The sequence below is a fragment of the Labrus mixtus genome, chromosome 6 (assembly GCF_963584025.1).
Source record: "Labrus mixtus chromosome 6, fLabMix1.1, whole genome shotgun sequence".
Taxonomy (NCBI): domain Eukaryota; kingdom Metazoa; phylum Chordata; class Actinopteri; order Labriformes; family Labridae; genus Labrus; species Labrus mixtus.
In genome coordinates this window covers 22,775,868-22,886,180 of record NC_083617.1, presented here as the reverse complement: position 1 = coordinate 22,886,180, position 110,313 = coordinate 22,775,868, and the positions used below count along the sequence as shown (strand labels likewise).

Here is a 110,313-nt window from a genome sequence, read left to right as displayed (position 1 = left end):
CAATCTTTTTTTTCTATCTGTAAGAAAAATGTGTTTAGACATTAGAAATATAGATTAGTAGGGGGGCGGGACACAGCCAGGTGAATTCTGTAAACTGGTTTAACAAAACCTAAAACCTCAGTCTGATATACCATACATCATTGCAGGTTTTCTTCAGGTACTAATGTCCACACAACTATTCTATTAATGTCTATCCACAAGTTAAAAGTTCAAAATGTGTGTCTTAGAAATTCCATTTAAATAACTGCACAGCTATATGAAGCAATATCATGAGAGGTAGTGAATATCAGCACTGCTGTGATTCAGTCGATCATCACAGCGGTGCTGATCTCCAGAACAAACATCTCGACCTCGAGTGTGATATTACTTTTATACAGTAAAACATGTAACAGAAATACAAGGAGAAAATAGAGGTAAAAATGAACACATTTTTACTCCACCAACTCAATTAGTTCTGCAACTTAACTAAAACAAAACTGTTGCCAAGCAACCCAAACATTCTATCCTACTGCACTCTTGCTACTCTGTTCGTGTCCACATGGTTACCACAGAGCAGCTCCTTTGTAGTATCAACATTTGTTTATCATGAAACCAGATACTTCAGAGTTTGTTGTGATTTATGAAGAAAAAAACACAGCTAACCAGCTGCATCTTTTTAATGACGGTGCAGGCCCATGTTCTGGGTTAACACCATCATATATGTAGTGCAGGTTTATAAAAAGGACTGACTCCATTACTATTCCATCCACCAGATGGGTGTGGTTTGCAGGATGTAGTAGTGGATGCTCTGGAGTGATTTGTGACAGCATAGGGAAGCTGTATGTATTATTTTGACTTTGACATGTTTGTGGGGAAAACTTGCCCATGTGCCACCATTTTGTCTTGGTCACTGTTTAGGGGCTGTAGGTGTAATACATTTATAACAGAATACAGACCCTCCCCTGTAAGTAGAATTTTGTTGTTGGACATAATATAGATTTATGCACTATTAATGTTCTACACTATAAAGATATAAATGTTCATTTTCTCAGGCTTATCCACAAAACAACGAGATTACCAGATGCAGGCCAAATAAAAGGAAACATCAAACACTCCGTCTGAGACAGAATGGACGGCTTTAATCCGAGTCAGCAGACATCTCCTTTAGGGAGATTCTAAATAAAAACATTTCCTACTAATTCATTCAAAGCCAACAACCTTTTAAACAAATCAAATACATGTTAGTGCAGATTGTTGTTGAAATATGACATCTCTCATTGCAATGTTGTGGACTTTGTTGATCATTCCTTTAGTACAGATTCCCACTCCTCACATGTAGGGATGGGCTGCAGCCGCTGTGACATCAAAGGATTAATGGATATAGATAATCGAGGTCTGATTTTGTAAAGAACACATAAATCATATGAATTGCTTCGCATCTTTATTTAGAAGTTGTACATAGATAAAAGTAACATTTGATATGTGTCTTGCCTCCTGCTGCAGGTAAAGACTCAGCTTCATGTCTGTCTCAACAGACTTCTCTTCCTCGCTCTAATCCCCATCATCCCCGTCATCCAGCAAGAACTCACTGATCTCCTCTCGCATGTGAGACCTACAGAACAACACAACACACGTTAGAAGACTGAGGACAAGAGAGCACTGTGGGCTTTCTTTCATTTCAGTGTCTGATCTTATTGTATACCTTAGATGTGTGGTTTCAATAAATGACAGACTAGAGAGTTCACATGATTTTTCTAATAGCTGTAGCTTTTTAGTTTACTCTTTATTTTTGTGAAATGGTTAACATGTCCCCTCTTAATCTTCTATCCGTTACAAGATCCAGAAATGTGGAGCTGTGTTTCAGCTGAATGATATTTGACTACCCATACAACAGGCTGCTAGATATAAAGGCTTGTTTTAGCATCACAGGATAATTAAAAGAGTTGAAACTAAGAGTTCAATATTTCTATTCAAACAATCTGTTGGGCCCACAGTCTACGTATGACATGATCAGAAAACACCAGAATCATACATATTGCATTATACTTTGCATGACTGATCAGAAGTTTTGTGAAGTAAATATGTTAATCTCTTGACCTCCTTTGCCTCCTCTGCGCCTCTGACAGGATGTAGAGTGGGAGATGATCAGGTGATGACTAGATGTACAACAGATGAAAGGGAAAAGCCAAAGGAACAAAAAGAAGGTCCAACGTTTATTGAAATGTTGAATTAAGTAGTTGACAACAAACACAAATGTTTTTCTCAGTATTCTCATGAGTTTTCACTTACCAAGTCTTTGACGGTCAGCTTGCAGCTGTAACACAACAGGCTCTTCAGATTTGGTGTCTCTGTTACCCTACGACAGAAATACACAGAAAGCAGAGTCACAAAGGAAAACACTGTAGACGATAACAGTTTTTTGATCTGACAGCAGATTTATTTATTGAATCCCTGGGTAGGGCATGTTGGCTGTGCGTTCTGTTGACACCATGATGTTGCCTATAAGCAGGGGAGTCCTCCTGCTGTCCACAGGTTATGTATGTTCCGCCGCACTGAGGCAGTAAGCTGTGAAAGCATCATCAAGTAGCTTATTGTTGGCTGAAGATGCAGCTCTCATAGGATCAACATGTAGAATCAGGACGACCTCTAAATGTGAGGTTCTCTGGAGTTCCCAGCATGCCTTATGTTTTGCTGTGGGATGCAGCACTCAGTCCTCTTTCAACAGGCTTTAAGAAATAATCCTCATAATGTCGTGCCAAAGGAGCAGCCCAAGTGGAGGACAATCAATGCAGAAATGATTGTGGCCCTGCTGTCCTCATTTACAGATCTCACATTTACCTTATCTAGGAGGGACTTGCTCGATTGCTGAGCAACAAACTACCCACATTTGAGCACTATTTTCCATGACACACCAGTGTTCTTTGCTGTATATTAGAGATAGCATTTTTTTGCAAGTAGTGTTCCCATAGCTAACACTGGCTCACCTCCTCGGGGCCAGATAGTGAGAGGGCCACATTTCTCAAGGCTGCCTAACGGTCCAATTTAGCTGCTGATGAAGTCAGGAAGGAATATGGTTTCTGCTGTTCAAGCCTGAGTCAAGCAAACTCACAGAGCGGAGTCTCTGGATAATACAGACATTATATACACACTAAAGGTTAGATATGTGATTAGCTTGAGCAGGTCTCTGCTGGGGGTGACAGGCTGATGCTTGAACCTGGTGGGCGCTGGGTTGAGCAGCATAACAGCAATACGTCAGTTACAGCACGATTATAAAACTTTACTACAGTTATGAACCCACAATAATAAGACTCCGCTGTACTTATGTTCACTGCTTATAAGCAAACATAGAAAAAACTAAAGTGACTAAACTAAGGGAACCAGTATAAAAAAAACCCCAGAAAGATGGAAAGTATTCAACTAAAACTCCAGATGTGGCTAAATCCTGATCCTTTGTTTGATCCTGTGTGCATGTAACATGCCGTTTAAAGTTAAGAGCATCAATCACTGAACACGTACTTGTCAGAAGAACAGCAGCCTCCACCACTTGCTGCTCTCCCACAATCCTCTCCTCCTCCAGAGGAACAGCACTGTCCAGTGGGAGCATTTGATTCAGGCACAAATTGAGCTTGATTGGAAACAAAGGAAACTGATGTTATTAACATCTGGAAACTGAGTTTAGATTCAATCATGAGCCTCTGGTGAGCTGCTTGATGTATTTAAACAGTCCAGACACTCAGGTAGGAAACATTTTACACTGAATGATGACAACTCTGCACTCTGTAATTATAATGATGTTTTATAACTCAATTACATTATAAAAGTTCTGTTTTTTTAAATTTAAATAACATTTTACATCTACCAAGAGAAGCCAATAAGTATTCAGAGTAAACTGTTTTACTGCCCCGATGACAGCTGCTCATATTTCTGAACTTTCTTCTTATCTTGACTGAGAAAAGGACCCTCGAAGTCCTCAAAGTCAAAATGACTATTCTATGGACAAACAATAACTACAGTGAATACTTGAAGTATGAATAGAAACAGCATTCATTGATTGAGAGTATACTGAACCTTGGTTTGGTCTTGGGAGTTCAGCATTGGTCTTCCCTGAAGATTTAATTTGGGAGAGCTGCTCTGAGATCAGAGTCATGTTAAAGGCGGACGCTTGATCTGAAAAAAGGATGAACATGGCAATTAGAAAATGAAAGAACAAGACTAGTTTAAAATAGTGAAAAGGATTGTGAAATCCTTTGTATTCCAACACTCACCAACAGCAGAATCCAGGGCACACATGCAGAGCAAACATCTGTCACCATGGTCACCTGTGGACGAGCTCTTGCATGCTGTCTGCAGCTTCTCACCGGTCCTATAACATAGCAAGATTTCTTTTTGACATTACAAAGGCTTCCAAACCTGTTAAGCATTTGTTCAATGTTTTTATTACAATTCTTCAGTGTAAACTTCTGGTCAAGACAAATATCCAATTAAGTTGTGGGATAGCGATAGACTATGTGGTGGCTAGAAATCCTCAGACTGGCTTTAATATTCATTGATCATCATGCACCTGTGTGAAAAACAATGGTATTATTCATAGTAAGCTGTTATAACATATGTACAGGTAGAAGATCCCTGTTCAAACTGGATAATACCAGCCTAAGCAAGTGGTTAGTAGAAAGTCTAAAGGCGAAGATGACATTTCCCAAAAGGTGGCATGAGGTTTCAAATGAAGCATGACACCTAGACTCAGAAATGGTAAACTGACTCTTCAGTAAAAGACTGACTAGATTAACCAATTCTAAAGGATTAGGAGGAGATATGTTACTTTATAAAAGATGGTTTGAAGCAATTTGACATTATTTTCAAGTTTATTGTTGTGTTTGGCTTGAATGGATACAATTCACCCTTTATGCACTGAACATGTATGATATCTCCAGCCGTTTTCTTTTCTTGTGCTCTCTTTTGGGAAATTACAGACTGAGGAAATATCCCTGTTAGATAAGAAGACGGCAGTATTTTACAGAGGCTGTAATATGCTGCTTAATCGACTACAGTTTAGAAATGTTCTGAAGTGTATTCAGACCAAACAGCTGATCTGTCCTGTAATGTTCACTCTAGGGCTGGAAAATATATTTTCAAACAAGATATAGGGTAACACAATATCGTTAATATCGATATAGCTTAAGTTGCATTAAAATAACGTTATAGAGGTGCCAGGTCACTTTATTTCTCATCTCACTGATGATGACTGACTGTCTGCTCCTCCTCTCTCTCTCTTTTATTGTATTTAAGGAACACTTTTATTTTATAATATTACTTTTTAAATTCACAAACAGGTAGTTTATGTTTCCATGTGTTTTCACTGTTAATAAAATACATATTGATATATATCGAGTATCGCCATTCAGCTAAACAATATCGAGATATGAGCTTTGGTCCATATCGTCCAGCCCTAGTTCACTCTATGTCTTTTATTTGACCAGAATAATCAAATTGAAATAAATAGTTGATCACAGATCTAGAGTTCCTGCCGACCTGTAGATGATGCTGACAGTAGAGGGAAAGTCTGCCTGCAGCCTGGTGACGAAGCCCTCAGTCAGACGCTGGATACTGGCCTTTTCTGATGTCTATGAAACGGATAAAAACACACTGAATGCAACAAACTGGGGATGAACTGGATTTGAGTTTTCTTGTGTAAACAAAGTAGACACATTAACACAGAACAGGGACACATTAATGTTTGTTAGATTACAGAAAGTACCAAAAAAGACCATCTTTAACTACTAACTTCAAAAGGCAGCTTCTTACTTCCAGCACAATCTGATCATATTTGAAGTCATTCTTTAGAGCAGAGTTTTAAAAAAAAGAATCAAACTGGGTGGAAACATGAAGATTTTGAGCAGCTGGTGAGGTCAGCATCTCTTTGTCTCCACAAGGCAGGAAACTTTTGGAAAGACTCTTTTAAGATCAACGGCCTCAATCATACAACAGTGAGCAGAATGTACTAGAATATGAACCAACATGGTCAATGTAATGCACAAAGAATAATCTCTGTGTTCTAAAAACGATCTTATGAACAGCTGCAGGTAAATTCCTTCTATAATTCAGAGCATGGAATGGTGTACAAACGGATCTACATCATTTCCCACCTTGCACTCTTACCGCCAGAAATGTTTAATGCATGATTGTTGATGCATTAAAATGAGCCTGTTTCCTGACCACAGTAGAAGTGGTTTAAAACACTTTGAGCAACTGCAGTAAAAGTTCCTGCTTAGTTTCATTTTTTTTTTTAACATGAGTCTTGCAGCAGAATAAGGAAAACTTAAAAGTCTTTTCTCACTGTCATCTACATCATTTAGATCTATCCATCTTCTATATCTACGACTTTCAATCTTACCTTGGTTTCCAGGCTTGGATTGAAAACAGAGGCAACGTTGAACAAATGGTTGTAGAGACCAATTTCTTTAGCAGAGTAGTCCCTCATTGGCCTCACTAAAATGATGTCCCCATACCTGGAGTCTGAGAAACCCTGCAAACACACACACACACACACACACACACACACACACACACACACACACACACACACACACACACACACACACACACACACACACACACACACACACACACACACACACACACACACACACACACACACACACACACACACACACACACACACACACACACACACACACACACACACACACACGTCATGTTTGCCATAGAAGAACTGTTTCATTATACATCGAACAAGATGGAATATTGAAGATGGAATATCTCATATACTTATTTCTCCTGCTTTCAGTAAATGCAATGTTGTACTTGTCTCACTGTCAAGCATCTCCTCACACTCACTCACACTCACACACCTACACACACCTACACACACACACACACGTACACACACACTCACTGTGTCCTGAGCCAGCTGCGCTCCTCTGCCCAGTGATACGTTGGTGAGCAGTTTGACAGCCAGTCTGGTGCAGTTGTCTCCCAGCATCAGCTTACTGTAGCCTTCAGTGCGAGCTGTGTGCACCAGCAGATGCTGCCTTCAAGGACAATGCACAGTGATGTCAGGATGGTTGAAAGTAAGCAAATCTAAAATACAGACTGTGCTTTATGAAAACAACAGTTTCATGATTGGTAAGACCTAAATGGTAAATGGACTTCAGCTTGTATAGCACTTTTCTAGTCTTATGACTACACAATGCACTTCTTATAACGCAGGTCACACCTACACATTCACACACTGATGGCAGAGGTCGCCATGTAAAGTTCTACAATTCTTAATGTAGACTTCAAATTCTTAAAGACGTAATGACGGCTGAGCTTTGTCACGCCACTGTTGCTGAAATGCAATCAAAAGGGCTTCAGAGGCATCATAAAGACAGATGGGAGTCAGGTACTGTAGAAGCAATGAGACATGGAGCATGGACCTCTCTGTCCTACCTCAATGTGTTAAGTAGATCCTCTTTAGCTGTCAGCGTCTTAGCAGAGAGCATCAGCTGCTGCAGTGACTGTGTGTGGGGTTCTTGAACATCAGGTAGTGATGGTTCCTTCTGTTCTCCGTGTGTCAAACAGCTACTGCTGTTTCTCTGAATGAAGTGATCCACAGCTGCTTTGTACTCACTGGCCGGTCGCTCTGAGGCTGACGGGCCTGTAGCCTGTAAAACTGAAGTGGGAAGGTCCAGAACCTGAAAGAAGTTTGGTGAACACATTCAGTTATTACATCATATATGTGTTCTGTTACTGTGACTCAGAGATTGAGCTGGTTATATGTAGACATGAGACTGGTATGTTAAAGGTTATGAAGTGCAGGTTTGAGATGGGATTCAAACTCCACTCAGTCTCACTTTGCTCGACCTATAACAACACCATGTTTTAGTGCTGTGCAGCACCTGAGAAAAGTCTGACTGAAACGAATCCTCTTTCCTCTTTACACTAAGGGAAGGAACGCTCTGGGCTGCTGGATTTTCTTTAAACTGAGCAATAATGTCTGAATCACAGCAAGATAAAACAAAACACGTGGTTTTGAAGATGTGTTTTTCCTGGGTGTTACCATTCAGAGTAATGTTGACCCATGAAGTTTCAGTGAACTTTGGTTGTGTATAGAAAACAATCGGGGTGTTGGCATTGTATCCCAACTCTAACTTCATGTTCCCATTTCAGCCGACTAGTCTAACAATAATAATGACCAGTGGGTAGAAGGATGGATTTCTGCAATCAATTATCCACATAAAATACATTTCAAAATATTAGCCATAGCCTCCCAAGGCTAATATGACTGACAGATGACAGCTGATGTGATCTGAGACACGTTAAAACTAAAAAAGGATTTGGCTTTATGTGGGTCTATCAGAACGTTTTAAAACCTAAATCACAGAGAGCGAATGGATCGTTACATTGGCCCATGTCACTCTCTGGGTTAAACATGTTAGATGTTAGTTCAGCTCAGACGGAAGAAGACCGTGTCAGACTCAACATCGGTTATGAGAGGCTTGTGAGATGGATTTTGAACTGAAGGTGAATTTGTATAATTTTCTTGCCTTCTTTCCTTTTCTTGTCATATTCAATTCATAGATGAAATGTGAGACTGACGCTGTCCTGTAAATGATGACAAAATGTTTATAAATAACTATAGAAAGACAACATTTAGTCAGTCATGTTTGGACTTGACGAAATGCTTGCTGTCAATGTGTCAGAGTTATCTGATTACACAAAACACATAATATGTTTTGACTTATAATGTAGAAAGGCGTCTCTCTTGTTTAGACCTGCATGGTGAAGGGATCTGAGGATCAGTGAATCATAGAACACAGACATGTGAGGTTAATGTTCATTTGTTGTCAGCGTGTATGTTGCTTACTTGGAGGCTGAGCAAAATAGGACAATCATTTCTACGCACGTATTTTGAGTCAGACTAGACGAATCTGCATTTTGTGAATTTCATGCCAAGTATTGAACTGCTGAGTAAAGGGAAACCCTTCAGGTGTCCACACTGACCTGCTCCAGAGGCACAATGTGGAAGGGCAAACCAGCAGCTTTGAAAACAGCGCACAGCTCAGCCACAGTCCTCTGCCTCTCCTCCACAGACTGACCTATAGCGCCTCCCTCTGGAAAGACAAAACACAACAACTGTTCAATATCGACATGGAAACCAATCAACTCAGTTTAAGAGTGATACTTGTCATGTTATTTACCATCAATGTAGACAATTCCAGGTAAGAATCGCAACTTGTTGTGAGCATTCTGACTCAAACCCTGAGAGGAAGAAAGGTCGTTAGTCTCTTAAGCATTGAAAAAAACAAAACACAAGGTTATGATGCAGCTACAGTTTTATAAAGAATCTTGACTGATTCTAGAGATTTAAGTTTCATCATCTTCTATTATCATTTCATGTTTACAATTTTGGTACTTTGGTCCATATTTCAAAAGGATCATTTGACCTAACATGGTAGGTCACTGACTCTAACATTAAGACATTTTAGTGTTGATGATCACACTGGAAAAAACAGTTGCCGTGACAACATAACATGGCCATGACAGATGTTCTCCACAGGGAAAATCAGACATCCTATTTCAATGTTTCTCTATGTTTGTGCACTCTCCCTCATAGGGACTACATAGATGGACTTTGAGACAAACAGATGAACCTCTTGGACTTGTCTGAGCATTGAGCAGGAAGAAGGACCTCCAGAGACAGCCAGCAGCACCTACAACCAGAGAACCTGTGTTAAATACTCATTATTCTGTTTATATATAGAAATCAGAAAATGACTCGCTGTAGGTCTCTAGTGTTGTGCAATGACAAGTAAGAGTGATCCGTAATAGACATTAAAAAAGTAAAAACAGGTCACACAGGTCTTACTTTCTCAGCAGGGAAAATGATCCTGTTTTTGCCCAGCATGGCTCTGAACTTATGGATGAAGTATTCCTTGAAACATTCCCTAACACGGACAGAGAATGGATGTTAGAAAAAGCAACTAAAAAGACAGTTCATGTCTTCTTAAGGCATGAAAACAATGTATGGCACTTTCTTCCAGCTACACATCCAACTGATCAGATATATGAAATACAGAAAGAGAAAACTAATAAGGATAGAGCGCAAAAAAACTCAACAGTGGTTATATTTATTTACACTGCAGAGAGACATGCTTATATAAGAGACAGGCCATCATTCATTGTGCTAGTGTGTGTGTGTGTGTGTGTGTGTGTGTGTGTGTGTGTGTGTGTGTGTGTGTTTGCCATGATCGTCTGACTGATCCACCAGGCATGTGAGAGGGTTCAGCCTGTCTGTAAATAAGAAGTCCTTTGGGTGTCATAATTTGTCGTCATGCTGGATTGAGACTAGATTCTGTCTGAACATCACACCTTTCCTTGGATATAACTAGACTCGACTAGACTCTGCACCAACAGTGATGTATGAGGTCTGTCTCTGAGAAAAAGTGTTTTAAAGAAATTGATTCAAAATAAGAGAGTGAAGGCTGCCTTCATCATTCCTGATTTCCTCCTTTTTGATAATTGCACATGATGATATTTGAGTGAGAAAAAGGTCTGTTCGATAATCACTTTTTTGTTGTTGTTGATAATATTGTTGTTGTTGTTGTTGTATGTTTTTCTAATCACTCCCAAGATACTCATCACTACCTGCATAGTTGTTTCAGTATGAAAGAGAGAGCCATCATATTTTCACTTTCTATCAATAACTTCATGTGTTATTAAAAACATTATTATAAATGTAATCAGAGCAGAAAAACATGGAATCTAAGACACTCTTGTGTTTTAATGTTTCATAAAAACAGGTGGAAGAGTTCATTCATGAATGCCATCAGAATTCTTACACAATTTAAGCTCAAAGCTCAAAGTCTGATTCACATGCACAACACTCATTATGTTTCTCAATGTTAATATATTACACAATCCAACACGTGTTCAGAACAGACAGTACTGCATGTCTCACCTGCAGTATGCGTGTCTCACCTGCAGTATGCATGTCTTACCTGCAGTATGTGTGTCTCACCTGCAGTACTGCATGTCTCACCTGCAGTATGCGTGTCTTACCTGCAGTATGTGTCTCACCTGCAGTATGTGTGTCTCACCTGCAGTATGTGTGTCTCACCTGCAGTATGCATGTCTCACCTGCAGTACTGCATGTCTTACCTGCAGTATGCGTGTCTCACCTGCAGTATGCATGTCTCACCTGCATGTTTCACCTGCAGTGCTGCATGTCTCACCTGCAGTATGCATGTCTCACCTGCATGTCTCACCTGCAGTACTGCATGTCTCACCTGCAGTACTGCATGTCTCACCTGCAGTATGCATGTCTCACCTGCAGTACTGCATGTCTCACCTGCAGTACTGCATGTCTCACCTGCAGTATGCATGTCTTACCTGCAGTACTGCATGTCTCACCTGCAGTACTGCATGTCTCACCTGCAGTACTGCATGTCTCACCTGCATGTCTCACCTGCAGTATGCGTGTCTCACCTGCAGTACTGCATGTCTTACCTGCAGTATGCGTCTCCTGCTTTGATGACCACAGCTGCTGTCCCCTCTTTGCATTTGACACATTTTTTGGAGACACTAACATGTGAAGCAAAAGACATCATTCAAACTGTTAGGTATTGATTCACATTAAAGTAATTCATTTCAATAAAGGCTTGACTGTAGATATGTTTTTTTATTATTATTTTTTCGCAACAATAATGGAAATGATCTGAAGTAACATTTGATTCGTTTTAAATCATTCTTTTGTCATTTCAGTGATGACCAGATTGTCTTCTGTACTTTGTTCATGAATCTCAGAATTATTTTTTTCCTGTGCTCAATAGTCTCAGGACTGACTAAAGAAAATGAGATCATTTGGTCAGTTTACACCTGACAGTCAGGTCGGTGGTCTCGTGACACCGAGCAGACCCACCTGGGCACCGCCGCGCGCTCCAGCTGCTCATCGTACTCTTCCTCCACCTGGCACATCGGGAAGACTAATACTTATCCACTTCTTCTACTTCTACCTAGTCGCTGGTGATGGTTGAGACTTCTCACTTCACTTCTCAAAGCAAGTTACACGAACTTCTTTTAACGATGAGATCAAATTGTTATATAATGGCCTCCCGTTTCTCTGAGATGTCATTGGCTACTCTATGCTTCGCTATAATGTCATTACATATAACTTCATTTGTATTTTTTTATCAGTATCAACCGAGCTGAAGCTAGATACTCGTGTCTGGTGTAATCGGTTCTAAACATTGGCTCGCTTTGATGACGTAGAAATCTTCTTGACGTTGTAGGGCGGTAACGACAAATAACAAATTATGCCTTACCGCCACCTAGTGGTGGGAAGTGTGGATCCAAATGGAAAAGCAGTGAGTTATTATAGTCTCTCAATGATTTTATCAATGATTTTATAAACTACTTTTCATCAATAACTTTTCTGCACTCTTGTTTAGCACTTTGAACTGCAATTTAATTTATCTGAAAGGTGCTGTATAAATAAAGTTTGATTGATTGATTAAGATTTACTTTATTGATCCCGCAAGGGGAAGTGCAGTTTTTACACTCTGTAGTCATGAACACACACATAGGCTGAAATACACACATGCAGAAACAGGATCTTATGGACATGCACTAATGGAGAGATGTCAGAGTGAGCTCCTGAGCTGATGGTGGGTAGGGCGGGTTGGTGCCTTGTTCAAGGGCACCTCGGCAGTGCTCAGGAAGCGATCTGACACCTCTCCAGCTACCAGACCAACTTCCATATTGGGTCCACACCGGGACTTGAGCCAGCGACCCTCCGGTTCCCAACCCAAGTCCCTAAAGACTGAGCTACTGCCGCCCCAAAATGACCTACAGTCTATAGTTATGACAAACAAAACATACATTTCTATAATAGAAATAATGTTAATGACTTATCTTAAAATTATAATTACATAGGCTAGATACCATGCCAATCAAGTTATCTGAAATGAAAATAACATGAAAAGTAGGTTAAGTGGATCTATTTATCACTAATTAATTTAAGGTCCTATCTAGTTTTAGAGCCTTTATTGTACTCATTAACACATTTGGCACTACATACATGGTTTCCCTTGTCTAACTATGTCATTTCTGCTTCTTATCTTCACTCTTTTTTTAAATCCACAAACCACCATCTCAGTCTCTTCATCCTAAATCCTTTTTACATTTCCTTCAGTTTAGCTAAGACATCATTTATGTAGAGCACAATAACTACGTTTGGATCAATTTCCAAAACGTAAAATGTTTGTGTCTGGAGCTTTATCAAAGGTGAATGACTCTTGTGTAATTTTATTTGGATTTTACACTTAACATACATTTATGAATCTGGCTCTGTGGAAAGGTCTGGTGAAATATGTTTAAAGATTGCTGTATTACAGAAATAAGATCCCCTAATTTGTTTTGTTTTCCCATTTTTGTTGTTGTTGCTTTATCTTTCCTATTCCTCTCTGATGTACGTCGCTTTGGATAAAAGCGTCTGCTAAGTGAATTGTAGAATTGTATTAGATTTGTGATTTGGAAGAATGTATGCAATAATTTATCTAGAGAGGAGAGGAGAGGAGAGGAGAGGAGAGGAGAGAAGAGGAGGAGAGGAGAGGGGAGGGGAGGGGGGGAGGGGAGAGGAGAGGAGAGGAGAGGAGAGGAGAGAAGAGGAGGAGAGGAGAGGGGAGAGGAGAGGAGAGGAGAGGAGAGGAGGGGAGGGGAGAGAAGAGGAGGAGAGGAGAGGAGAGGAGAGGAGAGGAGAGAAGAGGAGGAGAGGGGAGGGGAGAGGAGAGGAGGGGAGGGGAGAGGAGAGGAGAGAACCAAATTTAGAACTCTCTTTTTGTAAAAAGGTACTTTAATCTATTTATTTAAATCAAATTCATGTTTCATGAACTTTAGACATCTGTTCATTTGCTCACAACTTCACAATCTGAAGTAATTAGTAAATATCAATTCATTTTTTCATTCATTTTCAACATATAACCTACTAAATAAAATCAATGTACTGGGCAGAATAACATTAATTCAATAAGTCAGAAACTGAAGATTCATTGCAAAATGACTATTATTATTATTATTATTATTATTATTATTATTATTATTAATAATAATAATAATGTTAATAATATTATTATTATTTTGGAACTGATGGGTCAGTGAAGGTTTAACGCGCTAATCTCTACTTTTCAAATCGTCTTTCTTTAATAGATAACATAAATGTGTCTCTATTGTTCTTGTGATCATTTGAGTGTAGTCTCGTGAGGTTGGCTAGGGTCGTGTCAGACATGACGTTATCATATTGTTCAAGCAAAAATCATCTTTTTTTTGTTCAGGACTTTTGTCCAAGTGTGCTTACTCTACACCTCCGAAGTGGCGTCTGGGATTGCAGTTCAACAGGACTGCAGAGTAGTGTAGGATAATGAAGCAGGACTCCAACCTCCACAAAGCAAAGCGCGTCAGGTGTCCATCGCAGCGCTCACTGGCAGGGGTAGAAAAGCGCTGATCTAACATCCAAGTGGATACAGCATTAATGCTCTTTTCTGAGCTTATACATTTGTGCTTTTTTATTCAGGTCATCCTCTTAGCAACGCTGTGACTCTCACCAACGAACACTGCTCCCAATGTTTACTTCTACAGCATGTCCTCTCAAGCCAGGGAAAAGTAATGTTTTGTTTTGCAGACAATAATTGTGTTATGCGTGTGTTGAAGAGCCACTATGTTTGCACGGCATGTATTCAAATTGCTGTACGGATAATACAATAGACATTACAGTTTGCGCACTTGGGCAGCTTCCTCTCTCGGGCAGCGAGCTGTTGTCGACAATTTGAGATCTTCTCCAGCTCCATGATGGCGATGTTTCGGAGCTTTGTCTCAGCGAGCACCCAGCTCCGCCAGCAGCAGCATCCCACCAGCGGCACAGGCTCTCTGTCTGCCCCGGCGGAGGGCATCGAGAGCCAGTTCTCTTGTCCGATCTGCCTGGAGGTCTACCATAAACCCGTCAGCATCGCCAGCTGCACTCACACGTAAAGCAGCTACTTATTGTTTTGGATGTGTGTTATTGTATAGACATGCAGTGTAGGCTTACATATTGGAGCTGTGGAGTTATTTTGGCTGACACTGTTTGCATTTTGAAGTTTAATGATATTTTCCTCACACCTCTGACTCTATTGTTCCCTCTAGCTCTACAGCTGTGAAACTGAGTGGACTTATCTGACAACCCAATCAAATGAATTAAAACCCCGTTCCGTTTTAAAATACTGTACAGATTTTCACAAATATTCATAACAATTTTGAGTCACCTAAATGTATTAAACCATAAATGTTAACAACTTTGAATGGGATGCATCAACATTTCTGTTTTAGACTAAACAATTTATTTACAGAGTGCATTACATAGTGTGTTATATCAGGGTAGATGTCAGGCCTACACAGGTTTACAGTACAGAAATGCCCATGACAGGTTAAAGGTAGTTTAAAGACTATTATGGCTTTTCCATCAGTTTTTTTTTTATACATAATTTGATCACAATTAATTGATATAAAATGATTGAAACGGCCATGTTTAAAACTTGTTTTGATTGTTTTTATATTATTAAGAGAGGATCAAAGTCTCCATTATAAAAAACCTCCATCAAAAGTCAAGTATCAGCTTACTACAGTCTTTTATACAATTGTTTGAAGCTGTACGCCTCTCCTGGGCTGCAGGAGTCACCTTTAATTGTGTTCTTAAATCATCTGTCTTAAATCTTTCCTTTCTGTTTCTACAAATGTGCAGCTTTCAGAATGTTACTTATTCTTAATAATAAGACCTTTTTTTATAGTAAGGTATCAAATCAAATGTTAATATTTTATAAGCAATGTTAGTACAAAATTAGCTTTCAAAATAAAACTGCAACCTGTATGCACGTAAGACTATGTGTTGTGAAGAACAAATATGTCACTACAGGCAGGGTGTGTAAGATGTCATACACTTGTTTATTTTTTATTTCACCGTATTGTTGCATTTTTAGTGAAGACTGAGTCAAAAAGGATGTTTCTCAAATTCATTGTTTCTTAAACTGAGCATGTAAGATGAAGTCAATTTGAAAATTCGAATTTGAAAAAAGCTGCCTTCCACCTCCACAGAATCACTGGTTTGAGTGTCAGTGGTTCTACCTTAAGTCTGGTTTTTATGTTTCATTAAGTTCAAGCACCTCACCAGTCGGTCTGCAGCCCCACAAGTCTCCCTGGACCAAAATCATGCAGCAAAGGAATAACAATATAACAAGCATTTTGTGAACGCTCCTGTTGGTAGATTATAGTTTAAGAAAAACACAGTTCTAATGACATGGCTATCAGACTGAAAACATTTTGAACAACAAAGAGCAGACCAGACCTCAGTTCTATTTCTAGTTAAAAATAAAGCTATTTTTACTCCGCTGCAGCTGATGGGGATGGATGAAACATGAGGAAAAACTAATGCCTGCTTTTTACTGGCCCATACATACAAGTATACAAAAGAACATATAGTGAGTTGTAGGCGTCCCTCTGTACTTAACGTTAAATAAATATCTGTGAAATACTTGTTGAAATAATGATTCTGCCAAAAACACATCTTTTTCACTCCCTCTTTGTCATCCACAACCCCCTAAAAAGAAAACACAACCATTTTGTGCTAGATAGTCAGTTAAGGCTCTTTGTGATGGAGATGTGTAATTTTTTTTTTTATACAATAAACTGACTGATTCATGTGGAATTAAAATACCAGAATATAATTGTTAGAGATATTCAGAAAATTGAATTTTCAGTATTTTGAAACAGCAACTTTATTAACAAAGAATGCTTTCAAATTAAAATGTGCATTATTGGAATAATGAAACAGTGTCTCACTTCTACTGTGAGAGCAGTGCTGAACATATTGACACAGATCTTTACAAGGCTCTAGTAGCGCTTGTGTTTTATCAGGGTAACTGAGGGGTAGAGGTGGATCACAGATATGAGAGGGACTCCCTGGACAAGAGGAATAAATCTGAGACCACAGGGCACAGTGCACAGTGCTTTGCCCTCCCTCATTACCATCACTGGGGTTCCATTTTACAAGAACTTAACCTTAACTTCTCCTCTGGCTGTTTTCTGCCGTTCCAGGTTCTGTGGAGAGTGTCTGCAGCCATGTCTTCAAGTGACCTCGCCCCTCTGCCCTCTCTGTCGTGTTCCCTTCGACCCCAAGAAAGTGGATCGCTCTTCCAGTGTTGAAAAGCAGCTGGCCTCTTACAAAGCACCCTGCAGGGGTTGTAGCAAGAAGGTACATGTTGACCATTTTTTCCCTCATGTTAAAAAGACTTATCAGTCCAATTCTAAATGAATGCCATCATGTGTGGCTGCTATGATTGAATAAATGCCACCCCCCCCCCCCCAGGAATAAGTGGGCTTGTAATTGATTTGTACAAAACAAACAAAAATGATCATCCAAATATGTTTTGACAGTTTATTTAAGAAACGAGTGACAAAATAATCCAACATAAAAACTCCAAAAATTCTGTTAATTAAGATGATGTTGACGATGACGGTCAAGACACAATATTCAAACCCACTCGCCCTCTTTGTCTGCCCCCCTGCCCCACAACTGAAAAGGTAAAATAAGGTAAAACCACGCCCACTGCAAATTACAAGAAATGATATCAGTCCCCTAAAAGGTGTGAAACTTAAATAATCAACCCAGGCGTATATGCATGCACAGAAGAGCTGGTCATTTAGTACGATTCTTCAGGAAGATGGAAGCCATTAATAATTGTTGAAAACAATGAGACACGTTCCTTGCAATGGGAAGTGTGATTTAATTTTTTTACTGTTGTACGATAATAACAATGTGCATGTGTGTATCTCTTCTCAGGTGTCTCTGATAAAGATGAGGTCTCACATTGCCTCTTGTTCTAAAGTACAAGAGCAGATAGCCAACTGTCCTAAGTTTGTTCCTGTTGTACCCACCTCTCAACCTATACCAAGGTACACACACTCCCACCATGTCAGCACTTAGTTGAATCTGAAATGTCAGGTTACAGAAACACACAGCTCATTTTCAAATGAGCATTTTCTATTCATTTAAAGAATTCTTACAAGAATGAAATGTTTTAGCATTCAAGTAGAGCCAACAATTCTTTATTGCATGCAACAATTACAGTTCCCATGAGTCCTAGTCACACAGGCACTGTAGCCATATTGAAGCTGTAGTGTAATGTATTAAAACTTTAACAAGGTGCTCACATTTTAAAGCCTAGAGTATGAGTAAATTGTAATGTAATAAAGACAGAAAACTCCCTCTGTCATGTTTCAGTTGAAAGGAAAACACTGACGTTTTAAAATGTGTCTTTCAGTCTAACTCCATAAACTCAGCTGTGCATAGCTGGAATAGATTTCAAGGAGCAATATGTAACTCTGACACGTAGCGTTTAAAATTGGTACTGCATTCAATATTCAAAACATTTGAGAGAGCTGTCTCCCCCCCCCCCCCCCCACACCCCCTCCTCCCTGGAGTCGATGCTTTGCGAGGCAGGAGAGGACTGATTTTGTTATGTTAACGGCCGGCCGGGGGGGCCTTAATACCTCCTTCCTTCTCGGGTCAAAACAACTACAGACCATGCAAAGACCAGAATCTAAACTTTAGAAGGAGGACATACTGGCTGCTGTATTGTTTTTCAGAGAAGCCGGCACTTCAACATAGCATGTTTCCTTAATGTCTGATGATGATATAGTAAGGTCATTTTATAATTTAACTCAGTAGATATAGCTCCTTTAATAACTCATTACATTCTATATACATTCTGAATTCCCCCATGTAGAAATCAAGTACTAAAATGTCCAAGGAAATCACAAAATATGTAATTGCATACATACACACTGTGTATTTTTTTGAGTCATTACAGGCCATTAACTATGAAATTGCTCAGACAATTGAGAAGAATGGAATCAGGTGATACAGCCTTTCAATGTCTTCTGTTTGTGTTCGTCTGTCTTTTTGTCGATGATTGTCCGCCCATATGTAGCAATATTCCGAACCGGTCAACATTTGTGTGCCCGTTTTGTGGGGCAAGACACCTGGACCAGCAGGAACTGGTGAAGCACTGTATGGAAAACCACCGTAATGACCCTAATAAAGTGGTAAGAGACTACTCTGTCATACTTATCTTCTTACCTTCCTGCAAGCAGTGTGCACTCTTTTCGCACACTCATTTGATATCTTCCACAAGCTAGCAAGCAAAGGACTGGAATGGCAAAGAAAAATACTTTTGAGTTGGTGAGCTAGGACAATAATCCACTGCTCTCCTCTCCTCTGTGCTTTCCCAGAGACTTGCCATGCACCAGTCCAGTGATCATGTATGCCCCCGACCTACAGTGGCCGTTTGCTCCCCCCCCCATGTTTGAGAACCACAAATTTAAACTAAGCTGTGTGTTTGTATTTCCAGGTGTGTCCAGTGTGTTCCGCCATGCCATGGGGAGACCCTAGCTATAAGAGCTCAAATTTCCTCCATCATCTCCTCCACAGACACAAGTTCTCTTATGATACCTTTGTTGTAAGTCCTGTGCTGATATTGTTTTTCTTCTTAAAAAAAATAGAGTTTACTTCAACATAAACCTTAAAGAAAACATGTTTTCTTGTTTTCTCTGAAGTGGTGTCTCTTAGATCACATATATTTGAAGAGTTTTACATTTTATGTGGTGGCTGTCACATACTTTGGCATTTTGATCAAAACAAAATTGAATTCTCACACGGTGCGCAGCCTTTTATAGTCCCATAAACCTACATACTTCATATTAAATAATGGATGGTTTAAACACATATTGATTTTAGGAGGGCTTCATTAAGTGGTTTGCATTAAGCTACTGTTGTTTTTGCGTTTTGTCAGGACTACAGCATCGACGAGGAGGCAGCACTGCAGGCAGCTCTGGCCCTATCACTGGCTGAAAACTGACAACAGTCAAACCATCACCATCCTCTCACTGTCAACTCAAAGTCCACCGTTACTGCACTGCTGCTGCTCCTCCATGGCTCCGAAGGTAACTTCCAGCCAACAGACTTTTACCTGACCCAACCAGGTCCACACTCCCCACAGAAAGCCACACCACAAAGTTCAAGCAGCTTCAGATGTGGTGATAACGTTGCTTCCTTTTGATGACCAGGATGTTTGTCCTGGTGTAGCAGAGCAGCAAGTTTTCTATGCTACAAAACAAAGGCAGTTTGGAAAGAGCGTCTTTGGATATCTGGATTTGAGGAAATAATACCTCCAGCGGGTTTGGAAGTGAACCATATCAAAAGAAGTTAAGTTGTTTGGACCAACCTTCACATAACCTATCACACAATGACCTTAAAGAACCCCAAGCTTAGAAACTGTATATTCACTCACAGCTTTCCTCCAGACCTCCGCAGCATGAAGGGCTACCTCCATGTTAATACTGTCTCACCTTTGAGCATAAAAAAGTCAAAGCCTGCTGATTCTAAAACCGTCATCAGTGGTTCAGGTCTCTGACCACAGACACATGTCAAGATGTCCTGAGTGCTGGTGTTCACTGTTTAGTCTGAGACATTGTGCGCTGGATCAGGTTTGAACAATCAAATACAGTACCGAGCCTGCAAGAGCAAATGAGACAGCATTCCAGAAAGATATAGAGAAAAGTCCAGTAGAAAACACAGTGTGTCAATAGCCCTCCTGTTTTTGAGTTGGTATTTTGTACATATCTGTACTGGTTTTAAAATAAGCATAGGCTTATTCACCAGATTCACAACAGAAGAGTTTATCCTGTTGCTTTGCATAAAAGAAAAAGAAAGTCTGAAACCCATGATCTGGAAGGGGCGGACAGTCTGAACTGAGGACACACGGGCTAACAGTTTTCCTGTATTAATACATTCAAAAAGATGTATCACAGATTATTAGCTAAAGCCAGAAAGTATGTAAATCTCATATATTTTAAGATAAATGTGAAAAATGGTCTTGAGGTATAAAACAAAAAGTAAAGTATTCTAGCTGTTGGTGTATGAAACCCGACCTTCAATGGTCTAAATAGAAAAAATAATGTCATCCCTTTATATTTGAAGATTTTGTATTTATTTATTTTCTACTTACTGTTCATTTCTATGCACACTATATTACATTTGTTTAATAAACCACTAAAGAAGAGATATTCTCATTCTAAGATTATAACCTACCCAGTGTAGTATTCTTAATGAGCCCAACTTTTCCGTCCTATTCCAGCCAGCTTTGCTGTAGCACATCACTTTGAGACTGAAGGCCTTTCTCTGGCTCTCACTCCAAAATTACAAATATTTAACATTTTCTACTGAAAAAACAGAATTACCACAAGTAAACCACAAAAAGCCAAGGAGAGTTCATGATATACCCGTTCAAATGATTGATGGTCATGATTTATACAACCAATGTAGAATGAATCCACTACATGTGTTCTGATATCAATAAAAACATAAAATGCAATATCTTTTTGGCATGTATGCCAATCAATGCACTGATCCATTACCATCATTTAGAAATTCATTAAATCAACCTCAAATTAATCTATACGTATTAAGGCCTACGTGGATAAACACTATTTTAGAGCTGCAAGAATTAGCATTGTGCTGCCATCAGAAAGTGAAACATTAGACAAAGCAGGCAAAATGTCCATAACCAGTGTTTTACAATCAGAAATGTAAGACTTTTTAAACTTTTAAACAGTTCTCAAACTGGTAAAATTCATGATTCTTGTTAATAAAAATGTTTTATTCGACAACTCATTGGACCTTGAGCTATGCTACAAAATGCTACGCTAATGCTAAAACGTATGTTAAATCTAACGTGAGATAACAAGAACTTCACTTTGCCGTGAACTGAGTCTTGGCCATGCTAAATTATTCACATTCATTCACATGCATCAAACTAGCACTGAGGGCTTCAGCTCATTCTCAGTGTTCATGTTGTTTTCACACTCTGTCTTGTCCTTCAGCCGGCCCTCCTATATCACACTTTCTTTAACCCCAACTTCAATGCACACTTCAAACCCTGATTTCTGTGGCTTCTTAAAATCTCAGTGATTTGCCTGAAGGCTCACACACACAAGCTTAAGATATAAAGGCTTGAAGTCATTTTAGAATGATATGAGCTTCACTTGAGAACATTGATGGTAGTGGGTAAGGTCAGACTCTGAGACATTATGGTCAGTCTTGATTTCAGATGAAACTGACAGGTTGTTAAAGCTGACAGTATGAGAACCACTGATCAGCCTGATCATGTTTTCTATAATATAGAGTTATTGTTGTTCAAGCGGATATGACAAATTCATTCCACTTCTTTCTGTCTTTGTCAGCAGACTGTTCCAGTTAAGGTATTTTAATGTCCTGATTGAATTCAACAACAGCTGGACTCATGGGTTGAATTATCCCAAGAGCCAAACATGGAAACACTGAAGCTACTAGAGCTGATAGAGACAGACAGCCAGATAAGATCCAAATCAGTGGGGAAAGCTGGGTGTGAGACTGATTCTGTTTCCTGGGATGTTAAGAAGATAAACAATGTTTATATATCATGACTCTGACATAGCAACATCAAAAGATGTCTTCACACCTGATAAGCCCAGCTGAAGCTTATCCATAACTGTCCATTCCAGCTTCACTGAACGCTTCACAGAGAGAGACCAAAAGATGAACCAGATCAAACTGAAATCATAAAAGAAGGATCATTTTTTCAATGTGCTTAATAACAGACATCCCATCCACTTTCACTCCTAATGCAAAGCCACACAGCTCCTATTTTTTATTGATGTGAATATTTGCACTTATAGGAAATGTTTCTACCAGATTGATCTGTAGATATAAGTTGGAAATAAATCACTAAGGATGGAGGTGTATTGAGGTCTGACCTCAATGTTACCATTATTCGCTTTTCAGCTGCCGTTACAAGAAATATTTTTATGAGCCAAGCAGAGTAATAAACATATATTTTTGGGAAAATATTTCTGTTCAAACCACTAGACTATCAGATATTGATCCAGTCTTTGTCTGCAGCTGTGTCGAAGGGAACTGTCTCAACCCAGAAGTCTGAGTAGTGTAACCATTAGATGGCAGTCTTTCTCCAGATACTCGGGTCACACTGACACACGAGGTCATGTTCTGTGTGGAGGCAGTTTGAGGAGAAATCAGAGGTGTTACTAAGGTAATGTTATCTTAAAATAATACAGGAGTCTGTTGCACTTTATTTCTTTCAGCTTAACTCATTGATTGCGTCACAGTAAAATTGTAAATTCTATTTGTGTAATCTTGAATTTTTCAATTCAGTTTCATTGTTTTTTTTTTAATTTGTAAAAGAAAAACATGAAAAGTGTCAGGGGTAAAAAATGATTTGATTGAGTTATAAGTTATTAGTTCTGTTTGTGTTTCAAAACATTCAAATATTTGTTAACTTATTGTTTTAATGGGCAGCATGTGCAATTTGTTTCCTCCATTAATGTTTCTGTGGTTAAATTAAAAGGAATCTACTGAGGATGCTTTTAATGCAACACCAGAAAAAGAAAACAGGTGAAGAATCCATGCCACAGAAAGTTAAGATATTCTAACCATGAATTCACATCATTGTGTGATGAGCAGAACAAAGTTGAATAAGTGTTTCAGGACATCAGCTGAGGATCATGGCAGGTCTATGATTGCACAGTTGGTCATTTGAGGCCTCCAAACACTTGGACCCAACCAAAACATTTGTTTTCAAATGTGTTTTTTAATTACCTTTAACAACAAGCATATATATATATACTGTATATGAGTGATACATCTTTGTTTGATTATCTGGCATCTTAGTGCCATGTCAGTGGTTTTGGAAAGAAGTTTTGCTCTTGTATTCAGAATTCAAACTTAGATAACGATGTGAAACGACATCTGAATATGGTTATTATGGAATCTTAAAATGGGTCAAAATTCAAAAATGAAAGAAGAATTGAATGTGTGTTTGGACTGCACATTAAGCTGTTTATTTTCAGTGTGTCATTGGCATACATGGGACTGTTTGCTGTTGTTAGTGTCACTTGTCTACATTCAGCACATGAACAGTGAAGAGTTGAATTTCTTGATTTTTCCTCAACCTTTGTCATGTTTCCTCTTCTGTAAATTGCATATCTTTTTTCTAAATTAAAAAAAGGAAATCTTTCATATAAAAGGAACTTTTTGTAAAATATTTGAATAGATTTCAATCCGCCTTCTCCACATAAACACAATTTCTTCTTCAGTTTGTTGTTTTGATATTTATTTTAATGAAGCAATCTTTTATAAATGATTGTTACCTTCTTACCTCTGTAGCAGAATCCTTCCTTCTTTTTTTGTTACACGTTGTGTTCTCCGTGTTTACTTGCTTGTTTTTGAACTTCTTGGTTGAACACATTTTAAGAAATGTAAAGAATCTGTGTTCAATCCTTGTTTTGAATTGTTACATTTAATATCTCGTGTAATTGTTACTGCTCATCACCAATTATCTTTAACAGGCAGCCATTAAGAAGAGCAGAGTGTGTATGACTGTAGAATACTGTAGAGGCTTTGTGCATTGATAACCAGGACGTTCTTAAACATATTTAATGCTAACATGGAGGTGTATGAAAACTGTCTGGCTAAAAATGGTTCAAAGGACCAGTTCAGATTTTGGTTCACATTGTCTGAAACTAATACTCAAATGCAATATAAATGTCGATGAATCTGGCTTTAGATTGCATTTTTGCATAGATCAAGGTCTGTTGTATTGTTAAACCTGGACTACATGTAGCTAACAGGTTGTCACAGTATGTTTGGACCAAATTGAGCTGAGTTCTCTTGATTGGCAAGACACCAGAAAGCCCATTCTCAAGAACAGAAATCACATTTTAGTTTGATGTTTTTACCTTTGGTATTAAGAGTCCTGAGGAAACCTGAACTGCCTAAGTTGGTCTTTAACAAGTTTTACATATTATAGTCCTAATGATTTTGTAATGATGTCATCAGGTACAACAGAAGACTTGGGTCTTTTGAAAATGTGTTAGGTCAAAATATGGGAAAGCATTAATGTGGGGATGTTTCAGCCATGATGAAAATCAGTTGTTAATTCTGTCTGTCTTGAATCCCCCTTTATAGATGTGCATGTCCACAATACATACTTGGAGTAACCTGTAATTTAAAATACGACAACCAGCAAAACAGTAATACAAGAAAAACAAGAATTCAGATGTTGAAGGAAGTCTTTTTAGCAAGTGTACAAAAAGAAGAGGAACAGTTAAACAATGGCCAAAAATTAACCCCCGAAGAACAGGCTAAAACTGAGAAAAATAATAGGTGGGTAATATGTTGCTGTTACCAGCAGAAATGTTCAGAAGAGTAAGAATGTAAGGCACATCAAATGAGCACACTGGCTTAGGATGATTGATTCACTTTTATCTTTCCCTGTGGTAGTGTTTGTGTTGAAACAGACAAGGTTGAAAGAAACAAGTATTTGCTAAGACTTGTAAATGTAAAGTTCACCTTCAGTGTGAATAAATATGCATTCTCTTTAACAAAGTAATAACAGTCAAAAGAAGTGCTTGCAGTGACTCTGCTGCTGCTAGAGATGAGGATTCTGATGTCTGGGGTTCTCCAGTTGTTGCACTGCTTGGGGTTTTATCACGACACTATGAGGATGTTTTGTAGCATTTTTTCTGTTTCCCCCTAAATAAAAAGAAAAACACGGAATATAATGTATTTGTGTTGTTCTTTTGTGTGTGTTGTATGTTTCCCTCAACAATTGTATCCAGTGGTTCTGTAAAAAGTGTTGCTTGCCAAGTTGATGCTCTACAAACCGTGATAAATAAAGCCAGAGTCAAAGCCAAGTCACATTAGAAGACAAAAACAGAAACTTCTTTGTACAATCCGTGTTGTTTCTGCATTACTATCTCAAGCTCATAAACACACCAAGGTAAAAAGAAAGACTTCCAGGGGAGTCCATTAAGGACCAGGGGAGGAGCCTATGAATAAGACAAGATATTTGTAGCTGAAGAAAACTAATACAGCTTCTTCAGAGTATGAAAATAATGTAGTGTAGGTTTGATCCCCAGCTCCTGCAGCCACATGTTGAAGTGTCCTTGGGCAAGATACTGAATCTCAAATTGCTCACGAGTGACTTACAGCCAGCGGTGTGTGAATGTGCATGAATGGGATTAGTTAATAGCAGCCTTTGGCATCATTGTGTAAATGTGGTGTGAATAGGTGAATGTGACATGTAGTGTAAAAGCAGCTTTGAATAGTCCAGAAGACTAGAAAAGGACTATAAAGGTCCAAGTCTATTTACTGTTCTCCATTTGCATGGTATGATACCACCCAAAAATAACTTTAAAAGATATGTTTTCTTTGTATTTGGGATACCCTTTAATAGATTAACCAAACTGAGCAAGTGGTTCCCAGTACCTACACGAGGCGAGAACGGCAATCACACACACACACACACATACACACACACACATACACACACACTCATCCATTTGTGGTGGAAAAAGAGGCGGGGGTGTGATGGCTTGGTTTGGCATATCTGGAAATGTTAGCACCTCCCTGAGCAGCTATTTCACTGAGTGCACAGATATATCCAGCTACATCTCTCCTGTCCATCTCCACCACAACACCCCCATGCCCCTTTAATCACTACATTCCAATCAACTCTTACATTTTGTTAACTTTATCAACGTGACCTCACACACTTACGGAAATGGGAAATGGTCTTGAGCTGGTATAGCACTTTTCTAATACCATTCATACACAGTCATACACATTCATACATCGCTTTGGGGGGTTAAGTATCTTTCCCAAGGACGCATCGGACATGTGGCTGCAGGAGCTTGGGGTCGAACCCCAAACCTTCTGATTGAGAGACGACAGGCTCTACCAACTGAGCCCCTGTTGTCATGGCACTGCTGCTTTTAATGTCAAATTATGAGTTATTATTCTGGGAATCAATCACCGATCAATCTTTATTTGTACAGCGCCAATTCATAACAAGGTTATCTCAAGACACCTTACAGAAGAGCAGGCAAAAGACCTTACTCTTTGTTATATTATCAAAGACCCAACAATAATCCACCACGAGCACTAGGCAACATTTAGGAAAGTCACAGTGGTAAGGAAAAACTCCCTTTTCACAGGCAGAAACATCAAACAGAACCAGACTCTTGTTGAACAGCTACCTGCCGAAACTGTGTTGGGCTTGGAAAGATGGATAGAAGGAGATGCAGAAAGAAAAAGAAGGATAGAGAAAAACAGAACAACGACCACAACAATGAATATGATGGATTTATAGCAACAATGTCAGTAATAATGGTAAAAAGTCTAAAGTATGTGCACTACTAGCCGTAACAGGATTGACAATTGAAAGGGAGGACTAATGTTAATAATAGATAATTACTCATACTTTGTGTGTATCCCAGAGGGATGAAAAGTATTATTCTTATGTATTCTAACTCCAAACTGACTGCGTATTCAAGTTTGTGACTAACAAGTGTTTCCAATGAACCTCCAATATCATGTTTTTCTATATATTTATTTTCACGGTATATTGAGGAGTACACATTTTTAGGATGAAAGCATCCGTGCATTGGATCATCGATGCTCCTCACAGTATTTACAGGAAAACTCAAGCAAGTTTAATTATATATTAATGATTATACAACGCAAAGCACTTAGTTTAGGCAAAGACTGTCATCTGGGGTTTAATATTGAAAAAATACCAGATGACATGCCATACAACATCAATATCTTTGACCTAAAAGTCTTTTGAGCAGGTCATTGTGTCGCACTAACTCAGGCAAAGCTGTTTATGTTAACATAGATCGTAAGACGCGGGGTTACACTGCCTTGTTGATTTGCATCCCTTCCTATTAATTGCAAGGTAATTAATGGCTAGTTGATAAAATGTAAATAAGCCTGGAAAATTGGAATATCAGGATAATATTATTACAGAGGACAATGTTGAACTGTCATTTTAATAGCCATCCATGCACAAGTCACAAACGAAAACAACTGTTGATGTTCCCTCTACTCTCCTACATCCCACACACCTCAGCATTTGACTTTCTCAGCAAACATAGAAGTCCTCATCCTATGCCACACATCAGCAGATGTCTTGGTAACAAGTGTAATCCGGTGTCATTTGCAGGGCATCAGAGGCCTGTGATTGGGCACTTTATGGAAACACTCACACACTCCCTGTGGAAAATACCAGCATAATCTGATTGTCAATGTGTCTATTAGTTCCCGAGCGATCATATACACACAAATACACACACCCACAAACACATGCACACACGTTTTTACAGTATCTGTTGGCCTAATATTGAGGTCTAAAATAGGCTCCATGTCTTGACAGCAGCTAAATTGGTCATTGCTGTCTTGTATTACTGACACACAGTAAGATGGAGAGCTGCCCTCATGCCTAATATAACAGCTTTCCATGTATTTATAGGCCTGTGGAGAGTCAGAATAGTATCTGTATGTATTGAAAATGAACCTGGCTCATTGGTAGGGAATATTTAGACCTTGTTCCACAGACAGTTACTATTCATAGCATTCCATTACATCACAACAGAGCCATTCTGGTGGATAAACAACAGGTGCTCAGACTCATACTACAGGTGCAGGGCAGGCCAAGTGTTTGCAGCCTTGTGACACCTCGTCAAGTATGTTTGCTGCTGATGGAAAAACTTGGATCATCATTTTTAATAAACTTTACACTCTCGCCTTCCAAAGAGCCTGCAGTTTTTACTGGTTTCATATGCTGGTAAATAATCATTGGATTACCGTCTCAATATTGAGTCTAATTTAAGTATAGATTTTGGGATTCCCCAAGGCTGTATGTTCATGGGGCCACCTTCTGACGGGTAAATCTTTCTGAACATCTTTCTTGTCACGAGTCTATTGAAAAAAATACTGCATTTACTCCAGAATGAGTTATCACCTGTCTGTGATCACCAGAACAAAAGACTGCAGGGTAAACAGGCTGTTGCTGAAGTTGGTCTTTAAGTATCCTCTACCTTACCTCACTGATGCTTATTAAAGGGTTTACAGTGATTCACTTTGGAGTTTTAATCACCAGTCCAGCATATTCCATGCTAGTTTACGCAGAAAAATGCGCTATACAAGCTCAAGTCCATTTACCATGTTTCCTGTCATAATGCTTCCCCTCTGTAATATTTCAAATTGCATTATGTTGTCTTTAAGGTTTATTCATTTGATTGTAAACTTGTGATGTCAACGTCTGTGATGCTGGTTTCTAGAAACCTAATACTTTTCACTAACTCTGCCTGTCCATTCTAACTTAGACACAAATATGGAGGCTTGTGAGAATTCATGTAAGGTAACCTTTGTTTACAGTGAAATACATTTTGGATTTCTATGTCAAAGATGACATCCTTTCTGTCCTGTGAAACACAAAGATTTTCATTTGTTTCTTCATATCATCACACTGTTACACAATGAAACAAGTAAAATAAAAGAGCAGTTTTATAGCAAGAGCATTTTTAATACAAAATAACAAAACAATCTAGCTTTCATCAAAGCATGACGTTATTTAACTCACACAGTTAAAGATGATTTCAAACAAAAAAACTGTTTTATGTAAGCTACAAACAAAACCGATACATCTAAGTAATTGTCTCAATGTTATGCAATGCTGTCTTAATATAACAAACCTGAAGTCTTTTGAATAGATGTAACTTGTTTGGCCCCTTGACGCAAATGAAACACATTTTATCTTTGGATACCCTTTATTCATTTTGTATGTCACATGTGAGTATCAAGTGTCTTTTTCACTCTCTAGTGAGATAATGTTAATCTTTCTGTGGGTTTCTTTTGTGGGTGTGCTTTTCTAAATATGTCCACTAGAATTTGCTTTGTTGATGCTTTACATATTTGTCATTTCATTGTTAGTGCTATAAACTGTAGGCACGGATTTCTGTGATTGTTGTTGATTCAGCTGTAGTTTTGTGCAACATTGTAAACATTAAATACACATACACTACTAAGAAATGTTTCAAGGGATGACACTGTCAGGGAAATGTTATAATGTGGGAGTAAAATGCCTTCTGCTCCGTATGAGATGTGCTCCAGTCATCTCCGTTGTCTGATGTCAGGAGGTCAGAAAACTATTTTTCTTGACTTGATGTTCCAATAAATTCAAACATGTAAAACATTATTGAAACTCTAAGTTTGGCTCAAACAAAGATGTAAACATTATCAACAACCGGACTATGTGCTGGCTCCAGAAACAAACAGGAAGCAGCAAACGACCTAAGAAATAAACATTGAGCCCATAAGATGCAATCTTTGGCTTATTTGTTACTCATCCTGATCTTGTGAGACTACATTGAACATCTCATTTTTGACTCATTCAGTGATCATTTGTCTGATTTATTTCTCCCAAGGGTCCCTTCGTAGCAATACAGAGACAAAATGAGGGACTTTTATGAGACTTGTGTTATAAGTGTGATCCAGCCAGGGTTCAAACTGGGCACCTCCTTACTGTATGACAGCTGCACTAACTACTGCACTACTAGCTCCAACCAGAATCTAATGTACAAAAGATCACATTTTTCTATAATCTCTTAGAGAGCTCAAGGCAACATGACCAAATACATTGCTCATTTAACTCTCCAAAACTCATATATTCTAAGTAAAAAGTTATGTAAACATCACAGATAGGAAGCTTGTACCATCATTTAGTTAGCATTTCTGCTCAACAGTTAATCAAACTAATTGAAATTTTTGAACGAAAAAAAAGCATGCCTCTCCGTTGTTTACTGGTGAGTAGTCTACTTTATGTATACAGTAGCTTTAGCTCAGTGGGAATGTATTATGAATGTAATGAATTGTGTGTTTTAACAGACTTCTTACGATTTGATGGGTACAATTTCAAGTGCCTTTGTGAAATCGCTTTCATATGTCATCCCATGAACTAGCTGTTCCATTAATCAGGCATGGGGATAAGCGATCCACATACCAAGTTACGAAATATTTTAGTGATCTTTTGAGACGGTACCAAAATACACTGTTGTTGAGCCAAAAGAGAGACTCATCTGAAGACATTTTCCGGCCAGGCTGAAGTTCACAGGATGTCAGGACAGTGAGCAGCCCGCCTCTTTGTGCTTGGCTAACAGTGAGATCCTGGAGAAGGTCTTAAAGCAGCTGGTACACTGGTACTTTTTCACTTCAGAGTGGGTTTGGAGATGAGCTCGCAGGTTGGATCGGTCAGCAAAAGCTCGGCTGCAGTGGAAGCATGAGAATGGTTTCTCTCCTGCAGAAAGAACACACAGATGTCTTGTCAGTTTAATGTCAGGCGTTATAAGTTCCTGTTTACTTTTTTCATGGAATGAGTAATACGCAACATAAATTATCAACTTACAACTTATAAATACTTATGCTTGCTGTCAAATACAGTGAGGAAACCCTTAAATAAGATATGATAAGCCTTAATTGACTGTATATAGGAAAAGAATGTAGACAATGCAGACGATGCTTAAACCTGCATTTCTTCTACTGGTCAGTAGGGGGGGACTCCACTGGTTATAAATAAGTCTGAATTTATAAAGCCAGATTTGTAAATGACTATACTTCCAAGTTGACTTATCATCTTAGTAAACCTTTTCTTAGTGACTTTATGGTGTCAATAGATAGTTTCAAGTACTCTTCAATACAGCATGAAGTTCATTTGGTACCTAAAAGTCCCTTTTAGAGTCAAATCAACAAAAAAAATGTAAATGGACTTGAGTTTGAATAATTGTTTTCTAGTCTTGAATAGTTCTTTTCTGACTTCTCAAAGTGCTTTTTCCACCGCAGGTCACACCTATTCACACTCAGTCACACTGATGGCAGAGGCTGCTATGTAAAGTGTCCATCAGTATTAACTTATCCATTCATACTCATTCACAGGCTGCTGACATAACAGTGACAACGTCTGAGCCACAACCACCGCACAAAGAACAGTATTCTTAACGACAAGTACCTGTGATAGACAAGGCACTATTACTACCTGTCCACCATGACAGAGATGTATTAATGCATATCCACATATGGACACTTGTATTTCCCTAATCAACATGAAAATGGTAAAAATGCCAAAATGCCAAACAAGAGGCTTTAAAATGGGACTCGCAAATCAGGCGGTGTTGTCGAGGTAGTAAGGCGCTTTTCTGTTATACAGTCTGTGATTGATCCCTGCATTGGGGTGTTGCATGAGCCCAAGCACAGAAATAAGTACAGATGAAAAGGGATAGCAGTTAAATATTATAGGCATACGAACAAGAGCTCTGGGAGCTCCCTCACTACAATTTACGAAAAGACATGGGAATGGAAAAAAGACGCAAACTGTGCCAATTTGACAACACATGCCAGGAATGACGAAAACCTGCTGCTTAAGGTTTACATTTTTACCAAGTACCACAACATAACAAAAAGAGACAACACATGCAAACAGATTGCAAGAGGTACAAACAACCACTGATTTGTTTAGGAGTAAAGAACTGACAGATTAAGCTAGCAGAGATATGCTTTTTTACCAGTCCTTAGCCTTTCTGCTCATCAGGCTGCCTTCTCAAATAATCTGAAACAACTAATGGAAAGGTGGCTTCAATAACTTCACCGGACACAAACTAAGGCAACAGTTAGCGTGCAGGCTCCCACATTTATTCCCTTCACATTTAAGTCGTCTGGAAACATTCTGGTTGTCCTCTGGGCCATTTGCCTGGTGCTATATGTTTGGTTTTGTCCTTTTGTTTGGTTGTGTTGTCGTTATTTGGTTGTTGTGACTGCAAAGGCGATTGTCTAAAGGCAATCTTTGATTGTCTACATGCAGGTTGTCCTAAATTGTATTGTTTTGAGCTCCCACTGTTCATATCAAATGTTTTTTTTTTAATGACAAGATGTTAAATGTGTGCTTTACTTGCCTGTGTGTGTTCGTATATGTCCCTGAAGCAGCCAGGGTCTGGAGAATGCCTTGCCACAGAGTTTACACACACAGGGCAGTGTGTGTGTCCTGATGTGCATTTTGAGTGCTCCGAGGCTGACGTACTCCTTCTCACAATATTTACAGCTGAAGGACTTCTTACTGCTCCAATCACACTGAAGCTGCTTGTGTTTGGCCAGGCCCGAATAGCTCAAGTGCCCTTCATGACAGTCCAAACACTCAAAGTTCTCCTGGCTGCTGCTGCTGCCGGGAAGGACAACTGGAAATAGGGCCAGAAGAGGGAGGGACGAAGGGAGGATGCTCTCTCTCCTCCTGTAGTCTCCTGTGACATGCTGGATTTCTAGGTTCACTTTGGAACAGGGTTCAACGGCTGATTCACAGGCTTCTGTTGGGCTTCTCCTATTAGCCTCTGAAGAGTGTCCTAAAAGTGAGAGGGGGAAGGTGTTTGACGAGGATGGAGGATGCAATCGTTCTTTTCTTAGAGGAAGAGGAGAGGAGGAGAGAGACTGGGATATCTGCTGTGGGCAAGGGCTCATGGCTGGATAATAATGCTGTGCAGGGATGTACTTGTGCTGTGGGGGATCTTTGTGTGTGTCCCGGGTGGCCCCTATGATAACAAAAAAACACATCAACATGTTTTCATCAGAACAGTTTCTTATTTACACATCTAGCATCATAATGTGTCACACAGGATTGGGTATGTGGAAACCTGATGAAGGCTGGTCCAATAGTCTCTCCCCTTTTGGCTCTGTTTTCGGTCTAGTAAGGAAAGATCATTCTCTTAAACTACCTAATGTGCCACTGTGATCACTGATGTTGTCTTACTTTGTATTTTTGCTGGTTGCTTCTAAGCATGTAGTGTCTATTGTTTCATACAGTCTTTACTTTGTACTAACTTTTGCAATAGTAGATGGTTGCTATTTTACGTCTGGAAGTGAATCAAAGCATTAAAAATTGCGGGCCGGACACAACAAGCTGTAACTCAATAAATAACGCAGAGAGGAGGTTATATGTTCATCTGATTATTCTCTGTTGGGTCTAAACATTTTCTTTGCATGATCGAGACTTTGTATTTTAAATTAATATGGATATATTAGACGACACAAATACACACCAGATGTGTCTGGTGTGTCAAAACATCAGAAAGACCACCTTCCTTTGTCAAAGCATCCACACATCAATTCTCAAAAAAAGCAGCAACAATTTATGACATTTCTTCTCACATTGTTAATGTAAGTGATGAGGTCTATGTCCTTTTTGAAAAATGTAAGAATCCTTATTTGCTTTTATGGCGATTCTCAGTCAGATGGAAGACACCTTGAGATGAAAACATCAGATTTAAAAGCAAGTTTGGAGGACACAAAGCCCCAATCATTTCTCACAACATCCTAAATTTAAAGTCTTTTTTAAATGTACGTAGGAGGTTTGAAAAGAAGATTTCATCCACACACAAAAACACAAACATGAATACTCTGAATGTGACAAAATCTTTTAAAATGTACAGGTCATCACCATCTGTGGTCCTTTCTAGCAAACTAAGTAAATCAGTTCGGCCAAGTTTTACACATTACATCACTGTATGTTTTTCTAGAACTTGAATATAACTCAGTCTTATTACCATCTCTCCTTTCATGGTCCCATTCTGATGGTAATGGAAGTTCATCAATATAGTGGGGTGGGCAGGGTGGAAGGCTCAAGCTCGCTTTAAGGGCTGTATTGGAACAAATACAAAGGTCGAAGGAGGGATTTGTCAGGAGGAGCCTGGAAGGCCGCTACATAGCCTCTTAAGGCTGTTTAATGGGGCCCTTCTGGTCTCTCAAGGACCCTGGGACAATGCTGTAACTCTTTGGGGACGGATTTTGCACCTGCTAAACACAAAACCACATTTTTGTTTGTGGTCCGACTAAACTCCTTTTGCTTTATAATGCTATTTTCCTTCAATAATTGTGAATAAAAACAGATCTATGAGCTCTGAAAGGTAGTTCTGGTTTAAAGATGTAGTCTTATCATTTTAGGAATACTTAAATATTTTAAGTCCTAAAAAAAACCTACCCAGGTACACCAAATATATAAATCTAACAGTAATATAGGATTTTCTTTCAATAGATAATAGTGACTTAATCATTGAAAAAAAACATCCTATTTCTAGATATACCTCAGGGCTATAAAACAGACAACACCTGGGCTGTGGCGCTCACTTTACCTTAGCTGAACCAATGAGAGGCAAGGGATGAATAACATGTGAAACTCAATAAAGAAAAATTGTAGCCTTATTCACTTTTATTAATGGAAAGTGGAGAATTACTTCAACAAATATAGCTTTTGCAAGTGAAAAACACAAAAACAGGATATATCTGGTTGTAGAACTGACACATTTTTTATCTACATTATATGTAAATGAGTATTTCTTTTCCCCATTGTCTTTAACTTCTCACCTCAAACATTTGGTAAAGTCACATTTGTTTTCAATTTCTATGAACAAAAAGTTCAAAAGATTATGAATTATTGAACATAACATGTAAGTTAAGGTACAAACATGTACTTTAAGGAAAGTTCATTCTAATTTTTTTTAAGTCATATCAAAACTAAATGACTAATTCTGAAACTTTAATTGTTTTTTAATGATGTATACATTTTTCAAAGAAGACAGAAAAAGTATGTGCATTCTACAGAAGTGTCTATATAAGTGAAGGTAACTCAAAGCTGTAGAGCTGCAGTAACTTCTCTCAGATAAGTCAAGTAACTCACCAGCACATTTCTATTTTGTTAAAATAATAATAATAGGCTACTCAAGCTAAGTGAGTGGCAAAGGACCACTTTTCTTTACTTTACCCCTCTGACCAACTTAACAGTAAAGGTCATTTTCTTTCTTTTTTTCAAATATATTTCTCTATGTTATGATGTGGTCAGTGGAGTCTTACCCTCTGCCTTTGAGCTCAGTCTTCCATAGTTCGGTATTTTACTGCTCTGATGTTTCTTCACCAGGAAAGACCGCGGCATGTTGTCGCCTCTTCTAAGGACTTAGTATAGAGTGACAGTGGACTTGAGCCGCCGTTAACGGAAGCAGCTGTCGCTGAGGGACCGTGCTGAGTTCACGGTGTGTCCGCCTGCATGCAGCCTCGCGACGGTCAGGTGTGAGCCAAGGGTCGCGCGGGGGAATTTCCATAGACATCAGTGTCGAGCCAATTACAATAATAGGACAAGTGCAGGGGGCGGACTCTGTGTGTCAATCAGCATACCCCAACAAAACAGGTGTATGAATGGTGATAGGCGTTCATTGAAGGCGCAGAAACACTTGAAACTGCGTTTCAGTGCTGGAGCGGGTTTGTTCAAGCACACACTTGAAGTGGGTAGCTTCCTACTCTCCCCGCCAATGAAATGAAACAGCAGAAAGGCTCCCTTCTTTGTAGTAGGCTAGGCTATGGGAACAATTTCACTGTGTAGGCAACTAATTTGATCTTTTTTTTATTTTCAGTTCCCCCCCATCTTGATTTGTAAGCATTTTTGAAGCCATCTTTATATATTTTGATATTCTATGTTAGGCTTATGTTTCTTGTTCTAGAGCTGCTCTTCATGAAAAGTGACACAACTTCACTAAGATTTAACATTGAAAAAGGGTATTAATCATAGATAGTTACAATTACTGTCATTCTACATAAATTCCATCATTTTACAAAACTATAAATAGAATGAACTCATCAAATGCATTGCTAATAATCCAACTATTGTAATTTTGCAAACCATTACAATAAACAGTGTCTGGTAATGGCCTTTTGTCATGATTCAGAGGTTGAGGAGTTAGCAGTCATGAAAAAAGCCATTCTGCAGCAGAACTAACCATCTCTGTATTAATCTAGTTCATGTTTCTTTAAGCGTTAGTAATCACTGGACTAAACATCTAGATGTAAAGTCGTTCAGACAGAATAAACTTCTACTCATACAAAGAACAGTTTTTTATGTAATGAAATGCAGTAAGATGCCATGTTATAGTTCTGTATTTTCTATTTATTGTTTTTGCAAAGTTGCCATGAACAAAATCTCTGTTGATTATAATTTAAATAATTGTCATTGAAATAAGATTTATGTTCACAAAAAGCTCATCATGATCTGACATTGTTTAGATCGAAATGATTAACAGGAGCCTACAAAGGCATAAGAAGAATTTGAAAATAAAAAGTCTGTTGGAAACTTTATAAGGGAGGCTTTCAGTCGGGCAGAATAAAGACATGTTATACACATGTCTTTAGAATAGTTACATTTAAGCCCCCCTTGATTTATTTTGTATTGTGGGTGAAACAACATTGATTACCAGCTTTTTAGATTTGGCAAAACTCCCTGTTTGCACACAATTAAATGCTCTGATCCAAAAATGCTCTGATCACAAAACAATGGTAATAAATACAATTCAAATAATACAGTTTTTCCTGTTGTATACATGTCGCTGTCTCACTGCTGCTCTCTAAATATCTGTTTTTTTTCTCTATTTTATGGCAGCGTGAGCTCTGGGTGAGATTTCAATACAATATCAGGTAATAATGTCCTGTGCACAAAACGATGCTAGGATATTCCTGGTCCAGTGCTCCATGCTCCGTCATATCGCATGATGTGAGTTTGGCTGAGAAAAAAAAGGCCCAGTACACTCTTCAGTCGAACCTCAGTTGCAAAGCTGTTAGGAACATGGGGCCATTTCAACATGGCTGGCACTTGATTCTCTCCCAGCCTGGTCTGGGTGTGGCGTTCACGTTGTACTTGGCAGGCTGGAGGACCACACCAAACTTGCCCTCTAAACTGGGCAGGGGTTGGCCCGATGGGACAGAGAGGGTGAAGCGTTGCAAGATGCAGGACAGAAAGAGAAAGAGCTCCATCTTAGCCAAAGCCTCTCCCAGACACACCCTAACCCCCGCACCAAATGGCAGGTAGCTGGCTGACGGGATGATCAGGCCTGTGCCTTCACTGTTCAAGAACCGACCTGCAGAGGATGAAACGGAGAATCAGAACCAAACACAAGGAGAATAAGTGCGTACGTTTTTTTTTCTTGACAACAAGGTAGCACCTGCTCTCTGTAAAACACATTTGCAACCTTGCAGCACAAAATAGATAATTTAGCCTTTAATGAATGTTTACATCAAGAAAACTAAAAAGAGGAAACATAATTAGAGACTATGACTAAGTGTTTCTGAGGGAGTTTCATTTAATATTTTGTATATGAAAGGATGAGTTAATACTGATGTCCACTTTACATAGCAGCCTCTACCATCAGTGTGTGAATGGGAAGGTGGGACCTGTGGTGTAAAAAGCGCGTTGAGTAGTCAGAAGACTAAACAAGTGCTATACACGCTCAAGTCCATTTACCATTTTCCCCTTATCTCCTCGATAACAGTAACTTTTTTTTTTTCACAAGATCTGTAAATAACTGACTTCATTGAACTGTCAAAGTCAACAGTTGGCCTTTTTTTTAACGGACACTTGCAACTTTCAATGGTGCAACATTTTCAGCATGAAATATTGCAAGCTCCCTCTCACCAGGGTCAAAGAGCTCAGGGTTCTTCCATTCCTTCTCATCATGATGCAAAGACCACAGGTTGATGATGACTCGAGTTCCCTTCCTCACTGTGAAATCCCCGATGCTACAAAAAAGCCCAAGGGAAAGCAAGAGGAAGTTTATAAGACAGTTTCCCTTTACATTTAATGTTTGCTATTCTTCTGTGCAGGAAATAATCATCAGCAAATTCTTCAGGAACAATCCAGTTTGTCTCCTACTAGGTATATTGTATTGATTGTTGTTTTCTTCTCATCATGTGAGACATGAACAACAGTGAATGGTAGTGCTGAGTGTACCTGCTGTCACTGAGGGCCACGTGGGGGATAAGCAGAGGGGCCACAGGGCGGATCCTTAACACCTCTTTGATGGTGGCCTCCAGGTAAGGCAGACTGCCTCTGTCACTGAGCTGGGGGGACCTGTCTCCCCCCACTTTACTGTCCAGCTCCTCCTGGATATGTCTTTGAACCTAAACACACACACACACACACACACACACACACACACACACACACACACACACACACACACACACACACACACACACACACACACACACACAACCACAATGACAAATGTCCATAATCTGCACAAAGAGAAATTGATTTAGGCTACATGTTGTTGTTTTTTTGTCTTTTATATTAGATTAAAAAAAAAAAAAAAAGGTTTAATGAATCCCTTATTCAGTCCTTAGATATGAAAATAGTTTATACATTTAAAGATATAGACAAGGCAGTGGGTATTAACTTACTTCTACTAACTAACCTCTTCTTACTTACTGGTAAACTGTAGTATTAGAGATATATTAACACAATGGTACTTCCTCTCGGGGTGCCAGTAGCCTAGTGGTTAGTGCGAGCGCCCCATGTACGGACACTATAGTCCTCCAACAGCTTGGGTTTGGATCTGACCTGTGGCTCCTTTCTCGCATGCCCCCACTCTCTTTCTCCCCCCGATGTCTGACTCTATCCACTGTCCTATCTCTAAATAAAGTCAATAAAAGCCCCCACCCCCCAAAAAACAAACACATATCCTCTGAAACTTGCTGGTGATGCTGTAGATGCAACATCCTAAACAGGTTTCAGAAGAGACGGTTTTAAAGTATATGCAGTATATCCATCATTTCATGGATTTAAAAAACAAATGATGTGGCAATTATAGAAGGCAGTCCAAGCTAATGAGATAACTGCCAATCAAGCTGACTGGGAGGGAAGCATATTCCCTAAACCTATAACTTAAACCTGAATTTAGGAAATAACTTTCATCTTTCAATGCAGTTTTAAATACATCTCAATGGAGTCAGAGTAGCCTCTAGTGGTCAATTGAGAAACTGTAGCTAAATGTTAGACAGGCTTCCCTACAGCACATGTTTGAAATGACAAAAATAGGGGAAAATATAAAATCCATCGTTGAACATAACCAAAACCAAACTTCTTGAGCTTCCAACAGACAGCAAAGTAAAGTTGAAAACTGTCACAGCTGTGAAAGTTTAGTAACGATATGAATACATAGACAGATACTGTCAAAACAGCCAATCATCCATACACACAATGCAGGCTTTTAAATTGCCATTTTAGTATAAATATTTTACAACCAAGGCAACTCCTCCACCTCCAGCTTTACCTGTGGGTGATGGATGAGGTAAGTTATGGCCCATTTGAGCACGGTGCTGGTGGTTTCCACGCCGGCTCCGAAGATGTCTCCCACAGTCATGAGGAGGTGATCGTCACTGAGACCCACAGAGTCTGCCCCGATCTCTACTGTGTTGTTGTTCTCAGCGCTGCGCTTGGCTCTCAGCAGAGCATCCATCAGGTCCCTCTGCACAGAGTCACTGTAATCCGCCTGAGAGGGGGTCACAATGGTTTGCATTTAACCATCTATAGAGCAAATTTAAATGACTTCCACAGTGATTACATTATATCTTTATTCCATTATTGCAAGCCCATAGAAAGCAAAAACATTAGTCTTTTGAGACAGTTTGGTTGACTATGTCATCATCATGACGACCAATATTGTCCTTGTATGTAAAATCACATGTTACATATCCCATGTTTTCAAATGAAAATAATGGATATACTGCCATTTGATTTTTGAATGATGCAAGATAGATGTCCAAGGTTGGAGTTTGATTGACATTCACCCCATTGTCCTTTCGGTCCTTCTTTTTCCCTGTAAGCAGTGGTGCAGTGCAGGCTATACGCAGGTATATGGGGTATACCCACGTATTTTTCAGTCTCCATAGGGTACACCGGCTTCTAAATACCCTCGGATTCAAACCACTGACTGAATAACAATATACGTTGCATGCTACAATTGTTTTCCTATAGATGGTGAAGGGATGACTCTCCCTACTCGGCCCCTAATTGGCTCATACGCAATAACTAAATATTCAAAAGAAGTCTTGCATGTAACTGTTTATAATAGGGGCAGATTATCCTCTGCTGGACGGGCCACACTTCTTTAGGCACCGCTACACCACTGCCTGGAAGCTCAAAACGTTTTTGGATGTGTGTGTGTGTTTTTTCAAAACCTGCACATCAACAAAGAACCTATTCAGGTAAAAAACATTGCAGAAATCTCCCAAAAGTTCCCTAAAAGCTACAGTTTAATGTGATTTTCATTGTGAAGACAAAACTAACCTAACGTTTTGGTCTAACTTAGACAGAAAAACTGCACTATGTGTATCAATCAAACACGTGCCAGTTAAAGGCTTTATATGTGATTTTTCGCAGGCATGCGAGGTCTATATTTTCCCATAATTTGGTTAAAAAAAACATTTCTTTCCATGAGATTTGAATTGAATCGTGTGGGCACATGGCCCCTCCAATACATTTGTATCTCATAGAGACATAATAGGAATATTAATAGCAAAATGTCAGCTGTACCTTGTGTTTATCATATTGCTTCTGTAGAAGTTGGTCTCTGACGGCAACACTTTTCTTGAGAAGACGCAGATCAGCATTGGGAAAAATCTGTACAAAACAGAGAGACGTCACGATTTGATGTTTGTGAAAACAGTGTTATATATGCACACATATGGATTCATCTGGCCTACCTGTAACCAGGGGAAGATGTCCAACAGGCTGTCCTTTGCCACTGTATCCACGATGCCCTGGCTGTAGCTCAGCATGGCCTCAAACTCTGGGTCTCCTCGGCGGTAGGACGAGTTAAAGCAGAGAGCACAGATGACATTGGTGACGGCCCTTGTCAGCTCAGGAGACAGATCCAGGGCCAGTCTAGCTGCTGCTGCCTCAGACAGGATTGCACACAGAGACTGAGCCTCTGCAGTGACTGGACAGGACAAGGGAGACAGATAATCTTAATTTATAGTCATACTTTCAAAACATAGCCTCTGAAAATCTTACTTAAATAGCCACTTATTTAAACTTTATTTTGCCTGTTTTAAAGTCTGACACATCTTATTCCTCTGGGCCGTATTTCTTCAGTGTTGTACAAATACATTTATGACTTGATCTTTCGTTATCATGAACACACATACTGTTATTTATTTGACACATATACCAACCTACATCATAGATTGTCAGGAAGTTACTCCAGGTTACTCTGGAGGCAAAAGAAGCTCTTTTAATATCTCATGGTGATGTGCTGTGAAGGGCCGGCTCCTTTTTACTGAAATCTTATGAATCAAGTATCAAGAATGATGTATTGAGAAACTAATAAGCACAATAATAAATAGTACAATCACTCATTTGTTGAAACCCCAAAGTGAATTTTTGAATTGTTTCTGTTCAATAGCTGCAGATGCTTCGGTTGTGCACATTTATAAAAATCCATCTGACCTTCCTGAAGGAATGAACACAGTAGTGAAATAACTTTATGGTCTATCCATATTTTGAAAAAATCAAACACTGCCAAATGTTAAAGGCTTGGTAATCAAACATTAACAGTTTACATCTGGAAGATTTTAAGGTTTAAAGGAAAACTCTTTGTAGGGAGCTCTTTGGGTTATTGTTTTTTTTAATTCTTTGACAGAAACACATTTATTCCTCGGGCTGTGGTTTGTATTAAGAATTCCAGGGACACAAAAAAGCAAAATTTATTAGCTTTGGGGATGTATCTCAGATGTAAGATAGAGCGTCTGTTTTGTTGTTGTTGTTATGTCTGAACCAGAACAGAACTTCCAATATTCATCATTTATGCTTTAGTGTGTTTGTCAAAGCAGTCTCGATTAAGCGCGTGTCAGGGCAGCAAACAAAAAAGCATTTACAATTACCATCTTATGATGTCAGAGGAAACATATTGGAGGAGTGTAAACTATACTCACTTATCTTTTCGATGGCGGCAGAGCCCTCTCCAAACATGCACAGAGCTCCATGTACTATTTTCCTGTGGAATCTCCAGGTAGTACTGTAATCTCCAAATGCAATGTCCTTGCCATCTCTGGTCAGAACGTCTGTTGTTACCTTCATCATGCGGGACAAGGTTGGAGAGGGAACACATTTCAAAGACTGATGATGCTAATAAAAAAAAAGAAAATGAATAAGAGGTATACCCACGGTTCTGGGTCTTCCTGCAAATATCTTTCCTTTCTTCATCAGCACTTCTTTGGCGTGTGTGTGGTGGTTGACGATGACGACACAATGGGAGCCCATCATCAGAGAGTAGGTCTGTCCATATTTCCGTTGTAGTTCTTTGAAAAGCAGGTGAGGAGGATGTGGGCTCCGCAAACTCAGGAGACTGCCGATCAATGGGAGTGATGGAAGGCGAGGGGGTTCCTGAGGGCCGTGCACAGACATCCTGAGCTTCAACTGCAGCGCCAACAAAGCCAGACCCACAGCAAAAAACACACACAGTAACAGAAACACAGCCATATCTGCAGCTGAGGGCCCTGTCTGAGGGGTCTGGCTCAGTGGACGCAGAGCATTACAAAAGGAGTGCAGCAGGTTCCTGAGCGGCAGGGCCACGCTTTTATAGCTCCTTCAATGCCAAATCCTTGAATCTAAGGCTAAGCCAGTTTCAACAAGATAAGAAGACACTTGTTTCATTGAATCCCAGCAAACACCATGATGAAACATATTCATACATGACCGCTGTCAGAATGTATGGAAAAGTAACTATGTATTTTACTGTATTAAAGCTCCTGTACGGGGTGTTTAGTGGTCATAAAACAGTCTCTTTGTAACCTATAGTAACACATACTGTAAGACCATCGGACCATCTAGATTGATTATTTATATGGTTAGTATTACCTCCTTAAACTGGTGCCACAGGGTACATGCCAGATGTAGTGATTCACAGCACAGAAACAGCTTTTTTCCTTTAACATTTTCACGAGTTATTCATTTGACTTCAAAAAGACACATGCAAAGGACAAACCATGTAGGACTATCATTTTGTTCACAGGGGTTGTCTAAATTGGCACCTAACAAAAGTTTCTCACACAAACTTCAAAGCACAGTTTTAGGTTTGTACTTTTCTCCAGAATTAAAGACACTGTGAGATGACATTTTCAACTTAGCTACATGTCTATCGTCTCATAGCTGCAGCAAAGAAAATTTTGGAAACAAATCTCAAACAAGAGGACATGCTTTAATCACCAAACCCAACTAACAAAATATAACTGAATTCAAAATATCTCCATGCAGAAAAGCATATAAAACACAAAGGATAATTACCTGAATACAAATTGATTAAAGAATGAATGTTGCATAAGAGAGTTTTGAAAGCTAAACATTTCACTTTTGGGTTTCTATGAACTGATAACTTTTGTTTTGTTTTATTTTATTAAATGAATTTGTGACATTTAGGCTAGCTGTCATAAAGTAGCATAGGCCATTTGTTTATTTTTTTTAACTGTATAAGGAAATTGTCTTAATACATTTTTCTGGTAACACCATTCTGTTCAGTTAATTTGATGTAGGCTACTTTTTTTTTACTTTTCTTTTTGTTATATGATTTATATATAACAAACATCTACTTTAAACTGACCTTGAGATATTATTTAAATGTTGTGAGGATACAATTCGAGCGCTAACTTTTTAAAGTTTTGCATCTTAAAGCAGCCTACACGCGTTTTAAGTAAACGCGTTTTTTGTGTATTTTGGTCCTGCACGGGAACCATAGCCAGCCAAAACACAACAGAAGATGGCTTCAACTGAGACCCAACCACGGTTCGGCCAGTCGGTCAAAGGTTTATTATCCGACAAGGTGGGCTCCTGTAGCGGGGATGTGATCGCAATGACACGCCAAGTGTTGAAGGGATCCCGTAGTCAGGAGGTAAAACCAGACGAGTGTTTGAAATGAACTAAATGATAGCTGCTGCTACCAGCTGTCATGTGGCTGCTAGCTAACGCAGTGACGTCACGTACCAGAACTGCTGCACGGTATCAAATATAACATTACTTGTACAGCCGGCATGAATTTTTCCAAAACATGGAAGTTGCCGCTTGGGAAATCTGGACTTTGTTGAAATAAACATGTTTTTAATCATTTATGCTATATCACTGAAAATGTCTCCCTTCCAGCTTCTTGGTCAAGCTGCAAGAAACATGGTGATTCAGGAAGACGCCATTCTGCACTCTGAAGATGTAAGTGTCCATCCACAGTCAGTCAACATGATCACCATGACAACAGAACCACAAGCTGTTGCCTCAGAGACAACGCGGGTTAATACAAAGAGCTTGTGAGAACTGCTCTTGATTTTGTGTTGTCATTTTCTTCTCCCAGAGCCTGAGGAAAATGTCTATAATCACCACACATTTACAATACCAGTGAGTATCAATCAGCTGTTTACAAAGATCTGAAAACTAGAAGAAAAGATTAAAAGATTATCTCTCTGTGTCTGTCTGTCTGTCTGTCACCAAGGCAGGAGGCCATCCAGAAGAAGTAAGTCTAAACATAATACTCTGTTTAACATTTCACAGAAACATCATCGTCTGAGCAGAAAGCCACAACACAAAGTCCTGACGTGCTCGAACTCTCCCGTGTTTTCTTGTTTCTCTCTCCTGCAGTGTGGAGCACTCTAAAAACCTGCAGGACCAGCTGAGACACTTGTTGAAGTGACGGAGCAACATGCAGCTCAAACCCTCATTAGGAGGAGGCTCGACTGTTTACAGACTCTTTCTTAGCTGGACTTTAAGCGTCTTTAGCGGTTTAAAGTTGGACCACAAGGAAAACCCGCCAAAGTTATGCTTTACATCAGTCTGCTGGCCGGCACAATGGGACGCTGCCGTTATGCTTGGTGCCAGCGCAATTTCTATACTTGGCTCTGCAAAGCAAGGACCATTGAAACTTTTTTTTTTTTTTTGAGTTTAGTAAAATAATGTTGACATTGTTTTCCATTTATTTATTAAAAAAAACATTGTCTGCATCATCTTTGCTTCTCATAGTGCCACCCTAAAACAAATGAATAGTACATAACTGTGTGAGAAGTCAACTTTCTTTTGAATGCCTGACTTTTTTCTTATATCATTTGCATGGGAGTAGATAATATATATTGGCTTACACAGAACCCTTGATGGTAAAGATACTAATATGTGTTAATAAAACAGTCGTGGAAGTACGTACATGGATGCATGCATGGAAAAGTTTGTTTCCGGATTCCATCGCATTTTAAATTTGAGTCTACTGTAAATCAGGGAGATACAGTATGTCCCTCGTCTTTAATCTTTTGGAGGTGATGAATTGAGAAAAGTTCTTGCAGGGACACAAGAGTCCACGGCCCCTGTGGTTCAAGGACGGAGCAGATCTTGGCAGTACAACATGTAAATACCTTAGAGCACTCAGTGTTAAACCACCTTATTTGATGATTTCAGCCTTGTGTGTGGCGTTTGGCAAGATTCCATCCAGTTGATCCAATTGTACTTTCTTACAAATATAGTTTAACTTGCATTTAGGTGATACATCAATAAATGACAATGAAAGATTACAAGTGTCCCTATCCTATTCTCTACATTCCCTCTTGTACATGTTAAAATGAGATGACAAGTTGTGGAAATAATTACATTTTCTTTCCTCCATAAAGTTGAGAAAGTGTAACCGAGAGCCTGTCATTGGCTAAATCATCAGCTCGGGTAAGGTGAAATAGGACAAACTTATCAGCAGCCAGAAGGCCAAACAGCTGCTTGACCCTGACAGCGTCCCTGGGGCTACGCCGCTGGGTCTTGTCAGCTGATGCTGCACGTGTTTCACACCACTATGTTGAGAGTTTGCTGCTGTTGAGCTGACTCAGGATGTGTCATAGGGCTGGATACATGAAAGGGACACACTGGCCTTCAATACAGCTGGCTGACAGAATGTGTGCCTGTGGAAACCATAGAGATTAACATCAAACACTTTGTTTTCAGGGGTGAATGCAAATCCGGGAGAGAGTCGATCTGTCATTTCTGAAGATTTTACAGTAAGATAAAGAAGATTTGAAATGAATGTAAAAACAAACCATTTGGTCTGCTTCGTCAACTCTATTTTCAGTGTCTTATCTACCACAACCGAATTAAAACATTGAGGGTTTTCAAATTTATTCATAAGTACCACATTAACATTTGAGAATATCAAATCTCACTATTGGAGACATCCGTTGAGAAAACATCTTTTTGGGTTTGCTTACATTGGGATTCTGGTTTGACAACAGACTCACTCTCTTTGGAAAATCCAAACAAAGGTACTTGTATAAATAAGAGAACCATTTACAGTCTGCAGTTTGCTCTGCTTAAAGTTTAAAGATTCATTAAAAAAATGAAACATTTTTCTCTAAAGAAAAGGTTGATTTAAAGAGCAACAACTGAAACTGCAGACTGGCGACAAATGAAAGGAAAACAGACGATTGATTGATTTAGTACTTTTGATAACCGATTTGGTGTTTGGATGAATTTGGTGGAGAGCACTGATTAGATCCCTCCAAAATGTAATTCTACAATTCTACAATTCATTTAGCAGACGCTTTTATCCAAAGCGACGTACGTCAGTTCTTAAATTCAATTGGTTTAAGATTTAAAAAATATGCGTTGGTTATTATTTCTACTTCAACAGAAGAAATCATGTTTTTCTTTATTAAAGTAAATTTCTCACAGCATTTTACTTTTTCAAACCCTCAGCTCCCTCTGCTGGGATTTGGTAGTTAGATGCTTTGCAGCAGTGGATGTTAACATAACTGTGTGTGCATTCTCCCCTCATTTCTGATATGATCTGACAAGAATACCCCTCCTTAAATGACAAGGGGACACCTTTATGTTAGGAAACTTGATCACATGCTACACGCCTGCTGATTAAAAGCAGGAGGAGGAACTCCAGGTAACACTCAAATGTCAAAAGTAGATACCCACTACAATAATTGTGAAAGGATAAAATAATGTCAACGTATTCTAGAAAGAAACCACACAGATGTCAGATCAGAAAATGTATTACAAACATAACCCATGACCCAAACCATTTTAACTGCAGCATCCCTGATTTTCAACATCATTCCAAACAAAGGCAACATTTCAGATTAAACAGCAAAAGAAAAAAAAACACACATGCATTAACTACTGCAGATCAAAAAAACATTCATTTGTTTAATTTAACACTTTAAAATGTGCGAAGTCTAATCAAACTTCCAAGCAATCAGTAGCACTCTAATTCAAATCGGCATGCTTAACAGTTCCCTCAAGTGATCTGAGTATGAAACCATTACAAATGTAAATCGTATGTGCACTGAAACATGGGCCACTCTGTAACAGGTGTTTCTACAAGAGTCACACACATACTCAAATAACAAGATAAGAATCCAAAGGTGCAACAGAGTGGACAAAGGTCTCTCTCCCTGACAGAGGGACATTTAAACAAACCCAAAGGATGAGGCAGCTTTAACAGTTCAAATGGCAAACTTCTTGTGTGATCACACAATACAATCTCACGCTCAGTCAGAAGAAAAGGCTTGATCAGCCTCCTGTGGTTCAGTATGTAGTTCTGTATGATTACTTCAGATGAAACATTTGAGGCAAACAGGTCCTCCTGTTCAGGTCCTTAAACTCAAGGTAGTAACATAAATATAGAAAAAATGGACAAAAAACCAGCCGAGTCAGCAGTAAAATAAACAGTCATGTCAACAGTATGTGACCTTAGTGCGTGAGGCCCCACAGCTGTACTCAATGACAGCACAGACCACTTCTTACATTACAGTAACAGCATGTTTACAGCAGACAGATCTGGGGACAGCCCTGATCAGTTTCTACAATCAGTACAGCAGCAGGTCACCGCTGTACAGAAGACCATTAGTGCCAGAAAAAAAACAACTCACCATCTTTTAAATGACGATAATGGTAATTCTCGTGGATATTTAAAATCACCAAAACTAAAAGTTTGATTTTAAACATCTAATAAAACAAAATGATCTTTGCTTGCTTCATATTTTCATGACAATACAGTTAGACAAAATGTAAATGTGATCATTTTAACCTCGTGTTGTTATTGAAATCATTCTTAACTTTGTTATTCCTGGCAGAAATGGGCTTCCATACATTATCCCGCATCTTTCTTCAGATTAAAACAAATCGACATTCATGATCAAAACAAACTCACTGTAACAACTCAAAGTGAGATGACTCAAACGGTAACCGTCCTTTGTGAACGCTGTGCTGGCTTATGAGACCTACATTTGTCTTGTAGTAACTTTAAAAACATTTACAGCCAAAGAAAACAACAAAAAATGACTTCAGGGTAACAAAAATATTTTAAATTCTATGACTTATGGGAAATGTGGTCCCATTTTAGAACACTGTAAGAGGATTTACGGGCTTGATAAGTAGGTGATGTTACTCTAAGCTGGTTTCTTGAGTGAACAGGATGCGATACAATGAAGCAACTTCCTGATGACTTCAGCTCACCACAGCAGGCCGTGTAAACTCTGCTGAACTGAAAGTTGTCATCTAGAGTAGAACCATGGCTGAATCCTATTTTTAAGCAGCTGTGTTCAATATAAAAACTAAAGTTATGTTTTCTTCAAGTATGAATCCACCCTTATGTGCGGTGTCTTCATTAAAACCCTAAACGATGGGGATGAGAGCTCGCTGCTTTCTCAAACTGAGGCGAGATGACTCAAACATCTGGTCTTGTTGCAGCAGTGCGTTCTGCATGAGGCCACTGTGGGTAAAAGAAACTGCATTTCACAACATCACGTATTTGTGTGGATATTTCAAACAGCTTGAATTGCTTCTTCTGATAATAAATCTAAGCAGAAGTATCTCAATACATCCTCACGTCTCTTCTTTTAGCGACAACTCTTTAGAGGTGGAAATAAATAACACCTAAAAAATGAATGTTCCCAAAAAAAGGCAAAATATCTGACTAATGTGGCTTAGCAGTTAAAGGGCGGTTTATCAGCTAGGCTAAGCTGAGGATAATGTTAGTTTTTAAGCAGCAGGGCAGTGAAATGTTTACAGTGCAAATGAATAAAATGCACACTGAACTCTGGCTCCTGATGACCTGAATGATACACACAGCAGCAGAGACGTTCCTCCTCAGAAAAAACTAAATATTCAAACAAAACAAGACTCAGCGAGTGGCAATTCCATGCCTTGTTAAATTTAACCGTCCAATCATTGAAATCCTTTTTAACGTCACAGTTGTACAGTGTACCTGTATTTTTAATTGTAACAATGAGAGTCATGTTAGGTATTATTAATACCTAAAACAAAAAGATGAACTTCAAATGTGAGAAGAGGATGAACTGTGAGAGGAAGACTCATCTGCAGCCTCCTCTGATCCTTCACCTACATCTATTCTTCCTCCTCCTCCTCCTCCTCCTCATCATCATCCTCGTCATGGCAGTGGGTGATCTCCTGCGGAGCCTGGGGGAAGAAGTGGGGGGGCTGGATTTCGCTGATGGATCGGGTGAGCTGGTGCCGTTTGCACTCGATCTCCTTGAGGTCCATGTCATGGCGGTTTCGTGTTGCAAGCGGCGACTCTGTGTCGATGATGTTGACGTGGGTATGCTCCACTGTGGACTCATGAGGCATCTGTGGAAGGATTTTTTTTAAATAGTGGCGTTGACGAAACAATATAAGTATAGAATAGACAAAAAACTGCATAATGTTTGCCCTGAGTGAGAGAATGAAGTGACTCTCACCAGCACATGTGCAGCTCTGAACAGATAGCTGAACGGGTAGTACAGCAGGTTGATGAAGGAGGCGGCATACAGGTCAGCGTAGCGCATCACCTGGGAGGCAAACAGCGTCTGTCGGGATCCACTGCGGAACAGACTTCCCATCATGCCATAGCACATGTCCATGTCATGGGTCACTTTCTGGAAAGGACAAAGAGATACGCTTAACAACATTTCATTTATTCATGTTATATTTTATTGATTCAGATTTCATCCATTTAGATTTCTCAAAGTATACGACATACACTTCACACATCAAGAAAAAAGTCCCACAGTCTTAGAGAAAACATTTAACCCACACATAAAAAACTTCAGTATCTTTATATCTCACTTACTTAATTATTTCAATTTATAATAAATACACGTTAACTATTCATAGAAATCGACCACCCCGTGACTCTGAGACCCTCTTAAGGTGCTTATCAGGATGGTCACCAAACTGAATATTAAAGAGTAGGAGTAATGGAAATACTTGTGATTCTAAACTTTCAAGTTTTACACAAATACAATTAAAAACCTCAGACTGGATGACCGGAATATTTCATAGATTAGTGGAGCCCTTATATTTTGAAAGACAGGAGGAAGTTCATTCGTGTGAGAGAGAGTTGTACCTTAATCCGTCTCTGCAGTGAGCTGATGTCTGGCCTCTCATTGCTGCTGCTGTCCAGATGCCTGGCAACAAAACACACACGTGTGATCAGTGATCCCGAGTCTATTAAAAATAAATACAGTTGCCACACAACCCTTTCAAGGCAAAATTATACAACAGGAGGCCAATTTCTACACTTTTCTGTCTTGAAACAGAGACATTAAACAGCCTGGATCACATTTCATAAACAGACACTTCTTTACCTAAGGTAGATCTTTTACAGCAAATGGAATGCAATTTGAATGAGCTAGTGCAAAGAGATGAGTTGGTATTCTTCATGTCTTGAACTGCAGGGGCTTTATATAACTACTGGGAAACACAGTGCCTTCAGGGAATCCTATAGCACTGGATACCTCTGACCTTGTAGCATCGCCTTTCAGGCTATTTATTATACAGTGTTAACCCCAATGAGTGCTTACTGAAACTTTGATGTGACTAAACCAATTCTCATAAATCATTTGCACAAATGTTTATTTCCATCATTCCCCCTACGCAATCTCTAAGAAAGTGCATCAAGGATTAAAAAACAACAACAACAACAACAACAACAACAACAACACAAGAAAACAGCAGCTATTTACAAAGAGGAACTCACTTGTAGAGCTCTGCCAGGAAACACTCCAGAGACTGAAGCTCCTCAAATATGGCTGAAAAACAACTGGCATTAGGGTTTGTCATTTGATTTGATTGTCATTTGAAAAATCAAAACAAGGCTGAAGCTGTGTCACTTTTGTCATGCATGTTATACTATGAGTATCCTCCATGTCCTCAAATAAGAACATTTGATAGACTATAAAGTTACAGTGTATTATTGCTGCTGCTGTTAATGCTACAACACTTCTGATAGTGAGATTAGAACAGTTCTTAAATCTAATTACTTCTTAACTACACTGTGTATATCATTTAAACAGTCGCGTGTGTTACTATGAGTGTACATTCTCACAGCTCTTGTCAGTCCACACATGCAGCTCCTGGGCCAGCTCAGGGATCACCAGAAACGTCCTCCAGCCCTGACGCTTTTTGGATTTGAGAATGTCACCAAATATATGGTCTCCAATGTAGACGATGTCCTTTCCTTTAGCACCCAGCAAGTCACACACAATGTCTGAAGAACCTGAGATATGAAATAGAAAACATGGCATTCTCAGTATGTGACTTTGGGGACTTTTTCCCACTGCATCATCAAAACCTCTTGAGAAAAAGGGCAGTGAAGAATGATGTTGGCATTCTCCATGTACAGCCTGCAGTAAACTTTATGGACCACAGTACAGGGCCACATATGGGAACACAGTACTCAATTACATGATGTTAATGCTGTCCACACTTCAGTTTGATGAGGGGTTTAAAGACAAAATAAAGTCTGTTTTTTTAACCGTTGACCAAAAAAAGTTGATAATAGAAATTATATTTTTGTTCCATTCTAACCAGATTAAAAAAAAAACATCAGTCAGATAATGATGACTTAGTTCAACTAAATAGAACTGGAGGTATAGTCTAATTAACATCAAAGTAATCATTTTACAAGCTTTAAAATGTTCACTATTCATTTTGATTTGTATACAGCCTCTTGATTCAGCCTTAAGAACATGTATTATAGCGAATCAGTTATACAAATCACAACCTGCTACATTACAGTAAAGTGAAAAATAATTTTAATCATATACAATGTGCAACCATCACTTCCAGACACACTTTAGCAGTATTTTAAGTTTCAAAGCAAAAACAAAGACAAATAAAATGCAGTTTTGAGAAGGTTCCTTATTTACCTCCAGAGTAAACGATACCATGCTGGAGCGGTCCAGTGTAAGTGCCAATCCTTAACCGACCTGTGGTCTGGAGAAAAAAATAAACAATGAGCAAATAATGGACTGAGTCATTTAATTATCATAACTTTAAATTTGTGTTTCAAGCAAACATGTAGCTGACCCAACCATTTTACATTTAAAATTATACTTAAAAACATGGCAGTGTAGAGGGTTTTGTCCATGAAGGTCTTATTGTACTCACAGTGTCAACCTGCCGCAGCACTGTTCCCTCTCCAAAGAACACAGGTTTGCGGGCGTCCACCAAGATCAGGTCAAAGTAGGACTTCCATGGCCGATGGGGAGTACCCGGCTGCAATAAACACACAAAATGTCATATATGAATCCAAAGGTTTTTATAAAGAACCTCTTATACTAATTTCCAGGTTTATATTTTTATGCTGGGACTCTACAAGAGTAGCTTTCCATGATTCACACATCACAATTCCTTAACTCATACTGGGCCTTTATGCAGCCCCTTAGTTTAGCCTCTATCTGAAACAAGTCTCCCGTCTCTTTGAGGCTCAAACTCTTATTAGTCAACTTCTTGGAAGCCAGCTGAGGGGCAATTGTGGCAGGGACAAGATGATGAAACAATGAAACTAGAAACTTCAGGAGTATTCTTGAGTGGAGCGATTAGAAAGCTTCCTTGACATACTGAGCTGGGGGCTGCACTTGATGTGCTGCTGTGTCTATAGTAGATGACAGTATAAAGACATCCTAAACTAGTTGAAATAGTAAAAAAAACACAGTAAGCCTAGTATTTAGAGCCATTAGAAGGCTTCATTTCCGAGGCCTGAAGTATTACTAGTTTGCCGTATTATTTTAAATGTTGACCATTTTTGTTAAAAAGTCCTACATCGTTACACCAGATAAGCAAAAATATATATACATAAAGGAAATGTATTTGTGTCTGATTTACTAACATCATGCACTGTCAGCAATTTCTAAACAAGGGAGTTCAATCCAAATCAACTGAAATCCTGACATTCAAAATATTATTGAATTATTTGTTACCTTTGGCCCGTGAGGGAAGTCAAACAGGTAGGTCATAATTTTCTGTAAGAACAAAGGAGATTATTTAAAAAGAAAAAAAAAGGATCAAGAACAAAGGGCTCAAAACACTTCAAAGGTCACATATTATACTCATTGGCAACGGGTTTAAATAAGTCTCAGATGTCCCCAAAACATGTCTGTGAAGTTTCTCGCCAAAAATCCACTCTGATCCCGTATTTGATCATGCCTATAAACCCCTCTATTTTAGCCGTGCTCAAAACAGGCTGTTTCTGTGTCTGTAGCTTTAAATGCAAATGAGCTGTGTCTGACCACGCCCCCTCTCTGGAAGGGCCTGGGTGGCTCGGGCTTTCTCATTCCATGCCCTATTGTTTATGGTCAGAAGGCAGACTCAGAGGGTGGAACAAACACCTAGCTGTGGGAGTGTCACCAACATGGGGGAGGGGTTACTTTGTGACATCACAAAGGGAAATCTCCATGGCTGTTATAGCACACATTATCTGACAAGTGGAGCAGGCAAAAGATGGAGAGGATGGACTTTCTCATAATTGAGGGGATTGTAGACAGACTAGTTAAACATGTTAATGTTAGAAAAACATGGTTAAGCGTATTTTGCATAATATGTGACCTTTAACAACTTGCCATGTAATAGATTCACACAGACACTCAGTGTACTCAGACACCAAAGACAGCTATTGTAGGAACCAGGGATTAAACGACTAATCTTCTGATTGGTGGACAACTTGCTCTAACTCTTGTTCCACAGCTAAACTTAAGTCATTCATTAACATTACTGAGCATTATTATGACTTCACAATAAAACTAAAAAAACAGCTCACATTCAGTTATTAAATTAGTCAGTATTTAAATACTTTTTTTTCTACATTAAACAAATACATAAAACAGGACAGTGACTTTTCTAAACATTCATTAACATGTCTGTGAACTTTCATCCCACCTCTGTGTATTTGTAATCACTGTTGGTGGCCAGAAATACTTTGGCTACTTCATTCATGCGACTGAGCAGGAGAGGAAGCTTCGGCTTTGTGGAGAAAAGACAGAACAAACATCAATGCAGACAATACATAGCAAAATCAATGAGACAATGTGTTTATTTTACTACTTTAGAATATTTCAGTTTTGTCCCCCTGACTAATAGGTGAAGAACCACGTTGGTGTTTCTTTTTTGTGTAAATGCATGAGCTGAAGTCCTTATAATGCTACATTACTTACATCTTTAACCACATACTTCTCCAGGTTTTCAACTGTTTTTTCTTTTAAGGACCCCTGAGGAAATAAATGGAACATTTCATTAAAATATGTGAATGAATTCATTGCAGGGAATGGCTAACGTCTGCCTGGAAACAGATTGAATGTGGAAAAGTCAGGTTGTCTACCTTAAAATGAACCCAGTCTACGCCGTCTCTGACGTCCTGGAACATGCTCTTGTAGGACAATAAAAGGTCACCATCTTTGAAGCCAGTCTCACAGCTATAAAGGCAGATTGATCTGGTTAACTTTGTATTCTTCATAACATGGACTTTGGGAATATGCCGAAGACTCAGTATGCCACCCAGTCCCCCTCAATCCACTACATCAGTGGTTCTCAAACTTTTTAGACTACGTACCACCTCCGAAAATATTTGGCTCTCCAAGTACCACCATTATGGTAGACATTAAAATACACTGTAGGCCTATTTCTACACACATTTTACGCAGGAGCTTATTTATTATTGACTGTTGGCAGCCACACTATAGGACTACTAAGAGCTAGCGCTAGAACTGGCACTTAAACTAACACAACTCTGACATTTACCCAAATCCAAAAAAAAAAGTGCAGAACAATAAAAATGACAACTTTGTACCAACAACCTGTTAGAGAGTGTTTCCCACTAATAGACGATAACTGGGCCCAAGTATATTTCCGACCTGTTCTCATTTAATTTTTCATTTATTCATAAAATTGCTGCTTGCCTGAGAGAGTGAGAGGGAGCGGGGGAGAGAGAGAGCGCGTGAGAGTGCAGGAGTGCGCTCCGCAGGCTCTGTGCAAACAGCGCCGCTTTATTATAAGTCTCTGTGTTCAACATAGCAAAACTGCCTTTTAAAAAAAATCCCTCTCGACTTCTGCGGAGTGTTAAGACAGCAAAATAGAGCAGAATCACATCAGCTTCAGAGCTACAGAGAGAGAGGGAGAGAGAGAGGGTGAGCGACTGTCCGTACATGCATCACAAGTGAAGCTTCTCCTGGCTCCGTTATGTACAGCTGCTTGCTGCGGATTGTGTACTGAACTCCAATAAATAACAGAATATCTGTTAATGTAGGCCTACAGCTGCTTGCTGTTATTTCAGGACTGAAATATAACGGAATATTGAGTGGAACTTTTCAAAACGTGAGGCGTACTCCTGTTGTTGTTTATGTCTGTGGGCGCGCGAGTATAAATTGAGCAGATTAAAGATGTTTGTTGCAAAAACTAGATTAATTTAGAGGGGAAAACACATTTGATATAAATACAAACCAATAGATACAAGACAGATAAGATAAGAGCACGACAAAAATAAAAAATGTTGTTTTATGCTGAACGGGGTTTTATTTTTTTATATTGTGGAGATTTCTTTGCGTACCACCACAGGGAGCCCATGTACCACCAGTGGTACGCGTACCATAGTTTGAGAACCACTGCACTACATCATGGGACACTGAAATTGCACTGAAACTCGACCGCTCACAGTTGTTATTGGGAAGGCTATCATTCCCACCAGCTTCACTTTCTAGAAACAAACTTTATTTTGGAACTAACAGTGAGTATGCAGTACCTTGTGTATCTGGAGCAGGTACTGAAAAAATCCACCAGGCAAGCAAAGAGGTAAGTTTCTGAGGAACAAGAAATAAGAGTGAATCAGTAAGACTGACTATAGATCATGGATACGCATACATTCAATATGATCAAAAGCAATGTAGAAAAAACTGTGGAATCATATGGAAATCCACTCTAAGCACCTTTTCTCTTCAACTGCTTTCAAAAATACTTTCCAACTGATGCCCTCTTTAGACCTGGTATAAACATGCTTACATCCTAGGTGACGCAATCACGAGGCCATTATTGCAGGTGTAAAATACGACAATTATTTACACAGGCTGATGAAATGAAGAACATTTACCACTGCAGCCACGGGTAATAGTTTGGCAGAGGGAACCAAGTTGTGGTAGAATACCATTTCATGTGGTTTCAGGGCCATGATAATGACTTTAGTTTGTGGTTTGTTTTAGTTGAAGGAAATTATTTAACAGCAAAGTTGAATTTATTACAGGATGCACTGAGAATGATTAATGGACTGTTACTGATTGGCCCCCAAAAAAAAGCTGTGTGCAATTCTGCCAAATTATGCGGGATTATTAGAATTATGTGTTCTAGTTTCATATCTAAAATGGGAAAAGCAGGGGACCGAGGATGGATCAATGAGGTACTCCACAAACAGTTGGATATTATCAGCAATACTAGGAGTCTTGTTTCAGAGATAATAAAAACCCAAATCTAATGTTGTGCTATAATGCCAAATCATTTTTAAGATCCATCCATCCATTATCTATACTGCTTTTTTCCTGTTTGGGGTTGCAGAGGGCTAGAGCCGATCCCAGCTGCCATTGGGCGAGAGGCAGGGTACACCCTGAACTCTTCACCAGTCAATAACAGGGCTGAGATATAGAGACAGACAACCAGCCACACTCACATTCACACCTACTGTACGGACGGACACTTTAGAGTCACCAGTTAACCTAGCGAGCATGTCTTTGGACTGTGGGAGAAAGCTAGAGTACCCGGAGAGAACTCCCACATGCATAGGGAGAACCTGCAAACTCCAAACAGAAAGGCTCCTGTCCGGGGATTTGAACCAGGAATCTTCTTGCTGCATTTTTAAGATAATAAATAAAAATGGAATGATCTACAGCGTTAAAGGCAGCAGTGACTATTGATTCTTTGTTTGTTTTTCTGTCTGGATGTGAAATTATCACAATTATAATGAAAAATCAACTCTTGAAGCCTGATGTGGGGAAATGGTTAATCATGCTAAGCTGATTCACACTGATTAAAATGAATACCTAGCCCTGTTACATTCATGATTCAATTGTTATACTTATATAGAGATAGAAATACTGTCCTTCTAAAGTTTATAAAAAGTTATGGACTAGTTCTTAAAAAATGTGGTTTGTTACCAGGCAGGTTGAAGAGTGTGTTGAGGATGTAGAAGCGGTCTGTGTCTCCACGTTGAATAAATTTGTTGGGGTACATCTCTCTGATGTCAGGCCTGTGCACAGAGAGTACAGGAGGGTAACACTAACAAGTGATAAAGAAGGTGAAAACATGATGAGTGAGTTATGCTACATATACAGTAAATTATTTAAAATGCATTGTATGTCAATTAGCTCCCACTGCGTGTTCAGAAATGTGCATCGTGCCTCAGACCTTTTCTTTTAGCACCCCCTCAATTTAAATTTGACTATTACATATTCAACCCAAGTGAGTATAAATGGAATTTATACTCATTTATAGTACCCAATTCACATCAGCAAGCTTATGTAAGCTTTTAGCTCAAAGAACAGCATCACAGTGCAACTAGCATGGCTAAAGAGGCTGTAGAGACGGATGTAGCTGAGCGGGACAAAGGATTAACTGAATTTGTAAATCCCCTATTTAAAAAAAAAAATGTAAAGCACTATTTTGACAGCTCAGTGCGAATAGTAGAACTCACCCTCTCAAGAAGTTAAATCCATGCACACACACCAGGATGTTCCCATAGGTATCTACTTTGAGCAGGTTGCCATACATTGTGTCAAACACCAGACCTCTGAGGACAATGGAGAGGAGTCAGAAAGTCAGACACAGAAAGCACACTTGGGAGGGAGAATTTGTTGATACGTTGTTTAAATATGAATTAATAATTAACATTGATTATTAGAAAGGTATAGCTTTGTGAACCAGCCTGGTGGGGAAGGACGGATCGTAGACAAAGTTGAGCAGCTCTTGCGGATACCCAATGGACACTAGACGCTCCACTGTCAAGTCGAAGCCCAGCGATTCATATTCAGGAGATTTATACACTAGAGAAATAGACAGGGATAGATTATGTGTGCAATCACAACTCAAGAATCGCTGCTATGATAAAGGGGTATTTTATTAAAATTAAATGAGTACAGTAAGAAAGAAATTCCTCAAGCACCAATCTGGATTATAATAATATCTAACCTGTGCCATATAACCTATAACCTATAAGCCATATAAAATGGAGATGGCTCTTGGTTGTATTAACTACTCTGTGTAGTCAACAATAGACCTTTAAATCAAACATAAAAAGCACTTCACATTCAATCATGATTTAAAGATTATGCCATAGGGAAGGCTTTGTCATTGACTCCGAGTTCACATGCAGTCATGTGTAGGCCTCTGCATGTATTTATCAAGACTGATACCGCTACGCTCAAAGTACACTTACCTGCCAGAGTGTAATCCATATCAAAACCAAAACATTTGATCTTCTCCATGGCCAGGCTTCGGTTGACAAAAACTCTGGAAGTGGAGAACAATGTGGAATCAAACGATGCTCGACAGATTAAATTACATGTAGCAATGATTAGACTTCTAACACAAACTTCTAGTTCACAGTGACAAGTAGATCAATAACACAGGAGTCACATTTTGCTTTTAATTTTCTGCTTTTTTATTCAATGGATCAGAGATTTAGCCAAAGCTACATGTCAGGCTGTGTTTGATGGAACTGAGACACTTGAATTCAACTGAACAATCACAACAACATACATGCAGTTGGCTGGTTATTTATACAGTGATCAGTGCTTCTATAATAAATCATCCTAGCCCTGACAATGGCCTTCAGTTTCCCCTTAAAATGGGGAGTTTATGTTGACAAATGTCCTTCACCAAATAGTTCAAAATGAGCTCCACCTTTACCAAACTACAACAGTAGAATCCTGCTTTTTAAACACATTCATGATACTACACAGCACTAATAATGTAGGGACGTCTAATGATATCTTATACAAACCATACTTTGTTTTGAATTGACTACTTTCACGTTGGATACCTGACTACTTTTCTGAGTAATTATTTCAATGCTGATCATTAATTTATCAGGGAGATTTTTTATTAGCACTTTAAGTTAGTAAATGATCTCAATACTCTGTGCAGAACTGCTAGAGAAGCACTCACATGAGTCTTCATTGCACTAAAAGAGTATCTTCATTCATTTGATTATAAACAAATATAAACCACAGTAAGGCAGGTTTTTGCTGCAAAACCAGTTGTGTGTGTGTGTGTGTGTGTGTGTGTGTGTGTGTGTGTGGGGCATAGTTGAGATTAACAGATGTAAATATATTTTCAGATCTGGAAACAAAGTTTTTTTATTTCCATTACTTTTTCTGGGAACTCTCAGACTGGTGCACAATATTCTCTTCCAACATGAAAGACAATATTGTAAACTCAGGAAGATATGGCCCCTTTATTACATTGCTGACGGCCTATATAGAAGAATACAGATTCTACAACTTTAACATATAATCTGTGACTCTACTGCTCGAGACTGCACACTGGTCAGATGGGATGAGAGGTGATCAGATTGACTGTAACACATGAGGATTAAAAGGAAAAGATGAAGGACCAAGGAAACGCAAAAGGCCAAGCTCACACTAAAAAAAGAATCACAACCACCTACTGTCCCAACAGGGAGAAACCCAACTCACAATTAGAGTCCATGAGAGTTGGATGAAGGATCAATTCACATGGACATCAAACTGAAGACTCATTGAGTCAGTAGTCAGTTTGTTTCAACAACAAAAGGATGTCATACCTCATTGCAGGATGGTTTTGAGCCAGATCCTTTGGCAAGCTTTGTAATAGAGAATAAATGTCGTATTACCACTGAACTCATGGTTGCTGCATTGCTCTACTGTATTGTTTTGGTCAGTGAAGAAGATATTCTATTGCAGTTTAGGACCCTGTTCTGTCCTAACAGTAATAAAACCTACCTTAATTACCTGCCATCTATATCAAAGTTTTACACATATAACACATAGAAACCAGAACAGTTCAAAAGAAAACTGTCATTTCATTTGACACATTTCATGTATGCACTCTAACAACTGAAGATGTATATAATGTTACATCTAAATGTCTCTTCATGTTTGTAATTCAGGTTTTTTTTTAAGTGAAACTGAGAATTTTTCAGTCTTGGTAAAAGTCAACGATAAATGTGAGCTGTACAAGAAAACAAAACAAAATTATAGTATTGTAGTACACACGCAGCTGAACCAGAGCTTTGTGACAAAAAACAAGAAGGTTAACATGATTAGGAATTTGACCAGACATCTGACATCAGCTTTCACTACTAGATAGTTGTTACTACTTGGTGTGGTGAAAATGCTGAGATAGGTACAAACTAGTATTGAAGTAAAATTCGTATCATTCTTGCATTTCATTGAGGGGCTCGGGCACATTTGATCAAACAGTTTTGTCAGGATAAACTGTCAGAGTTCCCTATTCTTGTTACTGTCGGATAAACTTGAGGGGGGGAAAGTGTTTTGCCTGGTGAAGCGCAAGCTAAATTACAGTAGTCAGCAGAAATGTTTTGATAAACACAAATAAATCAGCTTTGAGATTACAATCTACGGTCCAAAAACATCCAGTCACTCATAGGTGTCTTAACCCCCTATTAATACTTAGGCTAAAATACAGACTCGTCATTTTTTTTCTGACCTTTGATAAGCAACTCACATAACCCGACTTTTACACCCCCCCCCCCAACAAAAACAACTTTCCCATAAATGCTAAACAGCTAAAATCCAACAGTATTAAACATAACAGACAAAGAAACATTCCAAAAATAATAATAAGACAACACTTTAAGCGAGTTGAAATGGGTGGAATAATTACGTACAAAATGTGAAATTATGTTCGCTGTCTGTGTGACGGATAAGGCTGGTTTCCCAAGGCAACACAGAGCCAAACACTTGAAATACGTATATTAAAACTGTTCAAAAGACTTTGGGGTGAAGTGATGTTTCCTGATTTTACAGAGCAAGGAAAGTTGTTTACAGTGATAGATTAAAAGAGATCAAAGGGAAGAAATGCTTCGTTAATAAAAATGTTCTTTGCATGTGTTTACCTCGGGTAAATTATACCTATGCTTTGTTATTGAACTAAACTTGCACATTTCACTAACTGACCTTGTTTAATTTATTAAGCAACGCTTTATTTTATGAAAACCACAGTAAAAATACTTTCTTATGTGAAAATGTTTTCAAGGGGTCATGACTTTGATACACTTTAGTCTTTGAATTAAGTGGCAATTTTGCATTTTTATTTTCTTACAGTAATTAATGTGTTCATGACTAACCAATAAAATATGACAAATTATTAAGCCTGAGCGTTATTTCTCAAAAACAAATGAACACCTATAGTATTACTAAGTGTGTAAATCTCCTGCTGTGCACATATCTCATAGTGAACGAACAGGACTGGTGCAGGTTAGAAGACTTACCTATGGTGAGCTTCACGACGATACTTCTTCATGGCCACACCATCCATGTTAGCTGGGATGTCAGCATAGTTCTGCAAACGGTCACTCCAGGAAGTCGTCATCTTTTTTTTACTCTTCAAACTGTTTATGGGAAGAAAGCAAAGTTAGACCCAGAACCACACATAAAATCAACTTGTCTGACTCGACTTTATCTAAGTCAGATTTCTGCCTTAAATACAGACACAGTTTAGAGACTAGAGACAGAATTCTGTCCACACTAACCACAGGGTGTGACATGATGAGATAATACACCAACAAGCTGTGGGCATAGATACTGTACAGTCAAAACAGTGATTGACCTCTGACCTCAAAAGAAAAAGACTACAGGCAATTTCTTACAATAAGCTACTCATATGAATATAGGCTACTGTAAACTCTTTAGGAGTGTGTTAACATAATAAAAGTACAATTAGCTCGGTGTCGTATTACAGGGATTTATTACAATAAGTCACATTTGTAAACAGAGTCACGTTTAACGTCTGCGTCAATTCTTCTTCTATTAAACATTAAGACTTTGCTAAAGTTACCCTGCTCGGTGAAAGTATAAAATTAACCATTACACGTACGAGTACAGCTGAACCAGCTTTGTGTTGAATTACCCAACTAACAAATAGAACTATTAAGTTAGCCCATGTGGCTTATTAAACACTTGAGATACACCTTGCATTAGTAGATACAACGCGTATGACAATAGTCGTTTTAAAAAGTGTCGACAGAGAGGCAACACAACACCACTACTCACCGTCCTCTTCTTATTTTTCTTCGTCTTCTTCTTCTTCGAGGCTCCTGTATTCGGCATCCTTACGCGTCATTACTGCCCCCCTATGGATATATATATATTAGCTCTAATAAATTAATTTAAAACACAATTGTCAAGCCTTTAAACGGTCTCTGGTCAACTCAGGTGTCCCTAAATGTGCGAGATCATCAATGGCCTCTTTTTTTGTTTTTGTATGTTATAAGAATAGGCTGTAAGATAAGATAGAATCAGATACAGCACAAAAGCATAGACGGGACAGTTCAGTCTTTTGGCAATTCAATCACAAATAACAAAATGGAACATACAATTAATAGTGCACAAATCACCTTCTAAAAGTATTTTGATCATCGCTTCTGCCATTTTGTCTGCATTGTTTTACAGAGAAACCTGAATGCTCTCTTGTTTTCTCGTATCTCTCTTATTGCTAGTGATTGCTCCCCCTTGCACATACATAGTGTACATGAAGCCTACATTTTCAAATATTCTGTCTGAGAGCTTGGGGAAAGTTTTGTGTTAGCGGACTCCAGTCCAGTCTGCTCTGGTGTTTTCTGTTAAAACAAAAACCTCAAACATAGGTTTCTATTCTGATCTGTATTAGTCTAGGGTGTGTGGAGGTCAGGGTTACCTGTACCTGGTTAAAACTCTAAAAATAGAATGAAGGAAAGCTGAGCGTAGGTGGAGAAGAACTAAACTCCAAATGACCTTTTTAAACAAAGCATGTGTCGTTTAAACAATGAGTTACGCAGAGCTAGACAGAAACATTTTTCTGATTTGATTAACAAGAACATCAACAATAGTCGCACTCTTTTGCTATAGTTGAGAAGCTGATAAACACTCCTCAACAGATAGCCCCAGAACTCCTTCCCGTAGAGAAATGTAACGAATTTGCTCTCTTTTTTTGTGAAAAAAATTAAATCCTTATATTGTCCATTAACAGCACCCAGTTAAATGATAAAACAACCAAAATAACGTATAGGAGTTTCTGTTGATAAGAATTTGAGTTGGAGAGAACATATTGACTGGGTTAGCAGAAAAATGAACAAATCTGTTGGTATTATTCAAGGGTCATCTCGTCACCACCAGTTGTCTCCTTACTCACATATCACACACACACACACACACACACACACACACACACACACACACACACACACACACACACACACAGACATCATCTAATTTATGTTTTGTTGTTTTTAAATTTGGTGATATTTTGACATTATCTAGATGGAGACTAGAGGTTTCTGCCTCATCATGAACTGAATATTGTCTATTTTGTTATTTGTTTAATATGTGTTTTTTTTCTTACTGTGAAAATAAATACATATTAATACTTATACTATGTCACACTTTATTACCATTGACTCAAGAACTCTGGAAAAACAGTTCGGCATCTCAAGTCAACTACATGTTGTCTTGACATACTTCATACTTCTTCTTGACATAAAATTATTTTATTTCAATTAAGATTGACTACAGTAATGATCTTCTAACTGGACCTCCAAAAAAGACAATTAAACAGCTACAGCTCATTTAAAAATGCTGCAGCTAGAAATCTGACCAGGACCAAAAACAATAGAGCACATTACTCCGGTTTTAAAATCACTGCTCTGAGTGTTTTTACTAGTCTACAGGAGCTGAACGGTAAAAGCCCAGAATGCATTGCTGACATGTTTAAAATGTATCAACCAAGAAGAAGCCTTAGATAAATTTACTCTGGTCACCTTGATCAGTCCAGAGTAATGACTTTAAGCTCAAACTTTATTTTTGATTTGCTATCATTGCACTTCACAAATAATAATTATGTAATCTAATTGCTTTTTAATTGTTTTTATGTCTCTTTTACAAATAAGTTTATTCTCCTTAATTTTACGTACTCCTATTTTATCTGTATTTTAATATTTTAGCCTTGTATTTGTGTAGTCTTTCCTGTGCCAAGCACATTGAGTTGCCTTTGAGCATGAAATGTTCTATAAATAAGGTTGCCCTGACTTAACAGCCCTGAAAGAGTTGAACCTGTGAGGCCCAAGGCCAATAGCTATACTAAATTTCAGATTAGGAGGAACTTGGAGGGCTGCTTTCCTTGAACAAGAAACTTTATTCAATTATATTTAACATTTTAATTCATGGTGGATCAATCATCTATTGAGATGGAGTGCCCTCTATTGGACAAACTACATGATGGCAACATTTCTAAATGACTCAAAGTGTTATTTCTGCATGTAAAAATAAATGCTAGTATCAGTACATTTTAGAAATATCCAGGTGAATATGATATATTGGCCCATAAAATCCCAGTTCTATCTGACCTCTGGTTAAGAGTTATCTTATTCTCTGTTGAGCACCTACCACCTCCTTCTTTTTAAACTGACTTATTCTCTCTACATTTTTCAGTTCTTTCCCCGTACTTTATTAATCTTTCTTAGGCCCCTGAACCTACTTTTTCACTCAGCTATTGTCTGCTTTTGCATTTCATAAATGAAAAACATTCTTCAATAAGGGTGGTGAAGAACACTGATTATGCAGCAGGCTTTGTAAATGCAGTGATAATGGATACATCTCAAGTAGAGAGAGGCACAGACCGTAAGCCCAGCACAAGCTAGGAAGTTTATTTGTTCCATACATCAGAGTATCTCTGATAGAAACATACTACATCATCAAGAATTTCACTGGAATGATGCAAAATAATTCTGCCAAACATCAGGTTAAGTGTCTTTCCTCCCCTTTTCTCTTGGTTCTCCTCTCATCAGGGTCGGTCCTTTGAACCTTTCAGCCTAGATTTAGGGAACAAAAGCAAACAAATCACATTGTCCTTTGAGGAATTTTGGCTTGTTCACTGCCTTTCATGACCTCTTTTTTAGGCACCTCTCTGCCTCTCCTCATTCAGGGTCCCCAAGAAAGTCAATGGTTCCTTACATCCCAGTTTGACAAGTCAGGAGGATACATGCTAATCCCTTTAATCTGGCCTTTCTCCCGCGCGCTGCCACAGGGAGAGAGGGACCACAGAGAGTAATCCTGTCGCAGAAACAATAGGATTAAGGGCCCAACCCGTGAGTGACAATCAGGTATCCACTGACTGATCTGCAAAGCAGGAGCCCCGGCCACTCTCTCTTCAATGTGACTTTATTTTTGTTTGGCGGGCCCGAGAGGGATGGGGGGTGAGATAGGGTGGGCTATGACGGGAGGAAGGATATTTTCTTTGAGGGGCTGCTGGAGGTCTGACAGGCCTGTGGTCCCCTGAACACCAGGGTCCCAGGAATGACTGACAGGTGAGGGGCAGGAGCTGGGAGGGTTTAGTATGGGAGTCTGAGAAATGTGTATCTGAGGGTGTGGGCTGGGGGGTTGAATTCTCTTAAAAACTCTGTAATTATTCTAGATAATATTGTACATATTCTTGACTGGACAGAGGATGCAGGGACTCACACCTTTGAGCAGCTGCTTCACTATGGCAGTGGTTTGATACATGTTTTCCATACTACATTTTCCTGTAACAGATAAGGCTTTCATGAATGCATGGGACATAAATGATAAGTGATCCAATTATAGATATGCTTTTTCACATCAAATGTTAAATATCAGAAAATGTTCAAACAAACAGCATAATTTGAAACCATCTCATTTGATATTTGAAAATGTGATTTCAAAATGTTTCAAAAAGGCCTTATAACAGAGAGTATAGGCAGGCATGTGTGTTTGGATATTTCCATAAGAAAAACTCAAATGATACATGCATATACATCGTGTTTAGTTATGGCATATGCTGATATTTAATCAAATTAAGGACAATTTCATAAAGCGCAATTATTCACACGTTACATAGTATTTACTATAATAATGTGTGCTGTCTTGAAGGATTTTTCATATCAAAAGGTGCAAAAGGGACTGAAACAAGATAACAACATTCAAATTAAATTAGTGATAAAAAAATATATAACAGAGTTCATTTATTTTATGTATTTATAGAATTTATTGAACACTGCACATTAATCAGGCATCAGCAATACACATCGATGTAAAAATGCTGGAGGCACAAAAGCTACGTTTCATCCGTAGCCCTAAGGCAGATACTAAGAAGGTACTGACTTATGACTTGTTTGTTTTAAATCAATCTTTGAGTTTTTTTTTAAAGGTTGAATAGTTGTCACAATCCCTGAATGTGTTTCTTAACTGTAAGAATTGAGTTGAAGACTAAAATACTTGAGTTGTTTCACCACAAGTCTCTCAAATAAATATAATAGTTTGGTATCTTGTTTGCTGAACGTATTCATATTTATGTCTTTTAAAAGCATGACCTTTGACGCTCAAGAATGATGTTCTCCTTGTGACCACCAGATGACCCCATTGTTACAAATATGACATCGGTAAGAGAGCCCTCTGTAGCCTAACTGAGGCTCTGCAGGTCAGGGTAAAGACCCTCTGCTCTTTGCAGTAACAAAATGATCTGCCCCAGGTTGTACCATGCAAAAACCTAAAGAAGTGAGGTCCTTCTGAAATTCAATCTTCTGTTTCTGCACCGGCTGCAGCCAGGATGCAGTCCCAGGCTTCAGAGCTGAAGGAAACAAGCCTCTCATCCAGTGAAAAGAGAAGCTGTCCGTTCCATTCAGCTCCAGTGAACTTGGCCAAAGAAAACAGCGGCCAATTCTTCACATCTGCTCAAGTTACAGTGATGGTCTTGTTAAGTGCTGGGGGTAAATTACAGGTTAGCTATTGTGTGAAATGGAATGAGTCACAGGATGGTGGATTTCCACGTGTGACAGGTGCCTGCAGTGGTTACTCTGTTTGTTTAGGCTAGCAGGAGCAGTCCACAGTGATACAGTGGAAATCCCCACTGAATGTTCATTCAAAGTGTTATGGGTTAACTCTTTTTTTATAGATCTGTGTGTTAAGTAAAGGACAATAACTAAATCAACTTCGGATCTGATCTGAGGAGCAGTTGTATTTTGTTGCATTCTGTTATTTTGTATATGCCAATGTGTGCCTTTTCTTTATTGATATATAGTTTAAATCTTAGTTTTGTAACAGGAAAACACCTAATTACGATACACATGTGACACCTGTTCAAATCACTGTTAAAATATTTTATTTTCATTATTTTATAAACACCATTTAGTACAGTGACAAACTTGTAATTGTCAGAAGCAGAACATTTTCTAAGAATTTTCCCTTAAATTGAAGACTAGATATTTGTTAAGATAAAAGTTGTTCACAAAGCATCTTAGCCCTAACGAGAGCTCCTAAGATGAGAAACTGTTAAGAGAAGTGAAACAGACTTTTATTAAGCTTTAAGAGTTTCTCAAACTGAGGAGAAGAGAGAGAGAGGGATCACACAAACCATTACAGCCCTGTCACAGCCTCATATTAATATAGTACCACAGTGACCATCATTTTAAATGAACATAAACTAATACATATAAGGAAGGACTCACACATAACTTACAAAAGGAGTACAGATGGGAATTTTCTTATTGAAAAGACAAATATTATTTATGCAGACATTTCAGTCCATTTTGGACTTTCTTCAGCACAAAATGAGGCATGCATGCTGAGTCCCTCTAAATGTGGTTTACTTCACAGGAGCATCTAATCACTAATTAAAGGCTCTAAACGTGTTGATGTGTGGAGAGGCAACTGCATAAGTGTTAATGTGTTTTCAAACATTTTGTAATCTATATACTTTTGAAGTGTGGCTTACATTTTATTCAACAGAGTTGTTCATTACATAAAAAGTGTTCATGGTGTCTGACTAGAGTCTATGATTAAGCAGCGCGCTTTCAATGTCATTCTTAGATCATTATCACTTAAAGAGTATTTTTGTTCTTTTTACCCCACTTTCTGTATCAACCAATCACAGCTTTTGAAAGAACTGCAGTCATACCTAGCAATGGGGTCAACCACGTCCCCTCACTGAGACCCCTCTCTTTTTACTCAGAGTTGCTCAGAGAAAGTTGTGAAATTCCTTACTAGGATTTGGTTTTAGGAGCTCTCTGAGAATATTCTGGACTGTAATATTTCGTATGTATTTCAGCAAGATGCTCATGTTTGAAAAATGTTCGTCACATTTCTAAAATCAATTCCAAATGGTATGATTTTTTGAAAACATGTATATCTCACCTTTGTTATTCAGGCTGAATGAAAAACAGTATTTTCTCTTTGTTGCTAATGCTAAATAAGCTTAACTGCTAGCTTAACCAGATAGCAAACTTTATTTTGAGAAGGGAAAACATGGTACTGAAACGCTTTATATTAGAAGAAAATGCTGAAGCTGTAAATTTAATGAAATTTCTAAAACACATGGTAAGAACCAAAACAAATACATTATTGGAAACATGCAGCCAATGAAAAGTAAGTGGTGTAGAACACTTTGACAAATACATTACAAGAACTGTAAATCAACACTAATAATATCTGTAGACCTATTACAGGCTAAGTTTGATCTCCTTCCGGCTGTGTTTTATGTTGTTTCTTAGCCCGGTTGGTTTGGCTCTGGTTCTGGGACTCATTCCAGTCAACACCAAGAGGCAACCTCCAGTGTTAAAAAACGAAGTCAGTGTGGAAGTGCAAAGAACTGCAGTTCCTCGAGTGTCTGCAATAGCTCAAGAGTCACATACACACCTATTCAAAAAGCAGGAATTAACATGTATGCTGCCTAATAATGAAACATGATTATGGTCTGAATTGCTTATTTCTTGATCAGCACACACTGTACGGGGGTGACTTTTTAAATAAATCATCTTTTTAAATTTGATAAAGGACGAGCGTTATTTACAATAAGGAGCTTGGCTGATCTGACTGGTGGGAGGGCTCGTTGTAGTTCTTTGTCAGGAGGCATAAGGCCTGCCTCAGCTTCAGCTCTTTGCCTGTTACTATGGTTGACCAAAAGTTACTCCGACACCATTTCCAACATGGTGATCACCACTAATGGGCACTTTTGTTTTTTGTATGTTAAGGCTGAGACATGACTGGTCAAGCCACTCTGTGATCCTTTTCATAGCAACCATCAACTTCCTAGCAGATAGCTCAGCTGTTTTTGCATAAAACAGTGTCATATTTGCTATCTATCCCAGGACACACATGTAGATGATCTGTCAAATAATAACTAAATAATAGGGGGCCTAAATCAGAACCTTGAGACACACCCATCTTATCTCAGTCGCTGAATAACTTTGTTCTTTAGGCCTTTAAAAAACGAACATGTCTGTGTCCCTTTTAGATTTAATTGCTGTTTTCAGTGGTGAATTTCTACTCCTATTAAGTTTCCATTGGCTTTTGTTTAGCCAAGGTAGATTACATTTTCTTTTAAAAATGTTTTGGCCCTTACCCTAAAATGTGCCCTAAAAGAGTTCATTTTATCAGTAAATGTGTTGCAGCAAATCTCGTGATCTTCAGAACTAATTATATCATTCCATTTCAGATAATTCATTTCATTATCAAATGCTGCTTGATTTACTTTCCTATGTGCTCTTAAAGAAGCCAAAATGGCTTCAGATTTACAGTTCCACTTAAATCCAATGTGTGAGTCTGTTTGGGCTCCCCCAATATGTTTAGTGTCTCTTGAACGGCTAGATTATTTGTCGGACGCAACTCTGTCAGGTGTCTTGCTTATGCCTTTGCCTAGAAAGCCAAGAAATTATTTTCATAATGGGACATTTTCTGATTTACGTCAAATGTAACTGCAGGATTATATGTCCTTAATAATAAAGCAAACACGGGGTGTGGAGGTGAAATGAGTTGCTTGAATGTACTTAAATTAATGATGAAGGAATAAAATAGGATGAATAAAATACAGTATGCATTGTTACTAGCATATTAACATATTTCTTATTTTAGGCTCATATCAAGTACCATCAAGGAGGTCAGCAGGCAGCTATATTTTGTGCTTCATAACGCTCTCCTGTCTATAAAATCATCAAAACAAAAAAGATTAGCAGTCTAATCTGTCTTTTAGCTAACATCTTGTTTGAAGTATTTGGATAAACAGTGAGGCCTTTTCAAAGAGGAGGGGCTCAGTAGAATCTCTGTGCTTCATGATGTAGCACCTTCTGAAATGGATGATGTCATTGAAGACATGGGTATCAGGGATGAGATGGCAAGGCAAAAGCTTTTTTTTCCCTTTCAGTGGTCTAAGCTCCTAAACCCCGAGTGACACTACAGAGGAGGAAAGACATGTACAGACAGGAAACACATTGCTCACTTCCAGGCCCGTTTATCAACTGACTGATTCTGGACCCAAACATTTATCTAAAGTCATTTGTATTTAAAAGCAAATACATTACTGCGAGAAGTAAAAATTGAAACATGAAATCTGTTTAATTAGTGATGATGATGATACAGGGAGTTAATCTATTCCAGTATTTCACATGATTAAGATGAGGTGATGTGCTTCTGATTTTAAAAAGACCTCCTCAGAAGTGAAAGAGTCAGTGGGTTGGGTAATTGATGTTATTACAGAGCTGTTGTTAATAATGATTTTCAGTCAAGCACCAGTGATTTCCACTAAGTATTATTGACCAAATCCAGCTCCTCTTCCAGAAGCAAACAATGGCATGTTTACTCATCACTTTACTCATTTTCTTTTACTTGGCACCCCTATACAAAATAAAACGTAACCATTTTTGTTTTCTCTCCTTTGCTCTACTTATTAGTGTGATATGGTATGTTGTAGTGGATATTGAGAAAGTAGATTTTCATCATCTTTGAGTTTACAGAGATGTAAAGACTTTAGACCCTTCTATTTTTTTAACCTCTTTGGTTGTGTTACCTCTCCTTTTATGTTGGCCTGAATGGCTAAGGCTTATTCCTACCAACCATTTCTAAAATTGTACGAGAAGACGAGGTCTCCTGCATGGTCTGTTATTGACACAGTACATTGCCTCCACAGTGTATGGTTCATATTCATCAGAATGCATCGTGGTCATAGCTTTACTTTCAACGCTCTATGTACAATCTTGGTCATACTCCTACAGTTTGCTGCTGTAAATACTTCTGTTAGCGGCAGGCCTCATTAGACAGTCGGCTAAAAGGTCAAGAACATACGGTAGTTGTTTATCAAAATGTGTGTGTCAGAATGAAAAGCCTTGGTTGAAGCACTTCCCTCTGATTGTGTTTGAACAAAATATTACACCCAGAACATCTGGTGTCAAGTGTGTTGCCGTGGAGACTGCCCTGATCCCCGGCCTCTATGATTAATTCAACTGTCAGGAGTCCCCGGGGGTCACATCTCCTGCATGGGTGTGCAATGTCTGTACGCACCTTGGCCACTCCTTTTAAGTGGCCCTGGCATATTAGCTAATGGAGAGCTTATGATCTAATATATGCCATTAATGGTCCAACAGGAAGGGTCACTGCTGAGCCTCGCATTGGACAGCCTGGGTCATTTAAATGTCGCAATGCTGTAAGTGTCGCACACACACCTTTAAACTTTAAACTACAACTTTAAGTGTCATTCCAGATCATAACAACTTCACTCTTATGTTTTATAATATCTTCCATCTCATATATCAGTTATGTTTTTCTTTTTTAACAATTTCTGAGGGGTTGGATACAGCACCATCGCTAAAGACTAGTCCAATAGGTCAGATGATCACACAGATTTTTCAAAGTTTAGGATTAAACGTTGATGCAATTAGTATCTGTGGCACAATGACGGCGTGTAGTGAAAAAGGCTTCTTTGCTAACAAGTTCTAGTTCACACTCTATAGGCATTTGATTTCTGTTAGAGCTGTTTGCTCGCAGCTATAGAGACAAACATTTCCCTCAGCAGATGTTTTGAGTCTTACATAGAGGCAAAATGGTGAACACCAACCCATGAACACCTTCTGACACAGAATACAGCTGTTGTCTTTGTGTGTCTTAACCACAAGGTGCAATGTACGTGTGGTGTTCTAATCCACACGTGAGATCTTGGAGGTTTGATCTATCCATCAAGTGGATCCTCACATTGTACAGAGTGGATTTAATGGGAGGTCAAACACTCCAATCCCCTCCGGTGTGTGATGTCAGGTGCAAGGGTCAAACACATGTAAACCCAAACAGTGTGTTTCCAAAGGGATGAGAGAGATGAGGTTTGTCAAGAAGCTAATGTTCCTTAATCCCTTCAAAGGCTTCAGATGGATCAAGGCAGCCACTCCAAAGTGTTGGGGAGAGAGAAGGCCTACTTGTGCTTTCTTCACTGGGCCATATTCACTGGCTCAACAGCAACTCATGCTCATGATTTTTAAGGTGTTGAGTAATTGTGCTCACAATGCCTCAAGCTATCAGATTAACCCTTCACTGGCAGGCTCGAGCATGCTTCTCGCGTGAAACAATTTGTTCTGTGTTCTAGTTTATCTTCACAGGGGATTACAGTTTGTCTCTGTCCACAATCATCATTATCCCAGATAAATACGCTTCAGTCAAACACTGATTTTCACAATGGAAACGAAACACTTCAATAGCAAGAAAATGAATCAACACACACACACAAACATCTCTAAAATGCATAAGAATGTATATTATATATAAAGAATAAATAATTTTACATTTTTTATTTATAATGACTTTAAAAGATAAAAAATATTTGTACCATTCTCTTTTACCATCAGTGCTGTTTCAGGACAATACGTAGAATACACAGCATCACTTCTGGACAACAAAAACTCTCCTGATCTTGTTTTTGGAAGTGTGAAGAAGTGTAAGAGCTGTTGTTTAAGTTTAGTAAATTAACGTCTCAATAAGGTCAACTTCATTTCAATTTCAAAGTGGAATGAAGTAGACAATGAGTGCTGATAATGTATTGTGAAAATAGACAGCTTTATTGCACAAATTCATTTGAACAGCGTTTGTGTGTGTATCATCTGATGTGGATGTGGTTCTGTCTAAAGTCCATTGAATGTAGGGAGGTGGCCAGGGCTGCGTACAGATGAGAGCTGCTGAACCTCAGGCAGTACACAGGGCTGCTCACCGGGTCTGAGCTCAGCTGGAAGAACTGCATCACAAACAAAACAGGAAAATACATTTTAAGAACTTTAAAGTGCATTGTTTCATATCTGGAAAAAATGTACACACAGTGATGTAATTCATCCTGAGGGATCATAGTACACACCTGCAGGCATTCAGTCTTCCGTTTGTCCCAAAATCGTACAACGCCATAGTATGAGGAGCCGCTGGCTATCATGTGATTTCCGTCTGTCTGGATGCAGTAAAGAGCGCTGTCATGAGGCTCCTCCCACTCCATCACACACTTCCTGTTAGGAAGGATGGGAGAGGAAACACAGGTTGAGATGGGCAGGATATTCTTTTTTTTTCTTCTACAGAAAGGTTTCATTACTCCAATCACTTATAAAGGTGTCCAGTAGATAAACTGAATCTAAATGTATGAATACATCGATAAGATTATACAAGTGTAAACAATGATGAATGAGGAGTCTTCAAGCTGAAAAACTAAGATCCATAGAATCACAATAACACATTTAAAAACATTCTGACCTGCAACAATACAGGTGAGAGAACACATCTGTGTGTTTGTTGTTTTAGGTTTGGTGACAAAGGTGAAACCCAATATTGTAGTAAACAAGAAGGTGAATGTGGGTTCCTGTGTGTGTGTGTGTGTGTGTGTGTGTGTGTGTGTGTGTGTGTGTGTGTGTGTGTGTGTGTAAGGGTGGGTGCAGCAGGAGGATGAGAGAAGGGTGGTGGTGGTGGCTGTGGTTAAGAGAGGAGCAGTATTTTGGGAATAAGTATTTTCTGCCAATAGACATCGATCCTCCATTAGTGCAACCTCATCAATAAGTGATGGAGAGACACCAGGGGCAGACAACAGGGCAGCAGAGATGTCTGGAGGCCCTCTCTCTCTCACACCCTCTCTCTCTCACACCCTCTCTCTCTCACACTCTTTCTCTCAAGCACACACGCACACAAGCAATAAAAAATACATATGAATGCCTACTCTAATTCCAAGCAATTCTACATTAGGAGGTCATGAATCCCAATTTTCACCCACTTCATCTGTATTTCAACCCAAAGTATCAGAATTGTGTAAAAACTCAAACTGAATAAAGAGATATAAATGGACTATAAGTTAAAAAAAAACATGTCAAATAGTTTAATAAAGCAGTTCCAAGTTGTAAACCCAAAAATGAAATCATATAGTATGAATCCAAACTCTTCAGAGAAGAACTTAAGGTATCGTTAGAATAACTCATTGAGACAAACATCAGTATTTTGGAGGAGGGGATGTTATATCATCAGTTAAACACATTTAAATGTCTAAAGTTCTCTCCTTCATGAGCAGTGTTTCACATATTAAAGTTCTGATTGAAAAAAATGAAAACAGCGTCAATAGATCAGTTATTTTTTAATTTTTTTTTAAATGAATGGGAAATGATAAATGCTGTGGGAAAAATATATTTCTAATGCCAGGTTGTATCAGACAAATGTTGAAAATCAGTGAGGGAAACTGACCAATGCAGCATGTCTGTGTTTCTATTGTGTGATGAAGCACAGTCAGGTATTCAAAGCAGGACCGGGGATCGACAATCATGGCTGGTCAGTTTATACGTAACAGTTTCTAAAATATTCATAAAATGTACTCTTCTACAAGAAAATAGATTTATTATTGATATATTGACACCACTTTCACAAGACGAATTCTATCAGACTGTTGGTTATTTTTTCCTCTAGAGGAGATGACTATATCAAGAACCCAGAAAACCAGACAATTCAGTAGATCTGTCAAGCACCACTGGACCATACAGAATCTGCATTTGTATTTTATTGTCTAACACAATACATTCATCCTTTTACGATAAGTAAGCCTCAAGTTCCAGACAACCTGAACCTCCTGGATGACCCTGGGAGCCTTTTGAGGCCAGTCAGGTTTGACCGTATGAATTATTGATGTCTAAAGAGGGACCCCCCTCTGCCACCTTCACCCCAACCCAACCCAATTCAGAATCCCCCGAGCGATCTGCCAATCAGATCTGATTTGTCTTACTTGACTGATCTCCCTGAAATACAGCCTGAAACCCCTTTAACCCCAACATAAAGGCTGCCCTCTCCAAACATGTTAGGGACCCTGCAGGCATGTGCTGAGGTAAGGAGCTGCTGCATTCAAATGAACACCACAGCGGCCTTCTGAATCTCTCCGTGCCGAATAGAAGAATATAAAATAGAAGGCTTGGAACACTAATAACACCATGGTCTAAAGATTATTTGCTTGCTTGTCTGTTCTGAGAGAGAGGACATAAGAAGGAAAACTTTGATTTAAAAAAATCCAATAAACTTGGTACACTAATGTGTGCAGGTATATGCGGTTATGTCAAGATTTTGATCAATGACAGACAATCCAATCCTATCAAATGGATGGACTTGAGACACGATTTGGATTTATACTTTGCATTGTGGGATTTATGCCAGTTAAAATAATTAGAAATCATTTATAGCAATCATACATACTTTCATTAGGGCTGGACATCCTTCCATTTGGTAATGATCTTACTTGTCAAATCATTACTAATCTAAATGTAGAAACAAAATATTAAAATACTGAATCTGTCAAAGAACCTGTTTTTGTCTCTGGTGGTCTTACAGTATCTAATGTCTCAGCTCAATTCTCACTTTTTGTTATTGTTGTAGCCCTTGGTTGCATACTATAATGTCAAATTCTTCCTTTCTGGTGGGCAGGGTTTACAGAGGATGATTTGTTGTGCTACACGTCAACAGACAGTTCAGCAGTTACCATGGCTTCCTCTTAAAAAAACTGCTGAACTGTCTTTTATTGCTTATTTGTCCATTGACATAATGACCTTGACTTGAACATCGATGGTACTTTTACATGCTTTATGCTCCTCCTCTTCAACTATACGTTCAACTACCTGCATGGTTTTAGTAATTACTGTGCTTAAATAAAAATGTTCTCAGTGATTACAAATGATAAATCCACACGATATATGCACTCTTTTTGAAATGCTTTTAAATCACACTTCAGTGTTTCAGCTTACATCTCTATCCCAAAGAACATTTCAAAAGCAAACAGAAAATACTGTTGGCTGTATTCTTTAAAAATGTACCCTATTTGGCTTATTCATTTATTTTCTACTTTATTCCATTTGATTTAAGAATAAAGATCAGGATAAGCTCAATTGAAAACAAACAAGAAATTACCTTCAACTTGCAAGGAGACCAAATTCCCAGAAAAAAATACTGACTTCAGTTTCCTCATTGAAACCTTTGGTTATTGCCTATTCTGCTAGTAGGCATGACATGTACAGAGATGCACTGTAGGTGTCACTGTTAAACAAACACATCCCACATTCACTGACATATACTGTAGCCTACAAAGGTAAATATTGGTTAAAATGACTATTTTACTTTTAGTAAATAATGTGAAGGCTTTCACTTGTGTCAAGATTAAATTCTGAGGAGCATCGACTGCTGCGTTACCTGCTCACTTTGAATCTGACAACAAAGAGAAATGGTTGTGTACCGTGGGTTGAGTCGGAGGTCCCACAGCCGGATGTAGGTATCATATCCACAGGTGAAGAGCTGGAAGGGAGACTCAAAGACCATATCCAACACACCGGCCCCGCGACGAAACTGTGAGCCCAGACTGCACACACACTCCGACCTGGGGGAGAGGAGCAGTATGAAGGGAGAAGGAATGAAAAGGGGCTTGAACATGTAACATCTCATTTGAGCAATATTATTAAAATATAGGCTGGAGTAAAAAAAAATTATAACAACTTTAAAAAAAAAATCCATTTAGAAATAGTCATGAACAAATGATGAAAAAAAAAATATAAATCTGTCGTAAGTCAGTTCAACAACAACCACTGAAAACACGTTGGCTTCCATCTTATCATCCATCCATCCATTGACATCCTTCGACTTTAGTGTTCAATAAAAACCTGGCACATCTTATCATATCTAGGGTCACAAACGCATAGTTTGGATTTAAACTTCATTACATTCTTCTCTGGCTCTGGACAGACTCCTCTAAATCCAAAGCTTTTTTCATGAAGCCTCAACAGAGCGAACATTTAGCAAGGTAAATGCCATACCCTGATGAAGTGGGATAAATGATTTAAGAAATTATTATCATTGTCATTCTGTGAAGATTATTATTAGTATATTGATAAAATAATTTATATTCCATCTTCAACAGGACCGTGTTCAACAGAGTATTGTCAGTGTGCCACAGAGCCAGGTTGTATGTTGGACTAGGGACCCACATCATTTGTGTGTAAGGACAAGTGATAAATAAAGTGTCTGGGGTGGTTTGGTTTGACCTGTGTGTGTGTGTGTGTGTGTGTGTGTGTGTGTGTGTGTGTGTGTGAGAGAGCAAGGCAAGCTCTGAGCAGCACCATGCTCTTGTGATCACAGCTCTGTCCCGCTTGCTCCTTGCCTCTTGATTATTGAAGAATAACTTGCACTCAGCGGGGCGGATTATTGCAGAATAACTGTCTCTTTGTTGCCATTTAATACCCTCCATGACCGTGACTGTGTGCGACTCTCGCACGTTTGATACCTGCCCCGTAGCAACCATTTAAAAGAGGCTGCTGGCCTTGGCGACCGAGCAGCCCTGTGCTTCCACTCGTGCCCCCCTCCCTTGCCCTGGAGCTCAATCCGCAGGCTCAGGCTGGTAATCCCCCACTCTTACCCCAGGGGGCCTTCTTATTGGACCAGGACTTTCCCAACAGGGCGCCTTATTGGGTGAAAGCTTTCTCATTGCCAGGGTCTCATGACTAAGCCCAGGCCAATGGGGAGTCTGTGATGAGGCCGAGTTTGTGTCTGTGTGGGGTAGTGACCCCTCGTTTTCCTCTTACCACGAAAACCAAGGAGCTTAGCACATGCCACACAAAAAGAAACTCATTCATGCCAAAGGGATACGAGCCTGTTCATTCATAACTAAATAATGATGTCTCCATCACAGCAACGGCGCTCTTACCAAACGAGATCATCAATTTATAGCTCTTCCTTCTAAAAACCTTCAATGAGACGGATTAAATCCAAAGCTGCTCGGAAAAACAAACACTCAAAACAGTTTCAAACTACCAAATGTGAGAGGAAATTTAAAGCAAGGTTTCCATAAAATGGTCTTGACATCTGTGAACAGATCTTAAAGCCAGTAATAGCACCATGCGATGAGCTACTCTACAGTGCAAAACAGCAGGGACTTTTCAAATTGGTAGGTCACTGGCTTTTATGGGGCCGCATGTGATTACAGGATGGAGGCATAAGCATATAATCTGTCAAAATGACTGTATCTGTTAGGGAGCAGCGGCGCAATGTTCTAATCTGACCATCCTTTCTATTGCTTCCCTGAGTCCGTCATGTTGAATACCTGGAACTGGCCTCAAGCATGACTGACTGGAAAGTGTCACATGGCAGGCTCTAACACATAGCTTACTGACTGAGTCATAGATCATACAGGGTCGGTCCTTCAGTGGTAAGTGATGTACAAAAGAAACATCAGTATGTGAAAAGGTTGTCTTGTGTCACATTAGGGCTGCTTGATTGTGGCGGACATCACAATCACGATTAGTTTGATAGATACTGAGATCACGATTATTGAACATAATTACTCATTGATTTGACAACATCTGCATCACATGCATTTATCCAACTTAAACACTCCTTAACACTTTAACATTCTGAGCACTTCTCATTCATCAATTTGTATTTGTATGGACATGTCATTGCTGATCACAGCTAAAACAGAAACCTTTGCATGAAGTGGATGTAAATTGTGACATAGATCCTGTGAATGGAATAGTATCAGAAAACTGGAGTTGGAGGTGCGGGGCTTCTGGAGATCAGAAAGTCACTGTGGTCACCTGGGTGAGGACCCGGACTGACCTACGAAGAATCGAGTCTTCCTAAATAATGCCTAAATGACAAATTTAGAAACTTAACACAAAGTCTGGCAGTGAGGAAAGGATACATGAAACGGGAACACATTTAAAGCACAATATAGCAGAGAGAAATTGTACTACTTGATAAATTCGATTGACTGTCAATATAATCATAACAAAAACCCAAGCTGGCCAAACCTACATAAATAGACCCACATCATTACCTGTATCCTGACCATAATGGGAATTGGTTCTTAAAGCCTGATGTACAAATTGAAATTCAAATGACAACAATTGAAATGGAAATCTTCGTTTTGTGAGAAATAATTTTACAGCTTGGGAAGAAAGCAGTTTGAGCTGCAGCTACTTTGCGAGTTGAGTAGACTGTTGGCCCAGGGGGGGCAGACTTAGTGATTGTTATGAAGGGGCTACTGGCTGTGTGACATACTGGGTCTAAGTCCTGATTTCAGCCTGTCTGGTCTCACTGCAGGAGTCAGGTTGGCTTTAGGGGCCACACACACACACATTGTGAAAAGAATCATTAATGAATTGACATTGTTGAAGAAAAAAAAACAAGAAGAGGCTAAGGGTATTATCCTTTAGTGATGGGAAGAAAAGTAGTGTGTGTGTGTTTTTTTTGTGTGACAAAAGATGTTAAAGGCTCTTGTAAAGTTAAGTCTGAGCTCCAAACAGGAGCCTGGGGACGCGCAGGGAAACAGGCCCTTTCGTCAAAAGCTGCCAGACAGGTAGAGAAAAGACGCCCTGCTGAGGTTTTTATTCACTAAAACAAACAGAGGGGAGCCATGCAACCTGCTGCACATCCACCCAATTTACTCTGCACCTCTGAGATTGCTGCAGCAGGAATGCCAGAGACAGTGAAGAGGAGGGGCTGCTGCTGGGAGGGACCCATCAACAATGACCACCCTCAAAACGTCACATACACACGCGCACTGCAAAGACAATACTGCAGCAATTTGTACAACAGAACTTCCAAACCCGGTGCAGACATTTCACTCGACTCTTTCACTTCCAGGAATGTCAGGAATCCTAGCCTGGCCGTTTGATTGTAAAAGAAGGAGGGCTCCCTTTCTGAAGGAAACAGGGGGGAATCTTGGGAGTTTGGGAGCGATGGTCAGGGGAGTCCTTTCTCTTTGATGCTTTTTTCCCCGCTCTGTGTTTAGCTATGAGCGGAGACAGTGTGAAGAGTTGGGGTGCTGCTCCAATGGCGCCACTTGTGTGGGATCTCTCTCTATACGACTGATTATAAAACCTCTTTGTGCCACCGAGTTGAAAAAGGCACAAACTTGATTGCAACGATCGGAAAAAGAGAAAGTGTTAAAGGAAATTACAATCAAAGGCACAAGAGCTCAATGAGAGCCTGGGCACTATGACCCCTACTCCTATAAGTGTAACAAGTGTCTAATCTGCCATCAGCATATTGGTGCACACCATAAAAACAAAACAAGGTTAGAATAATCACAGGCAGCCTTCACATTGTGAGAAAAATGTCAGATTTGAATTCATCCAAACAATTCTGTGATGGTGACCGGCAATATATATTATTACAGCAGAATGAAATGTAAGTGGCAGTAATGTAATACTGTAATCTTTACAATATGGTATTCCAATCATGTTCAAGTTGATTTCCTCTGAGCAAGTACTAACTACTCGTAAATCAGCCTGCCAAAAATAACTGGACTGTCGTGGTCTGATTTGACAATAACAAAAAATTGAACCACCAGTGGTACCAGTTAACAGTACCACTATTTTCCACGGTGAGGGGGAGTGACTGCTGGTGTTATAATCTCTTTCCCACGATCTAGCAGTGGCAGAAACTGTTTTGCTGGCTGGTTGTTTGGTGCTGAAGGTGTAACAGTGATTTGTTCATGATACCATGACTCAGCTGGATCTTTCATCAAAGACACATTGTGCACTGGACACTGAATTTAAACAAGAAACTGCTTTTTTTTAAAACCAGTGCAGTCAGTTGGATGGTGGTTTAGTCAGCTAAACCACAAATGTTCAGAGTTTCAACCAGGTCTATTCAAGTCCCCTTGACCAATGACAGCAACCATCTACTTAAAGGGGAAGTCATGTTTCGTATTCTTCTTATTCCCAAAAGCAAAGCATTGAGAAAAAATGCTGTGCATACTTTGTCCCTGACGACCAGCCTCCACCTTCGGACTGTGTCGTCCCATCCACCGCCCGACGCCCAGCCACCCCATCAGGGTGCGACTAAATCCATAGTGCTCCTCTGCCTGCATCACACTGACTGTTCTCCTCTTGACATCTATATCGTACAAGTCAACTAGAATTTTGCCAAGTACACTTATAGTCATATTATGAAGTTTGTTGTTAGTAATAAAATTCCCAGTTTGAGTTGATTTTGGGCACCAACTGTTTAAGGATTATCCAGCTGACAAAGCACAGCAATGGCTGTGAGAGAACTGAGATTTTTCCCTGCACTCTAAATAAAAAGGGAGTCCAGGTGTATTTGCATTATTTATGGACGGGGAGCAGCTATTACACTGCTGAAAAAACTAAATAACACCAGTAGCTGGAATCTTTGGATGTAAACGTGGTTAATGTCAGCTTGCAGAGAATTTTTTTTTTCATGTTTCCTTGTTGAGCAAATGCAGCAGCCTTTCACACCCAGCCAGTGGGAAAAACAAATCACCTGGACTACAGAGGAGGCATGCTTTATATAGGACTGCTAAACCTAATAACCATGTCAAATTCCGTCCCCACCTGCAACTTCCAGTATAACCTGCCCACCCATCTCTTCCCTCACTCTTCCTGTGTGTATCCTATCTTCTCCCCTCCTCAGATTTCCCAACCATTTTGAAGCAGGAAGCAGCCTCCTGTGTTGGCCTCTTTTAATTGGCCCAGGTAAAGCTGGGAATTACAGCAACCTCGGCGTGAACGTATCATGTTTAAGCCCAGCCTTTCAGAAACAGGAATTTTCACAGACCCCTTGATTTGAACTCTTCCACAACAACACTTGTGTGTTTCATGGTGTTTGCAGCCCTGAACCTGGCTCTTTTTTTGGTATCTATAAAGGGCCGGATTCAGCTGTTTTATAAGAAAATTCACATCAACACAATCTCTGCAGGGACATTCACCTGGCAAATGAGGAATTAAGAGAACTTTGGTGGTGGAATTTCAATCCATAACTTCATTCAAGTGGGATTAATCCATTATGCACTGGAGGCTCCAGTTTATTTATACAGAGAGAATTCTAACAGGAGGAGGACGATGATCCCTGTGATAAACGCTCTTCATGACAGAACAAGAGGGCAGGACGAGGTGTTATTTGAAGAACAACACGTCGATTTTAAGTGCATTTGCGGAGGCTTGCAACAGGAGGCTTGCAAAAGCATGCAGACTGATGTACAGGGAATGTTTTTATGTGCGTGTGTTACAATTTCAGAGCTACTTGTTGGCTTACCGTTCAACATCCCAGATGCGGAGAGGAGAGAGGTTCTCACAGCATGCAGTGCCTGTTACAAAGGAGCTGTAGAGGGAGAGAAAGAGAGCAAAATGGACCCTATCATTAATATGTCAGGTAGACCGTACTAACAAAAATTAATAAAAGATAGAATGGTTTTATTTTTTACAAGGTTATAAGTATACAAAAAATATATATGCAAAAATAAAAATGTGATTTTTCTCTTTTGAAAACAGAATTATAGCAGTTATGTCATTTAATGTCATCCTGAGAAAAATAAGGTTAATTGTTAAAACAAAGTTGATCTTTGATTGTGTAAAATGAAAAAACAACAACAACTTTTGTCTCAGCTGCTTCTGCATCTGTCTTCATTCAAAATGACAGATTGCATGTTCCACGTCATAAACAAGAGAACCAAAGGCAAACATGACTTTGACGTTACTAGTTTCATCTTTCAAACTACTTAGGCATTTATGATTTTAACCAAATTACAGAAACAGAAAACAATGATCAAAGCAAACTGATTGAAAAAGACATGAAAGAATTGAATTATACCAAAATGTACCTGTGAGATATTATATGTTTAAAAGTTTATCTCTGGAGTGTGTGTGAAATCCTGACAGTAGTACAAATGTTTATGCCTGATTACTCTTACAAGAAACACTGAAGCACCCTCTGAGAATGCAAGGATGACAGCACAACAAATGTTTCTGAATTGTGAACTGCGGTTCTTGCAGATGACACTTGTCTGCAGAGGAGACAGCACACACACACACACACACACACACACACACACACACACACACACACACACACACACACACACACACACACACACACACACACACACACACACACACACACACACACACACACACACACACACACACACACAGGCTGAGCGTTTGTACCACTCTGAAAACAGGACGCTTTTATTGAATACACTACAAAAACAATTTGACAACAGGTACAAGGAAAATAGATCCAAAGCTCTAAAAACCAACTAGGTAAAACACGCACACAAACATACAGATTCTCCTCGCTGGTAAATAGCAGCTCACACACAAAGAAACACACATAACCTTGTCCCTGCTCCTATCAACCACATATTGTTCCTCAGCAAAAAGAAAGAGGGAAAAACTACAACCGATGTGATCCTTTGATTGGAGTGGCAGGTTGGAATTAGCAGCCTAGGTATGCACACTCAATGTTTTGCATTCGGGAGGAGGGGGAGCGGTGAAAGGAGAGGGGAGGAGAGCTATGGGAGTGGGCTGATGGGGTGTGTTTGGGTGTTAGAAGCTATGTAGAGGGTGGGGTGATGACCAGGGGTGCTGGTGGTAGGGGGGCTTCTGTTGGGTCTCAGGGCTTAGTGCCCTCCTACAGGGTTGACGGACAGGGGGGAGGACCCGCCTTTTACACACAGAGAGACACTGACAAGTGCTGCTGGCTTGAGGGAAACACAGTACATGGAGATAGATACAGAGAGAGAATTGATTAACACCAAGTCCAATCGCTGTTGTATGAAGTAGTGCGAAAAGAGAAATAAATGTATATTTCCAAACAGTTTAAAGATGTCCTTCCTTATAGTAAGTGTCTTAAAAATCCTCAAACATTTCATCAGAGATGCATTAAATGCAATTTCTTTGGCTGATTCTGATTTTTTTCTTTCGGCCTGAGCTGTAGATTCCAATTTTGAGTTTCTTGCTTTAAGGAACTATTATTTACAAGAAAGACTCATATTTTTTGTAACTTTTCTTTAATTGAAATTAAATGTTATGTCCATAATAAAACATAGACTGTTAACTAACTGTTAATTAAAAAAAAATCTTCAAAACTCAACCAGGTTAATTGACTATCTCTCATTCTCATTGTCCTGTATTCTCCTGTTTGTTTGTACCATAATATGGTGGAGGTGTCTTGATATGTGTAAAATAAAACAAAGAAAACGTGTTAAATTATCTGTTGAAATAAAACACACCTTTAATTTTCTGCATTAAGTTCACATTCTTGAAAGATTTAAACAGCCATTGTTAACACTCTTTATCCCTACTTGTTGAGTGTAACTTATTAATAAATCAAATCTTTTAATTTCACTACTATCCTATGGAAGTGACCGACTAGGATGTCATTTAACAGTAATTAAACTTAAATTAGATACATTACTTCTAGTAGCAGCCATGGTACCATCTCATAGTTACGCTGCTTAAGGTTTCCAATACACCAAGCCCCCATCTCTCCCTTTTTGCTCTCTACCTGCATGTTAGTAACTTTGAATCTTCTCCAGAGTGTTTGTGCTTCCCTGTCTTGCAGGTTCATATGGATCTTTGCTGTGGACCACCTGCTGCTGTAGACCTGCATACTCTTTTGTTATTATCAGTCATACTCAACTAATCTACATTATAGTTTTAATAACAAATAACAGTCAGAATTCTACAAAATGATTGGCATTGCTACTTTAAGTTCGCATTATCGTTTGTTATATTTTGCTCTTTGTACATCTCCCTGTTTGTCCGAAGCTGAAATCAAACTAGTGGGTAAAGAAACAACATTCATAAGTAGGCCAAAACCCCAAATCTGCAAACTTGCATTTTTTAACGAGTCTGTGAACCTTTGTAGCTAGGTTGAGCACACACAGTTTTACAGCAACAAAAGTATGGCAAGCTGAAAACTTTCAAAACAAATCAAAAATGGCCCCATATGTGTTCATCTTCACAATGTTTGTATGGAGAGATTAATTATCCATTCATGTCTTTGTTTTTAAAAAAGGGTAACATTTCTGAGTAAGTAGTTTGATGCAAAAAAATAAAGAATAAAAAAGTTTTTTTGTGGCTGCTTTCCAAGCTGTCACTTACTATATAGCTCACTTGAAGACAAAATGATTCATCAATGACAATATGTAAAAGAAGCGTGACTAGAAGTGATCTGACTTGGAAATGAGAAAATAGTGGACTGGAAATGTTGTAACATTTGGCCGACAGTCAGAGCTTGTGAAAACTTTGAGAAATGTGAATCTTACAGATTATACACGACTGTTATCTGATTAAGGAGTGTGTTGTGGAGCTCAACTCAAATAAGAACAAATAGTCAAAGCATTAGATCAGACAAAACACATGAATGTAACAAATTCAATTAAATAAGTCTCAAATTTGAGATGATACTACCGACAAATATTATACCTCTGCTTGATAAATATCATAAAATGGTTAATTAATAATCAGTGCTTGAATATTTGATATTCCACTTAACCATCCACTGACAAATGTTTGACACTAATACACAAAATATTTGGATAAACACAGAAGATTCAAGGTAAAAAATGAACACCTATCCAGGAACACTCTTTTTTCAAACATATGTGTTCTTTAAGTATAGATCCTTAACTGATATGGATTAATCATTATGTTATTTTTCAGAACATAAATGACATAAAGACAACAAGGCAGCCTGCAGATATTCCAGATAGCCGTATGTATATATTTGTGAATAAGACAATTCCAGAGTTTGTTTCAGGGACTGACTGTATGTATATTCAAACCAGAAACCACATTTATGTTGACCCCAAGGTTAACTCCCTGCCTGTAAACCACAGTGAAGGGAAGGAAACGATTAGCTCCAGCTGTGGTGGAGCATAGGTCAGGAATGCTGTCACACAGTGATGCAAGTCTGTGTCTTCAATTGAATACTGACACGATGACACCTTGTGCTACTGTCCCACTGGGATTTGTTGCAACAAAAATTGTGTGTTGATGAAGTAATGATAACAAAATACATCACTCGAACCCATGATTACAAACTTAGATTATTCCTAGATAGTCCAACAGATAACCAACAGTGAGAGATTTAAAAAGTTAAAGGAATGATTCACAGTTTTCCAAGTCTTTCTAATTCAACAGTTGTAGGTCCATTGTATACTTAAAACAGTTAGTGGTTGCTGTAACTGGCCCTCCAACTGGCTATCCCTAAGAAGTTTACTAAATGAAGACTGTTGAAGATTTACATTAGCTAAACTTAATCCATAGAACTATTTTTAACAGAAACAGGACTGTGGATTTTGAGCAGCCCTTTTAGGTTGGTTGTCACCAACATTTGCCTCACTGAAGATGGTGCTACTTCCAGTCTGTACAACTGTTTGTGTTTGCACGTTTTAATATAGCTTGTATGTACTGTAGGAAAACCTGGGACATATCAATCAATCAATCAATCAATCAATCAATATTTGTATAGCGCCAATTCCTAACAAGTGTTATCTGGAGATGCTTTACAAAAGAGCATATGGGATAATATGCAGGAAGGATTTCTCCTTTGTATTCCTCGCGTTCCTGTTGTCAACACTTCCTTACCGCTGAGGTGGAGGTCGGAGCAGGCCGTGCGTGAATGAGGACGGCAATGGTTGTGGGGACAACACATTTAGTGTTGTATTCATATTTGTGGAGAAATTAAAACAGCTGTAAACGATGTCATAAGGTGGAAATTACTTTTACTCGTCAACTGAGCAGCCTGAGGGTTTTCTTTAAGTGAAATTTCTGACCTTAATTAATGAACTAGTTAATCCTTACAGCACAAGTATGAATGGGAATAGTTAACAGATAATGGACACTTACATAGCGATGTGTGAACATAGTGTGAATGTGGTGTAAATGGATAGATGTGACATGAAGTGTAAAAAGTGCTTTGAGTAGTCTAGCAGACTAGAAAGGCGCTACAAAGGGCAAGTCCAGTTACAATAGACCAAATAAGTTTCATGTTTTGTATTGTAAATTTAAATTGCATTGTCCCTGTTAATATACAATAAATTCAAATTCAGTTGACTGTCTTGAAGCTAGCCCCAGTTGCAGACCAAGAAATGGATCTACTGGGACTACCTATGAGATGTTTTTACTCGTGACCTGCCAAGTGACTGCAGATGTAAGTTAGCTTCAAGCTAACTCTGGTACAATGCATCAAATTTATGTAAAATACAATTCAGTTTTAACATCTTTAAAATGTTATATGTACATATTTTTTTGAGATCGAAAAAAACGTATGAATGCCGTTTAGTAGCGCAGACACTAATTATTCAGAGCTGTGATGGAAGGATGCTGTTGGAATCAAAGGGATGTTGGGGGGGGGGCTAAGTGGGGCATAGAGGCAGCTGTCAGTCCCATTAAGCAGCGCGCCCACTGGCAGTCCCCCGGTAATTGGTGTTGGATAAACTCATTTACAACCCAAATGGGTCGAGCAGGGCCAGGACCAATATGCACGGTGGGTGACCTCTGACCTGCTTGGGTTATGGTCACACTCACTATCTGGACCCTATTACTCTCCATTACTCACATTACTCACCCCTCACTAGGCTTTGGCACTGGCACAGGAGGACAGGGGACAGTGGCCATACAATGAAAGAATAACTCCCCCCTTGTCTCCCCCAGCTCTCTCACCCCTCTGAAGCGCCAACCAGGCCTGGTCTAGGGTCAGGGCTTGCACTGATATTATAGCTGCTAAGGTCAGAGCCTCTCTCGCCTAATGTGGGGCAGGTGCCCCCCCCTCTAAACACACACATATTCACACACACACACACACACACACACACACACACATAGCCATTCCTGGCCAAACATAGGATCTCTCCTCTGTCCCGACCTGTGCCTCACCTCCCCCTCTCATCATTAGCAACATGCTGGGCCTCCACTGCGGTTTGGGTAACCTCATCAGCCCGCTGTATTATCTAAGGGCCTGTCAGCAGTGTCACACAAACGTACCCCAGTGGGAATCTAGTCACACACACACACACACACACACACACACACACACACACAACCCAGATATGAAGAAACACATCTACACACATTCTCATGTGTGCAAACACACTCATTCATACAGGCTCATTTAAACACTGACACACACAACGTGTCAGAGCCCCTGCTGGGGGTTAGTCCAACAGTACCAACATTGTTAGCTCAAAATCAACACACTGGCAGCAAAGGAAGCACTTCCCCAAGTCCATCACCAACTTACTGCTGCTGTGCAGACTATCCCCATGCTCTGATCCCAGATCCAATATCTTAGCAAAATGAAACAGCCTCTTTCATTCTCTGCGTTTTATGTGTTTTTACTGATTCAAAAAATGAGTACTTATTAATTGTTATGAGTTCATCCTGATGAATACATTAACCTGGAACCAGCGTTGTAATCAAGACATCAAATCTCGAGTCATAGTCAATTCTCAAGGCCCAAGTGTTCAAGTTCCAGTCAACAAAGAAGTATAAGAGTCCCCATTACTGGAGTCCGTGTCCTGGTCCTGGTAGAGTCTCCATGCCCCGAGTCACATATCCAACATGTTGCACTGCTCTTGCTTGCGTTTGCAGTATCCTCTTCATCTTCAGAGTACGAATGCAGTCAATGCACAAGTCCAAATCCAAGTCAAGGTTCATCAGTGCTGGGGTCTAAGTCAAATGCTTATCTGTGATGTGAAAATGTCAGATTTTTACATAGTGGGGATTGCAAAAGCATATCTTGATACTAGTTTGGTTAAAAAAACACCTGTTTCCCTGTCCTGTCTGTTTGCTAACAATAGTCATCATCAATTCTTAGAACAAAATGTGTTCATACCATTCTCTTCGGAATTGGTTCCAGTCATCACAATTCAACCAATGAAATGCACAGTACTTTTCCTTTTGTGCTTAATGTAAACGACCAAAAATGGTCAGCGAGGTATATTAATGTTGTTAACTAACAAAAGAGGAACAAGAACACTTCATTAACCCTCAAGGGAAACCTTCATTTATTCACTTCTTAACTCCCTTTTATGTAGAAAATGCTTTTAAAAATCTGAGTACAACAGACTGTAATCTCAACCACAGGGACATCAACTTTACAAAAACAAAATAAATATGTCTATGAATAACAGGTTTAGTGTGAGCTACATAATCAAGTTTTGTTTATTCGTAATAGCTTTGACACTGTTGGACAGTTATCATACACACACTGTTAGTGGATCTGTGTCTACCATGTACTGGCTGCACCTGCAGCGCGCGGTACACCGGCCAGTAAAAACAGACCGACTGTCTCTTCATCTTATTTGGACCAAACGCAGCGCTCATTTACACATTTTGTTCGGGTACATTTACAGATACAGACTACCACAGAGTGTAATGTTGTAATATAAAGTTCTGGTTGATGTCACCAGTAACCACAAGTTGATACCTGTATGATATATGCAGACATGGTGAGATGAAAGAGGGAGAAGTTGAAGCATCATTTGAAACTAAATAACCATACTCAATGTAATATCAGTGTTTTTACGACACATTTCTGTGTGAAAGTCTGCGTAACCCTAAATATATTTCAGAAGAATATATGTTCTTCCTATTTGTAAAGCAGATCTCAATGGCGCCTTAATGCACTACTTAAATGCTGCCTTTAAGTGAGGGACTGAACAGAGATTTAGCAGCAGTTCATTTCTTTTACACTACAATGATATTTTTTTTATTCATCAATATTCCTGAAATTTTTGGGGTGAGCTTTAAGTGTGAACGCAAAAAGCTAACTTTTTCACCCAACTTCACCTAGAATTCGTCCTGCCAGCTCTCGAGTGAATATTCTGCATGAAGTCAGGGTGGACCGATGTGATAAGAAAAATTCTGGAAAATTCACCACGTGCGACTGGAAGGGGGCTAATGGCGTTCAAATCCTGTGGCTGGTGCATGACCAGTGCGGTCTTTGTGCCGAAATTAAAATGGTTCATTATTAATTCTATTAGCTAGTATGCTCTTCTCCTCTCCTTTGTTGGTGATATATCGAAATACATATACGTAGCATAATAAGCAAAAACTAGCATCTTAGCTTTCGACTCTGATGCTTCGTCCACTCTTTTCAAGTCGTTCTTTTTACAACAGGTCCAGCCTCCTGACACCCCCCATCCCCCATTCTGACAGGGATAGTTTCCCGCTGAGGTGCATTTGCAAACTGAGAAGGAAGGTTTAATAGGCAGCCTGCCTGAATTTTCTTTTTTAGAAATTTTTGAGCGTGCATGTTTGAAAATGTCTTAAGTTTAGTAAGAAGTTCATCAAAACTCAAATCTTAGCTGCTTGCTACTGTGCATTGAATTTCAGACCCACAAAAGAGGAATATATAAAACTAATATGATTCTGACAACTCAAAAAAAAAAAAAAGTTCCAATGTGAATTTCCAGTAGTAATGAAATGATTCTAATTTCCAATGTTTTGGCTCGGGGAAGACCTTTGAGTATTTCAAGAACTGGGGAAAAAAGAACCTGAACTATATGAACTGCTAGTTGAGCTATGAAGACAAGCTTTTTCCCCTCTGCTCCAGTCACGTTGACATATCTTCTAACACCGGGGAAAATATTCAACCATTTAAGAAGAGCTGTGAAATCAAAGGATCTAGAACTGAAATCATTTAATAAATCTCAACATTAACAATTATATAACATGTTGATAAATATTGATCATTGTTTGCACATGGGCAGCAGTAGCTCAGTCCATAGGGACTTGGGTCTGGAACCGGAGGGTTGCCGGTTCAATGTCTAGAGTCAGTGTCAATGTCAATATGTGTGTGAGAAGCATGTCTCTCAATAACAGTATATATAACCTGTGTGTATAACCAAAAATAAAATAAATAAAAAAGTGTTTGAGTGACAAACAGTCCCAAACCAAAAAAATAAAATATTTTTAATGATGTAACAAGGAGAAAAGCAGCAAGTCCTCAACACGTGCAAAGTCTGTCGTTTTGCTTCATATATGACAAAAGTATTGAGTATTTCATATGACATTGAGTATTTCAGCCTATATGTGTGTAAAGCATGTTAAAAATAACAGAGTGTAAACCTGAATTTCTCCTCGCGGGATCAATAGAGTATACATTATTATTTAAATATATTTCTGTTAATTAATTAATGATTCAATTTTAGTACATATAATGAGTGAACATTATGTTGGTATCCCATCAAGAGAGCCGTAACAAAGAAGAAACCATGTTGTTATCCCTGTCCTCTTTGACTCACTTTGAATCTGTGTAGCTTTACTATTGTGCTTGTGTATCACTTTATACTTTTTATAATAAATATGATGTAATGAATATATATTTTACAAATGTAAAAGCAAACGTCAAAGTCTCAAATTGAAAAAGTTTGGGATTTCAGTGGCTGTGATGGCACCCTGACTGACACATGATTCAAATTCTTGCCTTTCATGACGGCCCTCTTGACTTCAGTTGGAATAAGGGAATTCCAAACAAGTCTTCAATTAAAAGGACATAATACAAACACAAAAAGTAAGTCAGTATTTATCTCAGCCTCTGCCCCTAGGACCAATTACACATGAATGCAACAGAACAGCCCACATCCCCACTCTGGGAATGTGGAGGCATTTGGCTCTGGACTCCAGGGGCGGTTTAGCTTTGCCCAGTCACCCCCCGCATACACACACACACCCCCAACTCCCGTCAGAAAGAGGGTTGTTAATTTGTTGCGCTTGACCCCGGGCTTTGTGTCTGACGTGTATCTAGTTTGTAAAAAGTGCTTTTATCTGCTTTCTAAATATGTCTGAGCTCAAAGGGTTATGATGCTTTTATATCGGTCAGAGAGGGAGACAATGGCCAAAGGGTGCAAGTGCTGACCCCTGCTGACACACACACACACACACACACACACACACACACACACACACACACACACACACACACACACACACACACACACACACACACACACACACACACACACACACACACACACACACACACACACACACACACACACACACACACACACACACACACACACACACACACTAATGTCTCTCTCTCTCTCTCTTTCACTACCAGTCTCCTCTGCCATGCTCCCTCAAGCTCTTTCTTTCACATCAAATAAACAGATAAGCATGGGAAAAGTATGCATGCCTGTAAACATGCACTTTCTATCTGTTGCAGATTCACACTGTTATGCATGGACACACAAACACATGCACACACATACGCCCAGACCCTGTTGTCCCTTACCCACCCCCCTGTGGTCCTTTTGGCTTCTGTTTGTGTCTCCTGTGTGTAGGGTCACAGGGACATTCCTCGGCTGGCCCCTCAGCTCTGTTCAACCGAATGGAACAGACCGGGACCCAACGCAACCGTCCACACTGGTCACACACACCAGACACAACAACATGCTACACTAGCTAGCTGACTCTAGAATCACATTTGATCTCAATTATACCTCTATTATAATAAAAGAAACACCCCCCCCCTCCATGAAGTCCAGGTAACTGTTGTAAATATACATTTAATCAGTTAACGCTAGACTGTGTAACTTTTAGTGACGAGTGGCCAATGTTGCCTCAATGACATTTACAGGATAATTGAATTTACGATCAACACAATGTGACTGGAGTACAAGTGGCTAGAGTCACAGAGTCAGTGACCCAACCCAGTATTGCCAGTTTAGCAGTGATATACACCATTTCCAAAGTTTGAAAATTTGCTTAATAAATATAGACATTTTTTTGGTTTCTAAGATCTCTCTGCGTTTATCAAATGGGACTTTCAACGGCAAGTCTAAATCACAATGAGATGAGCCTTATTGCATAAACAGCCGTTCTTTATAAAGTTGAATTTATTTGCATGAAGGGAGTTCTTTGCTTATGTTTCATCATGTTTTATATCTGTTATTAAGGATAAGACAAATGCAAAAAAAAGGACACATCCTGAATTTAAGTTTTTACGCTTTGGCATCAGCTTCTATGATTCTTGCAAATGGAAGGAGCTGAAAGATGTAAAGATTCTAAAAGATTATATTCGACAGCAATCAACTTGATTGTTGATTTTTAGACCGTTTATGTTCACACATTAACACTTTTCTTAAAATCTTAAGTCATGATATCTGAGGAAAGCTTTTTTTTAAGGACACTGAGCTCTATCCCAAAGAAGACGATTGCACAGCAGAGCTACATGGAGTCAATTATCTGAACAACCATATTCCATCGATGGATGTTTTAGACAATTTGCTTTGTAAAGCCAAAAAAACATTTGAGTAAATTGGAAGACAGATTTTTAATGTCAAAACTTGTTAAGGTCACAGCCCTGGATAATTTGGTGATATTTCTGATGCGAGCCAGTGAAAGGAGTTCTCTGTGACAAGTGTTTGTATTGTCGGGGTCAGCAAGGAGCGCGACTGACAGGTTTTAAATTGGGATCCACTAGAGGCAGAGCTTCAGTGATCACAGAGCTTTCTCCTGCTCAAAATGTGGTGGGAGTGACGCTCATTAGGATAATGTGCTGTATGACTAACACTGCTGCCAGTACACATCACACATCTCCATGCTGTTAAGGCTCCACAATGCCTGGACTAATGCACTTTGGTTACGTTTATTTTACTATTATTATTATCATCATCATCATATGTGTGTGTATATAAAGTTACACACTAAAATATAAATGTTTTAGTTAAACTATACGCACATTCTCAGCCTCACATTTTTTTTGCTAAACACAACACACTTTTCTACATCAAGACAAAACATTCAGACACATCATTCAAAACTGTCTTCATGTCTAAACACTGCCACTAAAACACTACACTCTTTTAACAATCACTTGAACTCATACACATGTGAAGACACCTGCAGTGTCTTTATATTTAAAATACAGGATTAGTAGAGGTGTTAAAGTAGATTGAGCACAGCAGTGTTCAGTTGAAAGTAAAACTATCGATCTATTTGGTGTGTGTGTGTAAAGTTTTGAAGTAAAAGTATCATATTTGAAGAGTTTATATAGTTTTAAATATAGTTCTTGCTTTTGCAAAAGATTGAAAATGTTTTGTATTTTTTGTGGATGATTTAGATTTTTGTGTGTGGGATTTGACAAACAGGACCCTCGTTTCAATTCAGATTTTTTTTTTTATAAAGCACAATGACCAAAGCTGTCTTACCTTTAAGCTGTTCAGTAAGCGCTACTATTGAATATGATGTTGACACTTCCTGCAAAAACGTCATCATTTCCAACAATAAAGCAAGCTTACACAAATTAACAGAAGAATTATTTTGCCCAGTCACTCTATATTAAAGGTTTTTTCTTATAATAAGAATCTGAAATTAAGAAGCTGAAAACTATTCAAAAGTCAAGAAAAAGAAAATCTATCAGAAGGTATTCTGTATATTAGTTTTGAACATTTGGAGACTTAACTGGATAGATGTATGTTTATATTATGTAAGGCAGAATGTATCTCTGCCTCTTCACTAGTAAACCTAGGACCTGGGAACACCTGTATGAGGCCAGCATGTAATAAGAGGTCTTTACGTTCTGTGTGTGTGCGTGTGCTGGAAGTTTGTCTCAGTGCATGTTTATGTGTGTAGTAAGTGTGGGGCATCTGCAAGGTGTGTCTTTAAGAGAATGTTTGCCTGTAATACGTGTCCTACATGAAGCTATCTGTGTGCAAGGAATGTAAGGTGTGTGTGTGTGTGTGTGTATATGAGTGTGTATGTGTGAGTGTGTGTGTGTAATGAGGGGGTTCAGAGGGAGCTGTGATTATTCTCGCCTCCTGCGGTGTGGGTCCTCTGGCTCTGTGGGCCCCAGGGAAAGCGCCCTGTATTTAGCGTGTGGGAACGCACATTCTGCCCCCTTATCGCTGCATTGTTGCAGCCTCGATCTTTTCTTCTCTTTTTTTAACTAATTGAATTCTTGACTCCTGAGCCACAGGGACGGCTTGGGAGAGACCAAAGAGAAAGACATGAATTTCGGGCTTTTTCTTGCGGTTGAGTGGGGCAGAGCAGTGGGGGTGAAATTGGAGTGTGTGAGGTTGGGTGGTGGTGGAGGTGGTGTAGGGGGTGCAGAGGGAGAGGGCCGGCTTTGGCTGGCTGGGTGGCTGCTGCGGCGTCACCCTGTACTTTGATACTGGAGGTCAAAGGTCGTCCTCCCCCAGGGATGGTGAGAAAGTGGCGAATTGGGGACGGTTTATCCAACAATCATTTTCTCCTTTTGGAAATTTTCAAAAGCGCTTTTGGCCCCTGCAACATCTTTGTAGTTGTGGTTGAGGAATTCTAGACAAAACAACTCTAACCCCCTCCCTGTTCTCACCTCTCTTCAGGGTAGCTTCTCCCTTCACTGGCTTCTGCCCAGCCCCCCTTCTATACACTAGTGGTCAGTGTAGCGTACACCCCATGCCAAACCCCACCCCAGCTACACGTCAGGATACCCACCTAGTCTGGCAGGAAATTGGTACAGGGCAATGTGCAAAGATGTCTGGCACTATGCCACTTCGCAAAATTGACCATCAAAGTAAAAAAAATCAACAAGCTAATCATGCTTTCTTATTGTGAAAAGGGTTTCAATGTTTCTTTACTCAAGGGATATACATACATACATATATATGTATGTATATATATATATATATGCATTGCTATACATGCACTGATATGATTCACAATATATTAAATGATCTTTTATGCATCTGACAATTATAGGATATTCAAAACATTTTATATATGTCCTAAAGCTGTCTTCTCTTCAAACCATATTTACATCTAAACAGCTGAAGGTTCTCTGTGTGCTCCACGTTTTACGATATATGTTCTATGTTTTTCAAAACAGCCCTAAATATGATACAGTTTAGAATTTAAACAGATGAACAATAACCGGTTTTGTTATTAATCTTAGTCTTAGAAAATAGGCTACCCAGGAAATGGAAATTAGCATTTGAAATATGAAAACACCAAGACAAATATACATACATATATATATATATATATATATATATATATATATATATATATATATACAGTATATTCTGAGAACTAAAAGTCCTCAGAACGTTGCACTGTCAAGCACCTTTTATATGAAAGTACTTTCGAAGCTGTACAACACCAGCCAGACTCTTAGGTCTTCCGATCATGGCCGGCTGGCCGTTCCTCGAACAAGACTCAAAACTAAAGGAGCATGTGCATTCCTGGCTGTAGCTCCTTAACTCTGGAACTGTCTCCCACTGGAGAACCGTGGCAACTTGATATTTTAAAAATGCTGTCTAAACATTTGTTTAGACTTGCCTTTTGTTTAAACTTTCTATGACTGCTTTGATGTCGATGTCTTTTTATATTCCGTTGCAATGTCTTTGTTTTATTTTTTCTGAGCTTTTATTTTGAAGCACTTTGTGACGTCTCTTCTTGAAAGGTGCCATATATATGAACTTTACGTTATCACTTACTAATGAGTGGTCTCTCAATCAAATCCATACCTCATGTCCACAGAGATAACTTTGATCTGGACAAGCACGGCCTTGTCCAAGAAACCCTATCAGCCGTGACTGAGTGTGAGAGCTGACCCGCTGCTACACATTTAGAGCTGCCCAGCCCACACTTTAACCTGTTGGGTCTTGTTTAAATGAGAACAGGGTCTGCAGGAAACACCTCAGTGTACTATCAGCTAACCACCTGCCCCACTTCCTATTGCCTGGACCTGCAGTAACGATGTTTACAACAGTGGAGAAAAAAAGAGGAGATGGAGGCAGATCGTTAAACAAAAGACACTCACAGGTCTTAGAGTTAGTATAATGTGTGATTTTTTTAAAACACAAGTGAGACTATTTGTTTGCTTTTACTATCTTTCAATACACTACATGTTCATGTGTGTTATTTGAAACCATGAGACCTGCTGCTCTGCTGCAGAAAGCAGATCACCTCTTATCACAAATCTTTGAGACTATTTTGAGAATTGAGTGTTGTCTGTTTGCAACCCACAGCACGCAGATCCACCTGCTCAGCGTACACAGCTCAGTAATGCAGTTGATTCACTCTCTGTGACAGAAAGGCTTGTCTTGTGGTCAGCATCAGGGGGCTGGGTCTATATCTCACCAACTCGTCTTCGTCATGGAAACTTAATCAATTATCAGTTACCATCATTGTAACAAATGAAAGTAAATTATATTTAAACAGCACATTAAAACACAGCTTGAGCTGACCAAGTGCTATATAACACCCATGCTCTACTGTCTTTAGTGATGTAAACAGCTCTATGCCCAGGCGAGTGACACAACAAACACTTTTTAAATAGATTAAAAAAAAAGTTTAAATCCATTTGTTGTTACAACCCTAAGCAGAACATCAGGCTCAATCACACTGAGCACAGGCACCCCCCAAGGCTGTATGCTCAGCCCCCTGCTGTTCACGCTGCACATCCATGACTGTTCTGTGAAGTCCAACCTCATAATTAAAGCAACAATATGGTACTTTTACACCTTTTAACAGTAGTTTCAAGGGTTGATTTAATAGCACAATAATGTCCAACAGGGAAAATTACATCTATTATGTCCTTGTTCTTGCCTGTGTAACCTTGGCAGCGGCCCGAGGGAATCTTGAGACAAGTGTGTACGGCTTTAAGACACTAGTTCACACAAGCCTCCAGTTATAAAAAGAAGCAAATAAGCCTGTCTCTGTACTGTTTGACACAATTGCCAAGGCTAAGAGAAAGACAACGGTGTCGAACGAAGCTAAGAAGAGAAAAAAAAGAGAGTGACCAAGCAAGAAGCAGGGTGTACATCACTGCAGATATTATTCATAACAGATTTGGACCTAAGGTTAGACTGTATTGTAAACGTTCTCATCCTTCGCTCATGTTTGGCAGTTAATCGGGTGCAGATAGTTATCTAACTTAAGTTATGTCTTAGGTTTGTATACCCATAAAAAAATACATCCATCTGTTCCGAAACAGCTGTCTCTTTCCTTGTTGATCCTTAGGTTAGCTTTAAAAGTTAGGAACACTACAAACCTATCTCAACTATCATTACCCTCTCTAATATAGCCATTTAGCCACAGCCAATATTATGGCAACAGTTGAACACATAACCATGTACTCCGCACTGAAAGGAAGTGGAGCAACTGGTGGGTTGGTGCAGTCTCAACTACCTATCTCTCAATGTGGTAAAAACAAGAGATGGTTGTTGACTTCAGGAGGATGCCAGCCGACCATCCTCCACTGCTCATCAGCAGCTCCACAGTAGAGAAGGTCAGGAGAACTATGTCTTTTTGTATTGCACCTCTCTGATGACCTCACCTGGTCTCTCAACTACACCTCTGCAGCCAAAAGGCACAACGTCTACACTTCCTGCAGAAACTGAAGAGAGCTAACCACCCATCCTCACCACCTTCTACAGAGGAACTGTTGAGAGCATCCTGGCCAGCTACATCATATAGTTTGGGAATCACAGACAGTCAGAATGCAAGACCCTGCCACCCATAGTGAAGGCAGCTGGGAGCATTATAGGGGTCTCTCTCCCCGTCATCCAGGGCCTTGTATGCGGAAGAATGACAATAAAGTTGACTTGACTTGATTGAATAAAACATTTAGAAAATGGAAAAAATCCTTAGATATCTTTGGCATGGTCAAAGTTTCAAAACTTTGCTGTAGAGGGAACAATAAAAAACATTCACAGTAGAGAAGTATCCACATACAGACAATATAGGACAGAAGACACAAATAACAAAAATACACATTTGACTTTCTATGATACTTGTAACCTCCTGTAGTGCCTTATCACATTTCCTTTACCCCTTCCAAAATTAGCTCTGTCAGTGGGCAAGGACCGAAGCACACAATAGTGGAAAAAGGAATATGAGTGAGAAAAGCAATCCAAAAGCTAAAGGTTCATGGCCACTGAAGGGATCAATATCTTTTCCAAAGTGGGAGTGAATGTGGTCAGATGTGGCAGTCCTGAACTGGCCTTGGCATTTTAACTGCAGCCATAATAATCCTCAGTACCAGATCCTGAGATTATATCCAGTTGAACAACAGAAACATGGGGATGGAAACAGAGGTGGGATGGTAAATGTATGCATGTTGTGCCTGGAGATGGGTTAAATCAATGTATTACCCTCAGATTGTTTTATGTAACCAGTATTATTTGACCCACATGACTTGATGTCTGCTGTACTCAGTAAATGAACAATACAAACAGAATGGTTATGAAACAGATACAAGGTTTGATGACAGACTAGAGTAAAGTTGCTTTTTAAAAGTGTTGACGCATGTTGATGCTCAGAATCCGAAAAACTGTCTATACTAGAAAGTAAATAATATGTGTAGGCTAATCGTGTAATTAACAATAAGCGTTGGTTTAAAGAGATTTCTGTGTTTCACATTTAAAGGCCCACTTCACTCTTTTTACACAATGAGTTGTGGTCAGGATCATTTGTAACATCAACATGCATCACCATTATCAATACAGCAGCCTGTGTGTGTGCTTTGAGTGTTCTGAGTTACAATGAAGGAAGAAGTTGCAAAGCACCTTGCTATAAAGGGAATCTGAGAAAAACCTCTTATTGGTTTGAACTTCTCACTCTTTATCTCTCTCTCTCTTTCTGCAAGACACTGCTCAAGGTGCAGGACATTTGCCATTTAGAATTTTTATAATGCATTGGTCACTTTCATTCCTCAGGGACTTATAGATTAAGTATCTTATGGACATGTGCCCATTGTTAAGGTTAAGTCAGGCTTTTTGCTGAGGAATTGAGTATTGATCAGTCATGCAATATTAATAAAGGAAAAATTATGTCCATATCATAGCAGAGTGCCAAGATGCATTGGTGGAAGTCTAACCCTACTGTTTTTTATAGGTTGGATCCCTTTGGTAGGGCTGTCACAGCTGCTAAAAAAACAAAAGTTAAACAGTTTGATCTACAATACTTTGTTTTTTTCATATCCTTTTGAAACTTTAAACTAAATGGCTTAGGCTTTCACAACTGATGTCTTTTGTCCTTCAAGGAACGAGCCTGGGAAGTGACTTATTTGGTGTGCTGGACAGAAGAGGGTTTAATAGGTTTATCAGTGAGTTGACACCTGGTTTTCAGAAGAGTTTTAATTAACCAGGCCGTTGGTCAGTGAGAGGTAGGGAGCAGGTTTCCATTATGAGGGGGCTGCGTGCTGAAGCATGGTCTGCTATTTCAGCCAGCAAATTGGAGAATTAATGATGTGGATAATCTGCCTGTTCCTCTTAGATCTGAGACGCTCCCAGGCCTGGATCAGACAGACAAGGCCACCATGCATGTATGTTGATAAAGTGGATTTCTTATTTCACATTTTATCTGCTCCTAAATTATTAACAGGGCTTAAGACAAGATCTATGGGGGGAGAAGGGATTTGGTTATTAAGATTTAAATGAGATTTAGGACTAGAAATGATCTCAATATCAGGTGTTAGGAATACATTCTTATTATTATTTTTTTTTAAGATGTCAAGAACAGTAGAAAGTTTATCCAAGTTCAATGACCACATGTTCTAGTACAGGAACTAATGTGTCTTATGTGTACTGCAGTTTGTGTGCCTCACAGAAGAAAGCTTTTTTTTTTGTTGCTTGCCCAATAAATGAGATATGTAAGATAAACAAAGGAACTAATTTCAACAAGAGATTTTTGTCTATTCATGTGTGTTCCTCCTAATGATGATCTCTCCCTAACCTTAGCTCTTACTCTAATTCTAGAGATGTCTTGTAAATTTTTCCTTGCCACCGTGACTTTGCTAAATATTGCTTAGTGCTTACGATGGATTCATGTTGGGTCTTTGTAGATAATATAACAAAGAGTAAGGTGTTTTACCTGCTTTTTGTAAAGTGTCTTGAGAAAACATTTGCTATGAATTAGCGCTATACATAATAAGGACTGATTGATTAATTGAGAATGAGACAGGTTCAAGACACAAGACTCAAGTAGGTTGAATAATTACCATCCACACACAGTTGTAAAGAGGCTTCCAGCTAATCATTTGGTCTATATGAATTAATCAGACTGAATTATTACAAGCATGCAAACAGCCACAGATAGAAGCTTTTTTTCTTTTCTTGCCAGGGCATTGATTCATTGATTTACTTATGTGAATATTAGTTAAATAAAGTAAGAAAAGAAACCCTTCCTTGTTGACCTTCTGTACTACAAGTTCTTGACAGATCTTACAGCAAGCATTTTCAAAACTACAGTATTCATGATGAATATCATAAATTCCTCTGCCAGCATGATGTTTTTTCAGTCCGTTCATACTCATTTACCATTGCATCAGCCATTTTTGCAAACAGAACCCTTATTTTACTGACAAATCCCAGCCAAACTAGCCTGCCTCTTTAAAATCAGTCCTGTTAGCCTAAGTCTAGAGAGTGACAATGAGAAAACACTCACCTCAATGTTGGACTTATAGCAACAGACCACACTCTGTCATACATTGGAATTATGCATCTGGTGCAGCTGGAATTCAAAGTCCAAATCTATAAAAAAAGAAAAGAAAAAAGACACCTGTAAGAACTTTGCAATGCATTATTTGACATGCTATGAGATGAATTGTATTTGTTTTCTGACCCGAGCTGTACGGTCTCTGGACCCACTGATGATGAGTCCATCTTTAGAGTCCAGACAGTTGACTTCTTGATTATGACCGGATAACTCCATCGACATGTCACTATTCCTGCTGTGGACCAGGATCTTGCCATCACTGATAAAGACAAATATGACTTATTTTTATGAAAACCCGTTTATCTAAGCAGGCAGAAATAGAAGGAGTGCTTTTAGCCTTTATTTAAAAAAAAAAAAAAGATTAATTGTCATCGTCAAGTATGGGTTAAAATCTCTGCTTCTGACTTGGTACTACTTTAAAGCAAGTTCTACTTACAAATAAAAGCAGTGAACAATGAATGCTCAGTTACTGATATTAAACACTTGATGTGATGGAAACATGATCTGTTATTACAAAATGGAGACAAATAAAGCCGGTGCTACCTTCCACCACTTATCAGGTGAGAGTCTGTCAGAACAAAGCGACAGACATCACCCTTGTGGCCTGAGTAGATTTCATATGGACTGCGATGGAGCCTCCCTGTGCCTTGGTGCTGATGGTATGCTCCAATATCAGCGGCTTGAGACAGAAAAAGTACATCCCTATCCAGCTGCAACCATGGTAAGAGTCTGAAAAGTAGACACATTGTATTATAGAAATGTGTGATAAAAAAGCACCATGCACGAAACTCTCATTTACACAACACACAGCGCAAGTTAGAGATAAAACAATTATTGTTGTTAAAGGAATATTTCAACATTTTGGAAAATGTCTTTCCTCGTATGGATAGAAAGATGGATATCATCATGTATATGTATTTAGTGATGAACAGCATGTACCCTCTGTATTCTCAATTTATATAAGTATGTGTTACTTTGCATATGTTCTGGGTATTGTGGATTAAAACGAGGTCGACACATTCCAGCCTTTAAACAGTGTATCTCTTACTTAGTTTTCCATTTGAGAGGAATAGTCTTCTTGCAGACACCATCACACCAGTTTTGAGCGACCTTCACTCTCTCCTTCAGTGGGATGTGAGGATATCTGTAATGACAGTTTAACTTGCTTACATCACTGACGACATCAAAACGCTAAACAAATAAACTAAAGGTTGAAATTCCATTTTACACACTTCCAATTGCTCAATTACAAGGACATGGTTCATGCTATTTTATAGTCCTTTCCCAAAATTACAGAAAATAACACATTTCCTCACTTCCCTCTAGTGGTATCTCTCTGTGCAGACATTTCTGGTTTGATTTGTCCAGGTTTGCGTATATATATATATCTGAGAGATGTGTGCCCCACTTCAATACAATGTGGGAGCAGTTATGTTGAAGTAAACACTTTTCAAGCAAATAGTCACAACGATAACTTTTGAGTTCTGTAGATTATCCTGAGCATGTTGGACAATACGCCTTAATTAAAAAACAATAAGATTTGTACACACAGTTTTAACCTAAAAGACAAAGTCTTAGGATTGTTTGTGGAGTGCTACAGACAACAAATAAAAGACAATTAGCATCAGGGAGATCAGTCGAAATGTCTTCAAGTGTATCTCTATTTTTTCATGTTTAGAAAACATTTGCTCTAGTGTGAGTGCAAAAGAATAAATGTACGGGAATATGATATTTGATGATGGCGCATGGTGTGTAATTCCTCTTTTTCTGACAGAAAAGCTATCCAGCACATACATCAGGTAAATTAAAAACCTGAGTTTGATGATTGATGTTTCCTCATTCTGGTTGTGCTTATCTAAAGAGATAACAACAATCCTGATAATGAAGACAATGTGATTAATCTTCATTGTACTTGAGTCTGAGAAAAGTTGCAGAAATCTCAAAAACTGAACATGTGAACGATGACAGAGGGAGGAGGGGGGTATATGGGGGCACCTGAGTTAAGGTTATCTAGGGGGTGGGGCTTAAAAGTTCTGTGGTATAAAATGACCTTTAACTTTGACGGTGCTCACAATAAATGCCTGGCAGGGATTACATTTCAAAATACAAATGGCATGTTCCTATTTGTAGGCTACTATACTTACTTATAGACTACTCTCCCCATCGCTCAATTCATTATATTGATTGATGTATTTATGATCAAAGTAACATAATAACTACTGTCCTTGTGTGGACAGTGTGGAAAAGCTACAACATATTCAGACTACCTGCAGACAAAATTCAGGGAGAAAGTAGCCCACTGTAAGGCTACAGGTAAAACAGAAGCCCTATTTCAGGTCTCTACTTTACCCGAACCCTGTGCCTGTACACATGTAACTTTAGAAGACGAGACACTTAAGAGTCAACATACAGTGGGGCTAAAGATAACGTAGCTGAAGCAATATGTCAGTATAATAATAAAGTTTATGCTAAGGCTAGGTAAATCAACGTGCTTACATGTCCGTCCCACTTCGAGTAATCCCAGTGTTTAAACACTCTTTAGCGATCTTCCTCCACACCACGTCCCGGTTAACGAAGTAGTAAATCCTTTTACAGACTTGAGAGAGGCGACATAAAGATTTGCAGTCCAAACAAGACAAGATATGATAGAGAACATCTTCTGGTAGCTGGGATAACAGCATGCTGAGCCCTCTGACAGTCCTGCTATTCCCTCCTCCTGCAGCCTATATCCGGGTCCTGGTGGTCTGTTACCCCGCACACAGGAGTAGTTTTTATAAAAATGTGTTAAAGAAAGTAAACAATATTCCATCTTTCAAAGGGGAATGAAACAGAGCAAACAGGAAGCCATTCCAGCAAAGAAGGGACAGCGGATGACGATGACGACGATACGTAAGCGGACGTGATGACGTATGATTCTGGGGTTTTCTTGCAATGTGTGTACCTTTCAATCCATTGGAGATAAAAATGTTTTCACTTCTTTCATGTTTAATGGTAAGAAACTGTGCACTGTCAACCCATAGTTTATTATCAACATTTTATATGCACAAGGTCAAAGGTCTTAGCTCAACTCGTGCAATTCCATTATCTTAGCATTTAAAGAAAAACATTTTTTAGGCTTTTATTTTGATTTTTGTTCTATCTTAATCTGAAAATATTTTCCTTTATGTTTGAATTCAACCCTGCTTAAAAAAATAAAAATAAAGTATGTCCTTCTTTTAGATCAAAGGTTACAACATTAACTTAATCACAGAAAAGGGAACTTGTTACGAATCAAAAACTAAAAGAAATCAGCTAAAAGGAATGGGAAAAAAATGGAAATGTTTGATGCCATAAGGTGTATATATTACTTTTGACTCTTCAAATGAGCTGTCTGAGAGATTTTTTTGAATGAAATGAAACATTCAAAGATGCAGCAGTGTTGTTCTATTCCATCACATCACAAATAGCATGCGATTAATCATGATTAAAAAAAAATGCATTAATTTTAGACCTTAATTCATCTTGATTGATTTTTATAGCCTATATATACATACACACATTTGTGAGTGAGTTAGAATTCAGTTGACAAAAAGCAGAGTGAGTAAAGCAGTCTGCTGCTGAAGGAGCTGCTTAGTGTCTTGTAGGGGGTGAGATGGATTGATGAATGTCAGCTTGGCTAATGTCCTCCTCTCACCCACCTCTATAAAAAGTATTTCCCTGTCCCTCTCTGTGCTCCTTCATCTCCAGCAGACCACTGGCTTGAAATGTGCAGACACCACCACAGTGTCATAAAAGTCCGTAACAGAGTCCTGAACACTCCAAAGGACCTCAGTCTCCTCAGCAGGTGCAGTCCAATGTGACCCTTCTGGCACAGGATGTCTGAGTTGTTTGACCAGTCCGGTTTATTGTTGGGTGAAACAACCGGGTTTTTTGTACATCTCCAATCGTCTCCAACTTCCTGAAGCCTCACATACTGCGGTCTGTTGGTGAGGTAGTCTGTTGTCCATACAGCCAGGTGACAGTCTATGCCTGCTCTTTCTAGCTTCCCACCAAGCAGTGAAGGCTGGATGGTGTTGAAGGCACTGGAAAAAAGAACATTACCCTCACAGTGCTGACCGTGTTCTCCAGGTGAGCAAAATAACAATGGGGGAAACCAATACAAATTTAAACAGTGATCACTTTCTTGATTTTTTTCCACAACTTATACATTGTATACAGCAGGGATAAAATTGCACACTAGTAATAGATGGCCCTCCACTGACTAGTATCAGCAGCCACTTTAAGTTTTTATCTGAACATAAGCCCTTTTCCTAGTGCAATTCCACAACAACACCGTAACAAAGCTCTGCTGTCATTAAGCCTTAGGAGATTCATGTTGAATTAGCGTAACAGTGTAATATGGTGTCACAGTCGTTATATTCACAGTGCGTTACAGCGTATCAGATGCACAAAAGACCTTTTAGCACCGTTAAGACAAAGCTGAAGACCCAGCTCTTGCATGAACACTTACACACTTAATGATATTGATGTTTTGGTGGACCAAGGCACACACATAGGTGCAGTAACATTTACATGCACAGTTAGGTTGAGCTTTGAGTTACAGCTTGATCAGGTCATTTAATTGGACTACTGTCCTTGTGCTAGTATACAAGCAACATGTGATAATTCATTGATTATATTTATTATTTTCACAAGGGTTTTACAAGATGTTTTGTGTGTGATGTTTATAAGAGAAGTTCTGCCAATTCTGCCAAAAGAGCATCAATGAGGCAGTGTAGCCACCTTTGATGAAGTTTATTCATGAAAAGTCTGCTCTACAGCATTTGCCCCTGGCAACTGTAAGTGCTAATCTTGTTAGGTTGAAGCAGGAAGCTAAGCCCTATAGTTCCAGAGAAGATGATTCTTCAGGCTACATACAGATACATTTAACCAATTGGATTCTTCCAACTTTGTGGCAACAGTTCAGGGAAGACCATTTGCTGATCCAGCTGTGCCCCTGTGTGCAAAGCAAAACCCATAGGGACATAGCTGAACAGTTTTGTGTGGGTGATCTAAACTCCTCTGAAGGCCCTTGGAAGAATTTCAACCCTAAATTCTCACCATGAGTTTCCTGCCTCATTTACAGTCACTCAGCACTTTAATAGCCATGGTAAATCCTATGGAAAATTTATAGCAATGTTCCTGATTTGATACACTTGTTCACAATTGCCACATGTGAAATAAATGCAGAGTTGAATTAGGTGTTTCCTGGATTCAGATGTATTGTAGTACTTTAGTAAGTTTTTATTCTATTTCAGTGGTTATATTGTAAGACAGGAAATAGAGAAAAATGGATCCTGCAGAGATAAATATTTACCATTGGTTGCAGTATTAGAAGCAACTTGTTTTTAATGTTTACTTTTCAATATGTTCCTTCTATTAAGAGTTAGATACCCTTGTCTTTAATGCCACAGCTACCTCCTAACCTCACACTGTGTCACAATCAAATGACTACTAAAAGTTGATTGACCTCATGACAATTTTTTGGGGTGCTTAACCGTTTAGCATCAGTAGCAACAATTTGTGTTCATTCACATCATGAGGGTCCCCAAGCCTTCAGTTACGATTGGCATCCCTGCAGCTCTTTGATCAGCTGAGCACAGCCGCACATAATTGAAATATGCAGATCGTTTTTCTTTCTTTCTTTTTTAAAATGACATGTCCTCTTGTTGAAAGCTTTGCTCTCTAAAGGGCCATGTCCCAAACACTGGGCCGTCGAAAAAAATCATTTATGGTTGGCTTTCCAGCTGAACTGTCATGGCTAAAAGGAAATGAAGAGGTTGGGAGGAGGGATGCGGGGAGTAGAGGGGACATTTGGGGGTTGTGATGGGGGTGCTTCAAGGGGGCTATGGAAGGGTGGGGTGGGGTGGGGGGTCTTCCCTTTTGATCTTTTTAGGGCAGCAAAGAGGGAGGGGGCTCTGCCTGAGCTGGCAAACACATTTAGCTGGTAATTGTTCAGATCAGACTGACAATCAGTCTTGGAAATGCATGGACAAACAAAAGTTTACAGCTCCAATTGGAAAAGTCAACAGGTCTCACATAAGGCCCGTACATAAACAATGAAACTGTCGAGCTGGAGCTTCACTTTGATCAGTTGTTTGCGTTTCAATTATCCAGCCTGGTTGGACTGGTGGCTTTTGTTAACAATGCTGAATAGAGGCTTGAATTTAATGGGCTGTTTGTCATTTTTGGTAGATTACGTTCACCTTACTGCAGTCAGTACATATGAACATCTGACAGAATGAAATGGATGCTGGTAGTCACATTCTGATAACTGATTATAATCTCATTACAAAATAAATACTATGTGGACAACTTCTAATAACACCAACATGACAAATCCATAATAAAATCCAACATTTAATTCTTTGTGTACTGGATATTTATTTTCCAGTATCTTACTGTGAACCTGTAAGTCTTTTTCTCTGTATTGTAGTTATTTGTTTCTCGTTCAAAGCCTTTCGCAAATTTTGAGGATGATTTTTCTGGTTGAAAATTGTAAAATGTGTTACTTGTGTATGTGTGTGTGTATTTTATCTTTCACAGGCTAAGGTATAAAATATTATAGCACTTATACTGTTGCGTCCACGAGATGTGATGGCTAAGAAAACTCTTGAGCACTCTGCTGAACTGTCATGTTTAAGAAATGTATTGTAAAAATCAATTCACACTTAATCTCTTGCTTTGGACACACTATGTAAGTGCTTGTAAGAAGAAGTTTTAACTACTACAGAGTACTAAAGATTACAAATTAGTAAGTTAAGCAAAAATTCAGTTGGTCAAAGTTTGATGAAAAAATGTAATGAAAACACAAACAAACAAAAACAAATAGATCAATAAAGAAAGGAACCTTGTAACTCAAGTAGAAAAATCCAAGGACATTTTAGCCACCATGCAATCCAATTACATCTTTTCTGTCTGGTTATGTTTTATCTATCCAATAAAGACTGAGAAAGCAAAGATACAGGCTGATTGTCTTCAAAATAAAATGTTCATATTTATAAATCCAGTGTATGCTCATTTTCGAAGTAGGTATATGAAAGTGCGTCATTGTTTTAACAATTGCATTTGTTATATTCAATTGAAATTGTAACAGTCAGTCTCGGTTCATGGGCCTTACAAAGGTCCTCATGTTTTTAGGGATTTTTATTCATTTGTAACAAAATAACTCAGAGGAGTTTTTTTTTACCTATAAGATGACAAAATAATTTCTAAATTACATTTTTTTTAGTTGATCTCAATGGCTGATGAACTGGCAAATTATATGGTCAAAAACTCATTTGAGGAATTCAGATTACAATAACTATGACTCTCCCACTATGTAGTCCTTATAGTCCGTATCTAACTGAATGTTTTAGAGAAGTAGCTAGAGGTTGTAAGTAGTTTTTGATGGGGGAAGCTTCTGTGTCAGTTTGTGGCATGAGGCTGCTTAGGGAGGCAGGGTCGCGTTCTCCGGTCACC

General features: G+C 39.0%; 7 protein-coding genes across 9 annotated transcripts; 2 read left to right on the top strand and 5 right to left on the bottom strand.

Moving 5' to 3' along the window:
* Positions 1 to 1,403: 1,403 nt before the first annotated feature.
* On the bottom strand, positions 1,404 to 12,211 carry ctu2 (cytosolic thiouridylase subunit 2 homolog (S. pombe)). Of its 2 annotated transcripts, none has more exons than XM_061040543.1 (16): positions 11,900 to 12,211; positions 11,488 to 11,562; positions 9,848 to 9,926; positions 9,633 to 9,692; positions 9,180 to 9,240; positions 8,983 to 9,092; positions 7,429 to 7,673; positions 6,893 to 7,028; positions 6,371 to 6,502; positions 5,509 to 5,600; positions 4,245 to 4,342; positions 4,043 to 4,146; positions 3,496 to 3,566; positions 2,269 to 2,335; positions 2,077 to 2,135; positions 1,404 to 1,591 (listed from the first exon to the last, which is right to left on the bottom strand). In XM_061040543.1, the coding sequence occupies exons 1-16, from the start codon at positions 11,953 to 11,955 to the stop codon at positions 1,531 to 1,533; spliced, it is 1,506 nt and encodes a 501-aa protein (XP_060896526.1). In that variant the 5' UTR covers positions 11,956 to 12,211; the 3' UTR covers positions 1,404 to 1,530. The 2 variants fall into 2 exon arrangements, with proteins under 2 accessions (XP_060896526.1, XP_060896525.1); XM_061040542.1 differs by having other exon boundaries at positions 3,496 to 3,604; positions 4,048 to 4,146.
* A 2,060-nt stretch (positions 12,212 to 14,271) lies between these two features.
* LOC132975765 (E3 ubiquitin-protein ligase RNF166) lies at positions 14,272 to 25,674 on the top strand. Its single transcript, XM_061040541.1, has 6 exons — positions 14,272 to 14,999; positions 17,101 to 17,257; positions 17,846 to 17,958; positions 18,996 to 19,110; positions 19,416 to 19,523; positions 19,857 to 25,674. The coding sequence occupies exons 1-6, from the start codon at positions 14,821 to 14,823 to the stop codon at positions 19,920 to 19,922; spliced, it is 738 nt and encodes a 245-aa protein (XP_060896524.1). The 5' UTR covers positions 14,272 to 14,820; the 3' UTR covers positions 19,923 to 25,674.
* A 7,222-nt stretch (positions 25,675 to 32,896) lies between these two features.
* On the bottom strand, positions 32,897 to 36,944 carry LOC132976080 (zinc finger protein SNAI2-like). The gene is made up of 2 exons (XM_061041016.1): positions 35,846 to 36,944; positions 32,897 to 33,531 (listed from the first exon to the last, which is right to left on the bottom strand). The coding sequence occupies exons 1-2, from the start codon at positions 35,922 to 35,924 to the stop codon at positions 32,897 to 32,899; spliced, it is 714 nt and encodes a 237-aa protein (XP_060896999.1). The 5' UTR covers positions 35,925 to 36,944.
* Positions 36,945 to 37,108: 164 nt separating this feature from the next.
* Positions 37,109 to 43,438, bottom strand: LOC132975763 (steroid 17-alpha-hydroxylase/17,20 lyase). The gene is made up of 8 exons (XM_061040540.1): positions 42,981 to 43,438; positions 42,749 to 42,887; positions 41,519 to 41,754; positions 41,349 to 41,435; positions 40,087 to 40,305; positions 38,763 to 38,932; positions 38,448 to 38,551; positions 37,109 to 37,893 (listed from the first exon to the last, which is right to left on the bottom strand). The coding sequence occupies exons 1-8, from the start codon at positions 43,293 to 43,295 to the stop codon at positions 37,613 to 37,615; spliced, it is 1,551 nt and encodes a 516-aa protein (XP_060896523.1). The 5' UTR covers positions 43,296 to 43,438; the 3' UTR covers positions 37,109 to 37,612.
* A 1,085-nt stretch (positions 43,439 to 44,523) lies between these two features.
* borcs7 (BLOC-1 related complex subunit 7) lies at positions 44,524 to 46,354 on the top strand. The gene is made up of 5 exons (XM_061040539.1): positions 44,524 to 44,700; positions 44,949 to 45,011; positions 45,151 to 45,194; positions 45,289 to 45,309; positions 45,435 to 46,354. Exons 1-5 carry the CDS (start codon positions 44,569 to 44,571, stop codon positions 45,484 to 45,486), a joined length of 312 nt encoding a protein of 103 aa, XP_060896522.1. The 5' UTR covers positions 44,524 to 44,568; the 3' UTR covers positions 45,487 to 46,354.
* A 1,451-nt stretch (positions 46,355 to 47,805) lies between these two features.
* Positions 47,806 to 62,810, bottom strand: nt5c2a (5'-nucleotidase, cytosolic IIa). Of its 2 annotated transcripts, XM_061040537.1 has the most exons (18): positions 62,575 to 62,810; positions 60,886 to 60,924; positions 59,518 to 59,591; positions 59,008 to 59,125; positions 58,777 to 58,872; positions 58,241 to 58,332; positions 56,842 to 56,899; positions 55,426 to 55,519; positions 55,262 to 55,315; positions 54,987 to 55,070; positions 54,032 to 54,073; positions 53,220 to 53,327; positions 52,979 to 53,045; positions 52,156 to 52,326; positions 51,808 to 51,859; positions 51,175 to 51,235; positions 50,528 to 50,704; positions 47,806 to 50,417 (listed from the first exon to the last, which is right to left on the bottom strand). In XM_061040537.1, the coding sequence occupies exons 1-18, from the start codon at positions 62,673 to 62,675 to the stop codon at positions 50,178 to 50,180; spliced, it is 1,728 nt and encodes a 575-aa protein (XP_060896520.1). In that variant the 5' UTR covers positions 62,676 to 62,810; the 3' UTR covers positions 47,806 to 50,177. The 2 variants fall into 2 exon arrangements, with proteins under 2 accessions (XP_060896520.1, XP_060896521.1); XM_061040538.1 differs by lacking the exon at positions 60,886 to 60,924 and having other exon boundaries at positions 62,575 to 62,714.
* An 11,332-nt stretch (positions 62,811 to 74,142) lies between these two features.
* fbxw4 (F-box and WD repeat domain containing 4) lies at positions 74,143 to 105,724 on the bottom strand. The gene is made up of 9 exons (XM_061040536.1): positions 105,331 to 105,724; positions 103,883 to 103,978; positions 103,378 to 103,563; positions 102,961 to 103,093; positions 102,784 to 102,869; positions 83,648 to 83,713; positions 77,832 to 77,972; positions 74,454 to 74,595; positions 74,143 to 74,336 (listed from the first exon to the last, which is right to left on the bottom strand). The coding sequence occupies exons 1-9, from the start codon at positions 105,513 to 105,515 to the stop codon at positions 74,202 to 74,204; spliced, it is 1,170 nt and encodes a 389-aa protein (XP_060896519.1). The 5' UTR covers positions 105,516 to 105,724; the 3' UTR covers positions 74,143 to 74,201.
* Between the last annotated feature and the right edge of the window lie 4,589 nt (positions 105,725 to 110,313).

Coding starts and splice junctions, on each gene's coding strand:
- ctu2 (XM_061040542.1), bottom strand. CDS start 11,955: ATGTGCCAGGTGGAGGAAGAGTACGATGAGCAGCTGGAGCGCGCGGCG. Junction 9,693..9,847: donor TCATTTTCCCTGCTGAGAAA/GTAAGACCTGTG, acceptor CTCTGGTTGTAG/GTGCTGCTGGCTGTCTCTGG. Junction 3,605..4,047: donor ACTCCCAAGACCAAACCAAG/GTTCAGTATACT, acceptor TTTCCAATCAAG/CTCAATTTGTGCCTGAATCA.
- nt5c2a (XM_061040537.1), bottom strand. CDS start 62,675: ATGACGACTTCCTGGAGTGACCGTTTGCAGAACTATGCTGACATCCCA. Junction 59,126..59,517: donor TATGGATTACACTCTGGCAG/GTAAGTGTACTT, acceptor CTATTTCTCTAG/TGTATAAATCTCCTGAATAT. Junction 55,316..55,425: donor TAGACTGGGTTCATTTTAAG/GTAGACAACCTG, acceptor TTATTTCCTCAG/GGGTCCTTAAAAGAAAAAAC.
- borcs7 (XM_061040539.1), top strand. CDS start 44,569: ATGGCTTCAACTGAGACCCAACCACGGTTCGGCCAGTCGGTCAAAGGT. Junction 44,701..44,948: donor AGGGATCCCGTAGTCAGGAG/GTAAAACCAGAC, acceptor TCTCCCTTCCAG/CTTCTTGGTCAAGCTGCAAG. Junction 45,310..45,434: donor CAGGAGGCCATCCAGAAGAA/GTAAGTCTAAAC, acceptor TCTCTCCTGCAG/TGTGGAGCACTCTAAAAACC.
- LOC132975765 (XM_061040541.1), top strand. CDS start 14,821: ATGATGGCGATGTTTCGGAGCTTTGTCTCAGCGAGCACCCAGCTCCGC. Junction 17,258..17,845: donor GCAGGGGTTGTAGCAAGAAG/GTACATGTTGAC, acceptor ATCTCTTCTCAG/GTGTCTCTGATAAAGATGAG. Junction 19,524..19,856: donor TCTCTTATGATACCTTTGTT/GTAAGTCCTGTG, acceptor GCGTTTTGTCAG/GACTACAGCATCGACGAGGA.
- LOC132975763 (XM_061040540.1), bottom strand. CDS start 43,295: ATGGCTGTGTTTCTGTTACTGTGTGTGTTTTTTGCTGTGGGTCTGGCT. Junction 42,888..42,980: donor TTGCAGGAAGACCCAGAACC/GTGGGTATACCT, acceptor CGCATGATGAAG/GTAACAACAGACGTTCTGAC. Junction 37,894..38,447: donor CCCTGAGCTCTTTGACCCTG/GTGAGAGGGAGC, acceptor CATCCTCTGCAG/GTCGGTTCTTGAACAGTGAA.
- LOC132976080 (XM_061041016.1), bottom strand. CDS start 35,924: ATGCCGCGGTCTTTCCTGGTGAAGAAACATCAGAGCAGTAAAATACCG. Junction 33,532..35,845: donor ACTGAGCTCAAAGGCAGAGG/GTAAGACTCCAC, acceptor TTGTTATCATAG/GGGCCACCCGGGACACACAC.
- fbxw4 (XM_061040536.1), bottom strand. CDS start 105,515: ATGCTGTTATCCCAGCTACCAGAAGATGTTCTCTATCATATCTTGTCT. Junction 102,870..102,960: donor CCAGAGACCGTACAGCTCGG/GTCAGAAAACAA, acceptor CTTTTTTTATAG/ATTTGGACTTTGAATTCCAG. Junction 77,973..83,647: donor CGCATCTGGGATGTTGAACG/GTAAGCCAACAA, acceptor CCTCTCCCCCAG/GTCGGAGTGTGTGTGCAGTC.